The 141,867-nt window shown below is 35.8% G+C and overlaps 17 protein-coding genes, 1 long non-coding RNA gene and 1 pseudogene across 22 annotated transcripts; 13 read left to right on the forward strand and 6 right to left on the reverse strand.

Annotated features, from left to right (window-relative positions):
* Nucleotides 1-215: 215 nt before the first annotated feature.
* Nucleotides 216-2,218, reverse strand: LOC125581600. 2 transcript variants are annotated; one of them, XM_048747335.1, is made up of 4 exons: nt 2,037-2,218; nt 1,631-1,758; nt 1,366-1,441; nt 216-1,262 (listed from the first exon to the last, which is right to left on the reverse strand). In XM_048747335.1, the coding sequence occupies exons 1-4, from the start codon at nt 2,115-2,117 to the stop codon at nt 1,023-1,025; spliced, it is 525 nt and encodes a 174-aa protein (XP_048603292.1). In that variant the 5' UTR covers nt 2,118-2,218; the 3' UTR covers nt 216-1,022. The 2 variants fall into 2 exon arrangements, with proteins under 2 accessions (XP_048603292.1, XP_048603293.1); XM_048747336.1 differs by having other exon boundaries at nt 1,205-1,441.
* Nucleotides 2,219-3,209: 991 nt separating this feature from the next.
* On the forward strand, nt 3,210-4,551 carry LOC106431224 (phytosulfokines 5). The gene is made up of 2 exons (XM_013872035.3): nt 3,210-4,059; nt 4,170-4,551. Exons 1-2 carry the CDS (start codon nt 3,943-3,945, stop codon nt 4,284-4,286), a joined length of 234 nt encoding a protein of 77 aa, XP_013727489.1. The 5' UTR covers nt 3,210-3,942; the 3' UTR covers nt 4,287-4,551.
* Nucleotides 4,552-4,743: 192 nt separating this feature from the next.
* On the forward strand, nt 4,744-6,993 carry LOC125581601. Its single transcript, XM_048747337.1, has one exon. It carries the CDS (start codon nt 6,384-6,386, stop codon nt 6,876-6,878), a length of 495 nt encoding a protein of 164 aa, XP_048603294.1. The 5' UTR covers nt 4,744-6,383; the 3' UTR covers nt 6,879-6,993.
* Nucleotides 6,994-10,947: 3,954 nt separating this feature from the next.
* LOC106431220 lies at nt 10,948-12,104 on the forward strand. Of its 2 annotated transcripts, none has more exons than XM_048747339.1 (3): nt 10,948-11,522; nt 11,612-11,766; nt 11,859-12,104. In XM_048747339.1, the coding sequence occupies exons 1-3, from the start codon at nt 11,270-11,272 to the stop codon at nt 11,973-11,975; spliced, it is 525 nt and encodes a 174-aa protein (XP_048603296.1). In that variant the 5' UTR covers nt 10,948-11,269; the 3' UTR covers nt 11,976-12,104. The 2 variants fall into 2 exon arrangements, with proteins under 2 accessions (XP_048603296.1, XP_048603295.1); XM_048747338.1 differs by having other exon boundaries at nt 10,965-11,522; nt 11,612-11,781.
* Nucleotides 12,105-14,477: 2,373 nt separating this feature from the next.
* Nucleotides 14,478-16,779, reverse strand: LOC106431210. The gene is made up of 4 exons (XR_007319214.1): nt 16,603-16,779; nt 16,345-16,464; nt 15,837-16,264; nt 14,478-15,768 (listed from the first exon to the last, which is right to left on the reverse strand). It is a non-coding gene; the product is annotated as an uncharacterized LOC106431210 (long non-coding RNA).
* A 638-nt stretch (nt 16,780-17,417) lies between these two features.
* On the forward strand, nt 17,418-18,140 carry LOC106431211 (protein CYSTEINE-RICH TRANSMEMBRANE MODULE 13-like). Its single transcript, XM_013872016.3, has 3 exons — nt 17,418-17,604; nt 17,686-17,833; nt 17,947-18,140. The coding sequence occupies exons 1-3, from the start codon at nt 17,559-17,561 to the stop codon at nt 17,990-17,992; spliced, it is 240 nt and encodes a 79-aa protein (XP_013727470.1). The 5' UTR covers nt 17,418-17,558; the 3' UTR covers nt 17,993-18,140.
* Nucleotides 18,141-19,807: 1,667 nt separating this feature from the next.
* Nucleotides 19,808-22,750, forward strand: LOC106431208. Its single transcript, XM_013872014.3, has 9 exons — nt 19,808-20,374; nt 20,474-20,661; nt 20,906-21,181; nt 21,287-21,345; nt 21,433-21,469; nt 21,554-21,625; nt 21,699-21,849; nt 21,946-22,128; nt 22,215-22,750. The coding sequence occupies exons 1-9, from the start codon at nt 20,189-20,191 to the stop codon at nt 22,596-22,598; spliced, it is 1,536 nt and encodes a 511-aa protein (XP_013727468.2). The 5' UTR covers nt 19,808-20,188; the 3' UTR covers nt 22,599-22,750.
* A 24,512-nt stretch (nt 22,751-47,262) lies between these two features.
* Nucleotides 47,263-50,904, reverse strand: LOC106431195 (formin-like protein 6). Its single transcript, XM_013871999.3, has 4 exons — nt 49,464-50,904; nt 49,196-49,398; nt 48,587-48,828; nt 47,263-48,489 (listed from the first exon to the last, which is right to left on the reverse strand). Exons 1-4 carry the CDS (start codon nt 50,738-50,740, stop codon nt 47,686-47,688), a joined length of 2,526 nt encoding a protein of 841 aa, XP_013727453.1. The 5' UTR covers nt 50,741-50,904; the 3' UTR covers nt 47,263-47,685.
* A 2,471-nt stretch (nt 50,905-53,375) lies between these two features.
* Nucleotides 53,376-55,105, forward strand: LOC106431198 (glucan endo-1,3-beta-glucosidase 12-like). Its single transcript, XM_013872003.3, has 3 exons — nt 53,376-53,579; nt 53,659-54,807; nt 54,890-55,105. Exons 1-3 carry the CDS (start codon nt 53,528-53,530, stop codon nt 54,919-54,921), a joined length of 1,233 nt encoding a protein of 410 aa, XP_013727457.1. The 5' UTR covers nt 53,376-53,527; the 3' UTR covers nt 54,922-55,105.
* A 2,130-nt stretch (nt 55,106-57,235) lies between these two features.
* LOC106431204 (zinc finger protein AZF1-like) lies at nt 57,236-58,611 on the forward strand. The gene has a single exon (XM_022697318.2). It carries the CDS (start codon nt 57,569-57,571, stop codon nt 58,274-58,276), a length of 708 nt encoding a protein of 235 aa, XP_022553039.1. The 5' UTR covers nt 57,236-57,568; the 3' UTR covers nt 58,277-58,611.
* Nucleotides 58,612-62,322: 3,711 nt separating this feature from the next.
* LOC106431202 (LOB domain-containing protein 37-like) lies at nt 62,323-63,816 on the forward strand. Its single transcript, XM_013872007.3, has 2 exons — nt 62,323-63,054; nt 63,153-63,816. The coding sequence occupies exons 1-2, from the start codon at nt 62,871-62,873 to the stop codon at nt 63,713-63,715; spliced, it is 747 nt and encodes a 248-aa protein (XP_013727461.2). The 5' UTR covers nt 62,323-62,870; the 3' UTR covers nt 63,716-63,816.
* A 2,414-nt stretch (nt 63,817-66,230) lies between these two features.
* Nucleotides 66,231-75,508, reverse strand: LOC106431206 (peroxidase 73-like). The gene is made up of 4 exons (XM_048749266.1): nt 75,395-75,508; nt 75,004-75,204; nt 74,705-74,870; nt 66,231-66,637 (listed from the first exon to the last, which is right to left on the reverse strand). Exons 1-4 carry the CDS (start codon nt 75,506-75,508, stop codon nt 66,231-66,233), a joined length of 888 nt encoding a protein of 295 aa, XP_048605223.1.
* A 10,039-nt stretch (nt 75,509-85,547) lies between these two features.
* Nucleotides 85,548-87,229, forward strand: LOC106431205. Of its 3 annotated transcripts, none has more exons than XM_013872011.3 (3): nt 85,548-85,690; nt 86,347-86,509; nt 86,606-87,229. In XM_013872011.3, exons 2-3 carry the CDS (start codon nt 86,429-86,431, stop codon nt 87,044-87,046), a joined length of 522 nt encoding a protein of 173 aa, XP_013727465.1. In that variant the 5' UTR covers nt 85,548-85,690; nt 86,347-86,428; the 3' UTR covers nt 87,047-87,229. The 3 variants fall into 3 exon arrangements, with proteins under 3 accessions (XP_013727465.1, XP_022553040.1, XP_048603297.1); XM_022697319.2 differs by having other exon boundaries at nt 85,560-85,700; XM_048747340.1 differs by lacking the exon at nt 85,548-85,690 and having other exon boundaries at nt 85,735-86,509.
* Nucleotides 87,230-87,771: 542 nt separating this feature from the next.
* On the reverse strand, nt 87,772-90,915 carry LOC106431197 (BTB/POZ domain-containing protein SR1IP1). Its single transcript, XM_013872002.3, has 5 exons — nt 90,487-90,915; nt 90,297-90,366; nt 89,620-90,219; nt 88,834-89,361; nt 87,772-88,517 (listed from the first exon to the last, which is right to left on the reverse strand). Exons 1-5 carry the CDS (start codon nt 90,540-90,542, stop codon nt 87,969-87,971), a joined length of 1,803 nt encoding a protein of 600 aa, XP_013727456.2. The 5' UTR covers nt 90,543-90,915; the 3' UTR covers nt 87,772-87,968.
* Nucleotides 90,916-92,545: 1,630 nt separating this feature from the next.
* Nucleotides 92,546-94,271, forward strand: LOC106431200 (casein kinase II subunit alpha-1-like). Its single transcript, XM_013872005.3, has 7 exons — nt 92,546-93,130; nt 93,209-93,299; nt 93,385-93,450; nt 93,519-93,601; nt 93,691-93,754; nt 93,831-93,899; nt 94,001-94,271. The coding sequence occupies exons 1-7, from the start codon at nt 92,646-92,648 to the stop codon at nt 94,058-94,060; spliced, it is 918 nt and encodes a 305-aa protein (XP_013727459.2). The 5' UTR covers nt 92,546-92,645; the 3' UTR covers nt 94,061-94,271.
* Nucleotides 94,272-94,529: 258 nt separating this feature from the next.
* Nucleotides 94,530-96,244, forward strand: LOC106431199 (protein CONSERVED IN THE GREEN LINEAGE AND DIATOMS 27, chloroplastic-like). Its single transcript, XM_013872004.3, has 7 exons — nt 94,530-94,872; nt 94,955-95,107; nt 95,214-95,291; nt 95,373-95,468; nt 95,558-95,593; nt 95,678-95,862; nt 95,958-96,244. Exons 1-7 carry the CDS (start codon nt 94,630-94,632, stop codon nt 96,118-96,120), a joined length of 954 nt encoding a protein of 317 aa, XP_013727458.1. The 5' UTR covers nt 94,530-94,629; the 3' UTR covers nt 96,121-96,244.
* Nucleotides 96,245-99,520: 3,276 nt separating this feature from the next.
* On the forward strand, nt 99,521-102,114 carry LOC106431196 (subtilisin-like protease SBT1.7). Its single transcript, XM_013872001.3, has one exon. The coding sequence runs from the start codon at nt 99,706-99,708 to the stop codon at nt 101,986-101,988; it is 2,283 nt and encodes a 760-aa protein (XP_013727455.2). The 5' UTR covers nt 99,521-99,705; the 3' UTR covers nt 101,989-102,114.
* Nucleotides 102,115-107,498: 5,384 nt separating this feature from the next.
* Nucleotides 107,499-108,672, reverse strand: LOC106431201 (transcription factor MYB44). The gene has a single exon (XM_013872006.3). The coding sequence runs from the start codon at nt 108,572-108,574 to the stop codon at nt 107,732-107,734; it is 843 nt and encodes a 280-aa protein (XP_013727460.1). The 5' UTR covers nt 108,575-108,672; the 3' UTR covers nt 107,499-107,731.
* Nucleotides 108,673-124,195: 15,523 nt separating this feature from the next.
* On the forward strand, nt 124,196-125,363 carry LOC125582526 (annotated as a pseudogene).
* Nucleotides 125,364-141,867: the final 16,504 nt, after the last annotated feature.

Raw genomic sequence — 141,867 nt, forward strand, 5'->3', positions numbered from 1 at the left:
CTCAGAACTGGTTCGACAATCAATTATATTACAACATTTGTCTTATGAGCCTTGAAAACTCCTAACATCACATTAATGCAATTATTTTAAATTTTTAGTGTTTGTTATATTTTTATTATAAAATTAAGTAAAATAAAAATGCATGTCACTACGGTTGAAATTTAATACATAAATTATGAATTATTTTTCATTCTTATATATTTGTTTGTGTATGCGTTGGTACTTTTTTATACATTCTTAAACCTATTGATTTAGATAATGTGAAAAATGAATCAATTTACAATTTGTTTTTTAACATAACAATCTGAAATTGACTATTTAAGTAAACACACATTCTATTAAAACTTTTATCAAATAAACCAGCCAAGGTCATACTACATTCTCGGATTAAGTAACACTCATTCATTTAGAATTTTTAAAAATTATATTACTATGAAATTAATAATCCCTTATAGTCTATTACTATAATATAAAGTTAATAAAATAGATTCAAACCAATAGCTACTTTAAAATCATAATATGTAGACTACAAAAGAAAATGTATTTTTACGTTAATGGAATTTAAACCAATATATTTTTTTGGTTAAGTTCATAAAGAACTTTATGAAGCATATAAAATTTTCTTAGTAAAACTTAGTTAAATTGTTCGGATGACCAATAAGTTTAGATAGATATAGAGAATCATATAATCTATGGAACCATCAATGCATCCATGTTGTTTGTATTTCTCTTCTCATTGGCACTTTCCTCTGCTGTTACTTCTCGGAGAAAGCCACGTAAAAGTAATTGTTGCATAATCTTTCTTTTTCTTCTTGATTGTAATTCTCGAAAGAGTCAGCATACATTGGTTTTGGCTCTTAAGTAGAGCCAAGTAAGTAGTTTACAAAGCTTTCATGACTCAGAATATAGACACGTATAAACTTGCTATTGTACCACATCCCTTAGAATACAGTGACTGTTGCAATAAGCCAAAAGATAGAAATTTACAAATCAGAAATTTAACTATAGTTATACCAACTCTACTATTTTCCCTTTTTGTTAAAATTTATAAAATTATCTACCATAAAAAACGTAAAAATGTAATCATTAATTCTTTTTATTGTTTGCCTTTTCCCCTCATCTTTGTTGGTGCCGAACATTACCCTATCATCTAATTTATTTTTACCTTTTGCTCTCCTACTTTCGCTTTGTAGAGAGAATGCCATAGACAATGAGTCAATGACCCCAGCTTTGCACACAGCAAAAATACAATTGGCTACAAGCTGTACACAAAAAGAAGAACCAAGATGGTCAGAATCATCTTTCATTATTGACTAAATACATAAAACATGAATTTCTCTTGAATCATCTTTTGATTTCACCAACCCGGCTCGTTTTGGGTTCCATCTCTCCAGAGACCATGAAGTTGTCAATATCAGTCTGCTGAGTTGGATCTTGGATCCTGCAAGAACAAAAAAATACATGAATGTGAAAAAACAGTTTTAGAAACAAATTTGTAGCACTAAACATAAAACAAGGAAAGATTAACGCTGGGCCAATGATCGAGTTCACATTGCCAACAGCCGACATCAACAAAAAAAAAGGAAAAAAATCGGATAATACTTCTCTCACGGACAATGTAGTTTCTCACTTTAGAGATACACTTCCCAAGGTAGTTTGATCCCCCATCTTTGAGCTCAAGATCCTCGTAGATACCAACCAAAGCTCCACTCGGAACCACATATCTAACCTTGACACTTTTAATGTGTGGACATCGACCTATACCATTATCAGATAAATATCCAGCAATCATGAGCTTCATTTATATGAATCAAAATCAATCTCTAACAAACAACTAACGTGAGACCAGAGAACATATCCAAATCATGAAATCTAGGTGAAGGATCAATAGAAACAGATCTGTCGCAAGAATCATATAAACATTATCAAGAACATGATCGATGATCAACGATCCATCTTCTTCTCACAATATGTATTCACATTATCTAAAGCCTAAAGGTCACAATGTTTGTATGTTTCTAGTACATGATACTTACCGGGATGACTTGTCCTAGGCTCTTGATATAGATAGGCCTTCCATCTTTATAAATTCCATGATTCCCTTGAGGATAGTGCATTATGATGTTGACCAACTCTTTGAACCTGAAATCTTGTTTCGAGCAATAAAGCCAAAAACTTTATTAATTTGGGCATGCTACTATGTACTCCGTTCTATAAAATCTAAGATCGAATATAATATCCAGTTACCTACTTACCTTTATAATGCGATATGTTCCAAATTCATTCTTCAATTAAACATTTCTTCCCATGCTGTGACAGTTTTGTTGATGTTGAATTCCATTGTTTCGAGAGACGTAGGTAGTGGTGAAACAAAACATATTAGAAACAAATAATGAATGCATTTTTAAAAATCAAACTTTTTTTCACGATACTATACCTCAACCTAATATGATAATGATTAATGTTGATTGGATTAATATATTAGAAACATAGCTAGTGCCTAGTGGTGTTTTCACGTTTGCATTTTCCATAATCCCATTATATTCTTAATTAACCCTCTTGCAATATAATCATTAATAAAAAAATTTAAATTTCAAAAAGACTGATCTAACATCGGAGGAGATGATGATGATCAATCCAATAAGAACATCAATAAGGAACTAAGAGACAATAAGGAACCTTAAAATAATCTAGAGATTACGAAAATCAAACAAACACTGATGCTTACTATCTTGTTTACTGCGATGGATCCAAAAGCTATCTTGTTTACTGCGATGGATCCAGAAGCTATCTCGTTTCGATGGATGGAAAGAAGTCGAAAGTACTGATCGAAACCCAACCAATGGAATCGGCACACAGACTTCTACATCTCAGTCTCTCTAATGGAATCGTCACACAGACTTTTTTGCTTCATCAGATTTAGGTTTCTGTTCATGGGCCATCGGGCCAACTTAACCATACGAATTTATCAGCCCAAAAACACTGAATATATAAGATTAACCTTAAAAGCCCAACAGATATTAAAAATAAATGAAGTGATGCGTTTCGTACGGACGGGACACGTGGCGGCACTACAAACCTCGACTTTCTGACCTAGCGCTGACGTGGACGCACAGGAGTGAAACAAACTTATTTTTATATATATAGATCCTTATTATTTTAGGGCCCAAAATTTGAAAATTCTAATAATTTAAAAGTCTAGTTTTCATAAGTACTATAGAAAATATTTTTCAAATTTTCAACAAGACAGGGCCCAATTATATTTTGAGCCGGGCCTGAAGCCGACGTATCACACGTATGTGTAAAATAATTACTTACCAACAACAAAAATAATAGAATTACAGGAAGGAATTCCCGGGGGGCCGTTGGAAATAGCCAATTATTCACTAATTACAATCTACAACCAGCGAAATGCTTTTGACCCCAAAAAAAAAACCAGCGAAATGCTTTATAAGTAATTAACTACGACACTCATTAGTGTATACTGCAACTAACTTCACACGAGAATCATTAGGTGAATCTCAGAGTGTACAGATACATCCGCCACCAACTTTCTTCTATTTATGCATGTAGGTATTTAAGATATAGTTGACTCCTCATTGATCAATTTCACCAGAAACTGCCTGATTCACCAACCAAAAACAATGGTTTAATTACATATCATTTATTTTCATATATAACTCAATTTTAGCAATTAAAAATATACATGCGCGTGTTTGGTATGTAATGGTTTCATGACGCACACTTACTCAAGATTATATGGCTCAGGTTTCTGCTGAACCTTTATCTCATCTCATGTTTTCTCTATAAATACTCCCCAAATACTAACCTAAATCTCATACAAGTTCCTCCCATCTTAAGTCATCACCTCTCTCTCGATATATTTGATCTGATCTACTTCATAACTAGCAGAAACCGTATAGTACTTAGTCATATCATAAAATGGCTAAGTTCACAACTTTCTTCTTTATCATTGTTCTCCTCCTCTGCTCCACGCTAACAAACGCATCAGCCCAGCCTACTCCAACGTCCGTTTATCCGGGAGAAATCTCCGTTGAGGTCTCCCAACCTCACCATCACTCTTCTTATTCTATTTATAGTGAATTAATAAACATGATGGAGATATAAACAATTTAAATTTAGTGATCATATTATTTTTTTATGTACAGAAATTAGAACAAGGAGAGGAAAACTGCGAAGGTGTTGGAGAAGAAGAATGCTTCTTGATACGTAGAACTTTGGCTGCTCATACTGATTACATCTACACACAAAACCACAATCCCTAAATGATTAATTAGCTTCTAATCATTCATTGGAATATTTTGGTAAATGATATATTGTGTCATTGTGCTTTCTTTATTATTAGTCAAACTACTTCACATTTGTATTTATCTATATCACTTGATCTGAAAGTATGTGTATTGATTATTGGTGGAAAAGTTAGGTACTAGTAGTATGGTTTCTTTTTCCACTATAATACGAAGTGATACCTAATCACTCTGTTCCTAAATATAAATTGTTTTAGTAAAAAAACACATACTAAAAGTTAATTTTTATTAAAAACTTAAAACTATAAATTAAAAATTAAAGTTTACCTAAAAATATGAAAATATCTTATATATTGAGACATCAAAATCCTTTTAAGCATCTTAGAGCATGATTATTGGAAGATTCTTAGAACGAGGTTCTTAGCGGAATATAAGAACCCGTCTCTTAACTTTTAACTAAAAAAATTAAGAATCAGCTCTTAAAATTCTTATTTAAAAACCGGTTCTTAGCATTTTTAGTAAAAAGTTAAGAGACGGGTTCTTATATTACGCTAAAAACTCCACATTAAGAACTCTCTAATAATCATGCTCTAAGTTATGCATCAACCAAAGAAGCTAATAATTTATCACATCTTCATTACTTTTTAGTTGTCTTAAATGAAAACAGTTGAGTTTCTTGTATAAATTAATTCCCTATTTTTGATATATACAGAAACATTTTTTAAAACCTCACACACAAATTAAAGATAATAAACGCACACACCTGTCAAATAATAAGAAATCTCCATGGCTCCATATATGTATATGTAGATTGTAGACATACATACTCTGAAATCATTTTGTGGATGTTGAAAATATTACCAGACTTATCAATAACTACCTAGGTCAATGATATAAACCCATGATTCAACAAATTCTTTTTCTATGTTAACAATCTTAGTACATTCCTCAAAGTTTGATCATAAATAAATTTTTGGGATAACTTGATTTTCAAAACATATTTTAATTATAAGTCATTGGAGAAAAGATTTTCTTGTGATATAAGATGTTCTGATACATTTGAAATCATTTTGTCAAATGAAAATTTTGATGAATATTTCTCAACTTTTCTCTTTCTTTTTTTTTAATTTGTTTATTATTATTTTTATTGAAATTTTTTTGTGAGAGACTACTATTATCAATGCTTTTATTATCGGTTGGCATGTTATAATCGATATATATAAAGTTAGCATACAAAATTGATTGTTGACATCTCAAGCTGTCCTACATAAATGAATCCGTGTAAAACATTTGTTCAGCAGAAACTAAAAGTTGAAGCAACATGTATTTGACAAATTGGTGGCATGATAATGAAATTTGTATCACTATGCTAAATTCAAGTCGCGCGACTCTAACCAATCTTTCACTCCCCGTCATAGTTTTCAGTATTTTCATTGTTTAAAATGAGATACATGACGTTTTAACCGGAGCTTGTGGTATGGTTGTGATTAATTTGAGGGCAAAAACTCAATAAGGTGAAATCACCGGAGTTTGAATTCCGGTCATTAAAAAATTAATATTTCAGTATCGTTAGAGACATGAAACCGACACGTAGTAACACGTGATTAGTCTGTACCATTTTTGTGGGGTTAGGATACCCCGTATAATTAAAAAAAAAAAGATATATGACGTTTGGTGTCATATCCCAATCCATCTATAGATAATACGTGTTAGTTAATGACATCTTGATGAGTACTTGGCAATTTTTTGGATGGATATATCCCAACTTGGAAAACTAAAATGTTAATACTTGCTATTAGCTTAAACACTCCACGATATGTATTTCAAACTTTATAAAATATTAGAAGATCGATTGCCGGCCTATAGTTTGCAACTTCAACCCCATTTTGACTTAAGAGAAAGTAAACTAGGTCCATATTATATTGTTTTTAATAAGATAAGTATCCCCCAAGCTGTAAACATCCAACTATATACATTTATTATATATACACTTATAAATTTATTTTATAAATTTATTTTCGTATTGGAGGGCACATTTATATCGAAGTCCATGGACAGCATCTTGTCTCTTATATAATTTATTTCTGTCTTGTGTTTTTTATTTCACTTGAAATCATGAAAGCTAAAAAGATGAAGAAAGAGAGCAACCTAGCAAAACTGGTGAAATCTCCGGTTCGTTTTTTGATCATGGCACGTGATGCCTACATACGTAGCATGACATCATGCTCCGCCGGTTACATTCGTGGTGGTGGTGGCTCCGGCGGTTTCGGTTTGCCGGCTGGTAATTTCCAAATCTGCGAAGAACCAAGCACCACTCTCCCTCGTCGCTTCACACTCAATTCGTCCACGACGACGGCAGCGACACGTGAACGCTGCCGGTTTGTCTCGGACTACTCACGTGGTGGTGGAAAAATCACGGTGGCGACTGGAGGACCGTTGGACCTCCGAAGAAACTATAGCTGCATAGTGATGGGAAGGATCGATGAAGAGAAGGCTTGTGATAAGTTCGAAGAAGAGGATTTGCTATTTGACAAATTCAAGAAACGAAAAATAGATAAGAGTTTTTACTATACGTCCAAGATAAAAGAAAAAAAAGTAAAGACCCTTTGAATTTTTGTTTTGTTTTCCTATTTCTTGTTGATTCTTAAAGGGATTGATTTTGTTTTCATTGTTAAGTTGTTGTGCTTATAGGTTTCTTGTTAGTATATAAATTTCAATACATGTAGAATAGAACTTTCTCTCCTAACACGACACCAACGTGAACATAACAAATAAAATAACTCTCTTGCGGGGGGTGTGTGTGTAGCAAAATAAAAAGTTACGGGCAACAAAAACATTTACTAGTAAAGTTTAGGGGTACCATTAGTAATGGTGCGAGGAGATACATGCAGTAACTTATAGAGTATCAGAGTCAGTAAATGTTCAGCGAACCAATCAAAGCTGATGGAGAAGATGCTATGCAGAGCTGATGAGCCATCTTTGTTTTTCCGTTGAATAGAGCATCTCTGAGAAGACATTTTAAATTTACAAAATTTTGTATTCGAAGTTTAAAGATGTTTTTCTCAATAAATGAAATTTCAAAATCATTTTATTTTATGCTATTGACTTTATTTTTGTCATAATTAATTTAAATTCACAAAATTTTATAAATAACTAACACATATATAAAAATATTATAGCAATATTAATTAATAAATGTTACACTAAAAAATTACATAGAAATACATAATTAAATTACAAGTAAAATACCATATTATTCAATAAATATTTTATATATGATCAAGTATTGCATTTTTAAGTTTCTTTGTAATATTGTTGTTGTCTAAATCTAGTTTTAAAATATTTTGTCTTATTTTAAAGTTTTTATTTAATTTTATGTGTAAAACTTAAATTTATAAAAACAAATTTAAAATATTTATGATATACAAAAAATTTATGGATTAAAATGATAAATAATTATTTAAGGATCATAATTGTGATGTGTAATTGTAAGAACCAAAAATATGAAACTTCAAATTTGAGTTTTGACTATTGACCATTTTATTTGAAGTTTCACCACTCAAAATTGAAAATTTAAAGTTTCAAATTTTCTTTTTCAAAAGCAAAAATAAAAAAATATTTGAAATTATATAGTTTCATACTCAAATCCTTTTTGATATGTATCAGACTTGGGTTTATGTTTGGTGTTCTTAATCTGTAACACGTGTTCGACTTAAATATGGATCAGCTTAGTAAGAAATAGATTTGAACTTCAGATTACATTTTGTTTGTCTAGCCCATTAAGATATTCTAAAGCCCATCATACCCGAGCATATTATATAATATATTAAAAAGTATATCTCTATAATATTATTTGAGAAATCATTTTTTATGTGTCGCTCGCATATTGATTCTTAGAATGGTTAATTACAATAATAATCTTGATGAATTAATTTAATTATTATAGTGACATTATTAACATTTTTATTCAAACTTTTCTTTGTTAATATTCTCTTTGTTTCTAAATGTAACATGTTTTAGGTAAAACACGGTTTTTAAGAAAATATATTTTATTTAAAATGTATTATTAAAATTATAAATTAAAAACAATGGAACCAATTACAAAATAAAACTATTAAATTTGATTGGTTACACAGTTTTTGATAAAGTTAAAGTTACCTAGAAATATGAGAAGTTCTTATATATTGAAACATAAAAATTCCTCTAAACTTTTTATATTTAGGAGCGGATGGAGTATTTATTTCCAAATCACCTTATTCTGAAAAGACAATATTTTCATATAAACATATAGCTTTTTTATAAATTTAATAAAAAGAATTTAAATTTATACAAATCAAAAAAGAATTTAATAGAAAAAGCAATATCTTAATTAAATATAAATATATATCAATTTTTTATATTTAAAGTATGTAATTTTAATAAAATTAATTTATTTTATATAAATAAAAAGGAATAGAAAATAAAAATAATAATTTTAATATAAAAATATATCAAACTCTTACATTTAAAACCTATAATAACAACTAAAAATTTATATATAATTTCCATTAATAACAACTATTGTTATTTCCTTTTTTATTGATAAAATTTAAATAAACTTTTTAAACTAAATTTTTCGTTTTTGCACTAACTAAAATTTTAGCTTAAATTTTAGCTTAAATTTACTTTTTACAATAGCACATAAAAAATATAATTAAATATTTAAGTAAAAATATAGATTATATATAAACGAAAAAATTATTTTTCTTTTTATTTGTCCAAAAATCATAACCAAAAAAGAAATATGTATAAATTTATAAAATATAGACATATATTTTATTGAAATACATATATAAAAGCATACATATACATTTATCAACCAAAGGCAAAACTAAACAAAGTATAATTAACAGTATTATTCTTATTTTAGTCTAATTATAACAGAAAAATTATGATATAACCCAATACCAAAATATAAATAGCGAAACCAATCAAAATCTGAACAATTAATTCAACCAATTATTATGAATTATCTATTATATATAAATTTATACATGTTTGATAATTTTAAAAATATTACAAATTATGTTTATTAATGTATATCTGATTTAATATTTATTATTTTCAAATTTTATAAAATATATTTACAAATAGAAGAGGATAAATTGTACTACCTACTAATAAACCAATTTTAACCTGATTAAAACAAAAAAAATTATTATCAATTTAAAATAATATATGCAAATCAACATACCGTGACAAATAGTTAAATTAATACAAAATATTATATTTCAAATTACATATCGGATTAAGATGAGAACATAAAAATACTTAATATAATTTTTATCATACAAACAAATTAAAAAATTACTTAAAACCTATAAACATACAAAACCAAATATTTTCAATACTATAATTTATTTATTTTAAAAAATTTATTCTCGTGCATGAGTTCAGAAGAATCACTGAGTATTATAAAGTGCAGCAAAGTGTATGTAAAAATGTGGGAACAGATCTAGCGAAAATAAAGTTTGCAGTGTCTTTTGGTACTGCGATTATGATCGGGTATCAGTCTGATACTATGCTGTAACTCCAAATCAACACGCTTCCTTTTAAAATTTCTAACGTATTAAAATATATGTGTATTAGTTATCAAAACATCAATATATACTTTAAAATCCCCTGGTCCCTAGACATTATTTGAGAAATGATTTGAGATATGTCATCTCTACAATCAATTTCAATAAAAAGAATAGCATGCCATACGAGAATTGATAATATGTCGATGGTAAAATATGATATAACAATTGCATTTAATGTTGATTTCTAGTTTTGGTAAACTTTTTAAAATATGAAAATAACTCATAATCATCATAAAAATAAATATATTTTAATATGATATTAAATAATATAATAAGTATAAAATATATATAAATTTTAAAATATTATTTAGTTTATTTTTATGATCATACAGTTTTTATCACTGAACATTATTTTCAAAATTTTGTATATATAAATTTTAAATTTTAGAAATTCTATTTAGTTTTTTTTTATAATTATAAAAATTCCATATCATTTTTTCAATAAAATTTATACAAATTCATTTAATTTATGTAAACTAAAATAAATAAATGAAAATCTATCTAAAATTATAATTAGAATATATATATATATATATATAATTTCTTAAATATAATTTCAAATAAATCAAAATGTTTATTTTATCTTTATTTTATGCTTAACTAAATTTAAATTTATACTCCCTCTGTTTCGAATTAGATGTCGTTTTAGAGCAAAAATTTTGTTTCAAAATTAGTGTCGTTTTATGATTTCAATGCAAAATTTATTGATTTTTTATTCTAATCTATTTTTCTATTGGTTGAAATCTGGTTAGGTGTATTGGTAATGATGTTTTTATCTAGTAAATAGATAAATTTAAATATTTTATTAATCTGTGTGTCGAAATCTAGAACGACAAGTAAAATGAAACGGAGGAAGTATTTTAAACATTGGTAGAAAATTATAAATTCCAAAATATTATAAAAAAATTCAATATAATTTAAATTTGAAATTTTTATTACTACACATACACATGGTGCAGGAAAACACCTACTAGTCAATATATGTACTTCCTAAATTCCAGTTGTTGAATGCCATTGTAAAAGGATGGTCAGTTTTGAAATTTACAATCCATTTATGTTATTAAACTGGATACCATAAACTCTGGTTTAATAATTCAAAAGAATTAAACATATCTTTAATTAAGTCATTGGTTGTGATATGCATATCATTAATAACATGTAATAATTTCCCACAGCATTCATCTGTCATTATCATTAAATATGGAAAATAGATTGACCACCCCCAACCTCATTATTTATTAACCTCATCGTTTAATCTCCATCGACATCTTTGGTTAACATATTCTCTTTATATACTTCAGTTTCAGACAAGAACCCAACCATAAAAAACATCAAAACTTTTGTTCTTTTCTTCTTTAACATATCAGCGAAAAATTTAAAATGGGGAACTGTCAAGCGGCGGAGGCAGCGACGGTTTTGATCCATCACCCGTCGGAGAACAAGGTTGAGAGGATTTACTGGTCGGTGACCGCAAGCGACGTCATGAAATCCAATCCTGGTCATTACGTTGCGGTGGTAGTGACATCACCGACATTGAGGAACGAGAAAGGATCTCTCTTGAAGCAGCTCAAGCTCCTTCGACCAGATGACACTTTACTCATCGGACATGTTTATCGTCTCGTCAGCTTTGAAGGTATGCATTCAACTCCCGCTGTTTTTTTTTTCAAAATATAGAAAATATTATTTTTATTGAAAAAAATGTGAATGGTTTTTTATTAAAAGAGGTTTTGAATGAGTTTGCGACGAAGAAGTGTGTGAAGCTTGGGAAGCTAATGAAAGAAGGAGGAGGACTCGAGCTGAAGAAGAGGAAGAAACACAAGCAGAAGACGGGTCAAGAAACGGGTCGGATCAACCGACAATCTGATCCGAGTGAAAATGTGGGTAACGATACGGTAAGTGCATGTCCATGCTCTCATAATATCGTCAGGACCGTATTATGTAACGTGTAGAATAGTGCATTATAATATAGGTCGCCGGAGAAGACGGTGTAGATGGGTTTATTATAAGGCGGAGCCAAAGCGGAGGAAGAGGTAGAGGTGGCTGGAGGCCAGCTTTACACAGCATTCCGGAACTTGGACCCTCATGAGACTTTAAAAGCGTAGATATTCCTTGAAGCTATCCGACAACATTGACATTAAAGTTTTATGTAAAGCGATGTTATTAGTGTTATATATGCTTTAATGAAGATTCAAAATATGTTAAAGAACTTTAGCTGTCCTAACGTTCAATATATTCGAGATTTAAAAGCTTATTAATATGCAAAATCACTTGCAGATTCAAAATCGCAAACATTATTAATTGATTTATTCCCCTGTTTATACAATGCATTAACTTGTAAGATACACTCCCTCTTTCAAAAATTATATGCAAAACCGACAGTTTGTTGTACCCATGGATATTGTTGTTTGTGTTCAACCTAATTTGATTTTAAGTAATACCATAAATCATCCATACAACCAATCATAAATTAAGATGTTTAGTCGTTAACTACCGTTCCTCTAACCAAATGATAGGCGCTTAAAAAGTTTCTAAACGAAAGACAAATGATCATAGTTATGAATATATTAATTTGTAATCATATTTGGTTGCTTTAAAAATTTGTTAGGCAGCTCATTTGGTCGGGCCTCTTTTCTCAATCATAGTTAAAGAAGTCAATATGCCAATGACTGATGCATAATTCAATTTGGTTCGGTTAACTAGAACCAATGTAATCGGAGTCTTACAGACCGAAAAGCCTTCAAATAGGAGTTGAATCATCTTTCGACCTTTAGAGATCAGTTTAATGTCTTTAAATTATGTTTAATTTGAGGAAACCTAAATGCCCATACAGATTCTTTTGCAAAAAGAGCTCGAACATGTAGGTATATTTTCCCATATAAGTTATAAACAGCAAGCAATCACCGTTTCTTCAGGAAAATACCGATTAACCGACCATATCTATATTATTAAAAGAGAAATACTCATTTGAAAATGTTCTTACTTCATTAATTAAACTCTCTATTTTTTTGCTTGTCTTTTTCAGTTGCATTTATGAAATATCCTAAAACAAATAAAACTGCCTAATTTATTACTTGTCTTTTCAGTTACATTAATGAAATATGCTAAAATGAATTTAAACTTCCTATTTTATTGTTTGTCTTTTTCAGTTACCTTAATGATAATCACATGGGCTTTCTTAATAAGGTATTTTAACATAATTGGGTTATGGATATTTAATTTTTATCTTTATCTCAAAACAAAAAATATAAATAATTTATTATTAATAAAACATCTAAAATTATTTACATAAATCAGCTGTTTTTATATGTTAAATCCTTTATATAAGTTTAAAAAATCATTGTATTTTCTTTAAATATGTATAAATAATTTACAATCTTTTATACCATACTAAGTCATTATATAATATTTCTTCATATTTTACATTCATAACCATTGTTTTTATATATCGTATACAATTCTCTAATTACGTGCATATGTTCAATTTGTTTATATGATATCGACTATTTGTCATAAATCAATGGTTTAAGACCCCAAAAAAGTAATTTACTTAGTGAATATAATATATTAAATATTACAAATACATCATTTAGTTAATTAAATAATCAAAAACCGTAAATTCATACCCGCACTGGCGCGCAGGTCAGGATCTAGTATAATTTAATAGATGGAATTTGTGGGAAAATAATATAAAACAAGAGGTAAGGTAATTAACGGCTCAATTATCTTCAGTTTCAATAATAATCGTCCTTAGGTTAATACTAAAGTACTAATATTATTGTTTAACGTTGCAATTCTGTTTCAGTTCTTAATGTTAGTTATGAAAACAAGCTTGAAGAGATTGTCAAAGACAAGCTACTCCGGCGATGACACGAAAAGACGGGCATCCGAAGCAACAAAATAAACTTCACCTTTTGAGTGATAATCATCAACGGTTGAAAATGGTTAATGACTTTCTAAAGATTTTGGGACACTCTAGTGGAACGTGTTGGTTTGGTGGGCGAACGAAGCTAGTGTTGTAATATTTGAATTGGAAAATTTTGTTCGAAACAAGTCTATAATCATCACTTGAATTTTCCGTTTCTCGTCTTGATAAATGAAAGTAATTGATTAAAAAAAACATTTATTTCAAATCATAATGCATCGCATGCAAGTCGTAACTACATAGACGCACCCATAAAATCAACTAGCAGTTTTCCTGCGCATGTAATAGTAATTTTTAACATAATATTTTTTATTTCAAAAGAAAATTTTGATTTATATTTCAACATTATTAATTTATATTTTAACTTCAATTGTTATAAAAAATCATAAACATATTTTTGTAATCTTATTTCTTTTGATTTGGTATAACTATTTAAATTTGATTTTATTTAAATTTTAATAAAGATAAAATTAGATTTTATAAAAATAGTTTTAATTATATTATTGTGTTTAATGATTATTTATTTTAAATATATATATATATATATATATATACCTTCCCATCTAATTTTAAATATATACATATATATATATATTTACATATAAATATAAATTCTAATAAATTTGAGATTTTGTTTGTTTTAGTTAAACTGAAAAATCTTTTTTTTTTTTGATGAAATGTTAAATTTATTGATCATCTTTGAAAAAATGTTTATGTACATCTATAAGGCGTTTACTAACTGAACCTTATTAAAGAATCAACAAATTTGGAAGCCTATGAAAAAATTATAGATCACTCCTTTAATTTAAACGATGAAGATGAACAGATAAATTTAAATAATGTGTAAATATTTAACTATCAAATTTGTTTTAGATTAGTGTTACTTTATTTAGTTTATTTTTATTAATGTGAGATACATAGATATTATTATTTTAATTGTGATATATGAATTATTAATATATTTAATAGTTTACCATAAATAAATATTTATATGGAAAATTGACATTAATGATGATATATGAGTTATTTTTATTACCATATTTAAAATCCCTGAAAAAAAAGTTAAATTTTTATAAGGAAATTTTACATCTCACACTTAATACGATGTCATGTCACTATTTTTTAAAACTATGTCATCTATTTTAAGTGTCATGTCATCTTTTTTTCAGCGAGAATGATTGTAGTGACAACATGTGTATAAATCACTTCGCAAATATAGTGCAGGATAACAGATGGGCCAAATAAGAAAGTATAATATCCATATGAAACTGTAGAGGAATGGGCCTAGCTTGACTGTAGTAGCCCAATTAGAATACCGAGAATCAACGATGATTTGTGATTATCTAAAAACATCCTGAACGTAAACTGAAATCAGTAAGAAGCTAATGTGTAATGTTTTTTTGTGAGAAACAACAATAGGTTGCGACAATCTCCACAGTGTGAAAGTAAACTTTCTTCTTTGATGATTTTGTTAATGTTTTAGCCTTTTGTCGATGTTATTACCACGATGTTTGTAGTAACGATGTTAATTGGTTCTTTTATTTAAGCTGTGTGTATCATGTCTGTGTGTAGACAATGCAACGAGCACTGTTTCTTAGAGCAACTCCATAACTCCATCCATTAGAACTCCTGATAGGTTCTAATGATTAAATTAATAGATTTAAAGGTGATATGAGAAGTTAAGAACCTTAGTTAGTGAAAATAACTTATTCTTCTTAAATTTTTTTTTTTTTTAAGTTGAATGATATAGATTTGATAACATAAAATTTTAAATAAAAATGACATAAAGCTACAAATCAAAAGATACAACTACAAATCATAAAGCTATTCAACTCAACATCTGTCTAGTGATTAGGTTGTTTTGTATATAGTCATTTACCTCCAATTCTGAAGCTTTCTCATCAAGTACACTCATTGCTTCATCAGGTTGAGGCACTGTAAAAGCAGGAACTCCACTCTGCAACACAGACAAATCAATAAGAATGAAATTCAAACCGAAGCAACGCAGAAGCTTCTTGTTGTTACCTTGAAGATACCAGCTTTCTCTGCAGAGATTTCAGCAAGCGTGTGTCCTAAATAAAACCAACTGATTAGAAAAAAAAAACATTTGGATTCATTTATTTCCTGACAAAAGAGACTATCCAAGAATCTCTGTATGATCATAACCGAGAGAAGCAATACCACAGACGACAGGCTTCTTAATCTATATACTAACATAACGCTTTGTTAGAGATGGAAACAGAACGAATAGAATCTTAATAATACTTTGTCCTACCACGTTAGAACAACCACAGAACAAATCATTCAAAAGGATCTAAACTTGCTGCTCTTGTTGCTTTCCATAAACCACATTTTGTTTCTTCTCCTCATCTTTCATCTCCACCGTCTTCTTCTCATCCTTTTCAGCATCTGTTGATTTCTTCTCCTAACGCACATTCAAACCCACTTGGTATCTTCACACAAGACATAACAAAACGTCAATGTTTAGTAATCAAGTTTCAGTTAAGGAAGGGAGAAGTAAAGTTAAACTTACTGCAACAAAAGGGTCACGACCGATAAGACCATAGATGAACCAAGAAATTCCACAGAGAAACACAAAGAGTGATAAAAAGAATGACATATACTCTACACTCTTTGTCTTCGTCACCAATCTCTGTTCATCAAAAATCAAACATTTAAAAAAAACAGAGCCAAAGTTGAAGAAACACGTCTTGTTCTGTTCATCAAAAATCAAACATTTAAAAAAAAACAGAGCCAAAGTTGAAGAAACACGTCTTGAGTGATTTCTTACCATGATTGAGAGTGGAGAAGCGTACATGATGATGGAGAAAACAGTAGCTGCGATACCACAGAAGGAGAGAGGGACATAAAGAGGAGGTCCACTAAAAAAGTGACACGCAAGGGTACTTACCAATCCTTAAAGGCCCAAGTTAAGCATCGGTTCTTTTGTTTTTAAGCCTTTTTCATTTATTTTTTTTTCACTTTTTTTTAGAACCTTTCTTAAGAAGTGGCCGATGGAGATGGTTATAGTCCTCAATGGGTTGTACTGTTCATGGATATTAATATTCGAATAGTATAGTATATAGTAAGATTATAGATGTCACAGGAAACCTGCCCTAGCATGTGGGTGGATCATAAAAGCCATCTTCTTATTCAACCAAAGGAGGTCGTATCTAATTTGTTTTCTTGCTGTTGTTATATTATGAGGAAAACTATATAATTTTAAGTTCAAACATGATCTGCCAACAAATTAATCATGTTTTAAATAAGGATTTAAATAGTTAATATTAACTTTCAGATTTTTTTTTTTAGCTGACAAAAAATAAATAACTTTCAGATTTTACCAGCTTTTATAATAAATTGCTTAGTATTTTGGTTTTTAACATATTTTTCAGATTTTACCAGCTTTTAAGATAAATTGCTTAATTTTTGGGTTTTTAAACATATTAACTTTAAGATTTACCAGCTAAAATACAAAAGTTGTAAGGTCAAGTATCAACAACAGATAGATCACCTAACTTTCAAAGGAATTTATTCGTAAAATCTTTATGATGCAAGAAAGACTTTTTAAGAATATTTTTCTTTATATTAAATGACTAATCTATTAGAAACGAAGAAGAAGAAAGTTTGAATTTGACAAAATAATATATACTATATAAAGGAAAGAAAGAAAGAAGGAAAGAAAGAAAGAAAGAAAGAGAACAAAAGAAAGAAGAAAAGCTCAAAGAACTCAAAAGAAGAAGAAAGATGTATAATCAACAACAGTATCCAGTTGGTGCTCCTCCTCCCCAAGGTAATAGATCTTCTCTCTAGTTCGGTTTGTATCGTCTCTGCTGGTTTAATCTTTGCTCTCTCTTGAATTCTTGTTGAAAAGGGTATCCTCCTAAGGACGCTTATCCTCCCGCCGGTTATCCGCCGCCGGGATATGCTCAGGGATACCCTGCTCAAGGTTATCCTCCTCCTCCTCAATACTCTCAAGCTCCTCCTCAGCAAAAGCAACAAGTCGGTATGCTCGAAGGATGGTATATTCTTGATCCCTCCATCTCTCTTTTTTTAATTAAAATGATCTTTTGTTTGTTTTAGTATCCAAATAATAATATGTTTTGTGGTCTGTTTATATATATGTAAATCACAGTTTGGCTGCTCTCTGCTGTTGCTGTCTCTTGGATGCTTGTTTCTGATCGCAGACGACGATTCTGTTTACATTTTTACATCATGTAAAGACCGTCTTTGTCTTGTTCAAATATCTCTCTTCTGTTGTTCTATCTTCTTTTTGTCTTGTGAATTTTTTTGTTATATTCTTATGGATTATTGACTCGTCCATGACCATATGTCTCTTTCATATACAAGAATTCGAAACTATTGAGAAGTAGATCAGCAAATGATCAGAAATCTTGTTCAAATATCTCTCTTCTGTTGTTCTATCTTCTTTTTGTCTTGTGAATTTTTTTGTTATATTCTTATGGATTATTGACTCGTCCATGACCATATGTCTCTTTCATATACAAGAATTCGAAACTATTGAGAAGTAGATCAGCAAATGATCAGAAATCTTAGATGAGGTGTTTGTCATCATCATCATCATCATCATCATCATATTTATTATAACATACAAAAAATAATCCATTCAGACAAAAGCTCACAGATGCTAAATAACGAAGAAACAAAGAGAGTTTTATACAGCTTGAGACAAATTTAATATAGTTTTTTTTTTTTTGAACATAAATTTAATATAGTTTGACAAAAAAAAAAGAGAGAGAGAAATTTAATAATCAAATCATGCTATTATGAATAAGAAAGTGAATTCAGATTGTGTTGTATTCTTCTATATTACTACTAGATTGTTGATTTTGAGAAAATTTACAAGCATTTCAAATCTTTTTTTCTTACTACTCTCTTCCCAAACTTTGAGAATGTCATAAACTGAAAGTGAATATTCTTCATCATCATCTTCAATATCTAGTGTTCTTCTAGACCCCCAACTTCTAATATAATCTCAATTACAACTAATCAGGTTCTTTCAAAATGTGCAATGAACTCATAATAAAACTGAAAAATCCAAAACTTGGAGGAAGGTGTAATCTCATTGCGTAAAACAATAAAATCTAATGTACAGAGGAAGACTGAGAAAAGACGAAGAACTTGCAGAGAGACTAACATTTAATCTCTTTGCGACTTTAGCCCCCTGTTGCAAAGAAAAACATCTTCACAATCCAAGTCCTTTTTGTTTGTTTGTTTGAAGACCTATCAATGAAAGCTCCATCTCTTGCGTGAAGAATAATTGAGACAATGTTACTAGTTAGAGGTTATTACCAAGTAGAGCTCTTGCTCTCTCTCTCGCTTACAAAGAGTAGTTCCACCAGTTAATTCGACAGATCGGTCTGGAGGAACTTTTTCCTCCACGGGCTCTGCTAAATTGAAGCTTCTTCTTCTCTCTCTCTCTATCCTTTCGCTCTTGGGGAAGATTTGGGATTGGAAGCTGCATTTATACGCTCCGTTTCAGCCAGTAGCGGAGAGTCGTTTAATTGGGTTTCGCTTTGGGCTTTTAGGCCCACTTTAGTGGGTTATTATACAAGAGTAAGGTAATCTCAATGGAAAAAAATGACAAAAATAATTTTTATTAAAAGTTAGGTTAACTAATCTGGATTTAGGGTTTAGAGTTAAAGGATGAAGTTTTGAGATATGATTTCAAATTTTTAAAAATAAAAAATAATAATTAAAATTTCAAAATAAAAAAGACTATTTTAATCATTTTTTTCTTTGAAAACTATTTTTATGACAATTTAAAAATGACTATTTGAGAGAATTATACTATATTTTATTTTTTAACTAAGGAAATTTTAACTACAATATTTATACTGTATTGTTGTGAGATAAATGTGATCCATCATTTACTCATGTAAACATTCAGCAAATAGTCTAAAGACACTTGATAGGATTACAATACCAGTGTGATTTTTCCAAATTAGTAAAATGGTCAAAACTCTTTCGTATGAGAAGCATGTCGAATATTGTATATAACTCACGTACGCTTTAGTAAAGTATGTATTTGATCTCTTTTTCCTTCCTTCTTTTCTTTGTGAACAAAGTAAAACCAACAAAAGAAGAAGAGCGAGTCAAATAAAGAAAGCAGGGAAAACCGGCTTAAGATACGTTACTCTAATCACTCTCCTTCCTTCACCCAAAAAAAAAAAAAAGAAAAGAAAGAAAGAACAATGTGGCCACAAGCTATCCTTACCTTAGTAAGTAAGTCAAACACACCCAGAAGAAAGGCAATACAATAACCAAATATTTATAACAAATGTAGTCTCATAAATCTCTTTTAATCCCCCAAAAAGATATGTGAAAATAAACTAGTAACATGATTTTCGATCATCATGACAAAACCAAGAATACTCGGAGTTCTGTTTCAGCTCCTCTTAACGGCCGTGATTTCTCCGGTTTTGTCGGTTCACAGTTTACCGGACGGTGGAGATCATGACCGGTTTAAGAGACGCGACCCTCTTAACAGCTTTAGGTATTACAACGGAAGTTTCAACGTTCAAGACAAACATTATTGGGCAGTGAGTCTCTCTTCTTCTTCTTCATCTCATTTTTTTTTTTGTAGTAGATCTTTTTATTAACGTATAGTTAAAAGTAATATTTTAATGGCATATCGTCAGGCTACGTTTTTTACCGGAATCCACGGTTACGCCGTCGCCGGAGTGTTTCTTATTGCCGGCGTATGCTTCGGTCTTTACGTAGCTTTCTTCAACAAAAGAAGACGTGTTTCTTCCACGCAACGTCGATATCTTGACCGTTACTATCTTCCTCTCTTCTTACTTCTTCTTCTCTTCATGTCTCTCTCAGTGTAAGCTTTATATATAAACACTTTCTTCTTCTCTATCCGTAATGTCACTCACTCACTTAGTACCGGAGATCATTAGCTCAACTGAAAAAGACTCCGGTCATTGTGTCGAAAAAGTTTTCAGTTCGCTGGAACGAAACTGATATTATATGATGTGGTTTCGGGCTTAGTCATGAACCTCCTGATATTAAAATAAATAAAAATAAAAAATAATGTCACTCACTTGGATTTGATAAAATTTAAACAGGGCAACGACAGGGATAGTGATAGCAGCCAACCAAAGCTCGAAGTCCAGAACAGAGGAGATGAAAGAAACCATAGACAAAACAGGAGAAGATGTAGACAGAAACATACGTACCGTGATAACGTCGCTGACGAGGATACAGTACCTGTTGCTTCCCTACGATCAGACAACGACTCATCTTCTCAATGTCACTAGTCATCGACTCAAAAAAGGATCTCAGATGATTCAAAGCTTTGTTCACCATAACGGTCCTACCATTGATCTCGCCATCCAAATCTCGTAATATATAGTCTCCTCTCCTCAGATCTTATGTTTTGTTTTTGATCTTCTCTCTGTATCAAAAGTCCAACATTGTTCTGGTCTGTATGTTTTTTGTCTTCTCAGGTATGTAACTCATCTTGTGATTGCATCGACCAACTTATTCGTTCTCCTTCTAGCCCTCGGTAAGATCATTTAACATCCACTACAAGTTATGTCTGAATTTTTATGTGTCTAAGTTTTTATTTTTTTTTTACTTGTATCTATCACAGTTCCTATCTTGCTTCATTGGCACCCTGGATTCATCATGTAAGCCATCCAACTAAACATAATTTCTTGTTAAATTGGATTGTAAAGATTATTTATTATGTTTCTAATTTTTTTACTAATCAGGGTGATATTCTTGTGTTGGATATTAACAACTCTTTCTTGGGCTCTAACTGGTTTCGATTTCTTCCTTCACACGTAAGCTGATCAAACCCTAAAGACAAACCCCAACTTGTTCCTGACTCCTCAGTTTTTTTTTCACTCAACGCAGATTCGCAGAAGACGTTTGCTCAGCGTTCAGTGGCTTTGTACAAGACCCACAAAACAGTACACTGACAAATATTTTTCCTTGCATGGATCCTCTTCATTCTGACAAAACCCTAATGGAAGTCAGCTTAATGATCCGTAACTTCATCACCGAGGTATATACTTATATAAATCAATCAAGAATGGTAAAAATTATAAAATCTAAAATCCGCTGTTTCTTGACTTTTATGTTTTTTTCTCTGTTCTTTCAGTTAAACTCAAAAGTAGCAAGTTCAATGCGGTCTTATAATGCCTTGACTGACCGGAGTAGAACTGTATCATCGTCGGCGCCGGAGTCTGGACTGATATGTGATCCGTTTTTAGGACAACAGATCAACAGCTACACACCACAAAGCTGCTCCAACGGTGCCATTCCAATCGGCCAATTCCCAAATGTAACTCTATTTAAGTCCAAATCAACTCATGTTTGCGTTCTTAGGACACATAATGAACTAAAGATCTTTTTTTTTTGTATTTTTAGGTTCTTTCAAGATTCACATGCCACGACAAAGATCCACCGGAAACCTGCAGAATCACCGGCAAATTCATCCCGGAAGCAGCTTACCTAAAGGTGTATGCTTACAGCAACTCAGCTCAGGGGATGCTGGACATATTTCCTTCTCTTCAAAATCTAATGCAATGCCTTCACGTGAAAGACACGTTATCGAGCATCGTCTCTAACCAGTGTAAACCCTTTAGGGCTTCAATGTATCGGCTCTGGGCGTGCATGATTGCTCTCTCTCTTATCATGAAGGTTACGGTTCTGCTCTTCCTCGCTAGAGCTTACCAAGAGAGAGGAAAGAGCTTTGCTTGGTTTTCGATTCATCCAACTTCCGAAGAAGAAGTAAGACAAGTGAATATATAGTGGTGAATGTGTGTATGTATATCATTATAGATTTTGTTTTGTATTTACATTTTTTTTTCTGGTTGAAACATACAATATTTTTAAGAAATGTAAATATGACATTGTATCAAACATTTGTAATAAGTATGACTCAACAAGTATTTGTCTACGTATTCAGCCAAGGGTTCAATGTTGCGTGCGTCTAACAATGCATTTTCGATTTGAGCTCTACCAAAGGCTAATCAACATTTTAATTTTAACAAAATTGGTAGGGAATGCACGAATATTAACTAGTCAAAAATGTCAATAAACAACCATTTACGAAAAAAAAAAATTATCCGTCAATTTTACTGCCGGAACTATTTATTCAGAAAAAAGACACAAACTCTAGGTCCTGCAGTAGAATTCAATAAATGAGACAATACGAGAAAGGTTTGGAGACTCATGTGAGCTCTCAAGGTTTGAGTGCAAGAGAAAGACCAAACCTTGGATGCTTGTCTAACGCCTTAGTATCGATCTCACTTGAAACAGTCACTAGTGATTTAGGCAACACCACGTGCTGAAGCAGAGCACCGAGTGTGCCGTGGTTGTTGAGCTTAGCTTTCACTGAAGTCGAGTGATCAGCGAATAGTCCTGGACCTTTGCTCATGGTTGCGAGATCGGCGGAGGAGAAGCGGTGAAGATTGAGAAGAACGAATACGACTTGTTTTATTTAAATTAAGTATTTACAAATCCCGAGGTTTTCCGTCGGATTTGAATCTTTGTATTTTTAACAAAAAAAATCCAAAAAATTCTATTCAAATTCATTATAAAATTAAATTTATTAGTAAATCCGTACGATTGAATAACACTTGATTTGATATAGAATTTATGAATCATTAAACCAATAACACATGATTTTAATACAAATTTGAAAATCATAGAACCAATAAAACTAAATTTACTTCGAATTTTCAAATCCATTAAAATACAACAACCAATAACCCCCACTAAATCTTATACGACTTCGGATATATAATTTATGAATCATTAAACCAATAACACATGATTTTAATACAGATTTGAAAATCATAGAACCAATAACACTAAATTTACTTCGGATTTTCAAATCCATTAAATTACAACAACCAATAAACAAATAAATAGCGAATGAATATCCTTTATGTATTAATTAATAGAGGAACATTAGAAAAGAGTAATTGTGGAAGCACCGTAGCCTAGTGGTTAAGGTTTAAAGGTTTTTACACCCAGGTTTATGGTTCGAATCCCAGACTATGCAATTTCTTGCAGATTACAAGAAATCCAGGTTTCAAGTCCCGGAAATGGCGATTTATTAAACAATTATGCAAACTACGGAAGAAAGGCTTACAAGGGATCTTCAATATGGTACAAGTAAATCTGGTCAGATGTGGATTTTCATAGGGCGACTCAGGTGATGCAGTTAGACGTAGGTCCTCATAAGACATGTAGTATTGTCGGTTGTCGAATCGTCTATGTAACATTTCTCATATCATAATTGTAATATCATAATAAATCAACGTTAAAAAAAATGAAAAATAGTAATTACAAAGGAACCAAAAGTTAGAGCAATTCTTAATTTGAGTTTTCACTAATAAATTATTCATAGTTTAATGTATAATAAATTAATGATTAAATTTATAATTTTGTTGAAAATGCTATTCATGGCAATAGAGAATCTCATGGTTGGGGGTTCTAAAAACTTCTTAACAACTCACTTTCTTTTTGATTTTTTTTTAGTTTTTATTCTTAAGTTACTCTATAAAATTATTCAATGGAAATGTTCTACTAGCCTGGAACTTATTATCTGAGATCCAGATTCAATCCAAAATCCACTTCAAAAATACGATATCCGGGAAGTCAACATCTGGATCCGGATAGTTAAATCTTGTATCCGTCAAAATCAAATCTATATCTGGATAGCTTAATTTATAAATCTGGTATTTGGATATGTTTTTAAATGGTTAAATTTTTAATTTTATTAATAATATATTAATATTTATACATAAAACTAGTTTATAATATATATTTTAATTTCTTAATATTATATACATATATATATATTTATAAATCTTGTATAAATATTTAATTTATGTATTATTTTTAGAATTTTAGTATTTTTAAAAAATATTTTTATTTTTATTTTTCTTTAATTATTTTTTACAGTTCTAGATTTGGATCCGGATACATGCAGTAATACGGTGGATCCGGATACATACGGTAATACGATATCTAGATGGATATACGGAAGCCACAAATTCAAATTCTGACACTAAATCTATGTATCTGGATACCTTAAATTTTCTGGATATCCAGATCCATCCTCTATTTACTAGACTACTCAAGCTTACGGGGTCACATGCCAGCAGTTGATTTTATATAATTTTTGTTCAGGTTGACAAATGTAAGCTAGGTGGTGTCATGGTTTTAGGTGTACCTGGTAAAATCTCATAGGTTATTAAACAAGTTTTTATCCACTTTGATGTGGGCCCCATAAAAATCATTTTCCTTTTTTTTGTCAACTGTTGCTTTCATTAAGCATGATGGTCAGAGGCCAATTTACAAGCAGAATCAAACTCATTTCTATTACAAACAAAAGAGTAAAAACAAATGAAGCCCAAACCCCTTTTTTGCAAGCCCAACTACTAAAGGTAAGGGCATTCGGCATGTAGAGCACACGTGTCGGCAATGAAGGCTTCGAATTTTCTGGAATCAGGAAAAGATACCGATGCCACCGCCGGCTGCAAGTCGGACTAAGAACCACGGCCTCTCTCCCAATCAGATCTATATGCTTGCATGTTTCTTCTTCTCTTTATCGCCGTCGATCTAGAGAAGCTCGTATTCACACCGCCAGATGTGAAATCCCGTGAGAAGCTTTAGTAGAGGAAGTTGCAGAGCCTTACCAGAACGCTTCCTGAAGAAACTCCAGTTTATCTGAATCTGCACTAACTCCAATTACTTCATCAGTAACCTTTGTCGTTCACCAGGAAGGAGACTTCACTTAAGTCTGAAGCGAAGATTGATTCCCGTTTGATGAAGAGACATAGCATGACTAGCGATGAGAGCACTGAGACTTCCTAGACCAAACAAAATAAGAATAAAACAAGAGGAGAGAAACAAAACTTGATTCCGATCATAAGATCAGAGCTTTATTACATCAAACCAGAAATCGGAGAAGAAAATAGAAAACATAAGAACAGTATCCGATTGGTTTGAAAACACAACAAAAATACTCGCCTAACGAAAACTGATTCGCCTAGCGAAAGTTTAGATTCGATCTAGGATCGAAAATATACACATCAAAAAGACAAAATCTCTCTCCTTTTCTCTATTACTTATGAAAGATCTATTATGGTTAAGAGGGAAGATAGAGAGAATTTCCTCTCTCTAGAAGAGAGGAGAGAGAGAAGTTTTTTCATAAAAATCATTTTCCTAGCAATCAATTTATTTTCCCCAATTTATTAACTTGCTATTTATATCTCTTAATTTCAAAGAATTTATAAACTCATTTAAAAATAATAATTTTAAATATCCTACCACTTGTTAGAATTTAACTTATACTTTGTAAGATAATTTATTTTATTGTTAAAAACATTATAGTAGAAAATAAACCTTTTTCATTCTAATTAGATAATTCAAAATCATTTTAATTATTTTATATAAAAGTGTATATTTTATAATTCTAGAACTAAAGAATACCTAATCTTCTAAATTAAAATTTTATAAATAGTATATTTGATCCTTTTAATCTATAATATATTTGCCCCAACAAAAAAAGTTGATTTAATGTGTCTAATTATTGTTACTTACCGTACTAATGTTTGTGTAATAGATGGGGCGTGGAAAGAGAATGATAAATTCTCGGGCCAGGGATGGTTTTGTAGAAACGTGGGATCAGAAGAGAAGATGATGGGGGCGATGAATCTCCGAAAAAGCTTATCAGCTTTACATGCAGAATGTGAAGCCTTGATATGGGCTATGAAGTGCATGAAGACCCTTGACTATTCAGACGTAGTTTTTGCAACAGACTGTTCTCAATTGGTGAAGATGGCACCCTCACCTGACGAATGGCCAGCTTTTGCTACACACTTGGAGGAGTTTCGATGCAGTAAGAGTTTCTTTCCTTCCATCAAGATTCGACATATACCGAGAGCAACTAATTTAGTGGCGGACAAGCTTGCACGAGGTGTTCGGAGTTCCCCTACAGATGTGTTCTATGTTGATTCAATACCACCGGTTTGGTTTTCCGAACCGGTGGGCCCTTTATAATAGTTTAATTATTGTTGTAAAAAAAAAACCGTACTAATGTTGCTGTACTCCGGTTCAGTAGTGCAACAACATCTTCTACAAGTCTTCAATCTCGTTGGATTCTTGGAACTGAACCTCACGAGGAAACTCCAACAAGCCTGAAATTTAGTGTATAGAAAACTCCAACATCCTGTACTCCTAACTACTAACTATTGTATTTTTAGTGTATGGAAATATGTTTTATAAAATTTAAATGTGGTCTAGATATAATTTTGCTAAATATTAGCAAAATATGTTAAAATATTAAGAAAATATAAATATAATTCTATTGTGAAATAAAGTAAATAATACAATTGTTTTTTTGTACTTATTAAAAATGTATATAAAAAAAATATTAATTTATGATTTTAATGGGACCATATATTTACATACGATTTTCTAAATTATTGTTATATTTTTAGTTTATCGTATCATATTTTGAACTAGGATCCAACCCGGGACCATAGAATTTATTAATTTATAATATTTATTAGTTTATCGAGTATTAATTTATAGAGTTTCTACCTTAGATAGAAAAGAAAAGCCAATAGTTGGAAATCAGAATTATGATCAACTGGTTGGTTTTGTGTGCAAGAAGAAAACAATTAGCTATATAGGCCATATAGTTCATCTACATACTAATTCCTGACTGTTTGGTAGATTAATAGTCAGTCAGCTGCTTGCAGTCAAAGGTATACATATTTAGCATGCCAGTGTATGAACCAGTCCACAGGAGGAATCTGGTTATTATAAATATAAAGAGAAAGCCTTTCCCACAGTGAATTGTTAATTGTTAAACAAGAATGGAAACATCTGTAGAGTTCCAAATCCAAAGAAATTAAAGCACAATACAGAATCTATCCAATAATATAATAAGAAAAAACTATTTCATAAAGTTTAACCACACAAGTTAAATCTAAACAAAATAGCTAATAGTGTCGATTATTTCACATATACATAGATAATCCAATACGTACCAAAGACTGTATAGGTTTTACAAAAACGACCTTTTATTTCTAAGACACAAAAAAAGATTCTGATCTGCCTAGCTGTTTCCATTGGGTATGTCTTACTATTTGTTTGTCTTTTATGTGAAACACGTACCAAAGTAAGTGTTAACGACTGAGCTCGCTTTCGTATCAACTTACCTGCGGTTTTTATCATTTAGCTGCAGCTAGAACCAACACGGATGTGTTCTGAGAGGTGGATGAAGCAGATCAGGCCAAGCTGATGGTGAAAAATGGAATAAATAATGTGTAAGATAACAATAGCTGAGATTTTTTACAGTTGCAGTTGCAGATTGTCACGTGAACATGCTCATGTCTCTCTAGAAGCACAGCCGGAGCTGAAGCTGTTGTTGCTCAGACTTGGGCAAGGATCTTTTCGTAATACAGTGGCTACGGAAGAGTTTTTTCCGATTGAGTAAGACTGTAAGAGTTTAGAGTCTGCAAGAGTGTATGATATGGAAATCCCTGGAAACAACTCTTTATTATAGGCCCAATAAATAGAGAGTGTCACGAGAGGAAACCTAATCTATCTATTAAAAGTAGCCGCCGCTTATTTCCGTCGATCAAAGTAAAAAAAAAAGGGAGATTCCTCGGCGAAAATGCGTGAGGGGTACAAGATGGTGTAAGCTCAAGATTGTGAGCATGTTCGAGCTGAGCTAAGAGTGTGTTACACAGCGAGGTGATTGTGTAACACAGTATGGCGAGTTTGTTACGAGTGATGACGTGTCACAAACTTATGGAAATAAAAGATATTGCTTGGATGTGAAGCAAAGAAGATCTTCTAGTTTGCAAGATTTTAGGAAATAGAATATTGTCTTTTTTGTGTCTACTTAATGAGATAATCAGAAAGAGTTTTAGGTTAAGCGTTAAGGGAGAAAAAGCTAGAACAAGAGGTTTGTTCTTGTCGGCTACAGAGATCAAGTAACAGGTGTTTAGCTTGGGTCTCTGTGATTTAGAGATTAGAAACTGGTCTGTCGCTAGTCGTGTGTGACTGAGCATAAATCAGATTAAACAGATTTAGGAGATTGTTTAAAAGGTTTCTAATATACAAGAAAGTGTTCTTGAAATCTCTTGTGTGTGAGTTATAATTTGGGTGTCTCTGAACTTTCATTTGGTATCAGAGCAGGAAACCTCTGTGGTATCAAGTACTACTTACAGGTTGAGATCCTGCGGATTTCATGGACACCATGAAGGAACTCTTACACATTCATAAGCCTATCATGCTGGACAGTACCAACTTTGGTCACTGGAAAGTAAGGATGCAACACATCATCAGAGGGGTTGATGAAGATGCCTGGACATCTGTAGAAGATGGTTGGAGTGCTCCTACTGTTGTCTTGGAAGAGAAGTCTATAGGTCAAAAACCTAAAGACCAGTGGACTGATGGTGAGAAGAAGGCGTCTAAATTCAACTCAAAAGCTCTAACTGTCATATTCTCATCAGTAGATGTTGAGCAGTTCAAGATCATACAAGGATGCGAATCTGCCAAGCAAGCGTAGGATACGCTCATAAATCACTTTGAAGGGAATACCAGTGTGAGAAGGACACGTCTTGATCATCTAGCCTCTAAGTTTGAAAACCTGAGAATGAGTGACGATGAGCCAATTGATGGATTCATATGCAAGATCAGTGAACTGGCAAGTGAAGCGTCTGTCCTTGGAAAGAAGTATGAAGAAAAGGATCTGGTAAAGAAACTGCTAAGGTGCTTACCTCCACGGTTTGAAGCTTATAAAGCTGTACTTACACTGGCTGTAGACACAGATGAGATGAAGTTTGATCAACTCTCTGGCATTTTGAAAGTGCATGATCTTGAGAAAAACAACCGACAATCTACTAATCAGAAGAGCATTGCTTTCACAGCCGAGTCTAAGGATGATGGTTGAGTTACTAAGATTGAAGAAAACCTGAGTCTAATGGCACGAAACTTCAACAAGTTTGTCAAGCGTATGGAGAAAGGTGGTGGTAGATTCAATGGACGCTACCAAAAGGATGATTATGAAAGGAGTAGCTCTCAGCACTCAAAGCATGATTCTAGCAAGAACACAAAGAAGTGTCATGAGTGTGAAGGTTACAGACACTTCAGGAGCGAGTGTCCCCATGCTAAGAGAAAAGAGCAAAAATGTATTGAGTGTAAAGGAATTGGGCATACACGCAGTGAGTGTCCTAGCATTCTCAAGAAAGAGAAGTCTCTCATGTGTTTCAGTGACACTGAATCTGAAAGCGAGAATGAAGAAAGTGAGCTGCACCTGAACTTCATGGCTCTAGTTGGTCGAGAAAGTGGAAAGGTAATTGATGCTGACAGCGATGGGGATGATGATCTTGAACAAGATCTTGAAACTGAGTACAAGACTCTGTTTGACAAATTCTCTGATCTCAGTCATGAGAACCTCGAGCTTCTGAAGGAGAAAGCAATGATGAAAGCTCAGATCAACATACTGGAACTTGACCAACCTACCACTAAGACAAAAACTTACTCAATTGACCGAGAGTCAGATCAAGAAGTTCTTGCACTAAAGAGAGCAATGACAGAACATGAACGAGTTCGTAAAGAAGCTGAAGCACACGTACAAAGATTGAGTGATCTCTTAGCCGCAGAGACTGTTCGAAGCAGGCTACTTGAAAGTCAACTAACTGAAAATCACAAGAAGGTCCGCATGCTCTCATCTGGTACTGCAACTTTTGATCACATACTTACATTGGGACAGTGCCCGAGTCTCAACACCGGTTTGGGATATAAAGGATTTATCTCAAAGGATACTGAAACGAAGTTTGTGAAAGAATCTCCTACTGAAGAAAAGAAACCTGAAGAGAAAGGAGTCCATGTTGAAAGAAACAAGAATGTCGTTCCTAAATCAAGAAGACTTGGAAACGGATGTCATTTATGCGGGAAACGAGGACACAACGCCAGATTCTGTTACTTTCGAAGACATCAGTATGAGAGAGCATGGAGGTTGAACATGTGCTTCACCGAACCAACTGCTTACGGTTGTGTATGGATAGCCAAACGTGATCTGTATCCGAACTTCAAAGAGAATACTCATTCTAAGATAAACACCAGTTCTGTTAAGTCACACACTGAAGCAGAACATGATCTAGTTTGCAACCTGGTGCGAGTGCAAGTAGACACAGAGATCGTGAGTAATGTTGCTTATACCTCTGCTGAAGAAGCATCACAATCGCAACTTCCATGGTATTTTGATAGTGGTTGCTCAAAGCATATGACTGGAAATGAAGACTACCTTGAGAAACTCGAACTCATCAGAGGTGGAAAAGTTACTTTTGGAGATGGTGGACAAGGCAAAATCCGTGCAATTGGAATAACCTCCAGACCTGATGTGCCTAAACTCTCAAATGTTTACTTTGTTGAGGGTCTTAAGGCAAATCTGATCAGTGTGAGTCAACTTTGTGATGAGGGATTAGAGGTTATCTTCAATAGCAAGGAATGTCGTGCCGTTGACGCAAGAAACAATGTCGTGCTAAGGGGTATTCGTTCCGGAAACAACAGCTATCTTTGGAGACCTTCCACTGTGTGTTTTGCAGCTGCTGAATCCAAACTTGATCTCTGGCACAAGAAACTGGGTCACATGAACACAAATGGACTCTTCAGACTCGTAAATGCTGAAGTAGTAAGAGGTGTCCCTGATTTGGAGAAACAAACAGAGACAGTATGTGGAGCATGCTGTCAAGGAAAGCAAGTCAAGGTACAACACAAAAAAAAATCAGAGATAAGATCCACACGGATATTGGAACTGGTTCATATGGATCTCATGGGTCCTATAACTCCAGAAAGCATTGCGGGTAAGCGATATATTTTTGTATTGGTCGATGATTTTTCCAGGTATACATGGGTGGACTTCTTACGCAACAAGTCTGATGCCCTTGAGAGTTTCAGAATCCTTGCTCTTCAGCTCAAACAGGATAAAGGAGGAATCATTCAGATCAAGAGCGATCATGGCGGTGAGTTTCAGAATGAGCAGTTTGACAAGTTCTGTCACAGTCAAGGTATCCGTCATCAGTATGCCGCTCCAAGAACTCCTCAACAAAATGGGGTTGTGGAAAGAAAGAATAGAACATTGCAAGAAATGGCTAGAGCAATGCTGTGTGGAAACAGTGTTCCATCTGGGTTCTGGGCGGAAGCAATCAACATTGCGTGCTATGTGATAAATCGGGTCTATGTCAAGCCAAAGACCAAGACTACTCCCTATGAAATTCTCAAAGGTAAAACACCGAACCTGAGTCACATGCATGTGTTTGGATGCTTGTGCTACATTCTGAATGACAAAGAACATCTGGGAAAGTTTGAAGCAAGAAGTGACGTAGGGATGTTTCTGGGATACTCAGTGAACAGTTCATCCTACCGTGTGTTTAATCAGCGTAAAAAGTTTGTAGGCGACAATGTTAACGTAGTCTTTGACGATAGCATTGGATTCTATGAGGTTCGTGTAACACAGACAATAGACGGTGTCACGCCAAGTTCCTCACGACAAGCTGAGAATGAAGCTGAGAATGAAGTGAAAGAGGAGTCTGAAGAAGACGATGAACCTGAGATGACCAAGGTCGATCTTGATCAAGGAAAATTACACAAAAACCATTCCTCTTCAGATGTGATTGGCGGACTGTTTGATGAAAGAGTTACAAGAAAGAAACAAATCGACTTCAAAGAGATGTTAAAGTTGGTGTGTTTCGTGGTGAAGATGAATGAAGTGGAATGCTTTGTGTCACTTATTGAGCCTAAGAACATTCAGGAGGCATTGGATGATGAATTCTGGACCGAACATTCAGGAGGCATTGGATGATGAATTCTGGACCGAATCGATGCACCTGGAGCTTGAACAGTTTGAACGACTTCAAGTGTGGGAACTGGTACCAAGACCAAAGAATGTAAACATCATTGGAACCAAGTGGATTCACAAGAACAAGACTGATGAGGAAGGGAATATCATTCGAAACAAATCGCGGTTAGTTGGACAGAGATACTCTCAGATCGAAGGAGTAGATTTTGATGAAACCTTTGCTCCAGTTTCACGACTTGAATCAATACGACTACTGTTTGGAATGGTGTGCAATCTGAGAATCAAACTCTATCAGATGGATGTCAAGAGTGCCTTCCTAAACAGTGTATTACAAGAAGAAGTCTACGTAACACAACCAAAAGGGTTTGAGGATCCACATTTTCCGGATCACGTTTACAAGCTCAAGAAAGCTCTCTATGGGTTGAAACAAGCTCCACGAGCTTGGTATGACCGTCTGACGGAGTTCCTGTTACAAGCTGGTTTTCAAAGAGGTGGTGTGGACAAGACACTGTTCATCAGAGAAAATGGAGATGACATGCTGATCATTCAAGTTTACGTGGATGATATCATTTTCGGAGGAACGTCTAAGCAAATGGTTGATGACTTCGTGAAGACTATGACAAAGGAATTTGAAATGAGTATGGTTGGTGAACTGAGCTATTTCCTTGGACTTCAGATCAAACAACTAACCGATGGAATCACAGTGTCACAGAGTACCTATGCCAAAAATCTCATCAAGCGATTTGGAATGCAGACAAGTAAAACTGCAAAAACGCCTATGAGCACAACAACCAAACTTTCCAGAGATAGCGATGGGAAACCAGTTGATGAGAAACTCTACCGAGCCATGATTGGAAGTCTTCTTTACCTCGCGGCGAGTCGTCCTGATCTATGCCTCAGTGTGGGGATTTGTGCTCGCTATCAAGCTAAACCAAAAGAGTCTCACATGAATGCAGTAAAGCGTATTATCAAATACGTGAAAGGCACCCTTGACTTTGGTCTTCATTATACATTTGAGACTAATGTGAATCTTGCAGGTTTTTGTGATGCTGATTGGGCAGGTTGCTTAGATGACAGACACAGCACATCGGGTTGTTGCTTTTTCTTGGGAAACAACGTGGTCTCATGGCATAGCAAGAAACAAAACTGTGTTTCTCTATCCACAGCAGAAGCTGAATACATTGCACTAGGTAGCTGTTGCACTCAACTCCTTTGGATGCGACAAATGCTTGTTGACTACGGTATCATCTCTTCTTCCATGCTTGTTCATTGTGATAACATGAGTGCTATAAATCTCTCTAAAAATCCAGTTCAGCATTCACGTACTAAACACGTGGATATAAGACATCACTTTTTGAGAGAGTTGGTGGAAATAAGGATTGTGATTTTAGAGCATGTACCAACAGAGAAACAACTTGCTGATATCTTTACCAAACCACAGGATTACAACACCTTTCTTGGTCTTAGAAAGTCGTTGGGAATCATGGAACTCTGATTAAGACCTGAAGAAGGGGGACGAGTCACTGTAAAAAAAAAAAAAAAAAAAAAAACTGATTGACTCCGTACGTCGATGCTACTCCCCCACTAACACCTTGAGTCAACAAGTTTTGCTGTGTAAGTTCGTTTATCTGACTCTGGTTAACTATCTTTTCTAATTCACTGGTGAAGGGCACTCACCTTGAACTAAGATGTTACCCCATTTCACGTTTGAGGTATTGATCACTACCTGGATTGAATGAGGAAACACATAAGAGGGTGAGTGTTACATAAGGATAAACGTGTGTCACACGAAAAGGTCAAGAAATAAGACTCGTGTGCAGTCTCATGAAAGAGGTGTGTTACTCAACAAAGAAATCAATCGTGAACAAGGCCTGGGATGATAGATACTCATGATGGAGCTGGGTGTTACCCCACTTTGCCTCTAATCTCGATCACTGTCTTGACTAGGCAGGCATGTCACCAATCCCTTGGGATAAATGTTTCGGAGCAGGGTGTCACTCCACTCTGTCTCTGGATTCCATCTCTTTCCTAACAATGGAGTTGTGTATTCATTGCTTGTGAACTGATGAAACGTGGTTGTTTGTGAAGATGGAGAGACAGACGCACAAGATACTTAACATGTGTTTCCAGACTGTACAGAAGAGTGTGAAAAACAGAGTTGGGGTTAACTGAATGAACACAGCAGAATCTCGTTTGTGACAGCTACTCGGCTGAGAAATAGCTACAGACTTGGGTTGACTCATTGATTTCATTTATAAAAGTTTTGGTAGCTAGATGTATGGCTAAATCGTTCTCCACTGACTTTACCCCCGAGATGCAGGCATCATGTTCATAGATGCCTATGTGTATATGCTGGTTATGTTACGGGACTGGCTCATATCACAATTCACATGACTCCTCTGCTCTTATACGACTGTAAGTGAAGTCTGTGCTTCTGGTTACATGTGTGTATAACGCATCAGTTTTATTGCTTTACACACAGGGTTTTATTTATGATTATTTAATTCAATAAATGGAACTTGATTTGGGACTAATGCTTTAAATTGAGTGGAATTAGGGTTTTTCGTGTGTCACCCCCAAAAACAGTTTCCGCCACATCTTTTCTTTTCTCCAAAGTCGAAACATGCAACCTTCCCGCAGAAGCTCTCGATTGTCTGAGAAAGTTACATCTGCGCCGGGTTCCTCCGCCGCTGGGCCCTCTGAATCTTCCCGAAAACGAGTCCGCAAGCAGCACCGAGAAACAACACCGTCACCACCTTCACCACCTGCTGCAGTTACCTCTTCCTCTGATGACGAGGTTGAAGCTTTCCAACCCAAGGAGCCACGCTATCAAGCAAGTCGTGCCTCTTTCCAGGCACGAAATCAGGAGAATCCCGATTTGCTTCGCTCGCACATCACACCGGTCTCGAGTCGGTTTGTCACAAGCAATGCAGTTGAAAGGTATGAAAAGTTGGCTCCCCGGGGCTTCGTGATTCAACAAAGGTTAGATGTGAATGATGAGAACTTGTCTGATGTGAAAAGAGTGGTAGTTAGGTCCGGACTGATCTATACTCTAATTGACTGCGATTTGTTTCACCCAAATGTCGTGAAAGAGTTCATTGCGAATCTGGGGGCTGCTGAGAATAGAGAGGATGGCGTTGCTGTATTTCTTCGTGGATCTATGGTAGATTTCTCACCTACATTGATCAATGCTCTGTATCTGATTCCGGGATTTGAAGAGGATCCTGACTACATGACTGCTGACATCGACGTTGTGTGCTCGTTTCTGACCGATAATCGAGTGCAACGTTGGGAAGACATGAGCTCCAAATACCTAACTCGGACAAATCAGGTGCTCTACAAGCTCGTGTGCTCCAACTGGATACCTACGACTAACTACACTTCAATGAATCAGGAGCGACTCAAGTTCCTCTACATGCTTCATTATCACAGAAGTTTTAATTTTGGTCAGTCCGTTTATGATCAGATCATCAGTTTTTCAGCTAACGTTAACACTGACAAGTCTCGGAGGATCATCTTCCCTACGCTGATTCAGCAAGTCATTGACTATCAACGAACTGTGTTGTCTTTTGAAGAAGATGATGAGTACACAGGATATCCGAAGCTCGTTGTCAAAGACATCAAGGCAGGTCGAGGACAGGGTGCTGATACTCGGTATGTGGATCTTTTGGCTGACATTGAGCGAACCATAGCTGATCTGAAAAATATTCGGATTCGCGTGAGGAGTAAGGGTGTCATACTTGTAGTCATTCCTTGAATTTTATGAGTCTGTAATCTTGTTTGTTTTATCTTAATGTGCATCTACTCAGGGGGAGAATACCCGCAGTACACACAACAGCCTTCACGGGATGAGGAGGGTGTAATGGAGCAGGACAGTGATCAGAGTGAGAGTTTTTGAGCGAATGAAAGTCTGTAGTGTTTACGATGTTGCTATGTTGCTTGGATGCTGCTTCATATGTTCTTTTGAATTAATATGGCTGTGTAATCTGACACTCTTAAGCTTATCAATATGTTGTGTTTCTGGTTTGTCGAATTTCAAATTTGTTCAATACAGGGGGAGAATGAGAGACAGTGATTCAATAATGCAGGGGGAGCTGCAATCATGAGATGGTGGCTAGAAGAGCTTGAATTGACTCACTAAGAACAGCACTACATTAGCAAGACATTGTTCTGTGCGTACGACATGCTCTGATCCTGTGCTATTGGCGACAGCGATATCTAGTTGATGTTAGGACAGCTGGTTCTAAGTTGAGTTGAGTGTCACATTCAGATAAAAAGGGGGAGAATGTAAGCTCAAGATTGTGAGCGTGTTCGAGCTGAGCTAAGAGTGTGTTACATAGCGCGGTGATTGTGTAACACAGTATGGCGAGTTTGTTACGAGTTATGACGTGTCACAAACTTATGGAAATAGAAGATATTGCTTGGATGTGAAGCAAAGAAGATCTTCTAGTTTGCAAGATTTTAGGAAATAGAATATTGTCTTTTTTGTGTCTACTTAATGAGATAATCAGAAAGAGTTTTAGGTTAAGCGTTAAGGGAGAAAAAGCTAGAACAAGAGGTTTGTTCTTGTCGGCTACAGAGATCAAGTAACAGGTGTTTAGCTTGGGTCTCTGTGATTTAGAGATTAGAAACTAGTCTGTCGCTAGTCGTGTGTGACTGAGCATAAATCAGATTAAACAGATCTAGGAGATTGTTTAAAAGGTTTCTAATATACAAGAAAGTGTTTTTGAAATCTCTTGTGTGTGAGTTATAATTTGGGTGTCTCTGAACTTTCAGATGGAGCATGAGTTTATGATGAAAGTGAGACAATGTGGTGTAAGTCTTTCATCTTCTTTGGTTTTGTAATGAATCGATCCACAGAACATATATTATTATACCCTAATATTCGTCTCGCTTTGTGTGTGTGTGGTTAGGGGTTCGATATCGAGCATTTGATGAAAACAAAACCAGGCTGTTGTAATTTATGGGCTTCGGAGATCACAAAGGATAAACCCGCCCCCGAGGACATCGTCCTATATGCTAGGTTGGGGATCCATAAGTACAATATGATCCAGGTGAAAAAATTTAAAACTTATTCTCTCTTGTATTTGTTTCTTGATCTTGCAATCTAATAAATACTTTCAAATTCTATTCTTCTCAGGGGACTAACTTGCAGCTGCATGGCATAGAGAAGTACACTGTGTACCGTAAAGTACCTTATTCCATTCACTATGTAACCGCAGTTGCAAAGGATCCAGCTGCCGGCGGTTCCCTTGTAACTTTTCAGTCCAAATTTTATGAAGAAGGCTTTCACGTTAAGAGGTTGACTTGTTCTATTGCTAGACCTAAGCCTGGACCACATGGTAACACTGTTGTTTTGCTGCATTACATTTTATATTTTTTTCACATAATGAATAAAAGTTGTTTTTTAATTGGAATAAAAACTAATTCCACTAATAAATAAATATATCTTAGTTACTCCCTCTTGATCCTCTACAATGTAATGTGACGTTATCTCTGTGTGTAGACGATCAAGCTTATAGTCCACTCACTAAATCTGAACCTGAAGACAAAAGTGCATTGCCTGAGTGGCCGGGAGATAATGCTTTCGATGATAAAAAGCATTATTACGTGGTAAACTAAAGCTCACTATTGTTTTTTCACACTAGTAGTAGTCCAGTGTTGTAAGTGATGTGTTTTCTTTTGGCAGGTGAAGAAATCAGAGCTTTGAAAAAATGACTGGACTCGTTTATACTTGGAGCTTGCATTCTTCACTGCAAATATTAGCCTTCCAAATGTAGTAACCTCTTCTCTTTTCTTTTTTCCAGTGTTACTCGGGTCTCTATTGTTAATAATCACATCTTTCTTTTTTTTCTTTGCAGCTTGATCTGTCGAAGTTGGTCATTTCTAAAGTAGCCGTGTATAGTAGCGACGAGAACATCGTTGTGCCAAACGAGAGACTCAATGCCAGAAATGCAATTTTCTACATCAAGTACAAGTACTGCCCAAATAAAAATAAAAATTAGGCTCATGGTTTCAAGGCTACACGTGATCGCGTGGCTATAATAAGAAGAAAAATGGACAAGTTCTCTGGAGATATCACTCTCTCGTTCGAGGGCCTTTGCGAATGGAGGCGTACTTTTCTCTAGAGCATAGGATGGCCAATCAATCCTATGGCTCGATCAGGGGCGGGGCTAGAGAAAAAGTTTGTAGGAAGCATAATTAAAACCCCTGTTCGGGAACGCGCTAGGCGCTAGTCGGACGGTCGGGTTGGGCCTAGCGCCTAAAGAGAAAATCGGAGATTAATCGGAAATTATGCGGGGCAGAATTTTTAGATGGTTTACTGTGTTATAAAACATGTTAATCTTTAATTGTGTATAACATTAATACATTTTCATGTTTAAGATTGTATAAAACACACAAATAGAATATATAAACTTAATATAGTGTAATTTTCATCAAAATTATGAATATAAATGATATTTATAAAATTTTAGATCAAATAAAAAAATAAAAATATTATTAAAAATAAAATAAAAATAAAAATAAAAAAAATAAAAAATAAATAAATAAATAAATAAATAAATAAATAGATTAGGCTGCTAGGCGGTCATTTAGACGACTAGGCGGTCATTTAGGCGGTTAGGCGGTCATTTAGGTCTAGGCGGAAAAAATCGGATATCCGATTTTTTAAACCGATTTGGCATAAATCGGGCCGGAAGAGTGATGCATAGCGCCTAGGCGGGCGATTTTTAGAACAGGGATTAAAACTATTCATAAAACTAAGGATCGATTTGTTAAAACAAGAGGGGCATATTTAGAATTAGTCAATACTTTACATGGGATTTTCAAAATGAGTTGGGGGCAGATGCCCCCTGTTACTCCATGTGACTCCGCCACTTGGCTCGATTCGTTGCTCTTATTGTTAAGCTTCTACTTAATTAAGTATAAGACCAGATCTATTTTAAAATGTGGATCACGTAATAACTAATAAACTATTTATCATTGTCAAAGCTTAATTGGTCGTTTCGCGGACGGTTGTTTTTTGGTGTGCATGTTTTAAATCACATGAAATATTTTGTTATTTTGGGGTTGACTGTCTTTTGTTTCAAATTACAAGAAATATTTGGAATTTTGGATATTTTTGGTCAACTGTCTTTAAAACTATGTTTAGCTTTATAAGTGTAAGGTCGTGTTGGTAGCCGACTTGTTAAAAAAGATTAACTGCAAAAGGATATTCTAAAATGACTTCTCTCATCGTCGGTCTCTCAACAACTCACAAAGCATAGCAACGTAGAAAACATGCGCCACTTCGTGTAATGGGATCGAAGTAAGTCTCGGATCCAACACTTTGACAACATATATATTCCTTGTTGGAATCAGTCATCTTACGAACCCATTGCACAACACCGACACCGTCACAATTTATCAACAACATCATCCATTACATTGATGTAATGGATATGAAGGATATTGTTTCTTTATTTTTAAAGCATCTCCAATGGTGGTGCGACATATATCAGCTTCAAACTCAAGTCTTCGACGTCCATACATGTACGCAAAAGGTCATAGCACGGTCTAATGGGTTTATTGAAAAGTTTATGGGTCTTATTTATGAGGTATTGAACCGAGAGAAGGCTATGGGTCTTGAGAAGACCTTTATAAAGATAGGAATGACTATGGACCAAAGTGGACGTCTAGTATGCAACCTAATTGACCTGGAAATAGAGGGAAGGAAGCTGGTTGGACATGAAATGGAATGGACAATTCAGTGTGATCAAAAAATGGACTGATCAAACCGACATGGGCGAGAAAGAAGTTGGAAATGGAAGATGAAGAGGCAGAGCTGGAAATGGAACATGAGGAGGATCTTTATCATCCAAATGAACATATGGAGCAACTTGGTCGGCACTGGAACAAGATGGAGTAAGCCCATGAAAGAATTGTTCGAAAAAAGCTTTTATCGGCCCAAAAAGTTGAAGGACAAGCCAGCTTGGTTTATGATTGGCCCAATAAGATTATCCACGACCATTATGGTCTATCTTAAGGTATTTGGTTTTATTATTTATGTAAACCCATTAGAAATAGGTTTTGGGCTTTATAAACCCATTAGGAGCCGGTTTCGTGTTTTAAACCAATTAGCAATAGGATTTGGTTTTGATTTTCCTAAACCACATTGGTTTAGGATTAAAGTTTTCTGTTTTAAGCTTTTAAACAAGAGCACCACGTTCATATAACAATAAACCATTCTTTGATCAATAAAAATTCTTTTTGCAAACCAGTCTTGAGATGACATTGTCTCCTTTGTTTACAAGTGGTGAATGTGTTCTATATCACACTAAGGGAGAGTTAATCTTTTGTGATCCATCCTAGACATCAAGCAGGACGCCCCAGTGTCTGAGGAGTAGCATAAACAACCTCTGAGCAGTCCATAGCTCGAAGGTGAAGCCCATCCGCCATCCAAGAGACCTAGAATCTTTTGATCCTTTCACCCATGCCCCCTTCAAGTGTTTCAGGGACAATACAGCATATCCAGGGCCGTACCAAGTGGTATCAGAGCCTTTTGAAGGTTAGGGTTTGAAGTTTTAAGGAAGGAGCACGAAAGCTATCTGTTACCTAGATATCTTCTGAGTATGGATATGAAGAAGAGCTCACAATTCCATCTTTCTATGGAAAAATTGATACAAAATCATACCTAGAATGGGAAAAGAAGATGGAGTTTATCTTTGGACTCCAATACTATAATGAAAAGAAGAAGGTATGTTTAGCAGTCACTGGTTTTTGTGGACTTGCATTCAATTGGTGGCATAGAGTTGCTCAGACTAGGAGATTCAATCGAATGCCACAAATTACTTCTTGGTCTGAGATGAAGGCAATAATGAAGAAAATGTTTGTAGCCGAGATTTATGGCCAATCTGATTTGGAGGAGTTGAATAGTCCATTTAGTTCAGCTTGGTCACGATCTAGGTCAGCCAGAGATGAGCAAAAGGTCTGTCATGGTCATGGAGATCAAAGGAAAACTCAGCAATTTGGTTACTTGCACAGCCAACAATTCCAAGATGTAAATAGGCAGGAGATACAACAACAACAAGCAGTCAATGCTTTGGAACAAGATCAGCAAAGGAGGCTAGATCGTGATATACTGAAACCCCCTGCCATACCATCACCTGAAGGAGACAGACAAGTTGATGAGAAGTTTGGTTCCTGGTCTACTCAACAGATCCTAAACAAGAACAAAAAACAAACTTCTCCTAATCCAATCTCAAAACCGGCTGCGAAGGATCGTGAGAGTGCACCAGAACCAGTCACTCCTTGTCAAGGAGATTACATGGAAACCCATCTGAAACAAGAGGAGATATCATCAGTTATATGTGATCTCGTGCCTGTACAAAACCAATCTGAATAAGGAGTGCTTAATGGATCACCTAAAGCTCATGAATTGGGGATTACAAATGTGATTGAAGAAGGTGACATCATTGAATCTTTTTCTTGTGATCTATTAACCAAACCTCCTGTATGGATTCAGACCAGCATAGTGGAACATCTGAGGTTTGTCAAGGGGCTGCAAAACCTTGTTTTTGAACCTGGATGGAGCTTGACTGTGCACAGAAGCATCAAGAAAACCCTTGTCAAAATATAGCAGCAGCACTGAAGCTTGATTTTGAAGGGTCTTTGCATAAACAGGAAGAGCCAATGGTAAATTATGCTGAGTATAATTTGAGATCACGTGCCAGGAAGTCAAAGATCAAGGCTTGTGTTTGGTATCAGTGTAGAGAAGCTCAATCAAAAGAAATCAGATATGAACTAAACAAGGAGCAGAAATTGCTTTCTCTCAGTGTTGTTTGCAATGAGATACACCTAAGGCATGAGAAGGGCTTGAACACTATGTGTTCAAGCCAGGAGAAAATATGTGTGTGTGCAAAGACATGAACAAACTCGTGGTTAAAAGAGCAAGGAGTTTGGAGTTGATTGATCAAGGTTCTGTCATCTTACAAGGCTTGGATTTAAGGACAAATCCTTTTAAAGGAAGAGGGAATGGTGCAACCTGTATCAGCTTCAAACTCAAGTCTTGGACGTCCATACATGTACCAGAAAGGCAAAGAGTTATAGCACAGCCTAATGGGCTTATTGGAGAGCTTATTGGCCTTATTTATGAGGTATTGGACTGAGAGAAGGCTATGGGCTTTGAGGAGGCCTTTATAAAGATAGGAATGACTATGGACCAAAGTGTACATCTAGTATACAACCTAATTGACCCGGAAATGGAGGGAAGGAAGCTGGTTGGACAGGAAATGGAAAGGACGATTCAGTGTGATCAAGAAATGGACTGATCAAACCGACGTGGGTGAGAAAGGAGTTGGAAATAGAAGATGAAGAACCAGAGCTGGAAATGGAATATGAGGAGGATCTTTATCATCCAAATGAACATATGGAGCAACTAGGTCGGACCTGGAACAAGATGGAACGTGCCCAAAAAAGAATTGTTCGAAAAAGGTCTTTATCAGCCCAAAAAGTGAAAGGACAAGCCAACTTAGTTTATGAATGGCCTAAGAAGCCATGACCATTATGGTCTATCTTAAGTGTATTTGGTTTTATTATTTATGTAAACCCATTAGAAATAGGTTTTGGGCTTTATAAACCCATTAAGAGTCGGTTTGGTGTTTTAAACCAATTAGCAATAAGATTTGGTTTTGGTTTTCCTAAACCACATTGGTTTAGGATTAGGGTTTTCTGTTTTAAGCTTTTAAACAAGAGCACCACGTCCATATAACAATAAACCATTCGTTGATCAATAAAATTTCCTTTTGGTGCAAACCACTGACATTTTCTCTTTTGTTCACAGGTGGTGACGTGTTCTATATAACACTAAGGGATAGTTAATCTTCTGTGATCCATCCTAGACATCAAGCATGACACTCCTGTGTCTGAGGAATAGCATAAACAACCTCTGAGCAGTCCATAGCTAGTTTTCAAAAAAACATTATATTACTTATTATTTTTTTTTTATTTAATTATTAATTAATATTCATTGCAACAAAATATTTAAGACATTTTTTTTGAAGGTGAAGCCCATCCATCTAAGAGGCCTACAATATTTTGATCCTTTCATCCACGCCCTCTTCAAGTGTTCCAAGGACAAGACAGCCTATCCAGGACCATATCAAATGGTACACAATATTTTTTTTTATTTTACTCTAAAATAGAATAATTCTATTATAGAGTTGGATTTGCTCAAATGGTTCACTCTATAATAGAGTGAAATATAAAGTAATGTTGTTTTTTACTTTATATTTAGAGTGAAAAAATAACATGACTCTATATTGAAAAAATAACATGACTCTATATTGAATAACTCTGTTATAGAGTGAACAATTGGAGCAAGTTCAACTTTATAATAGAGTTATTCTATTTTATAGTGAAATATAGAGAAATTATTGTGTATAATTAGAGATGGTATTATGTGTCAGATGTACTGTAAATTGCAAAGATTTTTAAATTTCTAAAGACCTAATTAATTTGGGGAAAAAGGAAGAAGCTAAAAGGTAGAATCTCTTTCAAATTTACAAAGAATTAATCAAAAAGAAAAACTAAAAACATCATATATATTGTTCGTGAATAAAGCTAAGTTGAAACTAAAAATAAACAAATATATTCATGAATATTTATCTCAATCCATATGATATTTTATCACTCCCTAAAGTTGCATACTTATAACTAAACCCTCTTTATATAAGTAAAAATTAAATTTTACAGAAAAAATTTACACATGATTTGGCCCATTGAGTTAGCAAGAGAGTTTTTGTCCTCCCAACTTATTGTGCTTTGATCAGCCGATGTACTCGTCATACCACTGGCTAACGCTGCTCCGGCTACTGATTAGTTTCCATATAATTTTGTGTTCTCGTTGGTTTCAAGATTCGCTATGTTGTAGTTGTTGTTTAAGAACACATCATTGATAGCTTCTTTCTGAAAATTACTACTCCCAAACCATTGAAAAATCTCTTGTTGATGGTGATCACCACTTGTGTTTGGTAATGGAGAGTTCGTGCTGCTACTCATGAGAGCAAAGTCTCCTTCTCCTCCTCCTGACTCCAGGTGGAAATAAGGATCTAACAAAAGCTGAGAGAAGAAAATATCAAAAGAGTTTATCATAGAATCTTCAGGATGATGATAATCAGGGTTTGTTCTATCCAGTTCTTCTTCAGTCTTGACCATGTTCTTGAGTGTGATCAATGTCTTTTGTTGTAACTTGTAAGTTGCAAGACGGTGTCGTTTGGTAGTAATTGCAGCTTGTTGGTTCTCTAATTCAGCTAGTCTTTACGGTAAGCTATGTTGGTTTTACAGCTGATCGTGCTTGTAATGACCATGGTGCTGATCCAAACATGAATAAAGATCCGTACTACCATTACTTTGGCATTGTCCTTGTCGTTGTCATTTCATCATCACCATCTCTGCTTCATCCTAGCTTCTTGAAACTCTTTTCTTTGTTTGTTAGGAAGCTTTTTCTTCAGCCTTGTGTTCCAATAGTGTAGGACCGCGAAAATCCTGATTGAAAATCACGAAACAAAAATCAATATAAGATGAAGATAGAAAACGTTTAAGAAATAGTTTAGGAAAAATTTTACGTGTTACCCCATATAAATATACTGGCTGTGGACCCCACCTTTTTATGCTTGCTTGTCATTCTAGATCCCTCTTGTTGATTCAAAAAATTTATACACGTCAAACGAATGAGAAAGTAAGAAATTGCAAGTTGGAAATTTAGTGAAGTTTAAGAACATATATAGACATATAAAAGCCTTTTTAATGCCTTATGTCGCTCTTAGACAACTGATATAAGTATATAACTAACCAAATTAAGTAGGTACTCACCAACCTCACTTTATCATGACTTTCACGAATGAAGGATCTATGTTCGCCTCTTTGGCTTCGAGTATATATGGATCACTTCTCTTGAAGAATCTGTTTCCAAGTCCTAACGCTTCAACCTCCATTCAAATGCAGTCGCGCTTTTGTCCACCACACCAAGACCACGTACGTTGCTGCTTCTAGATACGTTGAGAATCGTTTAGCTAGCCTGAGGCTGACGCCATTTGGGCTAAGGCGTAAGGACTATACGCCTTCTTCCTCGTTGTTCATCAGACTAGACCGCTGTTTATGTATAATGTCCGTGGTGGGTAGGAGCAGATCACGTGCATATGAGTCTTGATCTACTCGAGTTTCTTTTTTCTTTTCGATAAAATGTGAATATATATATATATACGTAGCAAAGACTGCAGATGTTTTACAAAAGCTTCTTTTTTTTTTTTTTTTTGTCACCAAAGCTTATATTAATTTAAATTCCCAACGGTAAACGATTACAACCAGAGCCGGAGGTAATCTCAACGGCTAGACAATAAACCAAAAATACAACAATAAGAACGATAGATGTGTTAAAGGGGTGAAGATACCCGTAGAGATGCTTCACTTTAGATCCTGAAACTGATGTTCCAAAGAACATACTAAAGTCGGGATATGAACCGACAACAGGGGACCCTGAACAGCGGGTTTGAAGATGGTTGGTGGACACCAACACTGATGATGTAACTGATAGGAACATTGCGGAAAGATCTTGTCCCAGTTTCTCGATGGAACTCTCTCGAAAGCTTTTGGTCGGCAAGAGCAGTTGAATGACTCTAGAACCATAGCCAAGAGCGGTAGGAAAAGGCCTCTTTTGCCTAAATTTGGCTCTGATATTCATGAGCAATGGAGCAGAGATTGTGTAATCTCTACTAGCCTGTGATATCTGACACAACAATGAAACTAAATCACGGCTTTGGGCTATGTGAACCCTGTAGACTGAGGCTAAACTTCCAACTCTGGCCTGGCGGGATGTCTCGTTTGAAAAAAATAGATCTAAAGTTTGGAACTTTCTCGGAGAATGAAGAGCATGAGCTAGACCTTGACAGGGGTGAAGTGTTAGTCACTGAGGGGGGGAAGCGTGAGAGGCTGAGCCGTGGAGGAGGTGACGAGATCCGTTTTTGTGCTTCTATGAAGGTGACGAGATCCGCTAAGACTCACACAAATGTTAAGCAGATCTGGTTTCTCCACTAAATGTTGAGTAAAAACTAATGTATTAAAAATGTTCTTTTTCGGATCAAACGTGACCCTGTTTCCTCTTATCTCTTCCATAAACTCAGCCATTGCCTATAAAAACACGTTCATGAGAAATGAGAACATAAATTTATTTCTTGTGGTACAAGTTATTAGGTTAGTATCTCTTATGGAATTTGAAGAAAACAAATGAAGCTTACTTTTTGAATTCAGGCATGCCGTGATAGTATTGAAAGAGAGCAAGCTCTCTGAACGGATTATTGACCGTTCCTCTTGAAACTAGCTGCGTCTGGGTTCTTAGCTAACCATGACTCGATGAGATCGAAACATAGCTGATTTTCGACAAGACCCATCTGGATCATCCCATTAAGGTTCTTGATCTCATCGTAAGGATTCGCACATTGTATATCAGCGTTAGCGTTTTGAGGCCTTCTTCGCACATTCGTTTTAAGCGGCTAAAATGAAATTTTCGAGGGAGTTTTAAAAAAATATTTAAAAAAGGAAAAAAAAAACTCAAAAAAGTAGTTATATCCGAGTGGTATCTTGTACACTACGGAATTGAAAGTCGACGTTATAAAACCCTCTCTCTCGTTGGTTCATCACCGTTGTGGTATTTTATTTTACCGTTGTAATCCTCACTATCACGGTTACTTCTCTCTTCAGAATCAGTGTCCCGAAATGCACTATATGAGATAGATTGTACAAGAACTCTCTTTCTCCGAACTCAACTCCTCTTGCTCGTTTATAAAGTAACTTCTCTGTGTAATGGGCTCCAACTTATCACCACGCTTAGGTTCCTTATTTGTTACGAAAATTTAATCATTATAGTGTAGTGTCTGTTACTCTTTTAACCGGTCCAAATTCTCCGACTTAACCAACTCAATGCCTTGCTCGGCGTAAAAAAAAAACTGTACAGCTTTTTTGTGTTCATCACGTAGAAGAGTCGCTGCTATGTTCATCATCTGAGCTTGTATCTTCTTCTTCTCGTCTTGCTTTATACCTATGAAGAACCGGCAACGAAGCTGTAGCTGATATCCTGAACGATCTAGCTGAAGCCGAACCCATTGTTATCGACATCTCTTGCATCGTCCTCACTTCTTTACAAACGTTATCGAGTACTCCTAGAAAATCTCTCACGACCATGAAAATTCTCAAAGGATGCGCTTCTTCTTTCGCAGCGTCTCCATGGAAATACTCTGTTACTTCTTTAACCATTGACATAGCTTTTCTTTCTTCTCCTTTGACCTTTCGAATCTCTTCCTCTGCGTCTTTGAGAAACGCTTTCATCGAATCAAAGAACTTCCCTGGAGTTGATGTTGTTGTTGTTGTCTCTGTCTTGATAAAAGATCGGAGTTTATCAAGACCCGTTTCGAGCTTTGTCACGTAACCACTCAGTACATCAGAATCCATCCCGGCTGATTTTTTCACGTTTGCCAGGTCTCTGCTGAGTCCAGCGACGACTTGTAGTCCTTGCTTTCTGAAACCGTCTTTGTTTCCATGGAAGGTGGTTTCATCTACTGTCACCTCGGATCTTGTGATCTCTTGGACGACAAAGTGAAGCAATGTGGTCTTGCCGTCAACTCCTTTTATGTCTACGAGTTTCAGAAGAGTATCAAGTTTGAAGGCTTTGGCTTCTCCGCGGTTAGTGCCAACGTTCATTCGGTTTCCTGTCATCAGAACAGCCTCGAGGAGCTTAAGGAATAGCCTGCTTGCTTTTAGTTCTAAGCTTGCTTCCTACAAAGCAACCAATGAATTTTAAAAATCAGGACAATTCATTTGCGAGATTGAATCATCAAAGACAAGTGTCTGTATGAGTGAGTGACTGACTAACCTCTAGTGTCTGGAAAGAGTTCCTCAGATACTTGACTTCTGCATCAAAGTTGGCTCTATACAACATTGCTTCAACTCTTTTGAATGCAAAAGGAATATCGAGAATGGTTTTAAGGAATCTTTCAGCTGTTCCTAGTTTCGAGACATCACCAGAGTACTCCCGGAGTTTGATCTCTTCTTCCTTTGTTGGAGCCATCTTCACCAACGTCTCTAGAAGCTCTGCACCTAAGCTATCGGGATTACCTGTTACCGTGCCACAAAACAATGCATAACAATCTTAATGAATGTCAAGTCTTATAGCTCTACATCAAGCTTGCTACATCTGTATAATTAAAGCATGACCCTTTATAGTTTTTTCAATCATGTTAGAAGCAGTATAAAGCAGAGAGAAAATCATTTCATCTGTCATTGTTCTTTACAATGATTATAGCTTGTGGCCTAAGCCTTTTTTTAGTATTACTAATCCTTTCTCCATCAATACCTCTTATGAGCATCTCTTTTACTATTCCTACTACCAGAAAGATCTCCATTAACCCATCAAGGCATCAATACTCCCTTAAATGTAAATATCTTAAACTTATAACGATCAAATGGTAAACAAAAAACTTACCATCTAGAAGAGCTTCTGACACCTCCTCACGTGTTACATTGAGTGCTCTTAAGAGGATAGCAATGTTCTGAGATTTCTTAGGATCAAGAACTCTGTTCTCATTCTCAGCCGGAGGCATCACTGACCTTCTTCTCACAGGTTCCTTTGGAGCTGAACTCGCTGAGTTGCAACCAAACAGATGCTCCATCCGATCTTCGTTCACTCTGTTTAACACCCATACAGTTAAACGTTATGTGTCAAAACAATGCGGAAACAGAGTAAAACGCACCGAAATGAGCTCGATTTGAGCTGGTCCCAAACTGTGGCTCGATCAGAGCTCGCGCGTACTTTGTCCCAGTGGAGTGGCTTTAACTTTGGCCTGCTTGGATCCGTCTCCCCCTCTCCTGATTCACTTTTGGCCTCTTCAACAGCTTTCGTTAGCTTTCTCGAAAGATCGTCTGGACTGCTGAGTTTTCGAGGTATCTGGACATCTCTCGGCCGTATCTGAGGAGGCGGAGGTGGTGGCGGAGGAGGCGGCGTATGGAGCGGAGGCTTATCCTGAGTAATCGCCTGAAACGCCGCTCTATTAGGCGGAGGAGGAGGCTGAGAGAACTTAGGCTTGCTCTTTGAATAAGGAAGCTCTTGTTCATCAGTTTCCAATCCCCCTAGCGGCGGTTGTTTCTGCCTTATCGACGGAATGATAACGTGCTTCATCTCCGGCGACCTAGATCCTGCTCCCGAACCGAACTTGGACCTCGGAGAAGTCCTCTTCGAGTGAGGAATCGAATAGCCGTTGCCGGAGCGAGGAAACGCCGTGTAGTAACCGTCATCGCTGCTGATGGCGGATCCGTGCGGCGTGTAGAAAGCAGTCTCGCGGCACTCACCGTCGGAAGACGACGAAGAGGGAGACGGAGAGTTGTAATCAGACGGTTTAGATAACGGTGGAAGCGGTTGAAGCTCGGGACTGGGACGGTAGCGATCAGATCTCTTAACCGAATTTAATTTCCGGTACGAAGACGAATTATTAACCGGTACGTTATTATTAGTTCCACTGCTAATAGAGTCCCTAACCGGTTCAACGGTTCCCATGTAGAGAAACGTAGACGACGTCGTTGGTGGTAGTGGTGGTCTCGGATCTTCGTGGAATATTCGAGAACCGCCATCGCCTCTTCCGTTATTAACGAGTTTCTGAGTATCGCCGGCGTGTTTTACTTTGTGGCGGTACAAGAAGAAAGCTAGAGCTGAGAGCATGCCGAGCGTGACGATTCCGACGGAGACGACGATCGCGATTTTCTTCCCAGGTTTCGCCGGTTGAGTAGGAGTAGCCGTCGGAATCGGTAATCCGCCATTGACGTCAGAGGAAGCAGGGGGCGGAGGAGGAGGAGGGAGCTGATTCTGGTCAGGATTCTCAGGGAAGAAAGGCTGATCGGGAGCGTCAGGAGGAGGAGGAGTAGAAGTCTCCGGGAAAAGCGGCTGGTGGAGAATTCTTCGATGAATCTCGTTCAGCTTCACGCCGTTAACGGAGAGAAGGAGGAAGAAGAAGAGTATGGAGTAAGGAACTCTCATGGCGACTTGTGATTAACTGTTTTACGATTCTCCTCTCTTTCTATGTTCATCTTCTTCCTTCTTCGTATCTTCAATGGAAAGACAAATAAGAAAATGGTTAATGGGAAAAAGGAAAATTAAAAAGTCGAAAAAAAGGGAAAGTGAGAGTGAGAGCAGAGGTGAGTAGAGACTAGAGAGAGATCTACTTTCTTTTACCTCCTCTAATTTTTCGTTAATTAGTAATTAATTGTCCGTAAACGCATTTTTTTGTGCGTGAGAAACATATGTTAGAAACAAATAAATAAATATAAACTAGTTGTAGTGTGAACAAAATACATAAAATGAAGAATATATACAGCCTCACATTTCACGTCGAGCGTCAGGGGATTATAAAATAAAATTCACCTTTGTATTTTTTCAATTTCTTTTATTCTTATAATTACAACTAATAACTCATGTTCTAAGTTAATACTGGCTTATTCTTTAGCCGGAAAGCCAATCCACTGTGGTCCAGCCAACTGTAGTGTAGATGAGAATATTGGCCAAAATTTGCAGTTTTCAAGAGACTTTACACAAGTTTGGTTTTCACCACTAACAAATATTTTAAAGACAAACAGTAAAGCTGATGGTAAATGGTAAATTTCAGCTTTATTCCACAATCCAGATATACATAATTATTATTTTCATATGAATATAATAAACACTGGCTTTTATTGTATTTTGCATTGCTTGAGCATTTAAAATGTAAGCTTCTAAAACAAAACGAACTTTATTCTTCTTCTGTTTTTTGTTTTTTTAGAACACAAACGAACTTTATTCTTCTTGCAACAATTTTTTTTTTTTTTTTTTAACCAGGTGTTGACCTTGCGGCCCACCACCTAGACCCGGCGTCAGCCTTTGTCTATACTTTTTTACGGGCCCTGGACACGCTTCCCCCTCCACGCGAGTCGAACAGCCGACCTCCCCTCCCCAACGAGATATGGCATACAGCCCTTTTTACCGCAAGATGGGTTACTCTACACATATAATTCAAGTTTATAGAGTCAGTTTAAAAAAAAATTATGTGAATAAAAATGAAGAAAGAAGACCCATACATATAAATTAGGAATAAAGTGAGCTCAACGTTACATTCGTATCTTTAATCTTTAACTTTTTTTGCTTTTATTCGTGTATACATCGTGTGTGTAGACAAGCTAAGCTCTCTAACGTTATGCTTTTATTTTCACATAAAACTTTCTTATTATCTTTCATCTTTATACCTTTTTCAGTTTTCATTTCCTGGGAATGCCCATTTATTTTGCTCGCATTTACAAATGCTCCCTTTATCTTTTATCTAGATTACTATCGAATCATGCATGAACGTTAGTGACAATAATCTAAAGAGTTATTTGTTTATATAGTATTATTAGTTATATATTTTACGCATATTTTTAAGTTTTAGCTACCTTGCGTGATAACTGGCTTATACATTGCTAATAAGAACAAGCAAATGATGTAAAAAAAGAAGAAGCGACAAATATTCTGCCGACACTTAATACTCAAGGTACATAATATTCGTCAACACTTTTGTACTCATTTTCCTATCATTATTGCCACTCTTTTATATTGTTATAGCGAAACAAGTCACAAGACAGAGTTATTAAATTAAAACTAAAAAAGGTGTAGTGATTTTAATCCATAACCAACTTGAACTAATGTTGCATTTTACAGGACTCATCGTGTACAATCCATATATTCCGAAGGTCGAACCATCGGCTATACTTTCCGGTCGAGTTTGGTTTTAATATTTTTAAAAATAATTTTATCGATGTAGTTAAGAGAAATTAACGCTGGATGAAACTAGTATTAAGCACGTAATTAACTAATGATACCGACAGATCCGAGATGATCATGGTCGGATGCTTGTATCTTAAACTATTTGTTTATTTTCTTTAATAATCTGGTTGATTAAAATACTATTATCGGTGGTAATCATGATAAAGCTACCAGACAAATCCCTTCCTAGTGTTGTCATAATGATTGTGATGGGATTATGCAAAACGTTCAAAGCAATTTGAGAATCCCACACACCACTTCACTCAATAATGAGTATAAGTCTAATCACAGCCTTTCAAATAAAATTACTCGAAATGATAGAAACGAAGAATCAATGGTCGAATTGGCCCAATCACTTGGGCTGTATGCGAGGACCCAAACAAAGCCCATTTGGACGTTCTAGTGTCTATAATAAGGCGCGAAAAATAAGAATTATCTTATTAACTTATTTAAAGTGATAAATAAAGTCCGTCGAAATGTTTAACGAAAGCTTTTTTTTCCACGTCAGCAAGACCAACGATTATTATGCCTTTCGTGATGTTTCCCTCTTCCATCGGAATCCATCTAGTACGCTACCGTTTAGTTTACCCAGCGTTCTGTTCTGTCCGCTTTGTTTATTCAACGTTCTGTTAATGTGTTGTGTAACGAACTTTTTGGTGTGTCGATGTGTCACAATGTACAGTTTCTTAAAACAGAACAATGTCAGCATTTCAACGGGCATTATTGTTCATGTCAGTGTTGACTGCACCACTTTTATAGATAAAATTTCAAAACATACAACATAATTCAACCAAAGAACCACAGTCACTATGCAACACTGTTGCCTTCTCTTTTCATTTTTTTTTTCCTTAAAAGTAAAAAAATGACCATGTATTTTGATTCTTCCTCTGTACTCTTCAAGAAACGATCTTTTATAACAACTTCTCATATGCCTGAGGAAAGAAACCCAACACACAGGTAAAGAAAAGAAACTGTACCCAAAGCAAAAAAAAAATGAGACATCTCCTTTACATTTTCTTCTTCATTCCCATTCTTGGTTTTGCAGGTAGATATCACATAATCTTTTTGTTTTGTTTTGTTTTTTGTTTCATGCAACTCAATAGCTATAATCTGTATGCATGCAGGAGCTGGTCAAGAATCAACACCCATTGAAGCTCTGAATCTCCTCCAACTTCTTCCTCAAACCACTGATCTTGAGCTAGCCGTTTCCGTGAGAGACAACAAAACCATTACCGAGATTTCATCAAGCATCATAAAGGCTGAAACTTGGCTTAAAACCCATGTCCTCTCTCGTTACCCTTCCACCAAAATCACCACCATTGTTATCTTTTCCCCTGACTCTTGCCAAACCACACAACGCAAACCCACCTTTGACCTGGTCCTCTCATCTTTGAAGAACCTACACCATTCTCTCACAAGATGGGGTCTTGAGAAGAACATCAAAGTCTCCTCTGGCTTCTCTTACCAGTGCTTAAACAACCTAGAAGCCTTTAAACCTACTCTCGCCTTCCTCAGATCCATAAACTCCACTTTCACCATAAACCCACCTCCAAACTTCCTCTACTCTCCTGATAACCATCTTGATATGCTTCGTTCCGTGGAGAAGTTCGGATCTTTGAGCTTCAACAGAGTGAACTTCTTAAACCCTGACCAAGAAGAAGCTGCGGTGGCGGCGATGGCAACAAGAAGAAATCTCAGATCTTTAATCAATTTTAGCAGAAAATTCACATTAAACTTCCCGACACTACCCTCTCCGTCGCCGGAAAACTCACCAATTCACTCCTCCATCGGATATCCATCTCCACAGCCTTCGCCGGAGCAATCTCCGCCGGAGCTCTCACCGCCGGAGAAATCTCCGATCTCATCTCCGCCGGAGAAATCTCCGATCTCATCTCCGCCGGAGAAATCTCCGATCTCATCTCCGCCGGAGAAATCTCCGATCGCATCTCCAGGACTCTCGCTTTCGCCGTGCATTCCTCATCCGACTCCTTCGCCGCCGCCGTCGCCGCCGGCGAAAGAGAAGGGAGTGGAAGGGCTGTGGTGCGTGGCGAAACCGAGCGTGGCGGCGGAGACGTTGCAGCAGTCTTTGGACTTTGCGTGCGGACAAGGAGGAGCCAACTGCGACGAGATTAAGCCTCGAGGGATATGTTTCTATCCGGACACGACAGTGGCTCACGCGTCTTATGCTTTCAACAGTTACTGGCAAAAGACGAAACGTAACGGAGGAAGTTGCTCTTTCGGTGGCACCGCCATGCTTATCACTACTGATCCAAGTAAGTGTTAAAAAAAAATCATCAAATTTGAAGTAAAATTTTATTAAGCAGAGTTCATGAATTTTGATTTTTGTTTACGCAGGTTATCAGCATTGCAGGTTTGTTCTGAGTTGAGATTTGTCGGAAGTGGAAGACCGGTAATGATATCATGGAAACAGAGCTAGAAGATGGAAGATTTTCTCAATAATTGTTATTAGTTAAGAGTTAATTTCTCTTTAGTTTGTAAATTTGAAAATGATGGTTTTCGTGGACTATTTTATCAGTTTGGGTTAAATAAATGTTACGATTAGACCCAAAATCATTCAGGCTACTTTCATAGCTAATGGGCTTTATTTTACGTGAGGAAAAAATATTGAGAAAAAAACTATCAGAGCCAGGTTTCGATCCTGGGACCTGTGGGTTATGGGCCCACCACGCTTCCGCTGCGCCACTCTGATGTTGTTGTTAGCTTTATACTTACCTTTTATCTCAAATTAATAATCTCATAATTCATTTTGTTCACATCGAGTACACACATTAGTTACATGTTCTCAATTTGTTATTGTTAAAGTTTGCGAATATTCACAAGACTGTTTCTATATATACTGCGTCCACAATAAATTGTTGAAGAAATTTCTTAATATTCTTCGGCAGAAACGACAGGTTCTAGATTCGTTGAAGCGTTCTGGCAGTTGAATTGACTGAGCAGGCTCTTATAAGCAACGACGACCCACTGCCCGCTTCATAATGCAACAGCAAGACTAAGACCCAGTACTCCTCTTTCGTCAACGAAGCCCAAATGATTATTTAACACATTATTTAATTTAATTTTCTGGTTTTTAGCATTTTATTGTATTTGGTTGAGGTTGGTGACTACTGCCTAGTGGGAAAGAAGTTTTCACCCTCTTCTCCGTTCTCTATCTAAAATCTTTCAAGGAGGAGATGATGAGAAAACTCAATTTCTCCTTTTGATTTTCTGATCAACTTGATCAGATCCTTTGAGAGAGAGAGCGAGAGAGTTTCATCCCTTTATCTCACTGGTTTCTAGTTCCGGTGAAAGTTTCCCGAGGTTCGGGCTTTGATTCCGGCATATAGTGGTTCCCACAACACGATATGGCTGGCTTGTTGACTCCGGCGACTCACTTTTCACTCTGGTGATGTTGGCTGGAACCGGGGTTGTGGTTTTGAATGGTTTACGGTTCAGATCTGAAACGGTAGTTTGGCTCCTGGAAGAGATCTCGATTTAGATCGATTGAAGCTCTCTGAAGAACGAGCACAAGGGTATGTGTTGAAGACGATGGATTTCCCCTACCTTCCAACATAGTCGTTGGAGATTTCTTTTATCGTGGTGGTCCCAGGTGATTCCGGTGGTTTCGAGAAGTTTAGTCCGGTGGAGACGTTTGGCCGGTGAAGACGATGGGAAGTTGCATGTGTTTTCCGGCGAGGTTCCGGCGAAACGATTCGTGTTTCTCCGGAGGTGGAGAAGACGAAGGGAGATGACGACACGTGTTGCCTCGTTGTTGAGGTTCTAACACGTGTCTTTCGACGTGTTGGGTGAATCGGTGCAGCTTGGGTGGGCTTTCGTTTTTGGGCTTTGCCCTTATGTTTTTCCCTTGTTTTTTAGTTTTTTCGGTTGGGCTTTGGATTTGTTTTGTTGGTTTTTTGTATGGGTCTTGCTTTCTGGACTTTGTCCGTCAAATAATAATACTCATATGGCGGAAAAAAAAAGACTACTGCCTAGTGGGAAAAGTTTGACACACACACACACAATAACTCAGAATATGCACCTCTTGAGAATATCGACCGTGTTTGTATCATTTCTACAAATAAAAAATGAAAAACTTGCAAGCAAGTTGTTGTTTTTTTCCTTTTCTAATAAGCCAATAAAATGTAGGATCAAGCAAACAGAGATAGCGTATATTGAGACAGTGGTGCAACTAACTGTGGGCCTTAAGTCTCTCGTACCGACTTTTAACTATCCACCGAAAAGTCTCGCTATTCCCCTTACGCCACGCGGGCCGCCAGAAGAATCCAGCCTTCTTTAACTAATGAAAGTGTGCCAGATGAGCAACGGCCTAATGCCACCACATCTCACCAAACGAGTAAAAAGATACTACACTCCAGAGTGGCAAAAGCTTATTCTTTCTCGATTTAAAAATTTAAATACAACTCCGAAGATATGGCACTCCCTTTAAAGAACAACTGTCTTGCTAATCTTATATTTTAATCATAGCTTTTACATTCCTAATCGTTTAATTAAATTTCAAACAAATAAGTGTAACGACCGGGAAACGGGTGAGAATCAACTTGAAAGTTTGAAAAGTTCGTAACCAATTGGTGAAAACTCCCTTTTATACGTATTACATTATTAGTTTATTATATAGAACTCGGAAGTGTTGGAATAGTAATCTTGTACACATACATCATACTATTATTCTTAGATATTTTTTTCTCAACAATTTGGCAATTTCTAACTAAAAACAATACATTGACTTGGTAAAACAAAAATCCTAAAATACTCCAAAATTAATGACAACATACTATACTAAAATAAAGGAATTTAATGGATTGAAGAAAGCAAGAGCAGCACCACTTGATCACTCATAACCCACGTTCCCACATTCAATCCCAATTCTACAAGTTATATATAAATATAAATCAAACCAACTCCTAAAACACAACACAACACAACACAAACATAAGACGTGCTCACAATACATCACACACACTTCACTCTTTCTCCTCCTTCTTAAACACCTCAAGATCACATCTCAAGATTTATATGGCTCTCGAGACTCTCAATTCTCCGACTTCAGCCACCGCCTCCGCTCGGCCTCTTCTCCAGTATCGCGAAGAAATGGAGCCGGAGAATCTCGAGCAATGGGCTAAAAGAAAACGCACCAAACGACAACGTTTTGATCAGAGTCGTATGGATCAAGAAACGGCTCCTTCAGAAGAAGAGTATCTCGCTCTTTGTCTCCTCATGCTCGCTCGTGGCTCCGCCGTGAAATCTCCTCTCCGTCCGTCACCGTCCTCCGACCACCGTGGTTACAAGTGTACGGTCTGCGGAAAATCGTTTTCCTCCTACCAAGCCTTAGGTGGACACAAGACGAGTCACCGGAAACCGGCGAGCAACGTTAACGTTCCCATCAACCAAGAGCCGACTAATAACAGTCATAGTAACAGCAACGGTGGTTCCGTCGTTATCAACGGTAACGGCGTTAGTCAAAGCGGGAAGATTCACACTTGCTCGATATGTTTCAAGTCGTTTTCGTCAGGTCAAGCGTTGGGTGGACACAAACGGTGTCACTATGACGGTGGTAATAACGGAAACGGTAACGGCAGTAGCAGCAACAGCGTGGAGGTCGTCGGTGGCAGTGACGGCAGCTATGTGGATGATGAAAGATCGTCAGAACAGAGCGCGACCGGCGACAACCGGGGGTTTGACTTGAATTTACCGGCTGATCAAGTCGCAGTTGTGATATCTTAACGTTGACTAGGCTCGTTATAAAAGTCAACTTTCAATTCAAGCGAGAGGAGTGGGGTTAGTGGACGGTGAAGTATTAACAGTCGTTTGTTTCCAGTTGCTTCAGCTTGACTGAGTCTGTAATGAAAGTGATTGGAGTGGACTTGCGCATTTGCAGTTGCATTTTTATTTTATTTTTAAGAAATGTTTATTTGTTGTTGGATTTGTTTATAGATAGAGGAAACAATTGAGATATTGAAATAGTTTTTGTCAAAAGAGAAAAATAAAAAAGAATAATACAGAGGTGGATGATTGGATCTTACACGTTATTATGTAGTGGACCGTTCTGTTATAGTTTACTGAATTTCTTTTTTTTTTTTCGTAATCTGTACTTCATTTGCTTCCGCAAGCAAAGGAAAGCCACTTGAATTCTGTTACTCACAGCTCCTAGTGATCTGTTACTCCACATTAATTTATTTATTTAATAAGACAATTAATACAAAATCATGGTTTCCTGTTATAAAATGATTTGTAGCGTTTCATAGATTTAAAGAGTTGGAACAACCTTTACAGCATGCAAGTGAACCTATATCCTTCGGCTATGCAATATTACCACTTTATTTGAACCGTTTCCTTTGACCATGAGATTAAAATATTTGACATGTGAGGTAAATTGGCTTGATGCCAACCTGTTAACCTTCAACCTCAGAATTACTCGATTCAGAAAAATATACATCTAAATTTCTCAGACTATTAGATTGATGGTAGGTCTGAAATTACGGCCCATTCAGAACCATAAACCCCCGTTTATGAAAAGTTAATTCGGAAAATCTTGTTATCATCGTTACCCAAAACCATAATAGTCATGAGATGAGACTGATGATTGCAGAATTACATGGCCCGACCTAATAAGAATATAAAACTGCAGCCCACTAAGCAATGGACATATATAGCAAAGCAGTGTTATGGTAGGCTGTTTATAGAAGTCTCCAACGACAGCGGTTCATCGCATTAGTTTTATGTCGCAACTATTTTATTAGTATGTGGGAAAAGGAAAACGTTCAGTGCGTCACTCGTGACATCTTTGCATGCTGAGCCTCGCTTTAGCTGCGTGGAGAATGACAATAGAAGAAGACTTCTATTAGACTATTACAAAACTAATATCTTTTAGAATTATACAATGTTATAGGTAGGCCTCTGAAGCGAATTCGCTTTTTTCTTGCTAAGTAGCCTAACTTTTTTTTATCCCTTAGTTTTAGTCCTTTTAAATCGTGCTTACTAGATTAATTAACTCTGCATCTCCCTTATATTGCATTACATTGCATGTGATCTTCTTTTACATATACAAAAATGGTTGTTATGATTAGCCTTCCATAAAAAATAAGATTTCTCAAAAGCCTAAACCATTGTTAGATGTTATATTATTATTTCACCCACTCAGAGCATCTCCAATGGAGAGTTTTACCCATTGGAGTTAGAAACTTGCCATATATGTATAGTATATATTGTATATGTGTATGTAGTTGTGAGGTCCATTATTTTAAGAAGAACCCCTCTTAAAGTCTTTTTTTTTGTAACACTGTTTAATTCAAACATGAGGAACAAAGTTTCGAGAATACAAACTCAAAACAGAAGTTACACACTCCCCAGTAGGTGATATAAGTAAAGCTCAACCAAGCAAAAACAACAATCCATATTAGAAAAAGATCAAACCAACATACTGGTTTTTGTGGACCAATTCCATGGCATCTCGTCTTCAAATCCAACTTGCTCAAAGCTGTAACCAAAGGAGACATTACTTGCTATCTACATAGCAGAGGAAACCACCAGTCTGTTTACTGAGACAATTTCAAAAGTCTCGAGAATATTTCATCGAGTAAAGAGTTGCTTTCCAGTCAGCACAAACTGGCGGGACAAAAGGTAAATATGAATCTCTTGCTTAACCCTCCCCAGATAATCATAGATCTCGGTGAAGCCACAAGTGCAATTCATTTAACCTACAACAACAAACGGTTGACGTATAACATCGAACAAGCTTGAACCAATAAAAGACTGGTCCTAGCATGAAGCACAAGAGCAGAACGATAGCACCACCACAGAACCGTGCCTGATACCAAGCAGATCAAGCATTGGCTTTGGGGCCAACAAGAAAATATTTATTTTAGGGGCCAAGAATAAGTGAAGTTTCTCTCTAGTTCTGGTGGCAAAAGCTAGATATGTAACAGCGGGAGGTTATAGGTTCGAATCACATGGGAACCACCTTTTAATATTTTCATGTTTTATTTAGATAATGGGCCAAATTTTTTTTTTTGCTTCTGGGCCCGAAATTTTCAGGCCCGACCCTGCCACCAGACCGTCAAACAAGCTTGAACCTAGAAGAACCACCAAACAATCTTTCAAACAAAAGTAGAGGGAATACCCGAGATGAAACGAACATGAGCACAACCTGGATAGAACACATCAACGAAGACTAGCATCATCTTAGTGAACCCGTCAGTAGGCTCGATTAAACACAAATCCATAAATATGAGGCCTTAACCAAAGAGACGAAGAACCATTACCGCCATGACCAGGTTTACCATGGTACGCAACAATGACAAACACCAGCAGTGAACAAACCCACCAGTTGCACCCGCCGAGCTTCACCAGTTCCCACGAGGAAGATACAAACCTCGAGACTCCATCCCGTTCAGATGAGCCTGAAACCGATAGAGAAAGTGGGGACGACGTCGGCAAGACAAAACGATTGCACCAGCCTACAACAAATCAGATCCAAACTTGTAACCACTAGTTCTGCATCTAAAAAAAACATAACCAAGATTGTAGATCAAAAGGGAGGGAGAGAGAGAGAGAGACACTCCCGGCGGTGGCGAGGAGCGCCAACCGCCGGAAAAACCAGAAAAGATTGAACGTCGGTGTTCTTTAGTCAAGAAAGAATCCTCTTAAAGTCTCTTAAAGCATGATTAACCCGAGTTCTTAATTTGGAGTTCTCAACTCATGATTTGACACTTTATTGTTTTTTTTTTTACACTTTTCGGCTAAGAACCGACTCTTATATCTCTTATTTAAGAGACAGTTCTTAGCTTTTCTTAGTTAAAAGCTAAGAAACGGTTCTTAGCCGAAGCTAAGAACCCCATCCTAAGAGTCCGGGTTAATCATGGTTAGGCCTGAGCATTTTACCCGAACCCGAAGATCCGAACCCGAAGACCCGACCCGAAAAAACCCGGTTCGGGTAGGAACCGACCCGATCAAATTACCCTATCAGGTCTTGTTGCAGAGGACCCGCAGGTCTTGGACCCGACCCGACCCAAACCCGAAACCCGATGGGTATCCGAATTAATAATGTAAATTAAATAAAATGCATAAATGGGGAATCTAAGACGGGTTATTCGTCTAGAGAACATGGGGGTCAACCACTAGGAGACAACAAATTGTGTTGTATCTCGCATAGTTTAACATATATACAGATTTTAATATAATAAAAACACAAATTCTGAATAAAATTTCGAATATTTTCGTATATATAAATATTTTTCAGATATTTTTTTGTATGTTTAGGTCTTTTTTAAATCGAACCCGACCCGAAACCGAACCGAATCCGAACCGATAAGTTCTAGTTACCCGAATGGGTCTAACTATCTAAGACCCGATCCGACCCGGACCCGGCACGATCCGAACCGACCCGGAACCGAGAATTTGAAATTACCCTATCGGATCCTAAACTCTTAGATCCGAAAGATCCGGATCTGAAAGGACTCGATCCGAACCCGACCCGACGACCCGAATGCTCAGACCTAATCATGGTCTTAAAGCAAACTCCAACGGTAGAATCCCAATCGGAGTTGCTCTCAAATAACCAGGTATGGAAGCCAATTATCGCCCTTTTGCAAATTTCATCAATTACTTCACCAATTATTGCCCTATTGCAAATTTCATCGATTACTTTACCTATGATTACCCTCGCTTACTATGATAAAGAATGATTAGTGGATTCCTAACCCGTTGGGAAAAGGACTCGTAAAAATATTTTTTTTAATGAATGGCTGAGAGAAGACACGACTTTTTGCGGAGACATGGTGCCGCTCACACCCATCATCTTGGAATCTTGACTACCCTCTCTCTCTCAAAGGGTAACTTCATAATAACGTTTTAAAACACATACAGATTATGAAAATGCAATCTATTACTATTTCTTTGGGGACAAAGAGCAGTAGTTAATTTTTCAAAAAAGTATATAAAAATATGGTGTAAGGTTAAGAATCTTCTACGGCGGCGAGCCTCACGCACAAGGACGCTTGCCTTCCTAAGTTATATGTCTCTTTAGCTCTTTATTATTCAATTTTTTTTCTTTTAAATCCCAACTTGGGTTTTTAATATATAGTATTTATGTGTATATAACTATATATATATGGTCGTCTATCTTCAGAAACATATAATCTATCTTTCTTTCTGTGCAAACATCACTTTCTTGCTCCCAAAGCAAATCTTCTTCTTCTTCCTTTATTCTCCAAGACATCAGCAACAACTGGACAGACTCTGTCGGAAAGAGAATCAAAAGTAAAAAAAAAAGTCACAAAACTCAGCAAAGAAACTAGTTAAATCTTGTCGGAAATAAAGAATGAGTTGCAATGGCTGCCGTGTGCTCCGAAAAGGTTGCAGCGAGAACTGCATCCTCAGGCCATGTATCCAATGGATAGAAACCGCCGACGCTCAGGGACACGCCACCGTCTTCGTCGCTAAATTCTTCGGCCGCGCCGGTCTAATGTCTTTCATCTCCGCCGTACCGGAATCTCAACGTCCCGGTAATTAACCTAACTAAACCAGATCTCCAACGATATTACATTTTGTTTTCTCAGGTTTTCTATCTAATCTTTGGAGCTGTTTTTTTTTTTTGGCGCAGCTCTGTTTCAGTCTTTGCTATACGAAGCTTGTGGGAGAACAGTGAATCCAGTCAACGGAGCTATAGGAATGCTGTGGACGGGTAACTGGAATATCTGCCAAGCTGCGGTTGAGACGGTGCTTCGCGGCGGTTCTTTGAGACCCATCCCTGAGCTTCTCGCTCACGGCGGCGGATTCGCCGGGTTTCCATCGGTTACATCGGAAGAAGGGTCTGAGATCTGCACGGGAATGCTGAATCTTAATGATGGTTCCAGCGACCGTAACATCTACCATCATTCTAGATTCTCAAGCTCTAGATCCAGATCTACGCTGGACTCTTCTGCCAAGAAGCGTAGGCGAGTTGATTCTTCGGAGCTCGATCTTTCACTAAACCCTAATTTATCCACTAAAACAACGCCTTCTCCCACACGGCAGCGATCAGGAACACCGTCCATGAACTCTGAGGAGTCAGTGGCGACGACGACTACTACCACGACGTCGTTTTGTGATGCCACCCCCACAGGTGAACGGTACGGTAACGGCGGAGGAGGAGAGGCCAGCAAGCTGCTTAACCTTTTTGTTTAAGGAAACTTTCTCTGATTTACTTAGGGTTCAAAAATGTAATTTTACACAATGTCTTCCCTCTTTTCGTGGATACAAAAATATTTGGACCGACGAGTTAGCTATGCAGTTTTGTTCTCTCCGTTTATAGTTATTAATTTAACCAATGTTTAACTTTGTTGAGTGAAAATGATAATTCGTCTCTATTTTCACACTTCACGAGACGGTAAGAACATATTAATCATTCGTTTGGAGTTGTTGTATATAGAATAAACTCGAGCTAATTACTACTTTTCACCAGTTGTTCATCATCTTTCCCAATAATTTTCAGTTTCAAACTAGTAGTTATCATTATTCACCGATCACCATAATGCTGCTGCGTATATGTGCATATGTGATATGTCATGTTTGATTCTTGGATATTTAACGTTTACCAAAAATTAACATGTAAAATACTGATGTATATACTACATAGCAAGTTAAATTCTGTAAAAAAAAAAATCTCAAACAATATACTTAGCGGGGGCTCCTAGCACATTAAATAAACTAAATTTTTTTTTTTTTTTTTGAAAATAAAGATCGAAACAAATAAAATATTTGTGTCGTACATATACTCATATTAAAATAATAAAGATGGATATGCAATATCTAAGCATGTGGTTGGAGAGGCGTAGAGGAGGCACACATGACTCAGAGCCCTTTGTTTTAGAGGCGGCTTTTGGACGACGCAAAGAGCCATTTTCTTCCTCCACCCATGGAATACTTAAAACACACTCTCCTTTTTTCTCCATCTTCATATTATTATTCGCTTATAACTTTGTTAATGTTATCTCAAAAAAACATTATCACAATCACTTCTTTTGTCATATTGAACTCTTTCTTATTTGATATATATATATTATACAAAAATTATACATTTGTTTTATAAAAAGTAAACTGATAAAATGATATCCTGACCTATGCCCCATAAAAATTTGCCAACCATCCCAATGGCAATCAAAAGGCAGTGATGGTCTATGTCATCTTTACTGGCTTTTTCTGACTACTATGACTTTTAGTATAATTTTAATCAGTTTCTCCTAATCACGGTTTCTCATTGCCTACACATCCACAGGCTTTTTTTAATGAACCAGAATTTTAAATGCAAAATAAAAATGTCAATGAAATAAGAAAAAAATAATCACATTCTAGCTAGCTCGAATTTTCAAGGAATTAATAGGCTTTGTTCATTCTATCATTTATTTCATTTTGTTTTCAGTTCTTATCAATACGATACGAGATATTGTTGTCGTCAATAGATTAGCTCAATGTTGTTGTCACTTCGTCCCTGATCCCAGGATTTATCTCCACCGATATTGGGGAACGTCAGGGATGGTCCAACACTCCCATGTCATCATCCAGCTGCTCCGTCCATTCCACCTATATAGCCAAAGATGATATGATCAACGACTTGTCTCCTCAAGATACAAATTGAAGTCAAATAAATAATGTTAAGAAACGGATAGAATGGCTCGTGCTGGATGTAAAAAGCCGTAGTTGTAATTGGACCTGGTAGGGCACATTATGTCTTTTTCCATTACCTTACGCATCCGAGCCCACTTGCTGACTTAAATTACATTTAACTTTATCTGGTTCAATGTTATCATATCTACTTATCAGAATAAATAAGCGATCCATCGTCGTGGGAGAGTCCAAGAGACATATGCCCCTTCAACAATTTTATTGGTCGTACTCTTAAAATTCATCTCTTAATCCACGCACTTGTATTGTCTACGTTATTACGTCATCCACTATCAATACTTTTGACAAAGAGAAATTAAATTACTATTGATTATATTCTCTTGTTTGTTGATTCCGTTCCACACATGTCGGATCTTACTTACGTAATTAGTAATATACGCTTTTAAGGTTTATAATTTCATTGACTTCAGAGTATTGGTCCAACTCCAACGGAGGTATAGTAAGGATTGTAATGCAAGCAAATGAAAGAGTCAAAATGTCGATACTTGGGGAAGATTGGGCTGCAAAGCTTGAGACGTTCCGGTTAGCTACACGATTTGCATGCAGGTTTTCAGACAAGATAACTCTATAACTATATATATCTGATTCTTCAATTACAGAGTTTGTGTTGAACAACATCTTTAGATTTTGTGTTTAAATATGTCTTGGTTTTTTTTTTTGAAACAGTCTTGGGATTTATTTATTGTGCTGATTTTGGATGCTTAGGTTTTGAAACAGTCTTGGGATTTAATTATTGTGCTGATTTTGTTTGGGCTCTTTTCAATTTCCTTAGTTTTAAAGAAATTTCAGTGACAAAAAAAGGTTTTGATTCGTTAAACAACTTCCATAGAAGAAATAAGGTAATTAATATTGAAGCCAAAAGAAATAAAACAAGGATATATATAATAATTTTTAAATGTTTGTCAATAATACAAGAAGCAAAAATAAACAGAAAACAAAAAAATCGTAATCGGTCAAGAATCAAAATGCTGTAAGAAAAAAACTCAAAAACGGAATTTCAAATTTTCTGTATTCCCTCTTAGTTAAACGCTCCACAGTCACGACGAATGTTACCATTGTGTCCAGTTTTAACGCCAACGCGGCCAAGCTTGGTCATAGCTTTAACAAAGGCGGCGTTGAAAGCAGCTGAGTTCTTGGCCCAAGAGTCAACGGTGGGCCTAGAGCGACGATCGGTGTAGAGAACTTGGTCTGAAGTGAAGAGTCCTTTGCCTTGTTGGAGATTCTTGAAGTAAATGTTGTCGATCTTCTTTGGAGTGATTGGGTCAATGTTAATAGCGATTCTTGGGTCAACGTTCTTGGGCCAAGCCAATCGAAGGTCCTTAGCATAGCCTTTGTTTAGAGCTGGATCAATGATATGTGTGCGATTGAAGTTGTAGATTCTGTTGAATACTTTGTTACAATGGGCGAATCCGAGGGTGTGAGCCGCTGCATGGAGAAGTTTTAAAAGGTTTAAATTAAACTAGAATCCTACCCGCGTTTGTTAAAACGCGGATAATGTTTTTAACAATTTAAAAGATTTGACGAAATCTTTTGCTATAAGCATTTAATAAATACAATTTCAGTAAGTTTAATGTTAATTTAGGCATGGATTTCATATATATTGTAGTCACCAACCTATTGTTACACAGTAATAATTCCATTGACTCCATCATTATTTGGGTTTAGTAATTCGATGTCTTTCATTATTAAGCTGGTAAACCCGTTAAAAAAAAAACTACGTTGAACAAACGCATTAAAGAAAAAAGGGCTTTTTGCAGAATTGACCTATAACTTAAAGTCAAACACAAAACTAACCTCCTTTTTTTTTGAAAATTGGTTTTGCCCTATTCACCCCACAAGTTCATATAATTTACGAAAATGCCGTCAAATTTTTTTTTTTTTTTTCGAAAATGACATTTTTACTCTCTCACCATCATCATCTTCAAGTAATTACAAGATTGTCATTGTCATCAATACCACAACCACCATGAACAACCAATTTGAAGCTCTTAATGCTCCCAAAATCGATTTACCCTTCTTCTTTTTCCATTCTTGTGAACTAAACACAACATATCTCTCACTTTCTCTCCACAATGAGCTAAAAAAACCCAAGATTTTGATTCTAAATTTTTTATGGTTCATAGAGTCATAGAAGCTAACGATTCTGGGTGGGTTACTTTCGTTTGTGATTCTTTGTGCTTGGAGAAGCCTTATGTATGCTAAGGAACTTATCTCACCAATTTAAGGTATGACATCGAGTTTTTTTCCAGATCTGTTCGTCAGACGACTTACTTGGGAAGTCGTCTGGCTGTAGACAACTTACCTGGAAGTCGTCTGGTCAACGCAGAGGTTATTTTTGCAATTGACTTTGAAATCTGTAACCTGAGACGACTGAAAGTTAAGTCGTCTGTTTTTGTTTGGTTTCAAAAAAATTTCCAAAGAACCTAGACGACTTACATTTCAGTCGTCATAGGTTAGTTTTGCATTTGACTGGATAATTTCAGAAGTTTGACTTCCCCAGACGACTTACATTTCAGTCGTCTGGCGAAAATTAAAATAATAATATTTTTTTAAAAGTAGACGACTTACAGTTAAGTCGTCATAGGTTAGTTTTGCAATTGAAAAAAAAAACTTCAAAATTTAATTATACACAGACGACTTATACTTCAGTCGTCCACGAGACGACTTACTTGTAAGTCGTCCAGGATTTTTTTCTGAGATTCTGGTCAAACCTCGTAAATCCTGGACGACTTACATTTCAGTCGTCTCGTGGACGACTGAATTATAAGTCGTCTGTATATAATTAAATCTTGAAGTTTTTTTTTTCAATTGCAAAACTAACCTATGACGACTTAACTGTAAGTCGTCTACTTTTTAAAAAATATTATTATTTTAATATTCACTAGACGACTGAAATGTAAGTCGTCCAGAAAAGTCAAACTTCTGAAATTATCCAGTCAAATGCAAAACTAACCTATGACGACTGAAATGTAAGTCGTCTAGCTTTTTTGGAGTTTTTTTTTAGCCAAACAATAGTAGACGACTTATTTTTCAGTCGTCCGAAATAACAGATTTCAAAGTCAATTGCAAAAATAACCTCTGTGTTGACCAGACGACGTATAGTTTAGTCGTCTAGACAACTTAGATTGAAGTAGTCCGCGTCTTCTCCGCTAGTTTTTAAGTCTTCTACGTTAGTTTTTGAATAACTTGTATTTTTAAGAGTGATAAGTAACTTCAAGATATGTAAAACTCATATTTACAAAATATGTTATCTCCCTTAGTTTTACTAAATTTGACTAAGTTTTTCAACGCAAACTTATAATAAAATATGATATGCTTTGACTAGTTACTATTGTTTGTTTCCATCTCTTAAGTATTATTGTTATAGACAATAATGATGACTATTGTTATGAGTTGGAAGAAGGGTTAAAATACTTCTTAAAATATTGTATCAATATAAAGCTACCAACATTCTTGTTTATTAAGATGAAAAAAAGGCCATTGGAGTTTATTATTGCATATGAGAGATCCAAAGATAAGAAAAAGGCTACTGAAGTCTATTATTTCATTGATTTGTAAATGTGTAAACACATTGTTAGCACATTTAATACATCTTGGAAAACATTATTACTGATTTTACAAAAAATTCACAACTAAAAGAGTAGACATGCAATTCACAAAACAGACCACAAACAAAACTATTATAGATCATTCATCTACAAAGACAAGCTTGGATTCCACTTGAGTAGACAAGACCACACGACTTTTAAGAAGTCCAGACGACTTCTAAGAAGTCCAGACGACTTCCAAGAAGTTCAGACGACTTTGTCAGAAGACTTTTAGGAAGTTCAGACGACTTCCAGACGACTTTACAGGAAGTCCTGACGACTTTACAGGAAGTCCTGACGACTTTACAAGAAGTCCAGACGACTTTGTCAGAAGACTTCCAAGAAGTCCAGACGACTTCCAGACGACTTCCAGACGACTAACAGGTAAGTCGTCCCAGAAGTCTTCCAGATCTGAAAAACCTGCATATTAAATCCAGATCTGAAAAACCTGCATATCCAAAAACGTTCAAATGGCTTAAAAACAGAAAAAATGAGTGAAAGATTAGATAAATCTACCTTTACAGAACACACAAAAATACATATCTAAAAATAATAGATCTACCTTTAAATTAGTGGAAGATGAGTACCATCTAATTAAAAACCTGCAAAAAAGATAGATTAGTAAGAAAGACGTGAGACAAAACTGGAAAATTCATATAAAGTTTGGTGTTTTCAAGTCAAAGAGATTAGAGTGGGTTTGGAGAGTTTTAGTTTGGAAAAAAAGTAAGAACTTTATACAACAAGAAGTTCCCAAATGAAGAAAAATCAGACATAAGAACTTACCAAAACGCTCAGATCTATTATGAAAGGGAGACTTTGTCAGAAGACTTCCATGAAGTTTAGACGACTTCCTGGAAGTCCAGACGACTTCCCTGAAGTCCAGACGACTTCCCTGAAGTCCAGACGACTTCCTGGAAGTCCAGACGACTTCCTGGAAGTCCAGACGACTTCCTGGAAGTCCAGACGACTTCCAAACGACTAACAGGTAAGTCGTCCAAGAAGTCTTCCAGATCTGAAAAACCTGCATATCAAATCCAGATCTGAAAAACCTGCATATCCAAAAACGTTCAAATGACTTAAAAATAGAGAAAATGAGTGGAAGATTAGATAAATCTACATTTATAGAACACACAAAAATACATATCTAAAATTAATAGATTTACCTTTAAATTAATGGAAGATGAGTACCATTTGATTAAAAACCTGTAAAAGAGATAGATTAGTAAGAAATACATGAGACAAAACTGAAAAATTCATATAAAGTTTGGTGTTTTCAAGTCAAAGAGATTAGAGAGAGGTTGGAGAGTTTTAGAATGATGAACATTACATTTTTGTTGCAGCCATTTGAGAGGAGGAGAGAGAATGTGTAAATTTTTCTTTATATAGGGAGACAAAAAATTCAATTAGATTAAATATTTTTTACTCAGACGACTTCCTGAACGACTTACATTTCAGTCGTCTGGTGAAGAAATTAAAACAGACGACTTACATGTAAGTCGTCCAGAAGAGTTTAATATTTTTAGCGGGAAATTAAATATTTTTAGCGGGAAACTAAAATAGAAGACTTTCCAGACGACTTACAAGTAAGTCGTCTGGTTTAAATTATTTAAGCGGAAAAATAATTTTTTTAAAAAATTTTAGGCGGAAATATTTGGACGACTTACATGTAAGTCATCTGTTTTAATTTCTTCACCAGACGACTGAAATGTAAGTCGTCCGAGTAAATTATTCAACAGACGAATAAAATATACGTCGTCCGAGTAAATTATTCAACAGACGACTGAAATATAAGTCTTTCACACCCTAAACATAATCCCTAAACTTAATTATCTAATTAAAGACTTCATAAAATCAAATCAAACTTGAAAAGTGTTTACTATACACATAAATAAACACATATAGGTGAAAACTAATTTTTGAAAAAAATATTTTAGTTTTCCAAAATCTAACCCTAACAATACATACAATACTACAACATATGTTTGCCAAACTCCTAAACCAAAATATTTCATGATTCAGTACTTCCACTCATCTATCTTCAAAACAAATCAATTTTATCATATCTTAATTTATATCACTTAAAACTGTTTATAATTACTTGATTTTTATTTTTCACGCATCAAAATATTTTTTACAAGATTTATAAATTATTTTTAAAATAAACCGGTACCAGACGACTTACACTTCAGTCGTCCAGACGACTTCCAACATCTCAGACGATTTACTAGGGCTATATTCGTAAAAATGGCTTCTGTTTTTTTGTTTGGTCACAAGGGGCTGAGCTGTAATTTCACTAGGCTTTTAGGTTAGTTTTGCATTTGATTCAAGTTTAGGTATAAGTTTGAGGTTAAAATCAAGTTGTGGGTTAGTTTTGGCAAAAACGCCAAGAAAAAATTACCTAATTTATCAATATATAGACATGCTTTTTGTTGGAAATTAATAATTAATTAGATATGTATGATTTCATTTTAGTTCAAAATGACAACCTTTTAATAGTAGATAAAAATAGAATTCTAAATTAATAGATTGGATAGTTAAAGAAAATTAAATAATGATGCTGTAGATTAATTGATTCATGTTTTTCGTGAAGAACAAAATTCTAATACGTGTTACTTTGATTCAAACGTTGAGAAAATGAGTTTCACCGAGGAAGATTCATTAATGTTAGAGCATATAAGGACAATAGGGTATATCAAGGAACATGTTCATGTGTTTGTTTGTTTCATAAGAAACAAAATTATAGAATGGGTTACTTTGGATGATTCAAACATTAAGAAAATGATCTTTTAGGTTCATGTGTTCGTGTGTTAGAACAAATAATTGGGATTTTGTGCCAAAAAAAAAAAACAAATAATTGAGAATAAGTATAGTTCAATGAGCAGGTTAGATCTGATAAGGAAAATTCAAATCGGTTAAGTCGTTTGACGTACCTGATGATCATGGTAGAATAAATTAATTGTTCATAAATAAGTATGTAAACCAAAATTTAGTCACAACATTCTTTAATAAGCCCAAATTTAAAACATGCCATGGTAATTTTCAAATAGGACTCTAATTTAATAGAATAGATATATTTTGCTGATCTAAATAATGTTTTTTTTAAAAAAATTGTTAGGATCTCACTTTTCACGTTAAGAAGTAGTGAAGTAAATCAAACTAGAGCTGGACCCACCCGGTCGGGCGGGTATTTTTTTTTGTTTACGTAATGTAACTAAATATTTTTACACCATTATATAATCTATAAAAATTATAATAAAATGATGACAAAAATACATCACATAATACATATATTGTTGTTACATAATTCCACTAATAGTAAAAATAAAATGATTTATATAACTATAAATGTAAATATCACTTGAATATTTGTTTTTATATAACCAATATCATTTTTATTTACCCGATATCGAGTTGGCTAGTGGTAAATGAAATGCTAGTAGCCTTTCATTGGTCGGGTTTGATACGCGTTGGAAATAATTATTTACAACATTTAAGTTCCCAGTAAAAAGAGAAACCACTTTTTCATTTTTTAGGAATATACTTTTGTTTTTTATCATGTATTATGTATTTTTTTATTATGACATTACGCATAATAATTAAAATATATATTTTTAGTTTATTTTTAGTTATATGCATTACTCATTCCAACCCGCTATATAAGTAGTCTTAATTTTTAATTTCTCAACCCGATATATAAATATTCGTCATGCATTTTTAGTAAAATATTTATATTATACTTATTAAAATGAGTAATTTGTTAGAATGAGTAATTACATTTCTTTATATTATTATCAAATTAATTTTATTTTAACTTATTGACTTTAACATTTTATTATATGCAGGATTTTTATTTTATTTGAACTTTTTTTTCTTTTTTTTAGAACATTGTTATCTTGTCTAAATGTTTTTCTTTACATACAAAACTTGAAGAATATTCTTTTGAAACTTTCCCTATTACAATTTTCTCATAAGAAAAATTTTAGGTGTTTTTAACTTTTTAATACTAATACTTAAATGTACATGTTATTACCAAATCTAATATTTCAAATCCTTACTAAAGAAAAATAATTTAAGGTAAAATTCAATTGAACATATGTAATATCATACATAATTTAAAAAAAAAAAAATTAATAGCATTTTAGTTATATATATATATATATATATCTAAAACAATATCGTCAATTAAATAGATTAGTCAAATTGGTTATTTGAAAATTTTAATTAGGTACAAATTTAGAATTATCAAGTAAAATGGATCTTTTTAAAGATGTTCTCATTATTAAGTTTTTATTCCCAAATACGGCATATCCTTTAAATTTTATAAATATTGTTAATTGATTTCATTAAAAATAAAATTTTAAAAATGTAATAAAAAATTATTTAATAGAGGATAATACCCACAAATTTATGGAAAGAAGTTTTCTACTTTACATATTAAGGTTTATAGTATTAATGTGCATTAAGTGTAATATTTATCATGAATTTGTTGTGAAATAGATTTAGGAAAAAATTAATTTAGATTTAAGTTTATTAATTGATTCAGTAGCATTGTATCTATATTATTAAAAGAGAAGTATCCATTTGAAAATATTCTTAGTTCATTAATTAAACTCCCTATTTTTTTTGCTTATCTTTTTCAGTTGCATTTATGAAATATCCTAAAACAAATAAAACTGCCTAATTCATTACTTGTCTTTTCAGTTACATTAATGAAATATGCTTAAATGAATTTAAACTTTCTATTTTATTGTTTGTCTTTTTCAGTTACCTTAATGAAATATTCTTAAATAAATTTGGACATAGTGTCATTTAATCAACCAAAAAAACTCATGAGTTATCCTTACGTGCATAATTTTAATAATGGAGATTTTTAAAAACGTGCATCATTAAAATGTTACCTAAAACATGCAACACTAATATATAACATGCATCAATAAAACTAGAATTTGACTCACACAATTGTACGAATATTATTTTCAGTTGATTAAATTTAAAAATAATTATTTATTCAAAAAATATTTAAGAATGACTATGTTTTTAAAAATTATATGGTATTATTTGCTCAAAACTCATTTGTCATTTGATAAATTGTTAGAAAGAAAATTTTAGTATAATATAACTCAGTTGTCATTTGCTAAATTTATGATTTTTATTTTTATTTTTTATTATTTAATTATAATATTTTTATTTTATATTTGAAAGATAAATGAATTTTCTTTCAAACAATATTTTTGTAAATGTATTTTTTTAAAAATAATCAATTAAAATTGTTATTATCATTGAATATCATTATTTTTGACATAATTTGAGTTTTCGTTTACATCAAAACTTATCATATTTTAGGATAATTATAATTTAAAATGTAATTTTCATATTTTTCAAACAAATTCTAAAAATATTTTTTAAATATTTTGTTATAATTTTTAAAAAAATATTGAGTTGCATTTCAAATAAAAATGTAAAGATATTAAAAATATTCTAATTAAAATATGTAAAATTTAATATATTTTTTAAAAAATGGTCAAAAAAAAAATTACACATAAAATAATCATGATTTTTGTTAACTGGGCGGATCATTATTTATATGATATCGCACACAAAAGAAAAATTTCTGTTTTTAAAATTATCTAATTAACTATATACTCATTTTTTTTATATGATATCACACATTCGTAAAAAAATAGATAGTTTAAGATGCAAAAAAAAAATATTTACTTAATGAATATAATATGAACGAATATTAAAAATACATCATTTAATAAAATAAATAATTAAAAACTGAAAATTCATATCCGAGCTGGCGCGCGGATCAGGGTCTAGTTGTAATTAAGTTGTAAATATTAAGATTATTTCTTATTTGTACTTCTATTTTAATAAAGTAGATATTTAATGTTAATATTACTACCTGAAAGAGCGATCATATCCTCTTGAGTAAGTTTGTTTTTGGCAAAGAGCTTGTTGAGTTTGTCAAAGTTGTCATTTGGTCCTGGCAAGTTTCCGTGGACGCTAGCAGCCGTCGACACCAAACCGTCACGCCTTCCGAGTTCCACTGGGTACGACGGTCCTTCAGCCTAAATCACATCCAAAAGCTACTTTTAATGTATCGGGTAGACTTGTGTTTTTTTTTGTTGGTTATAATTAAGGAGAATGTTTTGTACTAGTTATAGTTTCTTTAAGATTGATAAATGACTTTATATAACTCACCGCGACAACCACATCGCGGGTGGCTAGGGCAAGGATATCAGCACAAGAAACTTTGTTTCTACAGCTTGGGATTGCGTCAAGAGCTTTCTTGGCTTTGATCACAACATCAAATCCATCTCCGGCCAAAGACACGTTGTCTGGATGATCCTTCTCGGCCTTGTTGTTAGGCGTTGATTGAATCATGACCGACGCATCACATCCCTATATATAACAAGCAACATGTAAGTAAGTAAGTAACCATATTATAGAATTCAAATAAAGAAAAGCTATCAAAAGTTTCGAGCATTACGTTAACGAAGCAATCGTGGAAGAAGAGACGGAGAGTAGCTGGGATAGTAACGAATGTCTCTTTGACTTTTTGTTGGACAACTTTCCTCACGATAGCTTAAACATTAGGACATGACTTTCCGTAGAAATTGTGCTTGAGCTGAGCAGTGGTTGTGTCCGGAAACACAGAGATGGTAAGGCAAAGAGCCATGGCGAGAACCAGACCTAAACGCGCCATTTCGTCTGGGGATTAGAAAGTGATGTGTTTATATATGCCGAAAGATGGTACGAGCGAGTTGATGAGAAATGAGGAAACTATGGAACTGTATTTATAGGAATCGTCAATTGGACTTTATCATATTTTCTATTTTTACAAGATGTACGTGTTGTGAAGAAACTTTCAATTTGGTTCTAAGAACATATATATAACTTGGAGACACGATCTTGGTGATGGCCGACAAGTTGCTTCTCCCCAGTAATTTGGGATTAGAATTGGTAAAAGAAATGACATTTTAATTTTAATCGTTGATTTTGTAGATTGTTTACGTATGTATTTACTTCTTCATGCTGCTATGGGCCCACGTTTAATTGACTTTACGGGCCTTTTCTCTGATTTTTGTATTAAGTATTTTCAAAAGAGCATATTTTAGACGTTAACGGTAAAAAAAAAAACCTAATTTCTCTGACTGGACCCCTCGTCTTCACCTTCTTAGCGGCGCCTCTGGTTCTTCCGTCGATCGGCACGTGGTGGCTCCGTTAGCACCACCGCCGGTCCATCTCCCTTTATTTCTTTATTTAATGTCTAGGCCTTTTACACTCCTATGCATACTCGAAAACATATCAGAGAAAGGTATCGATTACGATCATCAATCAAACAACGGGTTCAATACTAATTTCTTCCTTTCTATTTTCTCTTCTACCTTTGCTCTTCCTCAATCTTCTCCCCTTTCTGTTCTACACAGATAAGCACAACCCCTGGGCTTATCATATTTCTTTTTCGATTGTAGTTTGTATGGTTTCTAGGCTTGGTGGTCGTGAATCTGAACAAGCTGAAGGTCTGTTTCAACGGCTCTCTTCTCGTCGCTGTTGTAGCGGTGCGGGGAATGGCTTTGGTGGAGTCCGTGAACGTCTTCGACGATGTGGTTTCTACTAGATCCGAGGTTCTGAAAAGCAAAAGGTTCAGTATCTGGAGTGGCCTTTACGGTGGTCTTGGGTGGTTTGGTCAAAGTCCGTCACCGGTGAAGATCAAAGGATTATGTTCACCTGGAGTTATCCTGTTTGCGGCCTCCAATTGTCGTAAGTTCTTATCGGTATTACGTTCTGGCTAGGAGTGTGGAGGAGTCGTTTTTGTGATGAGAAAAGATTCATTTGCCTGACTGTTCTGGGTTTGTACTTGCGATCTGGTTCGTGGTGGTAGTAAGTTCCGGTTCAGATATGCGGCTAAGTGTTTTACGAATCACTTCGGTTTTGGCGTCTAAGGATCTCAAGCTCTTGCGGTTTCAACTCTTTCCACACTCTCTATATGCTCGGTTGGTTGGGTATAGAAGGATGATTATGGTTTCAATAAATGTGGAGGGTTTCTGCTTTGGTTAGTGACAAGAGTGTTTTTCTCGGTTTTCATATGAAGATCCAAATGGGTTCTATTTGTGTTACGATATGGCTGGAGTCAATGGAAGTGCCGGCTTAATGCTGTGCAAGCTTTGAGATCTCTGCCAACTTGGTTCTTGGTTCTCTGGATAGGAAATATCTTCAAGTCCACAAACAAGCTTCCTTGACTTGTTTCTACCTGTAGTTTGAAGATCGGTGCACTCTTTCCCAGTCGTTGTTATCATCAGGACACCTGCTCGGTTCTCTCAATAAGATTTGCGGCTCAAATTTTAGTTTTCCATCTTTTCATTTTGTCCATTACCTTGTAGTTTCATTTGGCTCCGAAGGGACAATGATCCTTGTCGGCTCTTGGCTCTGGAAGGAATGTGTTCCTTGCCGGCTTGTGTAAAAACTTCCATGTTTTCGAATTAATCCAACGGATGACAAAAAAAAAGAGAGCATATTAGACAATTTTCTACGAAAAACTATAGTGTATATTACTTTTAATGGGTCAGGGAATCTAAAAGACTCCTTATAGCAACAAGAAGACATTTGACATTGGAAATTTAGCAAAGGATAATAAGATGCTCAAACGTGACCTTCGTGCATAGCAAAAATCGCAACAATTTATCTATTTATTGAATTTATAGGACTCGGTGAGTCGGTGACCAAATAATATTGTTGTCAACCAAGTCCATTTTAATAAAGATCTGTATATAAAGATTCTTAATCATGTCCATTTTTATTATTGTTGTCAACCATGTCCATCTTTACGTAGTTGTACAGTTTTGCTAGGTTAAACTCGTATGTCCATGGATCAAATCAATCGAACTTTGCAAAAGTTTAAAATTGTAATCTTTTTTTATTATGAAATTGTAATCATCTTTGTTAATATTCAATATCTTAAACCGTAACTAAAAAAATAATTGTAAAACTTATTAGCTTGATCTGTAAGATTGTTTTCTAAAAAGAGAAAATATGTTCAATAGATAGATTGCGGATATAGTTTTATATTGTCAAGGCACGTTTGAAAAACAAATTGATTGGTTGTAAGTTGTAACAAAAAAAATTGAACCCCTAAAAAGAAAAAAAAAATTAAACCCTTTTTCAGAAAACAGAAAGCGAACAGAAATTGAACCCAAATATATCTAGCAAAGTTTCAGCGATATAGAAAATACCTATTCTTTCTTTTTTTTCACTTTTACAATCTCACTTATTTCATACATAGACAAAATAAGAACAGATAAAGTGTTTGGGCTACGTCTTCCTCGTGTGGGCTTGTGTATCCGGTATCTTGTCCTATTTGATAGCCGGCTTTGTTTGTTTGTTCATGGTTTGTAATGGCTTTACTGTATGACTCCTTTCAATAATAATATATGTTAAAAAAAAGGAATTGATAAAGTAATATGGAATGCTCACAAGCAATCGTGGTATATCATTCACATACATAGTTACTAGTTTAGTTAGTATAGTTGTTTTTAGAATTTGTGCTTTGTTAACAGAAAAAAGTTTCTTCAAAGCTGTCTATACTATTTATTTCAGTATAAACAAGCAACGTTTGATAAAGCCAGAGGAGGCAGACTACTCTGTCTGGAAGAACTCCCTGGACACATACAAACCTGTTTTCCACACCAAAAATACTTGGAAGGGACCATTGTAGACTGGTACAGAGGTGTATAGTTCACGCATCATACGTCAAAGTACGCTTTCTTTACTTGGTTGGCCATTCTGAACCGTCTAACCACCGGGGATCGTATGCTTACTTGGAACACAAGCGTCAACCCGTCATGTGTTTTCTGTAATCAACTCGAAACTCGTAACCATTTATTCTTCTCATGTCCCTACACCTCTGCCGTCTGGACACAGCTGATGAGTGGTCTTCTTGGATCTCGTTTCACAATAATCTGGGAAGATATAATGGCTCTCACCATTGATAATAGTCAAGATATGATTACTACTTTCCTCACTCGCTATGGTTTTCAGGTCTCGTTCCATTCTCTTTGGCGAGAAAGAAACGACAGGCGCCATGGGGCTTCTCCAACCTCGATCTCCACCCTTGTTACTATGCTTGATAGGCATATTCGAAACCGATGTAGCTCCATCATAAAGTTGGGAGATCAAAAGTATGCTGCAAGTTTGAGTGTGTGGTTTGCTACACGTTAAAGAAGGAATGGCACGGGTAAACTAGAACGATAATTTCTTTTTATTACAAATTTGTAGCACTTGTTGCAAAGACATCTATTTTTTTTTTGAGTAAATTTAAGATATATTAAAAAAAAAAAAAAACGTTTGATAAAGCCGAGATGTTACCCATTAGTCATCATAATTGCCCATTGATAAAAAAAAAGTCATCATAATTGCCCTCAGTGATAGGCCTGGAACTTTTATCCGAGATCCGGATTCGATCCGAGATTCGATCCGGATCCGATCCGAAAATCAGGATATTCGGAGGGACCGAATCCGGATCCGGATAGTAAAATGTTGGATCCGTCAAAGCCGGATCCGGATCCGGATATTTTAATTTTTTAGTCTGGATATCCGGATCCGTAAGTTTTATTAATAACTATTTCAAAAATAGTAATATCTATATATAAAAATTAATTTTATTTAATATACTTTCATTTTTATAATAGTATATATAAATTTTATATAAATTTTGTAATATTATACATAGAAATAATTAAAAACATTATATATATTTTTATTTTTAAATTATTGTTAATATTTTATATATATTGATATTATTTTTTATTTATTTTAAGGATCCAAATCCGGATCCGGATATCCGCCGGATATTACAATTTTTAGAAGGATATCCGACATCCGGATATCCGAGAACCCCGGATCCGGATAAGGATATTAAAATTATGGATCCGCCGTATAAGGATCCGGATCCGGATACCTTAAAATTGCTCGGATACCCGATCCGTCTCATGCCTACTCAGTGACACCTTAATGGAATATTACTTGTTTAATCATCTTATTTGCCTTTGTAGAAACATCTTATTTTTATTTTCTGATTTATAAATTTCTGATAATCAAGCTCGTGATTATGAAATGGGAAACCCCAGGTTCAGAAATTCAGAAAGCCGTAATTCTGTTTTTCTCAACATGTCCCGAAACCAAATTCAACTTAATAAAGTAGTACTAATAAAAAATTATATTCTTTAAAAATAGTGCTAATAATTAGTTCGAACTATGCTGTTAATAAACTAATACTTATTTTGTATATAAAGATTGAGGTTTAAGATTGTTCATATATATTAAAAAAATATTTATGATTAAAAATAATAACTTTCTTCATCTGAAAAATTGTAAAATTCAGTTATATTATGCTTATGTTATCAAACGTTTCAATCTATGTATATAAAGTTAATTTTTTCCCTTTTTATGACAAATGACAAGGGAGTTTGATGACATGTGTCCCTATATATTTTTTGTTTTTACATTTTACGTACTTCCTCTTTTACACTATATTGCAGATTCGTTTAGTATTTTTTAATTGTGAACTATAATTTTTCTCACACTAACCATTATTATATGAAGTTTTATAATATATTTTATTGGTCAATAAAATTGAAGATGAATAAAGAAAAAATAAAAATAATATAAATCGATTTTAAATATTTTATTTATTCACAACTAAAAATAACATAAACTTTTACTATTTTACTATTTTATTATTTTTTACTATTTTCTATTATTTTATTTACAAATTATAATTTATTTTACTATTAAAAATCATAAAATAACAAAACTAAAAAAAACTAGAGTAAGACACATAATCTAAACTTAAATCTCCACAATCACAAAGAAAAAATAAAATACTATAGTAACACTAACTCAATAAAGGTCTAGAACACAAATGAACGCGATCAAACATCAACCCAAAACACCAAAAAAACGGATCAGAGGAAGAATAATCACCGGAAAATCAAAGTCACCACGAAGCAGGAAAACACATGCATAAAGCAAAACCACCAGCTAAAAGGTAAGAAGCACCTCACAAACAAAACAACCATAAGCCCACTCTCAATAGAAGAGACCAAAGCACCAAGAGACTAACTCCACACACATATACCAAGGAAGCAGGGAAAGAAGAAAAACAACATAATGGAGGGAGAATGGAAGCCAACCACAGATAAACCAGAACTCAAGTTTGAGACAAGAAATAATCTTCCAAGCCCACAAAACATACGCGAAGAAAAACACTATCCAAACCTGAGTGGCAAACATGGTGAAATGGAGAGCCACCAGAGACGCAACCAGCGATGAAAAGTGCAACGAGATGAGCGAACAAAGAAGGAAATAGAGACTACACAAAATCATCAAACTGTGGAGCCATCCTCGAGCTATGAGAGAACATAAAAGTCAGATCACCAAAAATTAGATCTTGAAAACCAAGACGAGCAGGGACTATCAACGGCAAGCCAACTACGATGAATACAACTAAACTCTGACCCAACGCAAGGAGATATAGTTCCTAACATTAGTCAAATCTAAGGAAGAAGAGAAACGATATTGATCAGAACAGTGTACAACATCATGAGAAACAACCGCACAACTGAAAATTCATAAACCTGATCTACAACAAATATCAGATAATCTCACAAGTGTGAGACTTTTTTTTGCGATGGTAAGAAATACCGCATACCAGAAATGTAAATAAAATATATAGATGGTGACGTTTTAAGTCAAAATATGCGGAGACGAAAAAAACATCTTAGAAGAATAATGTTTAATGTTGTTAAAAAAAGAATAATGTTCAAAAATGTGAAAATATGAAACACAATTTTGACGCTGAATCCGTTAATGTTAAAATCAACAAATGTTTAAATTCAAAGTTATTGAAATTCAATATGTTTTACATCAGAACCTCAATTCACTACTAACAAATACTACTACACACACAACAACACATTATTTAAAAGACGAACACATAATATATTAACCTATAACCTAATACTACATAACACAATAAAATATTAAATCATACTCTTCACAAATAAATATTGACCACATAATTATATCATCTAAAAACATCATACTTAACCATAATAGAATAATATCCCGTGCGGACATCCCCTAGTTTATATTATAGCTAAAAGAAAACCTACAGTATAGATTCTTACATGCATGCATGCATGTCGGTGTTTGTATATATCCTTTTTAACCTCAAAGCACACAAAGACACGCATGTGTGAAAACACACACACATACACATTCATGTGTATAAACAGGAAACTACAACATCTTAGTCCTTTCTAAAGCATCATAGAGTCTTCTTAATTAATGTTATGTCAAAATAATATGAAATGGAAAATTTAAAGGAACTTTTTTAGAAAATCAAAGCTAATAAACAAATTAAAGGGAGTCTTCTTAAATGTTATGTCAAAATAATATGAAATGGAAAATTTAAAGGAACTTTTTTAGAAAATCAAAGCTAATAAACAAATTAAAGGGAGTCGTCGAAATAAGCGCATGATCGTAGCATACGAGGAACAAGACATGACTGCAGGAGTCAGTATCTTGTTTGGTTCGAGATCAACCTACGAAGAAGGAAAGACACTCTTCTTCCTCTTCTTTTTTTTTTTTGTTTTTTCTCTTCTTCCTCTTCTTCACAACTCTCGATCGCTCATTCTATAAGGCTACCATATATCTAATTTTGTTATAAGTCCGACCCATTTAAAAATAAACAATTGATTTTCAAAGTTTACAAACAAATTCCGAGGAAGGAGTGAGAGCACTCCACAAACGAGGGAGCCGATCAGACCCAAGGCTCCATGCCATTGCCCCTCCCCTCTCCGGCAACGCGTGCCTCTCTCTCCAACGTTTGTTTCTTTATTTTGGATTTAGAAATAAAATTAGTAGCTAGTTGTCACATGTTATACTTATATGTTGTCACATACTCGTTTGTGGCTAGATTTTTAATCTATTTTCTAAAACAAAATATAATAACCTTGCACAAAACAAACGTCCATATACTATATAACCCAAGTCAGCTCTCTTCATAATCTGCTCTTATGTATAATCAGCTATTATAAAAGAACATTGAATTAGGACTAGTGAGTTGCAAAGGATTTGATGTTGTTCCCGTTACACAATTATAAATATGACATAACATGCAAACTGTGCACACAAGAAAAAAGAAGAAGTCATAACATGCAAACTCAACAAGATAAAATTAACACAACACGTCCAACTCTTAAGTCATGCCTTGTATTAATTTAAATATGACATAACATGCAAACTCAACAAGATAATCATTTTTCGTTTTAGATAAATAAAGTCAGTCCAGAAACATTTAATCAGAAAACCTTTAAATAAATAACGCTAGAAATAATTGTGATCATTACCTATAGAAGAATTATTTGGTCACTTTTATATGTGTTTCGTAGATACGGTGGAGATCAGATCCTGTTGGGTCAGTTCGAAGAGCACCATTAACCCAAGTGTTTACAGGGATGCTTAGCAAAACATAATATAATAGTAGATTGGTTCTAGGGTGGAATTTAAACACCAGTTCTTTTACGGTTTTTAATTTTTTTTTAATCAGAAAAAAAAAAATTAAACACCCCGTTATGGGTTGTTAGGTCAGTGGTGCTCTGAGTATTTTGAAGTTTGAACAGTTCGAAAGGACATCCTCAGCAAAATCCAACGGCTAAGATCTCTCCTACAAGACTTATCGGACCCACGACATGCCACCTATTCTCAGATTCTGATTCGCTTTTCCCTTAATTATTCCCTCAAAAGTCTGTTACTTCAAATTATTTTAGCATATCTACATTTTTATAAATCTTAATAACCATGCTTCTTTCTATAATGCATAGTTATAAATATATATATTAAGACAACTGGAGTTGTTGCTTTGTTAGTCTGGGTTGCATGTGATTCAAGCTCAGCACCATATAAGATGTTCCCCGTTATTTCTTAATCAGAATTATCATCGCGATCGAATCATTATTATTGTAAGGTTTATTAGATATAAAGTCTCCAACAACCACTAAATTCACCATTTATTTAATTCACATTAATTTGACAATGTATACTTTTTTTTTTTTGTGCAACTTTTGACAATGTATACAAACACACAAATTTTGCTAATATTTTACACGCAAAAGATCTCTATTAGGTATTCCGATATAGTTGGTAAAGATGATTATATAATATACTAGTATAATTTAAGACCAAAAAGAATCATGAGTGATATATAAACCTCAAGCCATGAATATTACTATTCTATAATTTATGGACGAAGTTAATTATGTGGATCTGATGGATCCGAAATCGAATCTAGTATTGTCTCATCTGTCAAGCATGTATATCCATGAATTCGATTATGTAGACATACATATACAGTTATATATATTGTAAGTGAAGCTTTGCTGGAGCTGTCTGGGGAGGCGGCAAATTGCATATTTCTTAGAGGAACCTTTGAAGGCTATTGGCTGAAGACTATGTTGTTTGTCCGGCATGACTCATGAGTATATAACAATCACTTTGGTTTTTGTGACATGTGAGAAATAGATTAATTTAATGCTTTCAAAACAAATGATTACTTAAACCCTTATTATTTAAATAATCATTAAATTAGAGAACTTCTTTCAGACAAGGTGAGAAATACAGAGAGAGAAAACGCGTGTGAGAGAAGGCCGGCGTCCGGCTGCGCGTCCGAGCGCGTGCCGACGCCGGTGGCTCTTTTCCTTGTCGATCCAGTCTAGGCCCTCTCTGTGTGCTTCGATCCGGTGTCCCTTCCGATATATTTTCGAATCTGGGCTAGGGTTTGTTCCGGGAAGAGCGCTGCTGATGGAGAGCTTCAATCGGCGACAACTCCTCCTGCTCTGGATTCGTAGTGAGGAAGTAGGACGGCGGTTAGTCGCTACAGTTTTCGTTTGAGGTCAGGTTTTGCTTCGGGAGGCGGAGGCTACGATAGCTCCGTCGTCGCCGTTTAAGCTTCCGCGAGGGTGGAGGTTTCCTCAGCTCTGCGTCGTCGGCAAAGTCTTCGGGAGGTGGAGGCTTACTCAGCTGTGCGTCGCCGTCTCGTGCTCCGAGGGGTGAAGGATTTCTTTACCTTACCTAGTCGGCTCTTGGTTTTTATCTAGATTTGGTTTAGGGTTTGTCTTTTCATGTTTTTTCTTGAGTTTGTCGGTTGAGATCCGAGGACGATCTCTCGTGGTTGGAAGAGAGAGGTGTCTAGTGCAAGTTGGTGATGTTCCGTGCGGCGGTGATTTTCTCTGGTGTTTGCTCGAACGGTGGCGGTTGTGATCTCGCTACGGCGATTGATCTATCCGATAAAGATAACACACGAGTAACTCACGGCGGAGGTCAAGGGGGTGTGGGATCATGGATTAGGCCGGTCACAGTGAGGCATGTTCCTGTAATGGCCGGTGAGACGCGTCCTCTCCAACGTAGGTGCTCCCGGTGGTGGCGACGATTCGGGTTTGGGCTTTGAGCTAGGGCGAATCGCTAGTTGTCGGGAATGGGTTGTTGGGTATTGGGCTTGGGCCTAATTTGTCTGGTTTCTTTTTCTGGGCTCTGGATTTGGGCCTTTAGGTGTTTGTAAGGTTTCGATGGGCTTCAGCCTTTATTCAATAAAAAAACTACTCAGACGGAAAAAAAAAAGAGAACTTCTTTCAGAATAATATAGCTGCAGTATATATAACTACGAAGAATGTGACGCACCAATCCATCTCATCTCTAAGCTCGTGATCATCTACTTGATCTCAAGCTCATTATTATGTTCATTATTCTCTTCATGACCTAAAAGGCGCTTTTAGTCGTGCTCATCATATTCTTCCATCATAAAACCAACTTCTAAACCTGGTTGTTTCAGGTTAGTTATGGTAATCCTCCTAATTATTTTCTTACTTTGATTTATTTGTTTGTCATGTCTTCATCAGCTTGTAGTATATAGTTAATGAATTCGTTGATTATATTTTTTTCGTGTGTATCCTCTAATGAAAATCCTTTTGCAATGCAGCAAAATAGAAAGAGTTGTAAACATGTATTTAGGAGCGTTGAATGTGGCTTTCTGTTTTGAATTATTAGGTTTTTGGATTTTAGAATCAAAGGAAATCGTCTATATATTATCACTGTAAATGGTGTACTTTTTAGGTTCAAATTTTACACTTGAATATAAACAAAAATATCATTTGTTCGAACTCACTTCGATTGAAGATCTCTATTGTTACCCCCACCAAACTTAACGTCAGTTTCTTACTGAAAAACCAGAAAAGTCCACAAGAATGTAAGCGAATGTTATTAATGAAAAGACAAGAATGACATACGTGTAAGGGAAATAACATGAAAAACCACCAAATTGGTCTAGTAAGTACGATAAATATGTATGAGATTTTGTATGTATAGATAGATGAGGATATTTTTTTGCGCATGTGTGCTCAGATTTATAACATTAGTGGCTAAAAATTGCAGAATCTAAATCGAGTACTAGCAGACAAAATAAAATTTTCTTTTCTTTTCTTGTCACAGATTATTACAAACCAAAGTTTCAAGTTCTTCAGATCAAATCTTCTTGAGATCTTGATGAAATAAAGTCTTAATTCATTGGAATATGGAGAAGCTTCTCAATCCGTACGAACAGCAGTACATGAAAATGGCTATGCTTAAACATGAAGAAACGTTCAAGCAACAGGTAATTACTGATTATTAGTAGATTCTGATCTTTTCCATCTTACATCATAAACACATGAAAATGAAAATGAATATATGGTTTTTAATATGCATTCAGGTATATGAGCTTCATAGGTTATATCAAGTCCAAAAGATTTTGATGAAGAACATGCAGATCAACGAGGGGAATAATGTAAGTTCAGGACTAGGGACGTTCATCAGAAGAGTTGACCATGATATTGACCAACCGGTGAATTTTCCCGGCGGAGGAGAATCCGGTGGTAATAATATAGAGATTATGGACGAGAGTGAGATAGAGCTAACGCTTGGACCGTCATGTTACGGTGGCGATTTGATGAGACTGAACAAGAAGAAGAGAAAGAATTCTTGGCCGGAGATAATGGACGAAAATTTAAATTCCGGCCGCCAGAGCTTTTCGTCGTCTTCGACAGGGTCAAGCAATAATAACCTCAACAATCTTGAAGAACAAGAGAGATTAATGAAACATCAGAAGCAGAAGCAGCCATGGCTTCAAGCATTGACCTTGAATGTTTTTTGATAATAATAAATAATATTCATAGTAGCTATATTCTGAAATAGATTTCTCTTCCTCTCTTCGATTTAGTATATTTTTACCAGGTGATCTTTTTAATGCTTATCAGTAATTTTCTTCTATAGTTTCTTTCTAGGTTTCTTGTAAATAAAATCAATATAAATACTACAATGCTAAAATTCGAGAATACTGATCACTATATACTACAATGATTTTTAAATCAATATAAACGTTTTACTTTGTTTACAAAAATTGATTATTAATTATTTTTGAGTTCGACGTATATAATTTTCATCTCCAGAATTTACCATATTCAGATTTTTAAGTATACCTACACAAGGTTCGGTCCTTTTACATTCTATATACATATGAAAGAAAATGAAAAAGAAATTGGAGCATTATCATTATAGTTAATGAAAGAATAATGGAGAAGTTATAAAAGGGGCTTTTACCAAAAAAAAAAGGGGCCAATGATGAAGTAGTTAAGGGACAAGAACATGCACTATCTGCTGGCATGTTCCCTTCAGACTTCAAACATCACCTACTTCCCCTCATTTTAGTTATGATTTTTATATATTTTCTGCTTTCCAAATTAAAGAGAATTAAAAATCTAATAGTAAAATTCTGATACATGACCCCAAGATCTTGTTTGAGATCATTATCAGCTTTAGAATTCCAAGTTCTCTGTATCTATGATCTAATCCTCAGAAGCTCCACAGTATATATAAATATGACTGTAAATGGTGTATTCTTAAAATTTGATGAAAAAGTTTACATTAAAAACAATTACCAGCTTTATGTAGGAATAAACACCATAAACACACAAAGAAAACAAATGTTTATAAGTAGAGAAAAACCTTTGAATCAGAACTCAGAAGTCCCAACAAAAATTAAACATAAACTCATGTATTTATATACTATGTTTTTTTCAAGAAATAGAGTGTCTCCGATCTTTAGGTGGTTTGGTTCTTCCTCTAGGTGGGATGCCAAAAGGGTTTAGCTTTCCGAGTTTCTTTGAAACCGAGTTTATGAATGACTTTCTTGGCAATGGAGGCTTATCCATTGAAGCAGTTGATCTTGGAGAACTGTGATTGCTGCTCATGGTTGTTGTTGTTGATGATTTCTTCTCATTATTTTCTTTCTCAAACTCTTTAAGCTTCATCTTCATTTTGAGAAGTTCCAGTTTCAAGTCCTGGTTCTCGCGTTTCACCTTGGAGAGTTCGTCGTTGTAGGAGCTGAGCTTAGGAGGTGGAAGAACAGTTGCTGCAGGTTGTGGTGGTGGTGGTGCTGGAGAATCTGAATCGTTAGTGACTTCTCCTCGTAGGCGTTGTTGTTCATAGTAAAGGACTTGAACAATGGTTTGAACGGGAAGACGATCGTTCTGAGCTGCATGAGCGCATGCTTCACGTGATAGTTTCTGGCAATCCATTAAGCTGCATACTTTCTTCCTCTCTACGTCACTCATATTCGGATGCGCCTGCAAGAAGAACATATAATTCATGCAATAGCCTTGATTAAGATAGTGCAAATGAAATGTATATGTTTATTATCTTAAATTCTTAATACTCTCTATGTTTCACGAATAATGTCATTTTGTAATTATTATTTTTGTTTTAAAAATAGAGACAAGTTTAAATTTATAATGTAATTTTATATATTTGATCACTTATTTTTTTTTAATAGGTAATAAAATATTTTTAATTAGTTATATATAAATAGGAGTATATTAGTATATTTTGCAATTTTTTTAATCCGCATGAGATGCATTAAAATGACATTCCTGGCATAGTTACCTTCAAGTAGATGTCGACGGCTCGATACATACCATCTTCAGTAACTCTGGACTGTTCAGGAATAAGTTCAGCTAAACCAGTGAACTTCTGCAAGCTCACATTCCTATCAGAAGCTATCTCAGCCAAATAAGTCTCCATCAGTTTACCAACACGTTCCATGTCACCAGCAAGATCAACACCATTGTTGCTTAACCTGACTCCTTCAACCTCAAACTCAAGATAGTTCATGAGAATGCGTTGAACAGTGTCCGTATCAAACAAGGAGTGTTCTCCAGTGAAAGAATAAGAAGGAATCAAGAGATCATCAAGAACCGCTTGTGGCAATTGTAACCCCATTCTCTTCTCTAAGTCAAGCCTACAAGCAACCGTTGTTTCTAGGTATATAGCTGCACGTAGAAGCATGGAGAGAAAACTAACTGACATTGCGTTTCTCTCTCGAGGAAGAAGGCTTACTATGGTTTCAAGAATCACTCTCTTCTCGTGTTCTTGTTTTGGTTCAATCTTCTTGGTTCCTTTACCGAAAATCTCCTGCAAAGAACTAAACTGATTAACAAGGCCGGATCTAAGATTCTCGGTGTATAAGCATTTCTTTAAGAATTTTAATTTAAAAAAATCGTAATTTAGAGGCCAATAAACTTTTTAAAAGAATTTTAATTAAAAGAAAATCGTAATTTAGAGACCTATCTCTATATAAAAAACTTCCAGAAATTTCACGCGGTTATGCGAGTGAATAAAACCCTAACAACTCTGTTATATAGTGGTAACTTGTGTTTGAAGGAAACTCACCAGGCCTCGAAGAGATTTCTGAGCATAGAGCATAAGCACTGGACCAAGCCCATACTGCTTAAACCCTCTAGCCATCATTGCTATCAGAACACGTTGAAACGAATCAATCCTAAGAACGGTCAAGTCTTCAGCCCACCAGTCAACCACAGGCTGCTTGCTCACAACCTCACTGTTACTATTATTACTCGTAGGACTGCAGAACTGGCTCTCCTGACAAGTCATATAAGCAATGGCATCGATGCAACGGCTCACGAGTTTCACTCTTTCAGCAATGGGCAACAACTCCTCTGACTTGTGCAAGACTGTGATGGCACTCGATAAGCTCTTGAGAGCTACTTCGTTCAAGTAAGCTTCGGATCTTGAAACGAGGTTTTCTACAGAGTGTTCCTCTGTCATCTCTAGATACTCTGATGCACATCGAAGCATGGCAATGTTCTCTGTGCTCATATCGAAGTTAATACCGTAGCAGAACTTAGTTGTTAGCTCGAATGCTTCAGAGCCTCCAGGGATGTCTGGGATCTTGATAACAGTAGCATCTGAATCGTTTGTAGATTCAGACACAAGTTTTTTGAAAAGCCCACATTTGGACAAGAGTGGGAACTACAAAAGAGATTGATCATGTCACTGGCTTTGCATCATATATATATTAATCAATAAATATTAGGTCTAGAGTTTACCTTATGCAGTGAAAAAGAAGCTTCTCCTACGTGAACGGTGACATCACTAGAGACTTCCTGAGAAGATATCCTGATACAATGTAACAAATATTTTTACTTGGAAACTAGATATAAAAAATGGATCCAGAAATAAAAGTACAATAATAATAATCCAAGAGAAGTAAAATAATCGAAATAAGAGATTTAAAACCATTCACTGGTTCTCTTCATGGCTGAAGATAAAAGATCTTTCTTCTTTGCTGACATACTACGAACACTAAGCTCGCAGCTTCTTCTCACTCAAGAAATCAACCATAGAACACTATTTCAAGTCCTTCTCATGAAGAAGTTGTGCCGTTAAGAAATAAAAAGAGAATAAGATCAACCAAAAGAGTTTCTTTCTCTCTTTTCTTCTCTAATGTGCGACCAAACAGAGAAGAGAGAACCTAAACTCTCCAAACAAGGAAAACCACAAACTACCCTTACTCCAAGAGCAGAGAAGAGGACAAAGAAGAGGAAAGAAGGGCTGTTACGTAATTTTCATGGAGAGTACAAGATAGAGAGGCTGTCCAAGGACTGTGTGTTTGTGTGGTAATGGTTTGGTTTGAAGATTTTAGAAGGGTCATGTGGATCAGACACATCTCTATACCAAAACAAATAATTCCAAAACGAAGTAGAAAAAGAGTATTGATTCCTCTCCACATGTGTACATATCTCTTACAAGTATAATATTAATGCTTGCTATTTATTGGTTTATCCGTTTATGGAATAGAGTAGAGAGGGAAGGAGTATAAAGCTAAGCTAGAGAATATAAGATTTTATGACCGAACATGAACGATGGAAGTCTTGGTCCCTACTAGGCCTGGGCATTTCGGGTATCGGTTCGGTTCGGGTATTTCGGGTTTCGGGTAGTTCGGATAGGGGCTAGAGGATCCATTTAGTACTTGACCTATTTTCGGTTCGGTTCGGTTCGAATAGTTTCGGGTTCGGTTCGGTTCGGATAGTAAATGTAGGGACCGGAAAATATCCGGAAAAAGTTTGGTTCTCATTTGGATCTGGTTCGGGTTCGGATAGTTCGGGTAGTTCGGATAATTTGGATAAAATATTGGTTATTTAAGGTAAAATATCAAATAATTAGGATGATTTAGATAAAAAATTTGAATATTTCGGATTAGGATGATTTAGATAAAAAATTTGAATATTTCGGATTATTTTGGATATTTCGGATAAAACTATCCGGATACTTTCGGGTAATTTGGATAGTTTATAATAATTTAGTTATCCTCAACTATTTTCAAATACTTTTAATAGAATTTTAAATTAAAAATATATATTTATTGATGTTATATGTATATATAATTAATGTTTTTATATATTCGGGTACCCGTTCGGTTTTCGGTTCGGTTCCGGTTCGGTTTGGTTATTTCGGATATAAAAATATAGGAACCGTTCGGGTATTTTAGGGTATTGGTCCGGTTCCGGTTTCGGATATTTCGGTTCGGTTTCGGTTCGGTTTTTCGGTTCCGGTTATTTTGACCAGGCCTAGTCCCTACAAAGAGTCTTATCATATTTAAATCCTTCCTTTTTTTGATAATTGAAGTCACTATATGCCCCCAACATTTGATTATGACTCATCCCAATCTTGCAATAAATGGTGTCTTTCAATAATATAACACATTCGCATCGAAAAGTTCAAAAGATTGAAATAGTGACGATAATAATAAGAGAAGGAAGCTAGAATCAGAAGCTATATCTTTTCGTTCGGATCTAGTGGACATGACTATAAATCCAGAGGATTATCCAACTTTCGCGCCGGAGATTGAGATGCTTCATATTCATATTCATACTATAGGTTGACTTCGAGGACATGAGTCTAATTCATATTTTTCGGAGTAGGAATGACCGAGCGGATACATTGAGAAAAAAAACTAGAACGAGAGGTTATATCTTTTTCCATATAGATTGGAGCCGGACAGACGGAGATGATTCCCAGAGAATCAACTCGTCTGACCACCGGTTGATCAAATTCATTGGGCAGCTGACAAAAAAAAAAAAAAAAAAAAACAGAATATGCTACATGAATCTTGACTTATTTACCTCACGTCAAGATCATCAATAGCTTTATGCAATTATAGACTCATTGATCTCTCACATAATAGCATCTTCACCCATGACCCATCTCTGTGTGGTAGGGTAGGGGAAGTTCACTAATCAGACGTGTGTAGACGAGTTACATACATAATGGGCCTTCAAAGCCTATATTACTTTTACTAGGTCCGTTTTGGAAAATCACGTTAGCGCAGAAACTACGCAAAAGGAAGAAAAAAAACGAGATCAGAATCACCTGCGGGAGAGCGTAGTGAATGATACATGTGCCATTCTTCCTCACCTCGAATCTCCTCCTCGACGTCTCTTGCTAGTGAAGTGTTCGAGGGATTTAACGTGAACACCAAGGAGAAGTGCATCGTCAAGATCCTCAAGCCTGTTAAGAAAAAGAAGATAAGAAGAGAGATTAAGATACTTCAGAACCTATGCGGTGGGCCGAACATTGTGAAGCTCTTTGATGTTGTTAGAGATCAACAACACTCGAAAACTCCGAGTTTGATATTTGAGTACGTCAACAGCACGGACTTTAAAGTTCCGTACCCTACACTGACTGATTACGACATTCGTTACTACATCTATGAGCTCTTGAAGGCATTGGATTACTGCCACTCGCAAGGGATCATGCACAGAGATGTGAAGCCTCACAATGTTATGATTGACCATGAGCTGCGTAAGCTTCGGCTGATAGGTTGGGGTCTTGCTGAGTTTTACCACCCTGGGAAGGAGTACAATGTGCGTGTGGCATCAAGGTATATGCCTGTACTACTTCGTATCCTTTACTAGCCAAGCTTCACTCTGATGTTGTCTCGTCAAATGCGTGTTATCAGATACTTTAAGGGACCTGAACTTCTTGTGGACTTGCAAGACTATGACTATTCGTTGGATATGTGGAGCCTTGGTTGTATGTTTGCTGGGATGGTGAGTGCCGTTGGTGCCATTATGTTTGTTTGTTTGTTTGTTTATTACAGAATGTTTCTGATTTGGCCTAATATTCCTTGAATAGATATTCCGTAAGGAACCTTTCTTCTACGGGCATGACAATCAGGATCAGCTTGTGAAAATCGCCAAGGTACTAGATCTCATTTTTTCCATTGTCGTCGTCACAAACATATCTCTCTACTTGTTTGTTATTCATAGGTACTTGGGGCAGATGAGTTGAATGCGTATCTAGATAAGTACCAGTTAGAACTTGAACCACAACTTGAAGCACTCGTTGGGCGGTATGTGAATCCTTGAAACGTTATTATTATTCTGTTAAAGCTAAGAAGAGAATAAGAGTTTGCTAAATCATTCTCTGGTTCAAACACAGGCATAGCAGGAAGCCTTGGTCCAAATTCATCAACGCGGACAATCAGCATCTAGTCTCACCCGAGGTTTACTATTTGTTCTTAAAGAAAATGGGTTTTAGCTTGGGGTTTTAACAGAGGTTGTATCGTTAAACACATGTAGGCGATTGATTTCCTGGACAAGCTGCTCCGGTATGATCATCAAGACAGACTTACTGCAAAAGAAGCCATGGTACGTTCGTTAGCAAATATAAATATAAAAAGGCGGCGAACTTTTTTGTTTCAATCGCATTTTGAGGCAAATAGATTCTTTTTGTTGGTTTGATGACACAGGCACATGCTTACTTCGCGCAAGTAAGGGCAGCAGAAACCAGCAGGATGAGAAGTCAATGAAACTCACGAGTGAGAGATCTGTCTGGCAAGATGATGATGATGGTTAAGTGTTTGATCTTTTCTTCAAATATTTTCTAAACAATATATGTGTGTGATGTTTTTCTTTTTGGCCAACGTTAAAACACCCTGTATTGAATTACAACGTATAAAAGTTGTAAACATTTGTTTTATGAATGGTTATTATATTATTTACACTCTGGCTGCCCCATATAACAAACAAAATTCTCCAATTAAATTTATTCACACGTGTGTTATGAGCATCTTTACTACTAATAAAAAGCTGAGTAAATTAAAGTGGGCTGGATGTCCCAATAAAATTTAGTAAGATAAGGAGAGAGGCTCGTGGAAGCATAGAGAGAGAGAGAGAGATACCCGCGAAACCTGCGTGCAAGAGAGCATCCGCCACGTGGCGAGAGGCAGAAGACACAAAACCAAATGCTTAAATAAGAAACCAAATATTTAGTTTTTATTCTGGCTATGCATGTTGTTACGTGTTTCAGGAGCTCTGCTCCACTAACCTTTGATCTTCTTCAATCAACGCTACTCTCCCACTCGCAAACTCATTCGCAATGCTAAGATTAAGTGCTAATTACCCTTTGCTTCCGAAGAAGGTTTGTAACAGAAAGCTCGGCAATTACTATGATTCATCGTCGATCGTTAAATATGGCGATGATGGTAAGAAGAAGCAGATGTTTGTAAGAGTTTCTGTGAAAGCAATGAAGGAAGAAGGTAACGGAAGTGGAAGCATGAGTTTCTCTGGACAAAGCTGGGATCCCAGTTCTGAGATACAAGTTCCTTCCGACCAAAGACCTGTAAGTATATTTTACATTTTGTCATATTTTTTTTCTAACTCTATAAATAGATGAAATCATTTTTTTTGTTGGGGTTATTTAGGTGAATGAGTATTCGGCTTTGAAGGAAGGGATGTTGTACTCATGGGGAGAATTGGGTCCAAGCAAATTCTTTCTTCGTCTCGGTGGTCTTTGGTTGGTCACCTTCACTGTCCTTGGTGTTCCCATCGCTGCTGCTAGCTTTAATCCTTCCAGAGTGAGTGACCCTCTCCCTTTTGAAGAAGAAGATATGTGTGTGTGTTTGTGTGTGTTTGTACACTCTTTTTTTTTTTTTACAGATTATAATATAATTTTCCTGGCAGGAACCTTTGAGGTTTGTTATAGCTGCAGGGACAGGGACTTTATTCCTGGTTTCGTTGATTGTCTTGAGAATTTACCTGGTATTTAATTAATAGACTTCTCCCCAGCTTAACATTAATTTATTAGTGGATTATAAATGAAGTTGGTTGGTTTGTTGTTAGGGATGGAGCTATGTTGGAGATAGACTACTTTCTGCTGTTATTCCATACGAAGAGAGCGGATGGTATGATGGCCAAATGTGGGTTAAGCCTCCAGAGGTTTGCTTTTCCAAAGTCTTTTCCCTTTTCATTACAAGAAATGAACATTCCTATGGTCCAAATGCATTTCCATCTTTGTTTCTTCTCAGGTATTGGCTAGGGACAGGCTGTTAGGCTCTTACAAGGTAAATGAATGCAGACAATGATGTTTCTTATTCAAATGCTGGAAAGGCAAAAAAAGAAACTGAGGCTACATTTGTGAGTTTCAGGTGAAGCCAGTAATCAAGATGCTGAAGCAGACATTAATTGGAACAGGAGCTTTGCTCGTTTCAGCATTCGTCCTATTCGTTTTCGCAACACCAGTCGAGGATTTCTTTAAAACCACTCTAAGATCATCTAAGGATAACCAACCAGAGGTTTCCATTTCAAGAACCAACAACAAGTTCAATATGAGGTAACAAGGAGAGAGATCAATCAGTAACACCAAACTATCAGAACTTTTGGTTGGAGCCACACTCTCATCTCTTTTCGTTCATACAAACTATGCAGAAAAGAACAATTGCTTCGGTTGCCCACCGATGTTGTCACTGATGATGACTTGGCAGCAGCCGCGGCTGAGGCTGCTGATGGAAGACCGGTCTATTGCAGAGACCGTTACTACCGTGCATTGGCCGGTGGTCAATACTGCAAATGGGATGATCTTGTTAAATAGTACTTTGTCAAACTAGTATACAGCAACACAAATGCACTATGTGGTCTTTCAGTTTTGATTAAAATGCCTATAATTGCCAAATACTGTACCAGTTATTTTATAAAATGTGGATTACGTGGGCCAATAATTGCCCAACTTAATCATGTAAAGGGCTTAGATTAACGGCCTATATAACTTTTCACGGTTAAAAGGCTAAAATCATCAGTTTACTTGTTGATAGATTGCGTTAGTTTTTAACTTCTTACTAGATCACGACGGGTTTTTGTTTTTATTTATTTTTATATAAATATTTTGTTTTCAATTCTAAATTGGGATATATTATAATATATATATGTGTCTATCAATTTTTAAAACTTAATAAGTTTACTGTATATTTTTTCATTGAATAGATTGTTTTAAACTTTCACATGTATTTGTATCTTCTTATATATATATATATATATATATTTTCGGATTATTATTTTATTATTTAAATCGTAACTATATATATAAAGGTTATTAAATATTGTTTTATTGTCATATTCAAAGATATTGTAACATTTCACAAATTTAGAAAGTTTTTAAAAAATTAAACTTTTCGCTTCATAGATTTATATTATCAAGTAAATAATTAAAAATTTAGTTTTTGTTTAATTTTTAAAATAAACTATATAGTTTAAAATTTGTTTTCATTGGTTTAAGGTAGTAAAGATTAATCATTTGTTAGATAATATGATTTTTGTTATTTTAAAAAAATCTTTATAATTTTAAAAGTTAACATCGACAAATATTTAAATATTTAGCATATAGAGGTATAGTATTACAACATTAAATTATATATATTTAATTTATACTATCTATAAATCTAATGGATCATCTATTGTGTAAATCCAATTATTGATAGCCCAATAAAAATTTATGGTAGGTCCAAAATTTAAATGATAAGATTAGATATTAAATGTAACATGACTTTCTAGAAATAGGTATATTAGGTCCATTTTTTAAAAAATCACACATGAATCAAGGTTGTGATTTCTGTTTTAATATATAAGATATAGGATATTAAGAATCGGTTGTTATAGTTACCTATATTGTAGATATTGATATATTCATTGTAAATCTGGTATCAAGTATATTAGATCGATGATATTGTTTAGGTTGTTATGTAAAATAAAAAAAAAATTACGTGATTATGTTTCGAAAATATCGGAAACAAATTGAGAAGGTCAGGGCAACAATAAATATGTGAGCTTGATCTCCAAGCTTTAAAATAAATGCTTAGAATATCATATATGTTAGTACACTCACGAAAATTATATATTCTTTGAAAGTAGATATTGCTTTGATTAGTTATAACAGAATAGGAATTAATCTTTATTTAATTTGAATTGTTAACAGAATAGATGTAGATATCTATTGTTGCAACTGAATGTAGATATTCTAAATTTCTTATAGACGTTAACAACGGACCAACTTCATCTTCTCCAAATGCATCAATGTCTTCAGTAAATTATTAACATAGTTTCAGAGCTTACAATCCAATAATCTTTAGTAAATGGTAAGACAACTAAATGAACGTAATTGTATCAAGCGACCATTATTTTAATATTGTCTTCTGCTTTCATTGACTTGAAAAACATAAATGGACGTTAACAATGGACCAACTTCATCTTCTCCACACTAATCAATGTGTTTAGTAAATTATTAACATATGTTCAGAGCTTACAATCAAATAATCTTTAGTAAATATTGTCTGCAAACACAACACTACAAAAATACAATGATTAAACAAATAATCTGGGAAGACGTCTCTTCATGTCAAACTTTACATGAAAACTACAAACTCTCGTGAGTTATAGAGAGTTATATCTAAGCGCATAGAGATTTATAGATTTATATGTTTCTGGAAAAGATTTTTTAATAATGTCTTTTATTTAATATAAAGATTACTAATGATTGAAAATGTAATATGACCAACTCTAGTAGATAGTCTATTTTTTTAAAAATCACATATGAATGAGAAGTCATTACTTCTGTTTTAATATATAAGGTATAACTGAAAGAAGAAGAGAAGTGTTCATGAGGTGAATTTTGTAGGCACACAGTTCAATTTTAACCAAGTTCCAAAACAAGTAAATAAAGAGAATTGTCCAATTAAAACCCTGATACATACTATTTTTTCCCAAAATTTAATACTATATGAAATCAATCAGGGACGTGGACAATATTCAATACCTCATCGTGGCATTATTACTGAGAGTCGGATAAAATAGACCAGCCTGCCAGCTTTCTGATGTTCTTATTTGCTCGTTTAAAAAAAAATAATAACAATATGAACATTTGAAAATGTAGCTTAATTATTTAGATATGGTTTTCGCGAACTCTGATCTGATGTAAAGACACGTTACTTCATGTCGTACCATACGAACCAAAGTCTCGATAATTGCCACACACATTATTTGGATCCCAACCGTCAAAACTCAAAAGCATTGGTTAGTTGATGATGTCTTTCTCCAAACCCATTCATATCTAGTATGAAAAGTAGTTCCTTATGTATCTGTACGTTTTCAAAACATAAATCATGATTATGCGCGTAATCAAATAATCAATGTACGCAAAACAAAGAGTAAATTGCTAAACCAAATGAAACAAAGCACTCTTATGGCATCCACGGACCGTTACATACGTTTTGGTGTAGAAGGAATTGCATACAGACGTTTGGCTCTAAATAGTGTGGACATAAAGACGTTTTGATGTCTAATATGGACAGGAGTATATTGTACTGTTGTCCATATACAAACATAAAAGAGTCACGAGTATCTAGATTCTTTTGTATTTACACTTAGTTCGAGGTAAAGACAAAATTGTTGACTCCACTCCCCAATGGAATCCATTGAATGTGGGGTAGTAACGCAACCTTCTTTAGGGGAATTTTGGAGTGGACTGTGGAAGTGTGGACACGACCATACCGTATTCAAGCGAACCGGAGCTAAGACAATAATTAGTCGGTTTAATAAAAATAATTGCCGATTTATCTGTCACATATTGTTATTTGGAAGTTATCTCCAAGTGAGGAAACAGATTAGAGTTGTGTTAGGCAGGTTTGATTAATAATCAAGGTCACATGTCGCGAATTAATATATCTACTTGTTGCTGCTCATATAACTGTCATAATTGAATCCACGGATAATTATAATTTAATTATGCTTGGAACAAAATGGTTACTTAGTAACTTTTGATATCTGTAGTCGGATATATTGTATATTTTTCTTACTTGTAGAATATAGTTTCCAGATGATTCATATAATTAATTCCGGTTAGAAGAAGGATTCAATGGTTAGTTGTAACTGAGAATGGTTTGGAGTTAGCTTTATAGATTTGTCTTTTGCGGCAGGAGTTGAGATCTGGTTCGGGTTTGGGAATATAAAACCGATACAAAGAGATGTGGGAAACGGCACGTTGTGACACAGTGTCAGAAGCTTGCGGTTACTAGCATCTAAAACCTCTTTGTGTGTTCTCACTAGCATCTCCCGTCTCTCCCTACTTACTATATATAGATATAAACTATTCATCCAAATCAGAGCGATACCATAGATTGCGAAAGACATGTCTTCTTCTTCGTTTCTCTCCTCCGCTGCATTCTTCACTTTCCTCCTCGTCCTCCATCCGGGCTTCTGCCACGTGTCGGATGGAGCTCAACATGCAACTTACATCGTTCACATGGCGCAGTCTCAGATGCCGTCGGGCTTCGACCTCCACTCTCTCTGGTACGACTCCTCCCTCAGATCCGTCTCACAATCTGCTCAGCTCCTCTACACATACACCAACGCCATTCACGGATTCTCGACTCGGCTAACTCCCGAAGAAGCCGACTCGCTCATGACTCTGCCAGGTGTCATCTCGGTACTACCGGAGCACCGGTACGAGTTACACACCACTCGCACTCCACTCTTCCTCGGCCTCGACGTCCACAACGCGGACCTCTTCCCCGAAACCGGCTCCTCCAGCGACGTCGTCGTCGGTGTCCTCGACACCGGGGTTTGGCCGGAGAGCAAAAGCTTCTCCGACGTTGGATTAGGTCCGATCCCCTCCACGTGGAGAGGCGGTTGCGAGGCTGGAACTAACTTCACGGCTTCGCTGTGTAACCGCAAACTAATCGGAGCTAGATTCTTCGCTCGCGGGTACGAAGCCACGATGGGACCAGTCGACGAGTCGAAAGAATCAAGATCTCCTAGAGACGACGACGGCCACGGGACCCACACGTCGTCAACCGCAGCTGGATCCGTCGTGGAAGGAGCTAGCCTTTTCGGATTCGCTAGCGGGGCGGCCCGCGGGATGGCCCGACGCGCTCGCGTGGCGGTTTACAAAGTTTGTTGGGAAGGCGGTTGTTTCAGCTCGGATATTTTAGCTGCGATCGATAAAGCTATCGACGATAACGTTAACGTTTTGTCGATGTCTCTCGGCGGTGGCACGTCGGATTATTATAGAGACAGCGTCGCGATCGGAGCGTTTGCGGCGATGGAGAGAGGGATATTAGTCTCCTGCTCCGCCGGTAATTCTGGTCCCAGCTCGTCCACTTTATCGAACGTAGCTCCGTGGATCACCACCGTTGGTGCGGGTACGATAGATCGCGATTTTCCGGCGGTTGCGGTTCTCGGAAACGGGAAGAATTACTCGGGCGTTTCGTTGTTTAAAGGAGACCCCCTTCCGGATAAAACGCTGCCGTTTGTTTACGCGGGGAATGCTAGTAACGCGGCTAACGGGAATCTATGTGGGCCCGGGACTTTGATTCCGGAGAAAGTGAAGGGGAAGATCGTGATGTGCGATAGAGGAGTGAACGCCAGGGTTCAGAAAGGAGAGGTGGTGAAGGCTGCCGGCGGACTCGGGATGATTCTCGCTAACACGGCGGAGAACGGAGAGGAGCTTGTGGCGGATGCTCATTTGTTACCTGCCACCGCCGTGGGAGAGAAGGCCGGTGATATTATCCGGCATTACGTCTTAACCGATCCGAATCCAACCGCTTCGGTTTTGATTCGAGGGACCGTTGTTAACGTCCAGCCGTCTCCGGTTGTTGCGGCGTTTAGCTCGAGAGGACCTAATTCGATCACGCCCGATATTCTTAAACCGGATTTAATCGCACCGGGAGTTAATATCCTTGCCGGTTGGACCGGATCCAAGGGACCTACCGGTCTAGCTTCCGATGCTAGACGCGTGGAGTTCAACATCATCTCAGGAACGTCCATGTCTTGCCCTCACGTGAGCGGTTTAGCTGCGCTTCTCAAGTCCGTGCATCCGGAGTGGAGCCCGGCGGCGATCAGATCGGCTCTCATGACCACCGCTTACAAAACATACAAAGACGGGAAACCGATACTCGACGTCACGACGGGGAAACCTTCAACGCCGTTTGAGCATGGCGCAGGACACGTGTCGCCGACGACGGCGATCAATCCGGGACTTATTTATGATCTAACGACGGTGGATTACTTAGGCTTCCTCTGTGCGTTGAATTACACACCGTCGCAGATCAGAAGTGTGTCGAGACGCAATTACACTTGCGATCCTAGTAAATCGTACTCCGTCGCTGATCTAAACTATCCGTCGTTCGCCGTTAACGTTGACGGATCCGGCGTGCTCAAGTACACGCGCACTGTCACGAGCGTGGGAGGAGCCGGGTCTTACTCGGTTAAAGTAAATTCGGAGACAACTGAAGTGAAGATTTCGGTTGAACCGGCGGTTTTGAATTTCAAAGAAATAAACGAGAAGAAATCGTATACAGTGACGTTTACAGTAAACTCGTCCAAGGCGTCTAGGTCTAATAGCTTCGGGAGCATCGAATGGTCAGATGGGAAACACGTGGTGGCTAGTCCCGTAGCGATCAGCTGGACATAGTTGTAAATTGTGACAAAATTAAAGGGCTTGATGGAAAGAATAAAGTCACGGACGTTGTAGTGCCGTTCTTTGTAATAGCTCTTTGTTTCAAAGCAAAAGTGGCATGCAGTGTGTTCTTGGGCTTTATCTGTTTTCTCTTTGCTATCTCAAAAGAGTAAATATTCTCCGGCCACAAGGATAAGCTGGGTCTCTACAAATCCATCATGTGACTTTGAATCTTTAATTTTCATAGACCACACTAACTGGTAGTGTGTAATAACTATTTTGATTTAATAGGTTAAAGCAAGTTATTTTCTGAGATATGAACTTAATAGTCATGACTAGAATTTGGTTGGTTATTGGGTTTTTGAAGGACGGTATAAGATAATAGGTTTTATATTGTTGGGTTCAGTATAGATAACATCTTATTATTTCTCTCTAGATTTTTTATAGGAAAATTAGGTCAAATGACCAAAAAACTACAATAAATAACTAATCAAAACTTTACCCTTTCTTCCTATCTCTTTCCACCTTCTACAAATCTATTTTTTTTAAAATTATTCTACATATACACCCTTTACATATACGTAGAAAATTTAATTATTTTTTTACTTATTTGAATTTCCACACGACAAGCTTAAGTGTGAGTTCTGTGGATCAAATCTTCCTTATTCTCATCCTCCACATGCCGATAGCATCGACTTTTTCAATCACCATCTTTGATGAAGCCCATGACAACATCTTTTACATGTTACTTCTTTCAATTATTCAACATAGTAACTGAATCATGTGCTATATGTTAGATTTGCAAATAAAACTTTTTGTTTAGGAAGTTCGGATTGAACCTTCTCGCATTACTATTGGCCAGAGCTGGTTCCATAAAATGTGAATATGAAAGACATATTTATTTTTTAAGATGTTTGAGACCATGTATGAGTTAAGATCAAACAACTGACGAAATATACTGGAAAGCACAAGCATAGTGACAGGTAGGATAGACTACTAATCAATTGGTATTAAACTATCTCGATAATGTTTTTCTATCAGTCACTTAACCCACTGAATCACAAATACTGGAAAACATACAAAATACAAGTTTAATACGTGTATATAATATGGTCTTCCTGCACGTAAAGTCACAATAGAACGGAGGCGAAAACATAAATAACAAACATGAAGATGGCGTTCAACAATAAGAGCAATAGAAACCACCTACACGTTGAAGACAATTGATAGTTGTAACCAAATGATTGATTACAAATGTACAATTAACAATGACAACAGTCAACACCTTCCATTTGAGAGGGGCGTCAATTATGAAAATCCATGATATCAGATAAGAAATGAGAAAATCAACAAAATTAACAAAAAGAAAAAATAAATAGTTATAACTTTACAAATAAAATTGACAGTTAATGGAGGTAATCTTAATCCCCTATATATTAATTGATAAGCATTTGAAAAATTAGAACCTTACTTTTGTATTAATTAAAAAAAACCCAAATCTTAGGTGGCACTCTAAATGCCTTCTAAATTCCATTTCAAATAATTCTAGAGCATCTAATATAAAGTATAGTTTAATCTAATGGTGTCACATCCATAATTATATAACACTAGAGAACATTATATTAACATAAAATATAGAAAGTGTGTATTCTTTCCTTAAATAAAAGCTACGGAATTACCTAATATGATTTACATATATATGACAATTAATGATTATGAATAATAAAGATTTGATAACAATTTTTGCATTCTTCTTCATTTTTGTTTAAATTTAGATTATTAAAAAAAAATTAAACAATCACATTAACCATGTAATAAAAAAATTAGATTTTTTTTATATGTCATATTTTGAATTTTTTAAAATGACTTTAAATTACAAAAGTGAGGAAATTTTATATGTTATATATTTTTTTTAAATGACTTTAAAATACAAAAATGAGGACACCTTATATGTTATATTTTTCTTATATGTTAGAATTTTCTTATATGTTATATTTTGAATTTTTTTAAAACAACTTTAAATTACAAAAATATAAATTTTCCTTAAGTATACGACTAAAACCATTAAAATGACATGTATCAATTCGATGGTTGATTTGAAAGCTTTCAAAACCATATGGAAGATAAAAGTAAAAATAATTTAACTATGGAAACAATACTGTTCACTTTTTTCAAGAATGTGTTCGATGAAAAAAATAAGGTTTTTATGTCATAATTTGTGGACTAGAGAACATTATATTAACCTAAAATATAAGAAGTGTGTATTCTTTCCTTAAATAAAAGCTACAGAATTACCTAATATGATTTACATATATATGACAATTAATGATTATGAATAATAAAGATTTGATAACAATTTTTGCATCCTTCTTATTTTTTGTTTAATTTTATATTATTAAAAATAATAACAATCACATTAACCATATAATAAAAAAATTAGATTTTTTCTTATATGTTATATTTCAAAAATTTTAAAATGACTTTAAATTACAACAATGAGGAAACCTTATATGTTATTTTTTTTAAAAAAAACGACTTTAAAATACAAAAATGAGGACACCTTATATGTTATATTTTTCTTATATGTTAGATTTTTTCTTATATGTTATATTTTAATTTTTTTTAAAACGACTTTAAATTATAAAAATGTAAGTTTTCCTTAAGTATACGACTAAAAACATTAAAATGACATGTATCAGTTCGATGGTTGATTTGAAAGCTTTCAAAACCATATGTAAGATAAAAGTCAAAATAATTCAACTGTGAAAACAATATTGTTCACTTTTTAAAGAATGTGTTTGAGGGATAAAATAAGATTTTTATGTCATAATTTGTTTAATGTCCACTAGAGAACATTATATCCCTTATATTTTAATTGAGAAGCATTTGAAAAATTAGAACTTTAATTTTGTATTAATTAAAAAAAATCTCAAATCCTAGGTGGCACTCTAAATACCTTCTAAATTCTATTTCAAAGAATTCTGGAGCATCTAATATAAAGTATAGTTTAATCTAATGGTGACACATTATTCCATAATTATACAACACTAGAGAACATTATATTAACCTAAAACATAGGAAGTGTGTATTCTTTCGTTAAATAAAAGCTACAGAATTACCAAATATGATTTACATATATATGGTAATTAATGATTATGAATAATAAAGATTTGATAACAATTTTTGCATCCTTCTTCATTTTTGTTTAAATTTATATTATTAAAAAAAATTAAGCAATCACATTAACCATATAATAAAAAAATTAGATTTTTTCTTATATGTTATATTTTGAATTTTTTAAAATGATTTTAAATTACAAAAATAAGGAAACCTTATATGTTATATATTTTTTTTAAACGACTTTAAAATACAAAAATGAGGACATCTTATATGTTATATTTCTTATATGTTAGAATCTTCTTATATGTTATATTTTGAATTTTTTTAAAACGACTTTAAATTACAAAAATGTAAGTTTTCCTTAAATATACGCCTAAAAACATTAAAATGACATGTATCAATTTGATGGTTGATTTGAAAGCTTTCAAAACCATATGGAAGATAAAAGTCAAAATAATTTAACTGTGGAAACAATACTGTTCACCTTTTTTTCAAGAATGTGTTCAATAGACTAAATAAGGTTTTTATGTCATAATTTGTTTAATGTCCACTATAGAACATTATATTAACCTAAAATATAAGAAGTGTGTATTCTATGCCTAAATAAAAGCTACAGAATTACCTAATATGATTTATATATATATGACAATTATTGATTATGAATAATAAAGATTTAATAACAATTTTTGCATCCTTCTTCATTTTTGTTTAATTTTATATTATTAAAAAAATAAACAATCACATTAACCATATAATAAAAAAATTAGATTTTTTCTTATATGTTATATTTTGAATTTTTTAAAATAACTTTAAATTACAAAAATGAGGAAACCTTATATGTTTTTTTAAACGACTTTAAACACACAAAAATGAGGACACCTTATATGTTATATTTTTCTTATATGTTATATTTTTTCTTATATGTTATATTTTGAATTTTTTAAAACGACTTTAAATTACAAAAATGTAAGTTTTCCTTAAGTATACGACTAAAAACATTAAAATGACATGTATCAGTTTGATGGTTGATTTTAAAGCTTTCAAAACCATATGTAAGATAAAAGTCAAAATCTTCAACTATGAAAACTATACTGTTCACTTTTTCAAGAATGTGTTCGAGGGAAAAAATAAGGTTTTTATGTCATAATTCGTTTAATGTCCACTAGAGAACATTATAATAACCTAAAATATAAGAAGTGTGTATTTTTTCCTAAATAAAAGCTATGAAATTACCTAATATGATTTACATATATATGACAATTAATGATTATGAATAATAAAGATTTGATAACAATTTTTGCATCATTCTTCATTTTGTTTAATTTTATATTATTAAAAAAATAAACAATCACATTAACCATATAATAAAACAATTAGATTTTTTCTTATCTGTTATATTTTGAATTTTTTAAAATGACTTTAAATTACAAAAATAAAGAAACCTTATATGTTATATTTTGTTTTAAAAACTGACTTTAAAATACAAAACAAACGAGGACACCTTATATGTTATATTTTTCTTATATGTTAGATTTTTTTCTTATATGTTATATTTTGAATTTTTAAAACGACATTAAATTACAAAAATGTAAGTTTTCCTTAAGTATACGACTAAAAACATTAAAATGACATGTATCAATTCGATGGTTGATTTGAAAGCTTTCAAAACCGTAAGGAAGATAAAAGTCAAAATAATTCAACTGTGAAAATAATACTGTTCCTTTTTTTCAAGAAGATGTTCGATGGAAAAAATAAGGTTTTTATGTCATAATTTGTTTAATGTCCAATCCGATCAACTCATGATGTATTAATTATAGTTTTGTTCCATTATTTTTAATAAAAATTGATCTGATCCATCGGAAAGAAATTATATAATAACAACAAAAATATTTTATATATATACATAAAATAATCAAATATATAAAAGAGACTATCGATAATATATACAAATAAGCTCACCCTGCGCAAGGCGCAGGTCTTATCCTAGTACGAGACTAAATAGACAAACAAAATAGATAAAGTGATACTAAAACAATAACATCCAAAAGATCGCACTCATTATTATTGATGATAAAGAACACACCAACCCCGCGCCCGTAAGAGCAGAACCATAACCCCGCGCCCATAACTGAACGTCTAAACACAAGATAGTTCTAATGGGCCGATCACTATCCAATAAATTCATCCATTTGGGCTGAACCCATTTCACCTATTATCAATATCCAATAGTGCACGTTCCTAGCTATGAGTGCCAACAGGGCTATGAGTGCTTCTCGTGAATACGTAGGTTCCAACTACACGATGCCTAGCGCAGCAGAGTTCAAATAGTAAGAGACGGCCCAAGATGACTAAGCCGAAGTCTTGGCTTTAGTGTTTTGATTGGGAGAAAGATGAAATGGCACCAGTTTAGTGAATCATTCACATACTTTATCGATGATCATTAACATTCTTATAAAGAAAAAAAAGCTTATTTCGAGTATTTTATCATCGTCTCTAGGTTCATGGACTGAGATTGCTCACTCGATTTTCTCTATACATTTCTTAAAAGAGTTTGTGATATTCATTGTAACAGTTTCTAAGCTCTCACTTGTCTACTCCGTTCTCCCAACTCCAATTCGACTTAATCGGAAACATTCCATTATCCCACAAATACACCACCACCAATACCACTATGGTCTCTCTGCATCTCCGCCATGTAACTCCTCACCTCCGCCTTAATCATCTCCTGCACCATCACCATAAACTCGCTGCCGCCGTCTCCAGCAAACGACTTCCCCATTTCCTCAATCGCACCTCGGAATCCACCAGAAAACGGTAGGAACGATTCTGCGTTTTTGTTTTGGCGGCGGCTTAAAGTGTTGATATTAGTTGACTCCTCGCTAACGTCAGCACCAGGAAGCGACAAGCTCAGGGAAGTCGCCGGGTCACCAGAAGACGACGACGTTTCGGTGGGAAGCGGACCACCAGCGCGTGGAACGGGCCTGAAAAGCCCAACAGAGGGCAAAACCGGTATTGTACTCGAATCGCTGACATCGGATCCAGTTGGGCTTCCTGGGCTCATGTAAAGCCCATTAGCAACAGGTGGACCGCCGTCGCTCACCGATCTCTTCGCCGGCCGATGATCCACCGCCGAAGAGTCGTAACGGTGGTCGAAACCACCGCATTTCCTCTTGAGCGTCGAGTTCCAGTGATTCTTCACGGCGTTGTCCGTACGACCGTTGAGAAGACGAGCGATCGTCGCCCATTTGTTACCGAACTGCTCGTGCGCGCGCGCGATCGTCGCGTCTTCCTCCGCGGAAAACGGCCGGTGCTCGACCTGCGGCGAAAGCTGGTTGCACCACCGTAACCGACATGATTTTCCCGATCTACCGGGAATAGATTTGCTAATCACCGTCCAGTTTCTTGGACCGTATTTAACCACGAGCCTGCGAAGCTGCTCGTCTTCTTCAGGACTCCATGGACCTTTAATCCGATCCGCCATTGATTTTTTTCTTTTTTTTTTCTAAAATAAAGATTTATTTCGAAATTTATAGTGATTTTCTCTCTGTTATGTTGACTGAGAGAGATGATTAACACAAGAAGTTCGAGGACAAAACTATTTATACAGCAGTTCTAAGGAAATAGTTTAACCGGAAACCGGTTTAGTCTGTAGAGAAGTCATGGGCCACGCTTCTTCCACGCAAGCGGTTCTCCAAAGTTTGCGATACAGTTGTGAAATGGACACGCGTCGTAACATGGCTACGTCGATGTCTCTTTTTTGTCGTTTTCGCAATGATTTTTATGTAATAAGCTTTCAGATCGCAGGTTTTGTATAGAGGAGCGTGGGGATCAATCAAAGTCAATTTGCTAGGCTTGTTTCTGTACGCGCATAAAAAGAGAGTGGTGAAAGCGGTTCGTCAAAGAGACAAAATCTCGAAACCCAACTAGCAAAGCTATGATAATATTCGCACATTTTGAGTTGAATTTAAATTAAATTAAAAAAAAAGACGATAACGGTTAGGTTCGGGTAAGGACAGTTTTTTTATGTTTAGTCTGACTTTAGAATAGCAGAAGACAGGCTGTATACCACCTCCACAAAGTTTCTATAATATCTGCTTTACATAACCGGTTTTCCGGGTGGAAAAACTAATCAAATTGTCTACGAAACTGTATAAAAAGAAGCAAATTGTCATTAAAAAGGGAAAAAAATATTAATAGACAGACAAACACACAACATACCTAATCCATGTATGTAATCATGTTCTTGGCAAGACTAATGTTAACCTTGTTTTAACAAATAAATCAAACAAGTTGCAATCTAGTTTAACTGAATAAACTGAATCTAAAACCAAATACAATAGTTGCAAAAAAAAAAAAAAAACAAATACAGTATATCCTCTATTAATACTCTATAAATTAATATACACTAAAAATCTTTATAAAATAATATAATTTTATAATCCCAAATTAAGTTTTTGGTTCAGTTAGTATATCGATAAATTAATATCTTTATAAATTAATTAAAAAAATTATAGTTTTGGTTTAGTCCCAACATTATTAATATATAGAGATTTCAATGTACTTATTGTTCAGTATATAGTAGAACCTCTATAAATTAATAATGTTGGTACTTTAAAATTTTATTAATTTATAGAGATATTAATTTACAAAAATTTCATTTTTTAAATTTTTTCTATTTTTTTCTATTTTTATTAATAAAATAAAAATACTTGATTTTACCATATACAAATTATTTAAATTTTAGAAAATTGACTTTCATATTATTTTATTATCTTATTTGGTGTATATTGTTATGTTTCATAGAATTGTTAGGTTTTCGATATAATTTTACTAAATATTATTAAAATATACTAAAATATTATGAAAAATAAAAGTATTTTCATTGTGAATATAAAACCAACAATATAATATAATGTTTAGTTTGTATTTATATAAAATATATATAGAGATATATTATTAATTTATGATTTTAATGGAACTATATATTTACATGTGAATTTTAAAAATATTATTATCTTATTATTTTATTGATTTGTGTCATATTTTACATCAGTCTAAGTTGGGATCGACGAAATTTATTAATAGATGTTTTAGTATATTTGTTGCGAGAGATACTATGGAAATTATGAGAAATATAGTTGAGATATTAAATGTTCGAGTTTAAGAAACGTGATGTAAATGAGCGGCTGTCAAAAGAGATAGATAGACGTTGGTGACGTGGAAGAAAACGACAAGATAGGTTGCCGAACTGGAACGCAAAATCATACTGCCTTTATTTCCTGAAAATAGATATATGTGATTTATTCCGCGAAAATAAAGCCAGTACAGAATCTGACGTTTTCTTGATCTGTACGGTACGAGTTTGGTCGGAAAACGTCAGATTCTCTTGTTAAGCCGCACGCTCCCCACCGCCGTTGCACACCTTCTCCCTATCCTTCCTCCAACGTTTATTTAACAATAAATATCCTTTTTAAGTATTGTTTTTAAGTTTTGTTTAAATATAAAACTTTCTTTTTAAGTATTGTGTTTATTGTTTAATAAGTTTATGCTTTCTGTATCAACAAGACGAGATGCTCACAAAACTAATAACAGCAATACTCTTGGCAAACATTTAAGAGGGCATAGGTGTGTAAGTCCTGACTCTTGACATCTAGGGTGATAACCAAATCGACCTGATTGTGCTCCAACATTCAACTTATGAGAAAGAGTGTTCATTACCAATCCAAAGAGGTAAGGAGATAAGGGATCTCCCTGGCGCAACCCTTTTGTTCCTTTGAAGTAGCCATGGAGGCACCCATTGATGCCCACAGAATAGCTTGTAGTTGAGAAGCAAGCGTGGAGCCACTGGATATAATCCGGAGGGAGGTTCAGGGCTTGAAGGCAGGCTACAAGGAAATTCCATCTTACAGAATCAAACGCTTTGGCTATGTCGATCTTCAAGGTAAGCTTTTTATCCTCTTGTTGCTTATGATATCCTGAGATGAGCTCCGAAGCAAGCAAGCAGTTTTCGAGGAGTAATCTACCTTTTATGAAGGCTGTTTGGTTGGGGAGAATGATAGAGGGTAGGAGTGGTTTTAGGCGGTTGACTAGGATTTTTGAAATTACTTTGTAAAGAGTGTTGCAACAGGAGATGGGCCTATAGTCTTTAATGATAGTAGCTCCTGGGAATTTGGGAATGAGGGTAAGGATTGTGGAGTTGGTGGATGGTGGCAGGTGTTTGGTAGAGAAGAACGAGAGGATAGAATTAATGACTTCCTGACCCAAGATACCCCACGCAGCTTTGTAGAACCCTGAAGTGAACCCGTCCGGTCCTGGACTTTTGTTTTTGTTGAGTTTAAACATTGCTTTGGTTATGTCTTCAGGGGAAGGCATCCTAGAGAGACTTGCGGCTTGTTCTGGAGAGCAAGAGAAGCGATTTGTTCGGATCATGCCAGCAACCGAATCGATCATTACGGGCGAGGTTTGAGGTGTGGGAGGGCCGAGGATACTCAAAAAATGCGCAACCGCTAGGTTACCGATATCTTGAGGAGAGGTAGCTTCTATCCCTGTTGTACTGATCAGGATGATGATTGCATTAAAAGCTTTTCTTGCCTTAGCTACTTTGTGGAAGTAGCTAGTGTTGGAGTCACCACATTTTAGCCAGTTGATTCTTGAAAGTTGTTTATAGTACTCTTCTTCAACTTTTTTCAGGAACAATAGCTTCTCATGGAGTTCTTTTTCAGTAGCAAAGTGGTCAGGTGTCGGTTGACGAAGAGAAAGTACCTGCCCATCAGTAAATAAACTGTTAGCTTCTAAAACTCTTTTCTGGATATCTGAGAAATTATCTTTGTTGAGTTGTTTCAAAACTCTTTTTAGCTCTTTTTGCTTAACACTCAATAGGGAGAGAGAGTGATTCTCGTTTTCTGTGCAAGTCCAGGCTTCTTCTACCAGGGTTAGGAAATCAGGGTGAAGGGTAAGAAGGTAGTTGAAGAATTTGAAGGGTTTAGATCCAGCTAATGGGGTGGGGCAGTCAAGTTCAATGCAGCAAGGGGTATGGTCAGAAAACTCAGGTGCAAGGAACTTGGCTAGGCTGCGGGGGTAAGTGTTTAGCCAATGCTCATTAATCAAGGCTCTATCAAGCTTTTTGGCTATAGGACTATCTGGTTGCTTATTTGACCATGTGAACTTTTCTCCATGATATCTCAGGTCACAGACTTCCAATTGGTTGAGACAAGTGTTGAACTCTATCATGGGGCAAGATATCTGAGAGGCAGCTGGTGAAGAGTGCTCTTCAGGGTGAGTTATCTCATTAAGATCTCCCCCTAGCAGCCAAGGGTTTGATTCTAATGAGAGGGAAGCCTGAATTTCAATTAGTTCGATCCAGAGATCATTCCTCTCCTCTACGGTGTTGCCAGCGTAAACAGCTGTGAAGTAAAACGAGTGAGCAGAAGGATAGTCAACTCCGGCAGTCAATGTTTGCCTGGATTGATGAAGAGTGGTGACAGTAGCTGGTTGCTTCCAGATCATGATGATCCTGCCATCAGGGTCGGAAGAGTGGTTGGAGCAAAAAGACCAGGCTGGGCAAAGAGAGGACAAAACATGGCTTAGGGAGGGTTCTTTGATATGGGTTTCTAAAAGGGCTCCTATACTAATATGGTGAGTAGAGATCCACCTCAGAAAATCTGAATGTTTAGTAGAGTCATTTATACCTCTCACATTCCAAAAAAAAATATGTTTTCTGACATAAAAAAATTTATAGGTTGTTGTTCTCCCCTGTTTCCAGGAAAGAACCCACTGCGGGGGTAGTAAGGGAGGAGGAAGGAGGGGAAGGGGTGGGAGGGTCCGGGAGAGGGGAAGGGTCAGAGGAGATACTCGAGAGGCAGGCAAAAGGGTTTAGGGAGAGGAGAGATTTAGATGAAAGAGATGGTTTTCTTTGGGTTTTTAGAATGACAGGTCGGGAGTGATGAACAGCAGGGAGAGCAAGCAGGTGGGTGATGGTTTCAGGGTAGGTGAGGGTTCATCATCTGCAAAGGGAGAGGGAGGAGGAGTGAGAATGACACCATCATCATTCAAGGAGGCAACAGAGGGGGTTATCAAAGGAGACAGGGAAGGAGGAGGGAGAAGAGGATCAGGGAGAGTAACAACAGGACCCTCTGGGAGGACAGCAGAAGGGTCACCAGTTACAACAGATACAGGGACCAATGATGGATCCGAGTCTACAGTCATTGGGCTACCAGAAGGAACAAAGAGATCTTCAGGCAAAGAATCTACCCTAGAGCTAGTGGCCTTTGGACTAGAAGGATTCTGAGGAGGAGAAGAAGCTGATTTTGAAGGTTCCCTTCACTCGATTCAAGGGGTTCTGCAAATACTGGATGAATTCAAAGCAGTCTCGGGTCTCTTCATAAGCGTCGAGAAATCAAGTTTCTTCTCTGCTGGTCTCTCCGAAGCTGAAATCCAAGAGATTGCTACCTACTCAGGCATCCCGACAGGCTCCTTTCCCATCCGCTATCTTGGGCTTCCACTCAACACCAAGAAACTTTCCATGGCCAATTGTGAACCTCTCCTGCACCAAATCAAATCAAAGATTAATGCTTGGACTACTAAGTACTTGTCTTTTGCAGGTAGACAAGTCTTAATCTCAACAGTCATAGCGGGCATCACAAACTTTTGGAGTGGGGCATTCATTCTTCCTAAGGAATGCATAAACCTTATAGACAAAATGTGCAATGCATTTCTCTGGAAAGGCACGTTGGAAGGTAAAAATGTAGCTTGGGACAAAGTAATGTTACCTAAGAGAAATGGAGGTCTAGGCTTGCGGAACCTGGCGCTATGGAATAAAACATGCACCATCAAGCTCTTGTGGCTCCTGTTATTTAAAACTGATTCAATTTGGGTAGCATGGATACAAGACAATGTTATTAAAGATGAATCTATTTGGGAAATCAAGCCGAGACCTGGTTATTCAAGAGACGAAAGACTATCCTCCAGTGGATTCGCTTAACTCCTGGTGATGGAACCTGTACCTTGCCTATTTATAATTAAGCTATTTGTATAGTATTGGTTTACGTTATACTCCCTCCCTTTCATATAAGTAAATTCTTTCTTTTTAAGATGAGAATGGACATTTGATTAACATGAAAAGATTTTAAGCCTAATGTGATGCACCTGTACCTTGCCTATTTATAATTAAGCTATTTGTATAGTATTGGTTTACGTTATACTCCCTCCCTTTCAAAATAATGTACTAAATTTTACGCACACAAACCAATTGACGATGGTAGTAGAAAAACAGGGGCGTGACAATGAACATATGAAACACAACTAAAGGACTCCCCCAAGTAGTTGCTTGATGCACAAGTAACGTAACTCAAGGTTATGGATGTGTAACTGAAACCAAGCTGTTGACTAAGAAAAGCTTCTTTTTTCAGCATACAAACTCCACAATGCAAGACATGTAGACAAATTATTGCGAAGATCACCAATATAACCCTTGTTTCTTTTCCATAACCCGTCATTTTCGTCTGTAGAAAACACAGAGGTTCATTATGAAAAATGATCCAAATAAGCTCGTCCCTTTTTAAAACAGTCGCACAACGCCACACAACAACATATATCGGCCTTGGCTGGAAACATATACTCCCAGTGGTGGACCCATGATTTTTTTCAATCGGTGTTTTTTCTTTTTTTTTGTCATCAACAATTTTAATCGGTATTAATACATAGCTAAAATTCTGAATATTAATTTTTTTTTTTATAAAATATAACAATGTTCTACAAAATCATTATATGATCTTGTATATCACGAAATATTTTCACTATAATTTTGTTTGTAATTTTCTCAAATTATAAATATAAATATAAACTTACAAGTTACGAATGGAAATTAAGAGAAAAAAATATGTGTGATTTTTTATAAGTTGCTAGGGAAGATGACGAAAGTTTTGGATGTGAGACGTTTCCAATTCCGTTTAAAGGTTTATTAGGCTTTACTTTTGATGTAATTATTTATTTAAGCCTGTTTTCTTTTGATCAACAAGTTAAAGTTTATTTCTATTTTTCAAATTTGTGCCAAAGAAATACTGATTATTTATGCTGGAGTGGACTTTCAATATTTTTCCATACAAAAGGATTGGGCTTACATTAATGAGATGTCAAATGTCAAATTTAAGGGGGTTCATATTCATAAAAACACATAACCATAACTGATTTTTTAAACTACTGGTGTGTCAAGTGACACCCTATTGGTCCATGTACATCCGCCTCTGTATACTCTCAATATGGATAGCACACAGCTCCGCTTCTGTACGTATAAGCACCTTCACGAGACTTATACTGGACATAAAATGTTGAAATGAACAATACTGTAGTCACCGTAAGAGCAATGGTGAGAAACGCGAAATCACCATGCATGAGCCATATAGGTCTAACAAACTGTGACACCTCGGTAGTAAGAATGTCTGGCTCATCACCGGATGATTTCAGTGTTATCAGACACATGAATCTTAGCCACTCTTGATAAGGACGCCAATGCAATCCAACGACATACACGATCGAACTCTCTTAGAACAGTTGTAAACTGATATGAACCTGTCGCCTAGCCTGACCTCGAGTAACCGAAGCCGTAGCTTGTAAGTAAGAAATAAAGAACTTGTTTGCAAAAGTTTCCTTTAACCCTAGTCTCTCTTGAGAATAAGGTTAATGCTGGAAGATAGTTCTTATTGATAATTAGATCTCTTTTTATATAGGGTTATACAAATCATAACCCTACGAATATTAGGAAAACTACTTAAAGTATCTTAAAAGAAAAATACCAAAACTCTATTCTTAATACTTTAAGGAAATATTACTATTGAATCTTCTTTCTTTTGTATGTGATACCATAGCGTGTATCATTACTCCCCTCCTCGACAAGGAGCTTGTCCTCAAGCTCTATTTCTGGAAATGCTTCTGTTAACTTCTGGGCATCTTCCCAAGTAGCAGTCTCTGTTTCCTCATCAGTCCACTTCACCGGAACCTGACGAACTCCACCATGAGTACGGGCTTGAAGAAACTTCACTGGTTTAGCTGGTAACACTCGTCCTTGTAAAACCGGTGGTAACACATGACTTGTGTCGGGCTTGTCTCCTTTGTGTGGTTTCAGTAGTGAGATGTGGAAAACGTCATGGATTTGAGCACCATCTGGAAGACGAAGACGGTAGGAAACTGTTCCCACGCGAGCTAGTACTTCAAATGGTCCATAAAACTTTGGGGAAAGCTTTGTGAAAGCTTTCTTCGCAATAGTGATCTGTCTGTACGGATGTAACTTCAACCAAACCCATTCCCCTATGCCAAACTCGACTGAGCGATGATGTTTATCATAGGATGCTTTCATTATGTTCTGAGCGTTTAGTAAACGTTCTCTCGCTGATGCTAAAAACTCATCTCTCTCTTCCAATGCAACATCAACAAGTTCTACATTCGAACTTCCAGTAGTATAGTCTAAAAGACGAGGTGCCTCTCTTCCATAAACCATCCTAAATGGCGTATCCTTTCGACTAGTGTGATAGGATGTGTTATAGCAATACTCAATCCAAGGAAGCCATGTAAGCCATTTCCGTGGTTCATCCCCCGTGACACACCGCAGATACATCTCTAGAGTCCGATTGACCACCTCAGTCTGACCATCGGATTGTAGCCGATAGGCTGTTGTAAAACACAAGTTGGTACCCATAAGTCGAAAGAGTTCCCGCTAGAAAATGCTGCAAAAAACCTTATCTCTGTCTGATACTATCGTCTCTGGGATACCATGCAATCAGACAATGTCTCGAAAAAAATCTTGGGCCACAAAGACAGCAGTATAAGGATGACTTAAAGCGATAGAATGCGCATACTTTGAGAAGCGATCAACCACCACTAAGATGACTGTTTTCCCTGAAACTTTTGGCAATGCATCGACGAAATCCATCGAGATATCAGCCCATATCTTCGTTGGAACCGATAGTCGCTGCATCAATCCCGCGGGCTGCAGCGTTTCCCATTTATTCTTCTGACATATCTGACAAGTGCTCACAAATTCTTGAACACTTTTCTTCCAACCTCTCCAATAAAATTCCCGACGGATCCGTTCCATAGTTTTTTGGCTACCCTCATGGCCAAAATTATGAAAACCAGTCATAACATCTCGGACTAAATCTGAATTTTAATCCATACAAACTACTCCTTTGCGAAAAATAAGACCATCCTTTGCTTCCCATATCTCTGATTCCTCGCCCGAATGATTTTATCTCTGAGTTCGCCAAGATTATCGTCATTCTGAATTTCTCTGCGAACTCGAGCCAAAATACCATCCTCAGAAACATTGATGGCATGTAATTCCTTATCCTCATTTGAATTGTTCTCATGACATCTAGACAAAGCACCAGCAACTTTATTTGTCATCCCGGAACGATACTCGACTGAGAAATCAAACCCAAGTAGCTTACTGATCCAGTGTACTTGTGGAGATGTCGAGAGACGTTGTTCCAATAAATACTTAAGGCTGTAGTGATCTGTACGTATGAGAAAACGTCTTCCCCACAAATACGGTCTCCAATGAATCACTGCTTTAGCTAACCCAATCAATTCTCGTTCGTATGCAGCCAGCTTGACATGGCGAGCTGCTAACGTACAGCTGAAGAAAGCGATGGGGTGACCTTCCTGCTGTAGAACCGCACCAATCCCACTTCCTGAAGCGTCACATTCTACAACAAATTCTTTGGTGAAGTCTGAGAGCGCCAATACTGGAGACTCGGAGAGTGCCTTTTTTAGGGAGATGAAAGTGTTTGTTGCAGTCTCGGTCCAAATAAATCCCTTTTTCTTCAGGAGTTGAGCCAATGGAGCAGCCATGAACCCATAATCTTGGATGAATTTCCGGTAGTATCCTGCCAAGCCCAAGAATCCTCGCAAAGCATGAACTGATGCTGGTTGAGGCCATTTAGTAATAGCTTCAATTTTTTTTTGATCAACTTGGACACCCTTCTCTGAGATAATATGTCCCAAATAGCCCACTTCCTGCGTTCCAAAAGAACACTTGACCCTTTTTAACAGCAACTGATGTGTTCATAACACCTCTAACACATACTCAACGTGTCGTACATGATATGTCCACATCTTACTATAGATCAAGATGTCATCAAAGAATACTAAGACCAACTTGCGAAGAACCTCAGTAAACACTGAATTCATTAGGCTTTGAAAGGTGGATGGGGCATTGACGAGACCAAACGGCATTACCAAGAATTTGTAGTGACCATGATGGGTGCGAAAAGTTGCTTTCTCAATGTCAGCTTCGAACATGCGAACCTGATGATACCCTGATGTTAAGTCGAGTTTTGTAAAAAATCGAGCTCCATGTAATTCATCAAGTAATTCATCGACGACCGGAATCAAAAACTTGTCTTTCAGTGTAATTTTGTTGATATCTCTATAATCAATGCAAAATCTCCAAGTGTTATCAGCTTTCTTCACCAACAATACCGGAGAGGAGAACAGGGAATTACTCGGACGAATGACCCCGTTGCGAAGCATCTCTGTACACTGCCTTTCTATTTCATCTTTAAGGAGGTGAGGGTAGCGGTACAGACATACTGCTCTGGATTGGATCCTTGAAGTAATCTGATCAGGTGATCGCATTCTCGTTTAGGGGGCAGGCCGACGGGTTTTGAAAAGACCATACTGAACTTGTTGATTATGTTATCGAGCAAGTCCGATGTTGGCACTTGAGCCAAGGCCCATATGCTTTGTTTTGGCGCTTGTGCTATGGGTGATATAGCAAACCCCGGTGTGGTGAACACTTATTCTTCATCAGAGAACCAGTTGTCCAATGCCTCACCATCACACTCTAGTGCATGAAGGGATACTTGTGGTTTCCCACGTGCTTTGGATTCACCGTGCCATACCACCGGTGTAGAGTTGTGATGGAACTCAATAGTCTTATTCAGTCCATCCCAGATCACTCTCCCTAAGGCATTCAACCATCTGATCCCGAGAACCACATCAAAACCTTTTAACGGAATCGCAAAACAGTCGGCTTTGAATTGGTGCCCTTGTACAGACATTACCATTCCTTGGCAAAACCCCTGAATCAGACATTTTCCACCATCAGGAAGAGCGACAAACCGCCCGGATTTGCGGTGTATCGGAATTCCCAGATCCTCCACCAAACTACTCTTGATAAAGTTGTGCGTGCTCCCCGTATCTAGTAACACCCATCCTGTTCATGTGGCAATATTAGCTTGCACTTGGAAGGTTTCCTCGGTTTGTTCCCCATTCATGGCATTGAGTGAGATTTCTAACTCATCTTCTTCAATCCACTCATCTTCCTGGTTGTCTCCCTCCGCGACTAGCATGATATAGAAAAGAACAGGACTACACACATGACCATGTACATATAATTCGTCACAATTAAAACATAGTCCTTTTGCTTTTCTGTCCGCCATCTCTGCCGGTGTTATTTTTTTTCCAAAACTTCTTCTGTGGAGTTGGTTATTGCACTCATGGCTTCGTGGTCTTTGCTTCCCCTCCATGATTTTCTTGTCTGATTGATGATCCAAAAGTCATTTTCGTAATCGGAGCTAGATGACCACCAAACGTCCTGGTGCGTTTATCACTGTCAATCTTGTACTCGTTATCTCTAGCGTACTCTATGGCTTTAAAAATCGTTTCAGGACACAGATATTCAAAACCCGGCACAAAATTGCCATAGTTGTTGATCTCCAGAGAGTCTTGTTTGTCGACTTAGACATTCTTCAAACTGACTGCAGTACTCATCCCATGTTCCCGTGTGTCTAAGATTTGACAATTCTCCCACTGGGTTAACTGCATCTGCCTTTCCAAATCGACTTTTGCAGATCCTTTTAAACTCCTCCCATCCAAGCCTATGTGTTTCCAATCGTCGCAAGTTGAGGTTCCAGTGGTACGCTTTTCCGGTTAAAACAAAAATTGCTTGTCTAACTTTCGCATCATCACTGAATATTCTTTGGTCCGCAAAGAAGTCATCACACTTTTGTAACAACTCCATAGCATCGGTTCATCGGTTGTCCCATCAAATGGTGGAAACTCTATTTTGGCTGCTTTCACACATCTTCTTTCGAAGTTGTTGTTTCTGTCCTCACGAGCTTCATAATATCCTCCCTCCTTCAACCCTTCCGAGTTTCGATAATCTCCAAAATTTGGGTGAGAGTCGTGTGGTGCCGCTCCAATTGGTCTGACATTCCAGTCTCCTCCTCCATCTTTTCTCCTATTCCCTCGTTCTCTTCCTACAGCTCGCTTTGGCCACAGTCCCTCGGAGAACTAATAATTGGGCTTGTTTGTCACGCCGCAGCTCCTCACCGGCATGTCCTTCTCAGCTTTGGATGGTGTAAAACTCGTACCAGCTTTGGATGATATCGCCCCCTTGCTCCCTTTACTTCCATTTAATATTTCCACTTCAAAAAGTTCTTCGGGTGAGAATTTGATCGCCTTACCGCGATCCTCGTTAGCAGTTTCGTGACGCACTATTCTCTCCCGTAGAGTTTGCATGTTAGCATTCTGAGTTTTCATGTTATCATATATCTTTGTATTCATCGATTACATCATCTCCATCATCTTTTCCATCTGTTTCGAAAGCGCCTCAGTGTCCCCATCGAATCGTTTGGCTATGATACCAAATTGATATGAGCCTGTCGCCTAGCCTGAGCTCAAGTAACCGGAGCCGTAGCTTGTAAGTAAGAAACAGAGAACTTGTTTGCAAAAGCTTCTTTTAACCCTAGTCTCTCTTGAGAATAAGCTTAATGCTGGAAGATAGTTCTTATTGATAATTAGATCTCTTTTTATATAGGGTTATACAAATCATAACCCTACGAATATTAGGAAAACTGCTTAAAGTATCTTAAAAGGAAAAATACCAAAACTCTATTCTTAATGCTTTAAGGAAATATTACTTTTGAATCTTCTTTCTTTTGTATGTGATACCATAGTGTGTATCATAAACATGTAAGGAAGGAAGATAAACTATGATCTAATATTTGATACACAAACTCAGACTCCTCCACATCCCACGTGACAATGATCCCACAAGAGAAAAATGGATGAACCTTGCACTGTGGAGAAGCGATGAAAAAAATAATTGTTTTCCTGCTGTAGACTCCACTTCCAACAAGTCCACTTTTGCCCCAACAAGAAGTATCACACGGCTGAAAATCAAACTCCATACGAAGCAAAGCTCACTCTTTTTTCTCCTAGTATTAAAAAGACCAAGATAATCCTTTCCTGCCCAAGTGATAGACTCCATCCCGTACGTCAATGAATTTTTTTCAAATCTATGCTTCGATTCACTTGAAGCGGTGAAACAACGATCAATCTACATGGAGAGAAAGTCAGATCACATACCAACAAAAATCATAAATTATCAAAGAAAAATCTCCATTCGTTACTCCTTTCATTGTGGATCACATCTGTGTCTTGTTGCCATGCTTTTCGAAACACCAAATTGCTCACGTCACCGTACTTCCATGAAAACCAGAAATACTTTTTTTATATGCGGCATAGACACACATCACCGGTAACATATTATTTGCCCACCCCTTCGTATTGTTGTGGCTTGACGAGGAAAGAGCATACCCAACTTTATTTTTTTTGTTTTATCAGCAAACAAAGCAGACTCATGTAGACTCTGCGAACCACCCCGGTAGCTCTGCATCCATATGAACGACAAACGACGGTTGCTTTCTTGCACTGCGTGCGAGATTGTCCGCTTTTGAGCATACCCAACTTTATTATTATAGATTTTATGATATTTTGTTTTTTTAAAAACTGAATTCTCATTTTTTTTATTTGACTAAACTAAATAAAGTAATACTATATTTAAAAATTGTTTTACATAATATATATCCTACATATTTTAGTTTTAGTTTTTATTTTCACCACAAAGAAACAACAACATTATAATTAATTAATTTAAATTGATTTTAAATACAGTGATGAAATGTGTAAATAAAAACGAAATACAAAACTGAAGTATTTAATTTATTATAAATACATTGACTAAATGTGTAAATAAAGATAAATATTTAATCTACTACATGTGTCTCCAAATAATTCTCATTTACCATGTTATCTATGTTTCCAAACAACACCAAAATTATTTCAATTTTAATAATATAGATATATACACGCTTTGGCATTATTTTATTTGGTGGTAAAAACGTGCCTACTTTTGTGAACAAAACAGTTCGAAAAACCAACTTATAGTGCAATGCTATTTATCACGAGGACCAAGTACATTATATATTTGGAAATAATGTGGGTGATGGGTATGATGAGCATCAGAGACATTTATATTATGATATGGTTACAAATGTATTTTATGAAACTGTAATTTCTGATAATAGCAGGGAATAACTTAACATCCAAAACAGTTTTATAATACGCTGCAAAAAAAAACCATCTAAGAAACATGTAGGGCAGGGCATTACCGATTGTCATTGGCATCCTTCTCGACATCCATCGATAAATCCAATATATAAAATAGAAATCGATACAAAAACCAAAGGAGTTCCAAGAAGATTCTGAAGGAATTCTTTTATATTTTCTTAATCTAAGAAAAAACTTAAAATAGAATAATATAAATCATAAAAGAAAGAATAGCCTAAACAACAACTAATAAAACACATAAATAGAATTTTGAGTCGGCCAAAGGCATCCTGGTAATTTGTGGTGACTTATGGGTCTCAGTCGGTCTTGAAATAGACTCGGCCATCTACTTGCATCAGTGTCGATCGACACCAAAGGGTCATTGTTGATCAACACTCCTTCATTTTTTCGACAGTTTTCTCTCGCGAGTTTGACATACCATTCTTCAGTGAAATGATCATAACTCTATATTTAACCGTCAGATGGACCTCAAACCGATGGCATAGGAAAAGTAACTCAAATCTCTATCTTGTGTCAAAATATGAGCTCAATCCCAACGTGGGAAGGTCTCCGTCCATCGCCAAATTTCGGATATGTCTTTACAGTTCTGAACCTCAAATAATTCTGAAATCAACAAAGTTCTCCAAACGTATGTGAACCTGAAATGACTCTAAAATAGACTCCAAACATATATAATAGACTATATATATATATATTATATAAATTCTGAATCTGTGACTTAATGGAATTATTGTTTATGCATATCAAAAATACTTTAAATTAAATATAATTGAGTTATTTTTATTTAATACATTAAAAACAAGTGGTTGTGATTGTTTGTTTTTGTCAAACTAGATCCGTTTATATCGGAATTTGAAAAGATGTATAGCTTAAATTAAACTTGTTTCAATTTGTGATTCATCTATAAATGTACTTCTATGTCGTTCTAATTTTTAAAACACCATTATTTCATTATCAAAAATGAAAGTTGCTTTCAAACCTTGGTTTATTGGTTTCGTTATGCTTGCAATTCTTCTGTTTGGTTTGTATTTACATTTACAGCTTTATTAATATATTTTATAATCATTCAAAAATAAATTTTATTTGATGCCATTTATTTTATATACCTACATAGGTTATATATTTAATTTTATATTATTGAGTTTAATGATTTTCCAAGAATAATCAGTGATAAACAAAAGATGAATAAACTTTCAGTTTAAAAAAAAAATGCAGAATACTCCTTAAACATATGTTTTACGGAAAATGATTTTTTTTTACTTTAAATATGAAAAATAAAAGTTATGTTTTAATTATTAATAACAGGAGAAACGGCTATTGCTCGGAAAGGAAAAAATAGTAGAAGATGGTGTTGGGCAATTTTAACACATTTACCATCACCAAAACATCCCAACCCTCCAAGATGTAATCCCGATAGCTGTAAAGCCTTATGTTTCACAAAGAAAAAACTACTGATAAGTCGTTGCGTTAATAAATATTGGGGATGCGAGTGTGAGCATGACTGTTGATTTTTTATCTACATTAAAACTCGAATAATATTTATAATAATACTATGTATTTGTCATAAATAAATATAAATAACAAATATTGATACATGTATCTTCATCTCCTTTTCTTCTTGTACAATTGTAAAAATTAACAAAAAAATATATTGGAATTTGTTATTAATTTTATATAAAAATTAAATAAGAAAATGGTAAAAGCGCTTCAGACACGTCTTCCTCCAATATCGAGGAAGAAGAAGAGGAGAGGACACATTGTAGCATACATTTCTCGTGGTGGTATGTGAGGTCTCCGTGATTTAACCACATCCTTGGGATAAAAGTGTAGCGAATGGCTTCAGTCCGATAAGATCTGTTTCGGCAGACTCCACGTCGTGGAAGGATCGATCCGATGCGAGATTCAGCAAGAGGATTCGAACTCCCGGCGCATTCAGGTAAATGATAAACATGTGATATTTTTCGTAGATTGCGATGGTTCAGGTGTCAAATTCGTGCATGCGGCGGCTAAAACTGTCTCGGTGACTGTGAGTGATGTCTTAGATCAGACAATGCTTACTGTACTGAGTTTTTTTTCCAGAGTTGAAAGCTAGGAAGAGGTCTCAGAGTCTTTGCTTGCGGTCCAAGTAACGGAGTTGAAAGATGGAGTGTTCATTGGATATGGCGTTAACCATTTGGTTGCTGACGGAACTTCCTTTTGGAGTTTTTTTTAAATATGGACTGAGAATTGCTCTACCGGTTTTGACCTGAAAACATTTCCTCCTTTGCCTCCCCGTGGCGGGTTTATTATATCATCACCTGTTGAGATTGTTTTTTATCGTTGGCGGATCTGCAAAAGATGATATTTCGGTTCACGAGTAGACACATATCTGAGCTCAAAGCGAAAGCCAACAGCGAGGTTGCTGGTTCTGATGTGGATCTGAAAATCTCTTCGTTTCAAGCCGTGTTGGCCCATATGTGGCGATCGATAATCAGAAACAGTGGGCTCAACCCGGAAGAAGTGACTCATTGCAATATGAGACAGAGACTAAACCCTCCAATCGGACTGGCGACAACCACCACAAGCTCTGGAGAAATGCTTAACAATGGACTGGGTTGAGCTGCTTTGAAACTAAGCAAAACTGTGGGGTCACAAATGAAGAATTCAAACGAGTTGCTGACAATTAGGTGAAGGATCCGAAAATACCAAATGGTTTGGTGGTGAACAATTCGGTCCTTGTTGCTAGCTCTCCACGGTTCAATATGTTTGGAAACGATTTTGGTTGGGGTAAACCGATTGCGGTTCGAGATGGACCGGTAAAATCCTTGTTTACTAAGAACTGCATGGCCGCATGGGCTTGTGTAACTTGTATCTCAAGTTGATGTTAGAATATTTCCATAATGATTCATCAATATGAATCCTTTAGCCATATGATTCTCTGATTGAATAGACATAAGCGGAAGCGTACCTGATGTATCCATTGCTTTAGGATCTGAAGTTAGGGAATGGATCTTCCAAAGCAAACCCTATGTGACTTTAGTTCTCTAGTGATGGGATGTAGAGAGTTCCTTATTTTCGGCTAGGGTTGCCTTAGGGACCATAACTCTCTTTATGTAGAGAATTAATTTCTAGTTCAGCCCTTCATTAAACTAGAAATTACTTAAGGTATCCACATATAAATATTTCATAACACTTATGCCCAAGCCTTTTCCTTATTCACAATAGTGACAACTTAAATAGGCTAATTGATTAATGGCTCTATCATATTTATTCCTTAACATATGTGACCCCACTAAATGATCTTACAGTCTCCCACTGGGTCATATATGTGCCTTAGAATATGATAGACTGTATGAGCGCTCTTTATGCCATTAATCCTGGGAGCATAAACAATCTCGTCCATTAATTGTATTAACATAGGATCATGGCAGCTTTTGTTACATTATTTCATAACTAAACCTTCCATGGTCACTTACATCAACACAATCAAATGACATAGATCAATTATGAAACATGTGGCATGAAAATCACATGAAATGTGGTCTGTACATGTCGATTTTCAACTGGTCCTACTTTAGTGAGATCAACTTAACCTTAGTGTACAAAGTGTATGCTGCAAACTTTAAACTTTATTTGTGATCAGAAAAATGTGCATAACACAACCAAAACATAGAGCATAAACCAAATGACAAACTCCCACTAAACCAAATGATCCTCAAACACCGAAATACCCATACGAGCAGTATGCTCATGAATGACCTTAGGTACAATACCTTTTGTGAGAGGATCCGCAATCATAGAGTTTGTCCCTAAGTGCTCTATGGTAAACTTTCCACTTTGTATCCATTCCTTAACAACTCGGTACTTGTTGTCTACAAACTTAGACTTTACCGAACTCCTACTGTTGTTGGAATACATAATGGCTGCCTTATTGTCACAGTACAACTTGTGGGGTCTTTCAATTCCCTCAAGAATCCTTAAGCCTGTGACAAAATTTCTCAGCCAAATTCTCTCAGTTGATGCCTTGTAGACTGCTACCATTTCTGCTGCCATTGTGGACGATGTTACGAGTGATTGCTTAGCACTACGCCATGAGATCGCCCCACCGGCCAACAGAAAAACATAACCTAAGGTAGACTTTCTACTATCTTGGCATCCCGCAAAATCAGAGTTAGAATACCCAATGATCTCCATATTATCTGATCTCCGATATGTGAGCATATGTCCTTTTGTTCTCTGCAAGTAACGCATGACCCTTTTGGCTGCTTTCCAATGGTCCATACCTGGATTACATAAGTATCTGCCCAACACTCCAACAATATACGCAATATTCGGACGCGTACAAACTTGAGCATACATAAGACTCCCTACTGCCGATGCATAAGGGATCTTTTGCATCTCCTGAATTTCCAGTTTTCCTTTAGGGCACTGTTCGAGACAAAACTTGTCTCCCTTAGCGATTGGGGTATCTCCTGGTTTGCAATCATGCATGCCAAATCTTTTCAGAACTTTATCGATATAGCTCTTTTGTGATAATCCAAGAATTCCTCGAGAGCGATCTCGAGGAATCTCGATCCCTAATACAAAAGATGTCTCACCAAGATCTTTCAACTCAAAATTTGCCTTAAGAAAGTTCTTGGTTTCAACCAGCATGCTAATATCGTTAGTGGCCAGAAGTATGTCATCGACATATAAAACCAGAAAAATGCATTTACTCCCACTGAACTTTTGATACACACAATCATCAACCAAATTCACCTCAAAACCAAAGGAGGTGATAACCTTATGAAATTTGTCGTACCATTGACGAGAAGCTTGCTTTAGCCCATAGATGGATTTCTTTAATTTGCAAACCATATCTTTTGCATCACCTAAGGCAAAATGTTCTGGTTGCACCATATAAATCGTTTCCTCAATGTTTCCATTGACAAACGCTGTCTTAACATCCATCTGATGAAGCTCCAAATCATAATGTGCAACAAGGGCCATGATTATCCTAAAAAAATCATTTGAAGATACCGGAGAGAAGGTTTCTTTATAATCAATCACCTCTTTCTGAGTATATCTTTTAGCCACTGGATGAGCCTTATATCGTATTACCTTACCATTCGAATCCCTCTTGGTTATAAATAACCATTTACAACCAATGGGTTTCTTTCCTTCTGGTAATTTAACGATTTCCCAAACCTCATTGTCTAGCATTGACTGATACTCTTCTTTTGCTGCTTCGAGCCACATATCCGACATGGAACAACTCATTGCCTGAAAGAAGGTGATTGGATAATCTTCCAAAAGAGTTTGATATTCCTCATGTTCCATTAGAAATACTATATAATCATCCGGGATAGCATTTCTCCTAACTCGGGTGGATCGCCTAAGAGCAACTTGATCTTGCTGCACTAGTTCTTGAGGATTTTGATTTTGACCTTCTTGTACGATATCATCGATAACCTGAGTTGGAGGGACGACATTATTATCAACCTGAGGATCCAAGTTTACTTCATCAGAAGTAACTATACGAATCGGTATGGGTACCGGAGCCGATTCTTCCTCAAAGATGATATCCTTAACCTTATTTCTTCCCCCCAAATCAATATCCTCAAAGAACGTAGCAATTCCCGTCTCAAAAATATCCTTAGCAGTGGGATCATAAAACTTATACCCCTTGAGCGATCCGAATAACCAATAAAGTAACTGCTAACTGTTCTTGAGTCCAGTTTCTTCTCATATGGCTTGTAAGGCCTTACCTCAGCTGGACATCCCCATATCCTAAGATGGTTCAGACTAGGCTTGCGACCAGTCCAAAGCTCATAAGGGGTTTTAGCAGTTGCATTAGTTGGTACTCTATTAAAAATGTATGTTGTAGTCTTTAGTGTCTCTCCCCAGAGTGATTCAGGCAAGGAGGAATGACTAATCATACTCCTCACCATGTCCTTAAGAATGCGATTCCTTCTCTCAGACACACCATTCATGCTAGGCTTCCCCGGCATGGTGTACTGAGGCACAATACCACACTCCTCTAGGTATTTGGCAAACAGTCATGGATGTTGTTCACCTGAGCCATCATACCGACCGTAGTATTCACCACCACGATCAGATCTGACAGACTTTATCCTTTGGTCGAGTTGGTTCTCGACCTCAGCCTTAAACCTTTTGAACACGTCCAAAGATTCTGATTTCTCATGAATAAGAAATAGGTATGCATATCGAGGATAATCGTCAATGAATGATATAAAGTATTGTTGACCATTCCAAGAAGCTGTAGGGAACGGCCCACAAATGTCTGTATGTATCAACTCAAGGACTTCCTTAGCTCTATATGCACCTAATTTCTTATGCTTGGTCTGTTTCCCTTTAATGCAATCCACACATATATCACAATCCGTGAACTTTACGGAACTCAATATTCCTTCTGACACAAGACGCTTAACTCTATTTCTAGAGATGTGACCTAGGCGTTGGTGCCAAAGAGTTCCTGAATTTGTATTCTCAAACTTTCGTTTAGTACCTCTTGATTCAACACTTAAACTTTCATCCTTAGAGTTTAAAATGTCAAGCATATAAAGACTGTGATTTTCTAAAAGTTTACCGGTCCCAATAAATACTGAATTTAAAGACAAAGTAGCGGTTCCTTTCTCAGTTAGACAAGAATAACCTGAGTTGTCTAACCAAGGACCGGAAACCAAATTACGTCTAAAAGACGGTACAACAAAAGTGTCTTTCAAATCCAGAAAATGACCAGAAACAAAAAACAGTCTAAAATGCGCGATTGCCTCCACATGCACTGGACTCCCATTAGCCACATGAATGCGTCTTTCATCATCAGTTGGGGATCAGTAGCTCAGGCAACCCTGAAGCAAAACACTGATGTTAGTAGTAGCACCGGAGTCTAACCACCAAGTGTTTCTAGGCACTTCAACTAAGTTCATTTCCGAACAGACCAAAGCAAGGAACATACCTTTCTTAGCACGCCAAGCGAGATACTTAGGGCAGTCCTTCTTTATGTGTCCACCCTTCCTGCAAAAGAAACATGTATCCTCAACCTTAGCATGTTTCTTTTGGGTAGGACCCTTAGCAGCATCATCCTTAACATGCTCAAATTTCTTTCTTTTGCCCTGACCTTAGAGGTGTAAACCATATGAGCACTTTCAGTCTTTTCTTGTTTCATTCTCTCTTCCTCTTGCACACAATATGCAATGAGCTCGTTAAGAGACCATTGCTCCTTCTGTGTGTTATAACTTGATTTCAGCTGACTGAACTGAGGAGGAAGAGAGTTCAAGACAAAGTATATGATCAATTCAACCGGAAGCTTAGTCTTAAGTGCCTTGAGTTTTGAAACAATATTGGACATTTCCAAAATGTACTCCCTTATTTTTCCATTGCCATGGTACCTCATCGTACTAAAGCGATGCAAAAGCATGCTTATTTCCGCCTTACCGCTTCTTGCAAAGCGCGAATCCATCTCGGCAAGGAACTGTTTGAGATCATTGATCTCCTCACCACCTTTAAAGGTTTCTGGAATGGTGTCCTTAACGATCATCAAACCCATGTGATTTGAACGCTCCCACTTCTCATGAACAGCTTTATATTCTTGAGTGATGTCATCCGTAGGAGAAGTAGGTTTGTCCATCCTTAGCGCAAGGTCGAGATCCATACACCCAAGAACAATCTTAACTTTATTTTTCCATTCGGAAAAATTGACCCGTAAGAGTTGGAATGGATCCTAAGTTGGCAGACAAAGTAGCTGAAAAGAGAACAAAAAACCGTATTCATTACTCACTATCTGAAGAAATCAATAACAAATTTTAACTGATTATGCTTCCCATCCAATATACCAAATGTAACATCAATATGAAGTCTTTGGACAGTAATATCGACTACTAACGGTACTCTTGTTGCAATGATCAAATACTGACAATAATTCATGATAAATAATAAACCTTCCTTGGGGCCAATTTATTATTCACTTGTTAAAACCAGATAATCATCACGTATTTACCATCACAGTTGTATGTACAATTCGGTCAAACACCGATTTGACATCCGCATGAATATTGCACACACGTATATATGTAAACCGGGCCAAATACAACTTTCCTTTGGACCGATTAAATATTCGCCATGAATTTAAATACATACTTCCATTAATAATTCTTATGAAAAATCTCATCAAGAGAGGTCTTCCTTTGGGCCGACATTTTGATTTAATTAAACATTTAAATTATTAAAGATGCATAATCAAATTTATTAATTGATTTAAACTGAATTTTATTCTTGCGCAGACATATAACTAAAGGTCTGTGGGCTCTTTATGCAAGCATACTTAAGCGGGAGAGTGGTTAAAGACACTAAAGTGGGCTCTAGCTTTCACACGCAATCTGGGTTCAAATCCCACCCAATGCGCTTTTTAACTTAATTAAAAGCTAGACGGGTCTAGACGGGTCTGACTTAAGTTTGTTTCAAATTGGCTCATCTGATTTAAAACATAAGAAACTAGGCCAGAATAATTAAATTCGCAGGCCCAGAATAATTAATTAAAACAGAAACTTGATATGAGCCAAAATAACAAAATAGGCCCACCACGAATTAGTCTCTACCTAGGGTTTTCAGAACTCCCTCAAATGAGTTTTCTTAGCCGTCAACAACCAAAAACGGATTTGAGACCAGATCTGAAAAAAAAATTGTTCTACCAAAAAAATCCGAAAATTATCAACATAATTCCAGAAAACCATAACCTTATGAACAATATTTTTCCAGAACCAAAACCATAAACTTTATTTAAATCTAAATTTTACACATGTTTTTCACTAGACAATAACCAAAGATCTAGATCCAAACATGCCAATAAAACACAAATCCCATAATATTTTTAAACATAATAAACCTTAGAGAAAACTCAGATTCAACAATCCAATATTTTCACATAATAAATAAATCCGAATTTATAATAAAAAACTTTTAAACAAATTCGAATTTACTTTAGATCCAAACAGAAAATCAACATGGAGCTCTAATACCAATTGTTAAAATATTTCCATAATGATTCATCAATATGAATCTTTTAGCAATATGATTCTCTGATTGAATAGACATAAGCAGAAGCATACCTGATGTATCCATTGCTTTAGGATCTGAAGTTAGGGAATGAATCTTCCAAAGCAAACCCTATGTGACTTTAGTTCTCTAGTGATGGGATGTAGAGAGTTCCTTATTTTTGGCTAGGGTTGCCTTGGGGACCATAACCCTCTTTATGTAGAGAATTAATTTCTAGTTTAGCCTTTCATTAAACTAAAAATTATTTAAGGTATCCACATATAAATATTTCATAACACTTATGCCCAAACCTTTTTTTTATTCACAATAGTAACCACTTAAATAGACTAATTGATTAATGGATCTATCATATTTATTCCTTAACATATATGACCCCACTAAATGATCTTATTAATGGAAAATAAGGCAAAACGGACCAAACCAATCCATTGATATCCATGGAACAATAATCAAAACCAGCTGTTGAGAAACAGTAAAATAAAATAAAATAAAATTAATGATCTAACCCCTCACGTTACCTTTTTAGAAACACATAACTAGCTACTTCGACTGATCAAAGAGACTCCGAGATGAGAAGATGAAAATATACCTTTTGAATGAAGATATGACGCTTGAACATATTGGTAGACTTTGGCTAGGTTACCTACTTTACCGAGCTTACATTATTTGTGGACAAGCTCTTTCTCCGAGAGCTGTTAGTTCCGTATACCACCACAAACAATACTCTGGCCACGTCACTTGTTATAAACTCTAGGGCCACTTACCACTACGATGCATTCCATATATATTATTTGAGAAGCATTATAATATTTTTTTTAGCCACATGTCATTACTAAAATGATTCTTAGAATCTTTAGAGAAATATGTTGGTCCATCTAAATATATAATAAATTTTTTATTAAACTAACCATAAATACATTATTAATGTGCTTCATTATTTCCATAAATAAAATTACGGAATTACATAATATGGCTAAAGTATATATGACAATTAATGATTTTGAATAATAAAGATTTGATAAAAATAAGTGTGTCTTATATTATATTTGTTTAATTTTAAACTATTAAAATAAATTAAACAACCATAGTAACCATTTAATAAAAATTAAAAGTTTTCTTTATATGTTATATTTTGAATTTTTAAAAACGAGTATAAATTACTAAAACTTTTAAAAGTTTCACATTCAAATTTTGTGATCTATAGTTTAAAATTTGTTATGACATGATACAAATAATTAAAAAATCATATAAGTTAAAAGTCTCATTTAATAAGTATTAAAAATAAATAAATATATATATATATATATATATATCATTTTAAATTAAATTATATGTCATATAAGAAAATACATAAATATCTTAATTTTGAAAGTACTTTGAACAATTTTTTTTGATAAAAAAATTAAAAAAATATTGACAACTTAATTTTTAAAAATATTATAAATTACTTAAACTATTAAATTATATAAAATAATTTATATATATAATATTCATCCTGCGCAAGTCTAACCTAGTAACATATTATTTCAATACATATTTTTATGGTAAACATGTCATAATTTTCGTAATTGTAAGATAAAATCAACAAGAACTTCATTTATATAAAGACAAACGCCAACGAAATTCCTAACACGCCAAAAGCCCAGTTTAATTTTTGAAACTAAAATATAAGTATGATAATTATGATTTTTTTTTTTTTTTGATAAACCCTATCGGCTGATCCGGTCGGTCCCGGGAGGAACACACTTAGTGCTACAGAGTGGACTAGTCCGAAAGCGTACCACACTGCTTGATCCGAGTTTGGAATACCTTCCGACTAATGATAGGGGATGGACCAATCATCTGTTATGGCCCACCATGTAAACCACTTGGGCCGAAGCCCAAACCCAGACTGACCAAGTATTGATAATTTAGTTCTTAGGGAAAATCGAACTCAGGACTGATGTGGATACACACCAAACCCCAAGAGATTGTCACTAGGCTACCACCACTTGGTTATAATTTATGCTTTTTTCTTAGTGCTTTTTATTAGTGCTTTTTTCTTTTTCTTTTCAATTCAATATACAGAGAAGCATTTCTACTTTAATTATATAACATTTAAAATAAAATAAGGCATAGGCCATCTGCTACGACTTTGTATTTCTTTTGTCTTCTTTTTTTTTATATCGAAATTTGTTTCCTTAACTTATCTATAAAATGTTACAAAAAAAAAAAAAAAAAAAAAAAAAAAACTTATCTATAAAATAAACTATGGTCCATTTCACTTAATCATTGACGTCGTTGTTAAAAGCTACTGGAAAGTAGCTTACAACTAAATGGCTTCGATGTGTTCATTCATCACTTGATAGAGATATAAAACAAATATAAATATCATTGGTATTGTTATTCATTGACCCTTGAAATCTTCTATTTTGTTGTTACTAAATCGTTTTGTTGGGAACCAAAGAAATACAAAGTCGTAGCAGATATCATAACATATCCAAAAAGAGAAAAACACCCGACCGATCAAGTGACATTGATCAATGGCTCTATTATTATTGTATGTTCACTGTTTGAAAAACTGTCGAATTGGGTGTAATTTTACAAGGCGATAGTGTTTGAAGCTTTGCAAAATGGTAAGTAGAACACGCCATGCATTTCTTAGGCACTTGTCCACCACCAAACTAGTAGTCATTCTCTAATTGATTATTTATTGCCATGACATATGTACACATATTCATATCGAAATTTTCAGGTCTTTTACGTATATGATTATGTTTAGTAAATCACTTAGTAACTAGCGAGGGACCCAGTGGCGTGCCTAGGTGTTTGGGGGCCTAAGGCTAGAATAAATAAGTTTTCATAATTAGTAATAAATATTTATTACATAAAACTTTACAAAAATATGTATTTAATATTTATAGATTCATATGAAAAATTAAACATATTATTTCTTAAAAGAATACAAAATATATAGTTTATTAAACCAAAAATGCAAGATTTCAAATTATCTATGAAGATTTTATAATTGTTTAATTAAATATGTGCTTATTTAGATATGTTAAATGGTAAGCTTATAAATGTATTACTACAATAGTTAAAATAAAATCATACATGCTAAAAAATTATAATTTAAAGTCTAAAAGTTAAATAAATAAAGTAATAGATGATAAATTAAATCTAAAAGTCTAAAATAGAATAAAATAAGTCTAAATAATATAAATAAATTATTATTTAAATCCAAAACTAAGAGAAGTTTATATATACAATATAACCAATTTAAAGTGAAATTAAAATGGAGCCCCTAAAATGTGTTATACAAGTTGGGGCCTAAGACAGTTACCTTTCTTCTAACAAGGGTAAGCACACCTCTGGAGGGACCTGTAAAACTTCAAACTTATCTGAATGTCTTATATGAAAGATACCATTCTCTCCCATCTAGTCATGTTTCTTCAATATTAATTAACTGATGAGTATTCACACACGTCATGAATCATCCCACGTCACATTTTTTTTTTCGGAACATCGCACAATCAAAAGAAATACATAGATGATATTTTATACTCTAGCAAAGATATGAGTTGATTACACTAAGAAATACTTTTTCACTATCTCTTACACCTATAGACACTTCTTACATGTGACACATTTTGTTGTGGGTCAGCAACAGATACTGGACAATTTTACCCTTAATAAAAACGACAATTATGGATGGATGATGCGTGGATGCGTGATTTATGGATGGAGTATACGTGGATGAGTGATGTGTGGATGAGTGATAAATAATATGTGGACAGACGATGTTAATGTGTGAACAAACGATGTTAATGTGTGAGCATATGATGTTAATGTGTTTTATAGTAGATAACCCTCACTAAAATTTTTTTTTTGTCCATACCTAAGTTATATGTTTTATACGACAAATTGTGGACTGAATCAAAATGAGTACATATATTTTTGATACAATTGCTTGTCGCTGCCAAAAACTTTAAGGAAAACCAATAATATATGGATATAAAACAAAAGTTGTGGACAAGGTTTTATATACATGAAAATTTATCCATAAATTTGTGTCCACATCTACAAACAAGTGTAATCAAATATGTCGTCTTCCTCCGAGAGGGAGAGAGAGAGAGAGAGAGAGAGAGAGAGAGAGAGAGAGAGAGAGAGAGAGAGAGAGACTTTCTCCATGACCACATCCAATCCAACGCAACATAACTAGCTCTCGATCTCAGATAAAGTAGCTCTACCAATGGATAGACAGTTATGATCGAGTTGTCTTATCGGATTTCGAGAGCTAGTTGCGTTAGATTGGATGTTATCACATGGGAAGTCTCCAACAAATTGGTGTACATCAGTTCGAAATATGAAACCTTTAGTGAGTTAGAACTGAAACTCGATCATGGTGGGGTGTCGGCGGTGCCAGTGATGATGGAAATAACAGTGGAAACATGGTTATGCCCGGAGATTATGGCGAAGAACAAATTTTTAAAGGTATCAACCAAAGGTCTCCGTGTTAAAAATGTTCACGTCCACAACTAATTTATAATTCTATTATCCACGTTTTGGTGTCCATATCCACATTCAAATTTGTTAATATATATAATATATATATGAAAATAAATTTTAAAAGATAGATTATTTTATATATAATTTATTGTGACAATTATTTTTATTTAATATACTTTAGAATTTGAGATAAAAGTAAATGAAATCGTAAAGTGAAATGAGAAAAACAATAAAGTAGAATAAAAAAAGGAGATAGATTAGTGTGATGCTTAAGAAAGAAGAAATTTATATGAGTCATTTTCACAAGAGAAAGTATGTCTCTAGTGTGAAGTGTCTTGTAATGTAATTAGAATTGGAGAAAGTGTCTATAAGTATAAAAAATTCCAAAGATATCTACATATCCATATTCATATGCTTTTGTTACGTTCTTTGAAAAAAACAATTAATAATGATGGTTGGTTCACGTTGATTATAAACGTAAGAAACGACAGAAGCGACGTCAGCATAGTTTTAGTATATTTGTTATCACATTACGTGCAATTTACACAGAAAATAATTTAGTTACCAAATATTTTTTCTGCACAGTCAAGAATTTAATTATAAAAAATAGCAAAGAAGAAGCTGTGTTTACTTACATACACGTGGGCTAACTTACATATGAGGTCAGTAAAGTTACACGACAAGAAGCACGTGCATGGTAATATTCTCAAGCCTATTAATATCCTCTTTGAATTAGATATGGCTATAAGAGGTGAGTAAAGTGAGAGACTTGGAGGGCAAAGACGAAGCTGTGTTAGCCTGTTTGAAAATAGGCATGTGTTTCTCCAATGCGTGAAAGTTCAGAGACACTCCAATAAGAACCGTATACAAATCTCTGAAGAACACTTTTTTATATATTAGAAATATTTTGAACAATCCTCCTAAATTTGTTTAATCCGGTTTATGCTCAGTCACACACGACTAGCGACGGACCAATTTCTAATCTCTAAATTACAGAAACCCAAGCTGAAAACCTTTCACTCGATTTCTGAAGCCGACAAGAAGAAACCTCTTACTCTAGCTTTTTTCTCTCTTAACGCTTAACCTATAACACTTCTAGGTTCTCTCGTTAAGTACACGTGAAAAGGCAATATTCTACTTCCTAAAATATCGCCAACAGAAGATCTTCTTTGCTTCACGCCAAAGCAATATCTTCTACTTCCATAAGTTTGTGACACGTCATTACGTCGTACCAAACATAACGCACTATGTTACACACTCATCACCATGTGTAACACAGTCTAGGCTCAGACCGAACAAGCTCATAATTCTTGAGCTTACATTCTCCCTTTTTTTATCTGAATGTGACAACTTACTCAACCTGTTGCAACAAAGCTCAACACACAAGACGATCTTCCATATCAACCATAAGGATTAGTCTAACATCATTCCACAAGATATGAGAAAGCAGAAACATCACATATTTAAGAAATTAAGAGTTTCAAATCACAAACAAGAGTACGATGCAGATTGCAATATCTAGGTTCAGTACATAGTGCATAGAGTAAAACACAAAAGATTCACTCATTAGAAACTTTCAATTTCTTCACTATCCACTTCCACTTCATCTTCCTCCTCATCATGTGAGGTTTGACGAGGATGTTGTGGGTATTCTCCCCCTGAGTAGATGCACATTAAGATAAAAACATAAGGTCAGAGACTCATAGAATTAAAGAAATTCAACAAGTACTACACCCTTACTCCTCAAGCGAATACGAATGCTTTTAAGATCAGCTATGGTTCGCTTAATGTCGGCCAGTAAATCCACAGCACTAGAGTTACCCCCTTGTCCTCTGCCTGCCTTGATGTCTTTGACAACCAGTTTAGGATACCCGGTATACTCCTCATCATCTTCAAATGACAGCATTGTTCGTTGATAGTCAACAACTTGCTGAATCAATGTAGGGAAAATGACTCTCCGAGACCTGTTAGTGTTGATGTTAGCTGCAAAGCTGATGATTTGATCGTAGACCATCTGACCAAAATCAAAGCTTCCGTGATGATGGAACATGTAGAGAAACTTGAGTCGTTCCTGGTTCATTGACGTGTAGTTAGTGGTAGGAATCCAATTTGAGCACACCAGCTTGTAAAGGACCTGATTCGTCGGGGTCAGATACTTAGAGCTCATGTCTTCCCAACGCTGCACATGATTATCTGTCAGAAATGGGCACACTCGATCAATGTCTGCGGCCATGTAGTCAGGATCTTCTTCAAATCCCGGAACCAAATACAGGGCATTTATTAAGCTAGGAGAAAATTCAACCATAGACCCACGAAGAAACACAGCAACACCATTTCCTCTATTCTCAGCAGCACCCAAGTTGACAATAAACTCTTTCACCACATTGGGGTGAAAAAGATCACTATCAATCAGAGTGTAGATCAAACCCGACCTAACTACTACCCGTTTCACAACAAACAAGTTCTCATCATTCACATCTAACCTTTGTCGAATCACAAACTCACGTGGAGCCAATTTTTCATACCGCTCAGCCGAGTTGCTCGTGACGAACCGACTCGAGAACGGAGTGATTTTGGAACGAAGCATTTCGGGATTCTCTTGATTTCGCGCTTGGAAGATAGCACGGCTTGCTTGATAACGTGGCTCGTTGGGTTGAAAGGCTTCAACCTCGTCGTCGGTAGATGAGGAAGACATATATGCAGCAGGTGGAGAAGACGGCGGCGAAGTCATCTCTCGCCGTTGCTTCCGGCTTCGTTTGCGGGCTTCGTTTGCGGGAAGATTCGGAAGGATCAGCGGCGGAGGAAGCCGGAATAGATGTTCCCCTCTCAGAAAATCGGAAGCTTCTTCGGGTGGGTTGCATGTTTCGATTTGGAAGTGAGGTGTGCTGAAACCTGTTTTCGAGAGTGATACAATCGATGACCTAGTTTCACTCAACTTAAAACATTAGCCCAAAATCAAGTAACTCGGCTCAATTAAAGTAATAAAAAATAGTACACTGTGTGTGATGCAATAGACCTTGAGTGTAAAACATGCATGTGACCAGGAGCATAGACTTCACTTACATTTGGATAAGAGTACGGAAGTCATGAGAATTGTGATAGTAGCTAGTCTTATATACATAGACATCGATGGATATGATTCCTGCATCTCGAGGGTATAGTCACTGAAGAACGATTTCACCACACATCTAGCTACCAAAACAGTTTGTTACTTGAAATCAATGAGTCAACCCAAGTCTGTAGCTATTTCTCAGCTGAGTAGCTGTCACAAACGAGATTCTGCTATGTTCATTCAGCCAACCCAACTCTGTTATCCCACTCAGCTGTATGGTCTGGAAACACACGTTAGGCTTCTTGTGTGTCTGTCTCTCCAACTCACAAACATTCATATTTTAATATCATCAGGTAATTAATACACAACTCTAATTCTAGGAAAGAGATGAAATCCAGAGACAAAGTGGGATAACACCCTGCTCCAAAACACGTATCCGAAGATATTGGTAACATACCTGCCCAGTCAAGACAGTGATCGAAATCAGAGACAAAGTGGGGTAACACCCAGCTCCAAAACGAGTATCTATCATTCCGGGCTTTTTTTTTCTTGTTTTGTGTCACATACCTTTTTCATGAAGTTACACATGAGTCTTACCTTTGACCCTTTTGCGTGACACACATTTTCTCTTACGTAACACTCATCCTCTTATGTGTTTCCTCATTCAATCCAGGCAGTGATCAATAGCTCAAACATGAAATGGGGCAACATCTCAGTTCAAGATGAGTGCCATTCACTAGTGAACCAAAAAAGCGAGATGACAAGAGTCAGGTAACGGAACTTACACAGTAGAACTTGTTGACTCAAGGTGCTAGTGAGGGGGTAGCATCGAAGCATAGAGTGGCATTCTTACAGTGACTCTCCCTCCTTTTTCTAGGACTTAATCAGAGTTCCATGATTCCCAACGCCTTTCTAAGACCCAGAAAGGTGTTGTAATCTAGTGGTTTGGTAAAGAGATCAACAAGTTGTTTCTCTGTTGAGACATGCTCTAAGATCACAATCCTCATTTCCACCAACTCTCTCACAAAGTGATGTCTTATATCCACGTTGTTAGTACGTGAATGCTGAACTGGATTGTTAGAGAGATGTATAGCACTCATGTTATCACAATGAACAAGCATGGGAGAAGATATGATATTGTAGTCAACAAGCATTTTTCGCATCCAAAGGAGTTGAGTGCAACAGCTACCTAATGCAATGTACTCAGCTTCTGCTGTGGACAGAGAAACACAGTTTTGTTTCTTGCTATGCCATGAGACCATGTTGTTTCCTAAGAAAAAATAACCACCCGATGTGCTATGTCTGTCATCTAAGCAACCTGCCCAATCAGCATCACAAAAACCTGCAAGATTCACATTAGTCTCAAATGTATAATGAAGACCAAAGTCAAGAGTACCTTTCACGTATTTGATAATACGCTTTACTGCATTCATGTGAGACTCTTTTGGTTTAGCTTGATAGCGAGCACAAATCTCCACACTGAGGCATAGATCATGACGACTTGCCGTGAGGTAAAGAAGACTTCCAATCATGGCTCGCTAGAGTTTCTCATCAGCTGGTTTCCCATCGCTATCTCTGGAAAGTTTGGTTGTTGTGCTCATAGGTGTTTTTGCAGTCTTACTTGTCTGCATTCCAAATCGTTTGATGAGATTTTGGCATAGGTACTCTGAGACACTGTGATTCCATCAGTTAGTTGTTTGATCTGAAGTCCAAGGAAATAGCTCAGTTCACCAACCATACTCATTTCAAATTCCTTTGTCATAGTCTTCACGAAGTCATCAACCATTTACTTAGACGTTCCTCCGAAAATGATATCATCCACGTAAACTTGAATAATCAGCATATCATCTCCATCTTCTCCGATGAACAGGGTCTTGTCCACACCACCTCTTTGAAAACCAGCTTGTACCAGGAACTCCGTCAGACGTTCATACCAAGCTCGTGGAGCTTGTTTCAACCCATAGAGAGCTTTCTTGAGTTTGTAGACGTGATCCGGAAAATGTGAATCCTTAAACCCTTTTGGTTGTGTTACGTAGACTTCTTCTTGTAATACACCATTTAGGAAAGCACTCTTGACATCCATCTGATAGAATTTGATTCTCAGATTACAAGCCATACCAAACAGTAGTCGTATTGATTCAAGTCTCGCAACTGGAGCAAAGGTTTCATCAAAGTCTACTCCTTCTATCTGAGAGTATCCATGTCCAACTAACCGCGATTTGTTTCAAATGACATTCCCTTCCTCATCAGTCTTGTTCTTGTGAATCCACTTGGTTCCAATGATGTTTACATTCTTTGGTCTTGGTACCAGTTCCCACACTTGGAGTCGTTCAAACTGTTCAAGCTCCAGGTGCATCGATTCGGTCTAGAATTCATCATCTAGTGCTTCCTGAATGTTCTCAGGCTCAATGAGCGACACAAAGCATTCCACTTCATTCATTTTCACCACGAAACACGCCAACTTGACCATCTCTTTGAAGTTGATTTGTTTCTTTCTTGTAACTCTTTCATCAAACAGTCCGCCAATCACATCTGAAGAGGAGTGGTTTTTGTATACTTTTCCTTGATCAAGATCGACCTTGGTCATCTCAGGTTCTTCGTCTTCTTCAGATTCCTCTTTCACTTCATTCTCAGCTTTGTTTTCAGCTTGTCTGGAAGAGCTTGGCGTGACACCGTCTATTGTCTGTGTTACACGAGCCTCATAGAACCCAATGCTATTGTCAAAGACGACGTTAACATTGTCACCTACAAACCTGGTACGCTGATTAAACACACGGTAGGCTGAACTGTTC

This window comes from Brassica napus, chromosome C2 (assembly GCF_020379485.1).
Source record: "Brassica napus cultivar Da-Ae chromosome C2, Da-Ae, whole genome shotgun sequence".
NCBI classification, from domain to species: Eukaryota; Viridiplantae; Streptophyta; class Magnoliopsida; order Brassicales; family Brassicaceae; genus Brassica; species Brassica napus.

Bases quoted from the DNA above. Each gene is read 5' to 3' on its own strand.
- LOC125581600 (XM_048747335.1), bottom strand. From the start codon at position 2,117: ATGCACTATCCTCAAGGGAATCATGGAATTTATAAAGATGGAAGGCCT. The intron at 1,759-2,036 runs GTAAGTATCATG...ATAATGGTATAG, and splicing joins GCCTAGGACAAGTCATCCCG to GTCGATGTCCACACATTAAA. The intron at 1,442-1,630 runs GTGAGAAACTAC...TTGTTCTTGCAG, and splicing joins TTGGGAAGTGTATCTCTAAA to GATCCAAGATCCAACTCAGC.
- LOC106431224 (XM_013872035.3), top strand. From the start codon at position 3,943: ATGGCTAAGTTCACAACTTTCTTCTTTATCATTGTTCTCCTCCTCTGC. The intron at 4,060-4,169 runs GTCTCCCAACCT...TTTTATGTACAG, and splicing joins CGGGAGAAATCTCCGTTGAG to AAATTAGAACAAGGAGAGGA.
- LOC125581601 (XM_048747337.1), top strand. From the start codon at position 6,384: ATGAAAGCTAAAAAGATGAAGAAAGAGAGCAACCTAGCAAAACTGGTG.
- LOC106431220 (XM_048747338.1), top strand. From the start codon at position 11,270: ATGGGGAACTGTCAAGCGGCGGAGGCAGCGACGGTTTTGATCCATCAC. The intron at 11,523-11,611 runs GTATGCATTCAA...TTTTATTAAAAG, and splicing joins TCGTCTCGTCAGCTTTGAAG to AGGTTTTGAATGAGTTTGCG. The intron at 11,782-11,858 runs GTAAGTGCATGT...ATTATAATATAG, and splicing joins AAAATGTGGGTAACGATACG to GTCGCCGGAGAAGACGGTGT.
- LOC106431211 (XM_013872016.3), top strand. From the start codon at position 17,559: ATGTATAATCAACAACAGTATCCAGTTGGTGCTCCTCCTCCCCAAG. The intron at 17,605-17,685 runs GTAATAGATCTT...CTTGTTGAAAAG, and splicing joins TGGTGCTCCTCCTCCCCAAG to GGTATCCTCCTAAGGACGCT. The intron at 17,834-17,946 runs GTATATTCTTGA...TGTAAATCACAG, and splicing joins GTCGGTATGCTCGAAGGATG to TTTGGCTGCTCTCTGCTGTT.
- LOC106431208 (XM_013872014.3), top strand. From the start codon at position 20,189: ATGACAAAACCAAGAATACTCGGAGTTCTGTTTCAGCTCCTCTTAACG. The intron at 20,375-20,473 runs GTGAGTCTCTCT...GCATATCGTCAG, and splicing joins AAGACAAACATTATTGGGCA to GCTACGTTTTTTACCGGAAT. The intron at 20,662-20,905 runs GTAAGCTTTATA...AAATTTAAACAG, and splicing joins CTCTTCATGTCTCTCTCAGT to GGCAACGACAGGGATAGTGA.
- LOC106431195 (XM_013871999.3), bottom strand. From the start codon at position 50,740: ATGAGAGTTCCTTACTCCATACTCTTCTTCTTCCTCCTTCTCTCCGTT. The intron at 49,399-49,463 runs GTGCGTTTTACT...GGTGTTAAACAG, and splicing joins CTCAAATCGAGCTCATTTCG to AGTGAACGAAGATCGGATGG. The intron at 48,490-48,586 runs GTTAGTCAGTCA...GTTGCTTTGTAG, and splicing joins ACTCTTTCCAGACACTAGAG to GAAGCAAGCTTAGAACTAAA.
- LOC106431198 (XM_013872003.3), top strand. From the start codon at position 53,528: ATGAGACATCTCCTTTACATTTTCTTCTTCATTCCCATTCTTGGTTTT. The intron at 53,580-53,658 runs GTAGATATCACA...GTATGCATGCAG, and splicing joins TCCCATTCTTGGTTTTGCAG to GAGCTGGTCAAGAATCAACA. The intron at 54,808-54,889 runs GTAAGTGTTAAA...TTGTTTACGCAG, and splicing joins GCTTATCACTACTGATCCAA to GTTATCAGCATTGCAGGTTT.
- LOC106431204 (XM_022697318.2), top strand. From the start codon at position 57,569: ATGGCTCTCGAGACTCTCAATTCTCCGACTTCAGCCACCGCCTCCGCT.
- LOC106431202 (XM_013872007.3), top strand. From the start codon at position 62,871: ATGAGTTGCAATGGCTGCCGTGTGCTCCGAAAAGGTTGCAGCGAGAAC. The intron at 63,055-63,152 runs GTAATTAACCTA...TTTTTGGCGCAG, and splicing joins ACCGGAATCTCAACGTCCCG to CTCTGTTTCAGTCTTTGCTA.
- LOC106431206 (XM_048749266.1), bottom strand. From the start codon at position 75,508: ATGGCGCGTTTAGGTCTGGTTCTCGCCATGGCTCTTTGCCTTACCATC. The intron at 75,205-75,394 runs GTTTAAGCTATC...TGTTATATATAG, and splicing joins ACGGAAAGTCATGTCCTAAT to GGATGTGATGCGTCGGTCAT. The intron at 66,638-74,704 runs GTAGTAATATTA...TTCTCCATGCAG, and splicing joins GGATATGATCGCTCTTTCAG to CGGCTCACACCCTCGGATTC.
- LOC106431205 (XM_013872011.3), top strand. From the start codon at position 86,429: ATGGAGAAGCTTCTCAATCCGTACGAACAGCAGTACATGAAAATGGCT. The intron at 86,510-86,605 runs GTAATTACTGAT...ATATGCATTCAG, and splicing joins AAGAAACGTTCAAGCAACAG to GTATATGAGCTTCATAGGTT.
- LOC106431197 (XM_013872002.3), bottom strand. From the start codon at position 90,542: ATGTCAGCAAAGAAGAAAGATCTTTTATCTTCAGCCATGAAGAGAACC. The intron at 90,220-90,296 runs GTAAACTCTAGA...TCTCTTTTGTAG, and splicing joins CTTCTTTTTCACTGCATAAG to TTCCCACTCTTGTCCAAATG. The intron at 88,518-88,833 runs GTAACTATGCCA...TTCTTCTTGCAG, and splicing joins CCGTCGACATCTACTTGAAG to GCGCATCCGAATATGAGTGA.
- LOC106431200 (XM_013872005.3), top strand. From the start codon at position 92,646: ATGTGCCATTCTTCCTCACCTCGAATCTCCTCCTCGACGTCTCTTGCT. The intron at 93,451-93,518 runs GTACTAGATCTC...TGTTATTCATAG, and splicing joins AGCTTGTGAAAATCGCCAAG to GTACTTGGGGCAGATGAGTT. The intron at 93,602-93,690 runs GTATGTGAATCC...GTTCAAACACAG, and splicing joins CTTGAAGCACTCGTTGGGCG to GCATAGCAGGAAGCCTTGGT.
- LOC106431199 (XM_013872004.3), top strand. From the start codon at position 94,630: ATGCTAAGATTAAGTGCTAATTACCCTTTGCTTCCGAAGAAGGTTTGT. The intron at 94,873-94,954 runs GTAAGTATATTT...GGGGTTATTTAG, and splicing joins TTCCTTCCGACCAAAGACCT to GTGAATGAGTATTCGGCTTT. The intron at 95,594-95,677 runs GTAAATGAATGC...TGTGAGTTTCAG, and splicing joins GGCTGTTAGGCTCTTACAAG to GTGAAGCCAGTAATCAAGAT.
- LOC106431196 (XM_013872001.3), top strand. From the start codon at position 99,706: ATGTCTTCTTCTTCGTTTCTCTCCTCCGCTGCATTCTTCACTTTCCTC.
- LOC106431201 (XM_013872006.3), bottom strand. From the start codon at position 108,574: ATGGCGGATCGGATTAAAGGTCCATGGAGTCCTGAAGAAGACGAGCAG.